The sequence below is a fragment of the Chroicocephalus ridibundus genome, unplaced genomic scaffold (genome assembly GCF_963924245.1).
Source record: "Chroicocephalus ridibundus unplaced genomic scaffold, bChrRid1.1 SCAFFOLD_253, whole genome shotgun sequence".
NCBI classification, from domain to species: domain Eukaryota; kingdom Metazoa; phylum Chordata; class Aves; order Charadriiformes; family Laridae; genus Chroicocephalus; species Chroicocephalus ridibundus.
In genome coordinates, this window is record NW_026961354.1 from 48,052 (window position 1) to 180,931 (window position 132,880).

The 132,880-nt window shown below is 61.8% G+C and overlaps 9 protein-coding genes across 20 annotated transcripts; 5 read left to right on the forward strand and 4 right to left on the reverse strand.

Moving 5' to 3' along the window:
- The first annotated feature begins 309 nt into the window (after positions 1–309).
- LOC134509362 (gastrula zinc finger protein XlCGF57.1-like) lies at positions 310–18,422 on the forward strand. Of its 3 annotated transcripts, XM_063321848.1 has the most exons (6): positions 7,214–7,281; positions 10,549–10,662; positions 11,056–11,190; positions 12,334–12,438; positions 13,722–13,844; positions 15,599–18,422. In XM_063321848.1, exons 2-6 carry the CDS (start codon positions 10,584–10,586, stop codon positions 16,990–16,992), a joined length of 1,836 nt encoding a protein of 611 aa, XP_063177918.1. In that variant the 5' UTR covers positions 7,214–7,281; positions 10,549–10,583; the 3' UTR covers positions 16,993–18,422. The 3 variants fall into 3 exon arrangements, with proteins under 3 accessions (XP_063177919.1, XP_063177918.1, XP_063177917.1); XM_063321849.1 differs by lacking the exons at positions 7,214–7,281; positions 10,549–10,662; positions 11,056–11,190; positions 12,334–12,438; positions 13,722–13,844 and adding exons at positions 310–333; positions 636–762; positions 1,907–1,993; positions 2,317–3,249 and having other exon boundaries at positions 15,938–18,422; XM_063321847.1 differs by lacking the exon at positions 7,214–7,281 and having other exon boundaries at positions 8,851–10,662.
- Positions 18,423–30,030: 11,608 nt separating this feature from the next.
- Positions 30,031–35,034, forward strand: LOC134509359 (zinc finger protein 260-like). 3 transcript variants are annotated; one of them, XM_063321843.1, is made up of 5 exons: positions 30,031–30,124; positions 30,734–30,895; positions 31,153–31,279; positions 31,700–31,807; positions 31,989–35,034. In XM_063321843.1, the coding sequence occupies exons 3-5, from the start codon at positions 31,153–31,155 to the stop codon at positions 34,073–34,075; spliced, it is 2,322 nt and encodes a 773-aa protein (XP_063177913.1). In that variant the 5' UTR covers positions 30,031–30,124; positions 30,734–30,895; the 3' UTR covers positions 34,076–35,034. The 3 variants fall into 3 exon arrangements, with proteins under 3 accessions (XP_063177913.1, XP_063177911.1, XP_063177910.1); XM_063321841.1 differs by lacking the exons at positions 30,031–30,124; positions 30,734–30,895 and having other exon boundaries at positions 31,017–31,279; positions 31,989–33,840; positions 34,037–35,034; XM_063321840.1 differs by lacking the exons at positions 30,031–30,124; positions 30,734–30,895 and having other exon boundaries at positions 31,017–31,279; positions 31,992–35,034.
- A 10,506-nt stretch (positions 35,035–45,540) lies between these two features.
- Positions 45,541–48,976, forward strand: LOC134509366 (zinc finger protein OZF-like). Its single transcript, XM_063321860.1, has 4 exons — positions 45,541–45,891; positions 46,149–46,275; positions 46,696–46,803; positions 46,985–48,976. Exons 2-4 carry the CDS (start codon positions 46,149–46,151, stop codon positions 48,187–48,189), a joined length of 1,440 nt encoding a protein of 479 aa, XP_063177930.1. The 5' UTR covers positions 45,541–45,891; the 3' UTR covers positions 48,190–48,976.
- A 2,439-nt stretch (positions 48,977–51,415) lies between these two features.
- On the reverse strand, positions 51,416–58,737 carry LOC134509361 (zinc finger protein 883-like). Its single transcript, XM_063321846.1, has 6 exons — positions 58,633–58,737; positions 56,446–56,592; positions 55,581–55,742; positions 55,197–55,323; positions 54,669–54,776; positions 51,416–54,487 (listed from the first exon to the last, which is right to left on the reverse strand). The coding sequence occupies exons 1-6, from the start codon at positions 58,720–58,722 to the stop codon at positions 53,076–53,078; spliced, it is 2,046 nt and encodes a 681-aa protein (XP_063177916.1). The 5' UTR covers positions 58,723–58,737; the 3' UTR covers positions 51,416–53,075.
- An 11,729-nt stretch (positions 58,738–70,466) lies between these two features.
- LOC134509360 (oocyte zinc finger protein XlCOF6-like) lies at positions 70,467–73,361 on the reverse strand. Of its 2 annotated transcripts, none has more exons than XM_063321844.1 (3): positions 73,085–73,361; positions 72,557–72,664; positions 70,467–72,375 (listed from the first exon to the last, which is right to left on the reverse strand). In XM_063321844.1, the coding sequence occupies exons 1-3, from the start codon at positions 73,209–73,211 to the stop codon at positions 70,475–70,477; spliced, it is 2,136 nt and encodes a 711-aa protein (XP_063177914.1). In that variant the 5' UTR covers positions 73,212–73,361; the 3' UTR covers positions 70,467–70,474. The 2 variants fall into 2 exon arrangements, with proteins under 2 accessions (XP_063177914.1, XP_063177915.1); XM_063321845.1 differs by having other exon boundaries at positions 70,467–72,372; positions 73,085–73,285.
- A 6,290-nt stretch (positions 73,362–79,651) lies between these two features.
- On the reverse strand, positions 79,652–84,576 carry LOC134509364 (gastrula zinc finger protein XlCGF26.1-like). 3 transcript variants are annotated; one of them, XM_063321856.1, is made up of 4 exons: positions 84,329–84,490; positions 83,945–84,071; positions 83,417–83,524; positions 80,509–83,235 (listed from the first exon to the last, which is right to left on the reverse strand). In XM_063321856.1, exons 2-4 carry the CDS (start codon positions 84,069–84,071, stop codon positions 81,713–81,715), a joined length of 1,758 nt encoding a protein of 585 aa, XP_063177926.1. In that variant the 5' UTR covers positions 84,329–84,490; the 3' UTR covers positions 80,509–81,712. The 3 variants fall into 3 exon arrangements, with proteins under 3 accessions (XP_063177928.1, XP_063177926.1, XP_063177927.1); XM_063321857.1 differs by having other exon boundaries at positions 80,989–83,232; positions 84,329–84,576; XM_063321858.1 differs by lacking the exon at positions 84,329–84,490 and having other exon boundaries at positions 79,652–83,235; positions 83,982–84,063.
- A 5,086-nt stretch (positions 84,577–89,662) lies between these two features.
- LOC134509365 (gastrula zinc finger protein XlCGF26.1-like) lies at positions 89,663–95,127 on the forward strand. Its single transcript, XM_063321859.1, has 5 exons — positions 89,663–90,129; positions 90,929–91,090; positions 91,348–91,474; positions 91,895–92,002; positions 92,343–95,127. The coding sequence occupies exons 3-5, from the start codon at positions 91,348–91,350 to the stop codon at positions 93,653–93,655; spliced, it is 1,548 nt and encodes a 515-aa protein (XP_063177929.1). The 5' UTR covers positions 89,663–90,129; positions 90,929–91,090; the 3' UTR covers positions 93,656–95,127.
- A 3,414-nt stretch (positions 95,128–98,541) lies between these two features.
- Positions 98,542–121,592, forward strand: LOC134509358 (uncharacterized). Its single transcript, XM_063321839.1, has 10 exons — positions 98,542–100,633; positions 101,091–101,198; positions 101,279–102,748; positions 105,336–105,480; positions 108,753–108,950; positions 114,512–115,005; positions 115,212–115,373; positions 115,631–115,757; positions 116,178–116,285; positions 116,467–121,592. The coding sequence occupies exons 1-10, from the start codon at positions 100,448–100,450 to the stop codon at positions 117,903–117,905; spliced, it is 4,437 nt and encodes a 1,478-aa protein (XP_063177909.1). The 5' UTR covers positions 98,542–100,447; the 3' UTR covers positions 117,906–121,592.
- Positions 121,593–124,750: 3,158 nt separating this feature from the next.
- LOC134509363 (gastrula zinc finger protein XlCGF26.1-like) lies at positions 124,751–132,025 on the reverse strand. 5 transcript variants are annotated; one of them, XM_063321853.1, is made up of 5 exons: positions 131,157–131,312; positions 130,224–130,385; positions 129,840–129,966; positions 129,312–129,419; positions 124,751–129,130 (listed from the first exon to the last, which is right to left on the reverse strand). In XM_063321853.1, the coding sequence occupies exons 3-5, from the start codon at positions 129,964–129,966 to the stop codon at positions 127,560–127,562; spliced, it is 1,806 nt and encodes a 601-aa protein (XP_063177923.1). In that variant the 5' UTR covers positions 130,224–130,385; positions 131,157–131,312; the 3' UTR covers positions 124,751–127,559. The 5 variants fall into 5 exon arrangements, with proteins under 5 accessions (XP_063177923.1, XP_063177924.1, XP_063177922.1 ...); XM_063321854.1 differs by lacking the exon at positions 131,157–131,312 and adding an exon at positions 130,905–130,942 and having other exon boundaries at positions 124,753–129,130; XM_063321852.1 differs by lacking the exon at positions 131,157–131,312 and adding an exon at positions 131,327–132,025 and having other exon boundaries at positions 124,756–129,130.
- Between the last annotated feature and the right edge of the window lie 855 nt (positions 132,026–132,880).

A 132,880-nucleotide genomic window follows, 5' to 3' on the forward strand; every position in this document is an offset into this window, starting at 1 on the left:
GTGCTCCCGGTGCCTGATGCTCCCGGTGCTCCCAGTGCTCCCGGTACCCGGTGCCGATGCTCCCGGTGCTGCCGGTGCCCGGTTCTGATGCTCCCAGTACCCGATGCTCCCGGTGCCGACGCTCCCGGTGCTCCCGGTGCTCCCGGTGCTCGGCCCCGGCCGGTCGCTGCGTTCCCACCCCCTCCCTCCCCTTCCGGGCCCGCCCCGACCGTGACTCCGCCGGCGCCATCTCGGCGCTCGGCACCGGGGAACCTCCGCATCCTCCCCCGTGGCCCTTCCCCACGCCCCCCCCCCCCTCCCCACCCCCCCCGGCCCCGGGCAGAGATGCAGCGGGTGAGACCGAGCGGGGACCACCCCCCCCCCCCACCGGGGCCGGGAAGCGGCGGGGGGGGGGGCGGCGGGGGGCCGGGCGGGGGGGGAACCCCCCCGCCCGGCCCCCCGCCGCCCCCCCCCCGCCGCTTCCCGGCCTCAGCATCCCGGTTTCGGCAGCATCCAGTGACCGTGACTGCAGCCCCCCCCCCCCCGCCTTTAAACCGTGGGGTCCAGCCAGGGGACGGTGCTGGGGGTCCCCCCAAGCGCCCCCCCTCCGACACCCCCCCCCCACACACACACACCTTGTCCCTCGTGTTTTCCAGGGCGCCGTGACTTTCGAGGACGTGGCCATCTACTTCTCCCCCGAGGAGTGGGTCTTGCTGGCCGCCTGGCAACGGGAACTCTACCGGGAGGTGATGATGGACAACTATGATCTGGTCGCCAGCTTGGGTAAGGGGGAGCCCCCGGGGCTGGGAGGGGGGACGGGGGTTCAGCTGCGGGGTCCGGAGGCTCAGGTTGGGCCTCCGGAGGCTCAGCTGGGGGTCCGGAGGTTCAGCCTGGGGGTCCGGAGGCTCATACCAGGCACCCAGAGGCTGAGCCTGGGGGTCCGGAGGCTGAGTTAGGGGTCCAGAGGTTCACCCTGGGGGTCCGAAGGGTCATACTGGGCACCCTGAGGCTCAGCCCAGGGGTCTGGAGGCTCAGCTGGGGGTCCGGAGGCTCATACCAGGCACCCAGAGGCTGAGCCTGGGGGTCTGGAGGCTCAGCCAGGGGTCCAGAGGTTCACCCTGGGGGTCCGAAGGGTCATACCGGGCACCCAGAGGCTCAACCCGGGGGTCGGAGGCTCAGCCTGGGGTCCAGAGGTTCAACCTGGGGGCCTGAAGGCTCATTACCGGGGGTCCAGAGGTTCGTACTGGGCACCAGAAGCTCAGCCTGGGGGTGCGGAAGCTCAGCCGGAGAGTCTGGAGGCTGAATTGGGGGTCCGGAGGCTCAGGCAGGGGTCTGGGGGCTCAGCCTGGGAGACCAGAGTCTCAGCCTGGGGGTCCGGAGGCTCTGTCTGGGGGTCCAGAGGTTCAGCCAGGGGTCCGCAGTGTCAGCCTGGGGGTCTGGAGGCTCAACCCGGGGTTCTGGAGGCTCAGCCCGGGGGTCCGAAGGCTCAGGCTGGGAGTCCGGAGTCTCAGCCTGGGGGTCCGGAGGCTCCGCCGGAGGGTCTGGAGGCTCAGCCAGGGGGTCCGGCGGCTCAGCCGGGGGTCCGCAGCCTGATCCCCTCTGCGCGGGGGAGGGCAGACGCGACCTGCCGTCTCTGCAGGCGGAGCGGGGCAGCAGCCTGCCCGCTGCCCACCCCGGTCCGGCCCCGGTGTGTGAGGACTGACGGCTCCAGGTACCCCCAGCCCCGCTGCTCCCCACCCCGCTGCGCCCCGGTTCGCTGCCGCCGCCGGGGCCGGCACCGGCAGCTCCCTCCCGCAGACCCCGGCAGCCCCCTGTCCCCGCTGCTCCCGCAGCCGGCGTCCCCCGGGCGCGTGCCCCCCCACCCCCGGTGCCGGTGACGCCCTGCGGGTGGCTCGGGTGGGTGCTGAGGTTTCTCTCTCCCCCACAGGCCCCGACTCCAGGCTCATCTACAAAATGGAGCCCGGGGAGGAGCTGCGCGGGGGGGACGGCGGAGCTCCTGACGCCTCTGCCACCCGTGAGTGACCGCAGGGACCCCCCCGCGTGGCCGGGGTCCCCGGGCTGGGAAACCAGTGCCGGTTTGATAAGTTAGAGACGGAAGCCGCGTGCGTGGCACGAGGCGGCTGCCCCCAGCCGGACCCCCACCGTGCCGGGGTCCCGTCTGACGTCCTCGCCGGGGGGGGGTTTGGGTGTCCCCACCGTGTCCCGTCGGCGCTGCCGGGGTGAGGGGAGGCTGCGGCGGGCGACGGGCCGGTCCCGCGGGCACGGGGACTGTCACAGGTCTGCGCCCCCGCGCCGGGACACCCCCCTGCCATTAATGTCCCCCCCCGTTCCCGACAGCTCCCTGGGGCGGGACGGCGGGCGAGGACCTGTCTGAGGACGAGGAGCGGGGACGCTGGGTCCCCTCGGCGTCTTCGGCCGAGGAGTCGGGGTACCCCGCGCTCTGCCCCGGCTGGTGCGAGGCGGAACCGGGGGCCTGGGCCGGGGACGACCCCCCGGAGCTGCCGCTGGAGGTGACGGGGGGCCGGGGGCCGCTCATCTGCGGCACCTGCGGGCAGAGCTTCGAGGATGAAGCCGGGCTGAGCGCGCACCAGGGCGAGCACCCGGCCCTGGCGCCCTCCCACCGGTGCGGTGCCTGCGGCAAAGCTTTCCGCCACCGCTGCAACCTCCTGACGCACAAGAAGCACCGGGGCCGACACCGGTACGACTGCGCCGATTGCGGCAGCACCTTCTGCTTGAAAGGCGACCTGCTGCGGCACCGGGCCAGCCACGGCGGCGAGGGCGGCTACTCCTGCCCGCTCTGCGGGGACAGCTTCCGCCACAAGCGCGACCTGCAGGCGCACCGCAAGGAGCACGCCGGCGACCCGCGCCGCCAGTGCCCCGAGTGCCAGAAACGCTTCGAGGACGAGGCCAGCCTCAGCCGGCACCGGGCGGCCCACCGGGAGGACAGACCCTTCCTCTGCGGGCGCTGCGACCGCAGCTTCAGCTGGAAGGAGAGCCTGCTCATCCACCAGCGCAGCCACGCGCAGGAGCGCTCCCACACCTGCCCCGACTGCGGCCGCGGCTTCAGCCGCAGCGGCAACCTGGTGCTGCACCAGCGCGTCCACTCGGGCGAGCGGCCCTTCGCCTGCCCCCAGTGCGACAAGTCCTTCCGCAACAAGGCCAACCTCATCACCCACAAGAAGCTCCACCGGCGCTACAGGACCTTCGCCTGCCCCCAGTGCCGCCTGGGCTTCAGCTCCAAGGGGAAGCTGCTGCTGCACCAGCGGGGCCACGGCGAGGGGGACGGGGGGACCCTCGGGGACGGCGACGACCCGGCCGGCTGCCAGCAGTAGCGGCGGACGCTCTGGAGCGCGGGAGGGGGCTTGTCCCCGCGCGGAGGGGCAGGAGGGTCCTCATCCTGCCCCCGAAGGACACGGCTTTGGCTGGCGCCCGCCTTCCTCCTCCTCCTCTTCCTCCTCTCCGGGGCTCGGCACCCCGCGCCCTCCGGGATCTGCGCGCCCTGCGCTCCCCTCCCCTTCGGACCTCGAGAAATCCCTCCCGGGCCCTTCTCTGTTTTTCAGCTTTGAAAATATCCCTCCTGGGCGCTTCCCAGTTCTCCCAGTCCCACCAGTGCCCTGCCCCCGCCTGCCGGGTGTCTCCTTGTCTGTATTTAAAGGCAGAAGAGAGCGATGGGAGCCCTGGAGTCTGGGAGCTCTGGAGTCTGGTCTCATCCTGTGCCGGGGAGGGGGCAGGAAGGAGCCGGGGGGGGCCGCAGGCCGCGGTGGGCGCTGGCGCGGGGCTGGGGGGGCACTGGGGGGGTTCCCGAGCGCTGGCGTGGGCAGCGCTGCCGCCTCCGGGGCGCCGAGGTGCGGACGGGGTTGTCCACAACATGGTGGGCGAGTGGGGGGACGTTATTCCCAACGGTGCGTCGGTGCCCGCGGTTACTCGAGGCGAGGGGGGGGACAACCCTGCCGACCCCCCCGGCCTGGCTGGTGACGCTTTATTGAGGCCACCGAAGTGGAAACTCAGCTGCCGGCGGGTGGTGGAGCTGAAGCCCCTGCTGGCGCTGCCCGCACAACCAGCTGGACACCATGGTGGCCAGTGCCACCGGCGTGATGGCAACCTGCTGTGCCCTCTGCAACATCTGGAGGCGGAGGGTGAACATCCGCGTGGGGAGGGGCAGGAGGTGGGGGTGCCATCTGCGCCGGCAACGAAGGACTTGAGCCATCCCGGGCGCCCGGCCTGTCCCCGCGCCGCCTACTTCAGTTTTGGGGAGTGTGGCCACCCGGTTCGGTTGGTGGCCGGTGGCTTTTCCCTTGAGCAGCACCCAGTAGCAGGCTGGGCGGGGGGGTTTCTCCCAGTTTCTCCCGGTTTCTCCCGGTTTCTCCCGGCAGGAGCGTGGGTTTGGTTGAGCGGGTGCCGGTGCCACCGCAGCGCCCTGCCGGCAGCGCCGCACCTGCTCCGGGAGCGGAGAGGAGCCCGGCAGGGAAAAGCCAAGGTACGGCAGAAGGGAAACCGCAGTTCCTGGGCATCCTCCTCCTCCTCCTCCTCCTCCTCCTGCCCAGTCTTACCCCGACCTTGCCCGGGGAGCCCCCAACGTGTTGGTCCCCGAGGGGCGGGTGGCTGAGGTGCCGTTGGACGGGACGGTGGCCGCAGGTCCCTTCCAGCTGAACTATCCCCGTTCCGCCCTGTGCTGTGCTTTATTATCCCATTCTATGTTGATTCCCTGGAATTCCGGCATCGCAGCCAGCGCTTGTACTGGGGCGACCCCAGGGGGGCAAGCGCTGGCCCTGAGAGCCCCTGCGCTTGCCCCCTCTGGCTCCGGGAGCCGCGTGCTGACCGTGCTGTCCTGCCCGTGCCCCGCGGTCCTGCGCTGCCGTCGGCGTCGCGTCGCCCAGCCCTGCTCCCGTCCTCCCCGTGCGCTCCCGTGGCAGAGGCTGCCCGCTCACGAAACCTGGATTTAAACGCTCGGCGCTCGTGGGAGGCGAAGGCTCCGCCGCCTTCGGCGTTGCAGCGTCGACGGGACGGGCATCCTCTGCCTCGGGTCCTGCTCCCGCTCCTCCCTCCGCAGCCGGGGTGGCCATTTCCCCCCTCTGCAATCCCTTTCCAGACGCCCCGGCTGCTCCGGAGCCCACCCTGGCTCCGGCGCCGAGCCGAGGGGTGCAGAGGGAGGGAGGGGGTTGAGGGACTCGGGGTGTCGGGCCCTTTGCCGTCTCCGGGCTGGTCCTGGCTTCTCCAAGCGCCACATCCCACGCTCCTGCCCACTGGCTCCTCTGCCCCCTGCCCCTGTCGAGGCTGCCCCCAGCCCCGCTGTCGGGTGGGTGACAAGCAGGTGGCACGTCCCCCGTGTCCCGTCCCACCGCGGGTCTCTCCCTCTGCCCTCGCTGGCGCCCAGACCCGGCACCCTGCGACCCCCGGCCCCGCACCCCTTCCTGGCAGCTCCGACACTGAGCAGCGCAGCTTCCCCGCCCGCCTCCCCCGGCTGCTCCATCGCACCCACGTCCCCGTGTCCCCCTGTCCCCGTGTCCCCGTGTCCCCGTGTCCTGCGGCGGTTCCTCACCTGCGGGCTCCTCCGCGAGCTGTGCGTTGTCAGAACGGGTTTTCCCACACGACTGTGTCATGGTCCCAGTAACGCGCCCTGCCCCCAGTGGGACCGGCCGCTCCAGGGTGTACCGGGCTGCACCCCACGGGCCACCCCACGGAGCATCCCGCTCTGGGAGACACCGGAACATCCCGGCCCAGGGAAAACCAGAGCATCCTGGCCGGGGGGGACGGCAGAGCATCCTGGCTCGGGGGCCACCAGAACATGCTGGCTCAGGGAAAATCGGAGCATCCCGGTCTGGAGGACAGTGGAACATCCTGGTCCAGGGACACTGGAGCATCCCAGTCTGGGGGACAGCAGAGCGTCCCCGTCCAGGGGACATTGGAGCATCCGCATCCAGGGACCAATGGAGCATCTTGCCCTGGCGGAGATCAGAGCATCCTGGTCCAGGGGCCACCAGAGCATCCTGGCCTGGGGGACACTGGAGCATCCCAGTCTTGGGGAGACCGGAGCATCCCAATCCGGGGACAAAGGAGCATCCTGGCCCAGGGGACATCGGAGCATCCTGGTCTGGGGGAGACAGGAGCGTCCTGGTCCAGAAGAGATCAGAGAATCCCGGTCTGAGGAACAACGGCGCATCCCAGTTCAGGGACACCGGAGCATCCTGGCCCAGGGGACATCGGTGCATGCCAGTTTTGGGGGGACCGGAGCGTTCCAATCCGGAGACAAAGGAGCATCCTGGTCCAGGGACATCGGAGCATCCTGGTCTGGGGAACAACGGTGCATCCTGGTTCAGGGACACTGGAGCATCCCAGTCTTGGGGAGACCGGAGCATCCCAATCCGGGGAGAAAGGAGCATCCCAGTCCATGTACATCAGGGCATCCCAGCCTGGGGGAGACAGGAGCGTCCCAGTCCGGAAGAAATCACAGAATCCCGGTCTGGGGAACAACGGCGCATCCCGGTTCAGGGACACTGGAGCATCCCAGTCTTGGGGAGACCGGAGCGTCCCAATCTGGAGACAAAGGAGCATCCTGTCCCAGGGGACATCGGTGTATCCCAGTTCAGGGACACCGGAGCATCCTGGCCCAGGGGACATCGGTGTATCCCAGTTCAGGGACACCGGAGCATCCTGGCCCAGGGGACATCGGTGCATGCCAGTTTTGGGGAGACCGGAGCATCCCAATCCGGGGAGAAAGGAGCATCCCGGTCCAGGTACATCAGAGCATCCCAGCCTGGGGAACAACGGCGCATCCTGGTTCAGGGACACTGGAGCATCCCAGTCTTAGGGAGACCAGAGCGTCCCAATCCAGAGACAAAGGAGCATCCTGTCCCAGGGGACATCGGAGCATCCTGGTCTGGGGAACGGTGCATCCTGGTTCAGGGACACTGGAGCATCCAGTCTTGGGGAGACCGGAGCATCCCAATCCGGGGACATCGGAGCATCCCGGTCTGGGGAACAGCGGCGCGTCCCAGTTCAGGGACACCGGAGCATCCTGGCCCAGGGGACATCGGCGCATCCCAGTTTTGGGGACACCGGAGGATCATCCCGGTCCAGGTACACCGGGGCATCCCGGCCCGGGGGGGGCCCGGCGCGTGGCGGGGTGTGTGCGGGGGGCGGCCGGCAGGTCCGGGGGCGGGGGGGGCCGGACTACAGCTCCCGGCAGGCAGCGGGCGGGAGCCCTTTGTCTGCCTCGCCCCGTGCGCCGCCCGCCCCGGTGCGCTCCTGCGGCCGGCGGCCATCGGCGGCGATGCCCGGTCCGCCGCCCCTCTGAGCGCCGCGGTGAGCGCGGGGCGGGGCCGGGCCGGGGGCAGCGGGACGGGGCACCGGGACGGGGGGGGGCAGCGGGAGGGGGGCACCGGGAAAAGCGGGGGGGGGGGGGTGGGGGGAGCACCGGGAAAAGCGGGGGGGGGGGTGGGGGGAGCACCGGGAAAAGCGGGGAGCAGCGGGAGGGGGCACCGGGACAGGCGGGGGGCAGCGGGAGGGGGCACCGGGAAAAGCGGGGGGCAGCGGGAGGGGGGCACCGGGAAAAGCGGGGGGGGGGGTTGGGGGGAACACCGGGAAAAGCGGGGGGTAGCGGGAGGGGGGCACCGGGAAAAGCGGGGGGGGGTGGGGTGGGGGGAGCACCGGGAAAAGCGAGGGTCAGCGGGAGGGGGGCACCGGGACAGGTGGGGGGGGCACCGGGAAAAACAGGGGGGGAGACGGGAGGGGGGACAGTGGGGCGGGGTGGGGGCACCGGGACAGGCGGGACACCGAGACAGGCGGGGGACAGCGGGAGGGAGGTCACCGGGACAGGCTTGGGGGGGGAGGGGGGGGGCAGCAGGAACACCGGCACAGGTGGGGTGCACCGGGGGGGGGACACACTGGGACAGGAGGGGGGGGGGCAGTGGGACAGTTGGGGGTCACCAGGAGGGTGGACACTGGTCTGGGGAGTACAGCGGGGACAGCCTGGGGGACAGCGTGGTGGGGGGGGGTGAGTCGGGGATGGGGACACCATGGGGGGGGCTGCCAGGCCCGGCCACCCCCCCCACCGTGTCCCCTTCCCCCGGTGGGTGGGGGACTGGGACGCTGCTGGGGACGGCGCTGCGGGTGTCTGGCTGCCCCCCGGGCCTGAGCACCCCCGTACCCCTCCGACCCCCCAAAAAAAGAGCCCAGGTTCCAGCCATCCCAGTAGCTGGGGTGGTCGTGGGGGCTGCCGCTGCTGGCCGGGCTGGGGAGGGGGATGCGCAGGTGGCGGCGCGGGGGGGTGTGGGGGGTGCCGGCCCCCCGCAGGAGGGGTACCTCCAGCACTGCCGTGGGGCAGGGGGAGGGATGGGGCTGCCGTTCCCAGCCCCGTGTCCCGCGGGAAAGTGTGTGTGGGGTGTCACCCCCAGCACCCCAACTGCCCAGGGGCCTGCGGAGCACCCGCTGCTCCGGCACCCGCTAGACCCCCCCACCCCACCCCGAGACCCCCCGGGCGATTTCTTTGCAGGGTGCTGGTGGGTGCCCGTGCAGGGCCCCCAGGACCAGGGACGCTCGTCTTGTTCTCGGAAGTGTCCGCCATCAGACCTGGAAAATAAACCCTCATAAAGCAGGACGGCACTTGCCGTCGCGTGGCTCGCGACCCCCGGGGCTGGCTCTGCCCAAGCGGTAGCCATTTAATGAGCCGTTTGGGTCAGGAGCGGGGGCCGGTACGAGCCAACAGCCCCATGGTACCGGCCCTTTCCTGAACCGAGCCCCGCGGCGGCTCTGCCGGCAGCCTCCGACCGCAGGAACTTCTGCCGCGGTTCCGTACAGGGTGCGGGGAGCCGTGGGGTGACGGGGCAGGGAGCGGCGCTCGCCCCCCACTCTGCTCTCTCCGGGAGCCCGGGGGTCCCAGGCCGGGGAGGGGGCCGTGCCGTGGGCGCGGGGATGGCACCGTTTGCTTTTCCCCTGGGCCTGGGAGGAGCGGCGCGATGGGACGGGGGGGAGTTACTGTGGTTTCAAGGATGCGGCTGAGGTGGAAGCGGTGCAGGCTCCGGCTGGCTCCTGCCCAAGCTCATCCCGAAATTCCCTGGCTGGGGGGCACCGGGGAGCGGGATGGGGCTGGTCCTGCTCCCGCGCACGGCGGGAGAGAGCCAACCTCTCCTGCTCGGGAACAACCGAACCCCAACAACCCCCCCCAGCCCCCTGTTCCTGCCGCCATCCGCACCCCGCTACGTGCCCTCCCGGCCCCGGGCGCTGGCGGGGGTCCCTGGGCAGGACCCCGTCCCCGTCCTTAGAGCAGGCAGGAGGAGGAGGAGGAGGAGGAGGAGCAGGGTGGGCAGCCCCCATTCCCCCAGCCCAGCCGGGGCTGCTCCGGTGACCCCCGTGTCGGAGGGGGCTGCGGTGGGCTGAGACCTGCCCGCGCTTGTGGCCCGAGTCCCCGAAGCGCCGGTGGGGACGGAGCCGCTGTCAGGGGGTCGGTGCGGGGGGGCAGCGGGCATTTGGGGACAGGCGAGACGGAGCTCATGATGGGGGGACGGTGGCACCCACCTGCCCCTGTCACCCCTCGGTCTCAGGCCTCGGCGTGGCCGGTGGCTTTGGCGCGATGCTTGCCTTCGTCCTGCGTGGCAGCCAGCGGCAGTGGGGGCTGCGGGTCCCGGGGGGCTGGCAACAAGCCCGGGGGGACAGGGAGGCCGCCTGTCCCTCGCGGCAGCGCTGCGGGGGCCAGCGCTTGCCACGCAGAGCGAGCAGGAGCGTTGCTGAGCCCATTCCCAATTTAATCCCCGGATTCATCCCGGTCTCTCGGGGCTGGGTTGCCGGTCCCCGGCCGAGGGACCCCGTCAGGAGCCAGGGAGCTCTGGGCTTGCGCCCTCTCCGGCAGCACTTGCCGCCCGTGTTCGGGGCAAGGAAACCGTGGGGTAGGAAACCTCGGGAACGGGCAGCTGCTCGTGGGGTGCTTTGTCGGCAGCGGGTGCCCACGGAGCGCCCCGTCCGTGTTGCTGCCGGTGCCCCCGCGCGCGGCACTGACCGTCCTGGTGAGGTGTCCGGGTCTGGCAACAATCGCGTGTGGATGGTGGACACGGCTCGGCGCCTGCGGCACCTCTCCCCTCCTTCCCGGCGAAGGCTGGGGGCTGCCGCGTCTCCCTGCGGGCGCCGGTGCTGCCGTGGGCTCTGCCGAGCCTCCCCTCCTGTGGCTGCCCCCCGCCCCGGGGACGAGCAGCCCTTTTCTGCGCCGTTTCCCCCCTAAATCCCTGTTCCTCGGAGATTCCCCTTCGCTCTGCCCCCGTTCCGCTGCCGGCCCCCCATCGCCGTCGCCGGGCTGGAAGGAGCGTCTGGGGGTTGGTGATTTGGGTGACGACGGGGTGACCTGGTGCCCAGCCCGTGCCGCCCTGCGCCGTGCGGCCCCCGCGCCGTCCTCAGCCCCACTGCTGGGCTGGGAGGTGGGGGGGGCGTGATGGGGGTCTGGGGATGGGATGGAGGAGGGGACATCGGCACAGCCCGGAGCCGGGAGCCCGGAGGTCGGCGTCCTCCGGAGCATCCGTGTGTCTGCGGGCGCTGCCGGGCACCGGGGGAGGCTGGAAAGAGACTCTCCCCTCCCTCGGGCAGGTTCTTCGGGAGGGAGCCCCGGGACCCCCCCGGCGATGGAGCGAGAGGAGAAGCCATTTGGGGGGGGTCCCCAGGACGCCGCGCTCCGGGGGACGCCCAGCACCTGCGGCACAGGTGAGGCTGCCGAAAGCTGCCGCCGGGACCCGGCTGCCCTGGCACCGCGGCGACTTCCCAGCCCCCCCCTCCCGAGGCCCTGAGACCCCCCCTGCTCCAAGCTGCCGCCTCCCGCGGAGCCAGGCAGGGTGTTGGTGTGGGGGACGCCGTGCCCGGCACCGGGATGGTTTCGGCTGGGTGAGGGTCCTCCTTGGGCAGCAGGGAGGGACGAGCCATCGCTGCCCACGGCTGGGTGGGGGTCTGTGGCTTGGTCCCCTGCTTCCCCCCCCCCCATAGTCCCCAGGGGGCGGTTTCGTGCCCCCGTGCCCGGCGCAGGGCTGCGGAGGGAGCGTGGCATCCATGGTGGCACCGCCGGGCCGCCCAGGAGCCCAAAATCGGCTTCGTCTTCCTCAGGAAAGGGCTGGGCGGGAGTGAAGTGTGAGATCGCGGTGAAAACGGAGCCGGAGGACGAGTCCTACATCAGCTGTCCCCAGGGCCTGGGTGCCACCCTCCCCGCTGTCCCCAGCGTCCCCAGCCACCCCAGCGCCGGTGAGCAGAGGGGGCGGCCGGGGGAGGGCTGGGAGCTTGGTGAGACCCCCGGGCTGGAGTCCCCTGTCCCGTACGGACCGCTCCGGGTGACGTCCCGTCTCCGGGTGACATCCGCGTGGGGACGTGGGAGAGGCCGTCGCAGCAGGGAGCGTTGCTGCGGCAGGGCGTGCCCAGCGCCGTTTGGGAACTGGGAATGTTCCCCTCTGGAGGAAAAGGAGCAGTTCCTTTTCTTGCCTTACAAACATTTAATAACTGGGGGTGTTTCGGGTCCCCCCGGCTCGGACGTCCCCAGGGGCTGGGTGCCAGCAGGGGCAGAGCGTGGGGACATCCCCAGGGGCTGGGTGCCAGCAGGGACAGAGCGTGGGGACGTCCCCAGGGGCTGGGTGCCAGCAGGGGCAGAGCGTGGGGACGTCCCCAGGGGCTGGGTGCCAGCAGGGACAGAGCGTGGGGACGTCCCCAAGGGCTGGGGGTCAGCAGGGGCAGAGCGTGGGGACGTCCCCAGGGGCTGGGTGCCAGCAGGGACAGAGCGTGGGGACGTCCCCAAGGGCTGGGGGTCAGCAGGGGCAGATGGTGGGGACGTCCCCAAGGGCTGGGTGCCAGCAGGGGCAGAGCGTGGGGACGTCCCCGAGGGCTGGGGGTCAGCAGGGGCAGAGCGTGGGGACGTCCCCGAGGGCTGGGTGCCAGCAGGGGCAGATGGTGGGGACGTCCCCAAGGGCTGGGTGCCAGCAGGGGCAGAGCGTGGGGACGTCCCCGAGGGCTGGGGGTCAGCAGGGGCAGAGCGTGGGGACGTCCCCGAGGGCTGGGTGCCAGCAGGGGCAGAGCGTGGGGACGTCCCCGAGGGCTGGGTGCCAGCAGGGGCAGAGCGTGGGGACGTCCCCGAGGGCTGGGTGCCAGCAGGGGCAGATGGTGGGGATGGCCCCAAGGGCTGGGTGCCAGCAGGGGCAGAGCGTGGGGATGTCCCCGAGGGCTGGGTGCCAGCAGGGGCAGAGCGTGGGGACGTCCCCAAGGGCTGGGTGCCGGCATGGGGCAGAGTGTGGGGACATCCCCGAGGGCTGGGTGCCAGCAGGGGCAGATGGTGGGGACGTCCCCGAGGGCTCGGTCCGTCCCCGAGCGGCCGCGCGGGCTGTGCCTTTGCTCCCACAGGCATCAAGGCAGAGACGGTCGTTAAAAGCGAGGCCGAGGACGAGGCGTACGGCGGGTTCTGCCCCGGTGACCCGCAGGGGGACGTCCCCCACCACCCCGCTGCCTGTGAGTGGGGCTGGGGGTCCTGGGGGGGGGACACGTCACAGCCGGCGGCGCGGGGGAGGTGGGTGCCGGGTGGGAGACGGGTTTGGCCGAGGGCACGCGGCTGGGCACCGGGGTGTGGAAGAGCCGCCCCCCCGCCTCGGTGTCCCCCCCGCTGCCACCCGCCCGCGGGGTCGTTTCATCCCTCCGTGCCCCCGCTGCCGTGGGGGGCTGCTGCCCGCGCTGCCTGCCCGCAAATGCTGCCTGCCGGGGCTGTCGGAGGCGGCTGTCCCATGTCACCCAGGGGACGGTGACACTCTCCCGTGCCACCCTGGGGCTGGTGACATTGTCCCATGACACCTGGGGGTGGTGAAACTGTCCTGTGCCACCTGGGGGATGGTGACAGTGTCCCACGCCACCCTGAGGATGGTGGCACTCTGTCCCGTGCCACCCTGGGGGTGGTGACACTTTGTTCCTCGCCGCCCAGGGCATGGTAACCCTGTCCTGTGCCACCCAGGGCGTGGTGACAGTGTCCCACACCACCCCGGGGATGGTGACACTCTGTTACATGCCACCGAGGTGATGGTGATGCTGTCCCATGCCACCCTGGAGATGGTCACACTGTCCCACGCCACCCGGGCATGGTGACGCTCTGTCCTATACCACCCTGGGGATGGTGACACTCTCTCTTGTGCCACCGTGGGGGTGGTGACACTGTCTCATGCCAGCCTGGGGATGGTAACACTCTATCTCATGCCACCCTGGGGGTGGTGACACTGTCCCATGCCACCTGGGGCATGGTGACACTGTCCCACACCAACCCGAGGATGGTGACACTCTGTCCTGTGCCACTCTGGGGCATGGTGACACTGTCCCACACCACTCTGGTGGTGGTAACAGTGTCCCACGCCACCCTGGGGATGGTGACACTGTTCCATGCCGCCCTGGGGATGGTGACAGTCAGTCCTATGCCACCCTGGGGGTGGTGACACTTTGTCCCTTGCTACCCAGGGGATGGTGACACTGTCCCATGCCACCCAGGCCTGGTGACACTCTGTCCCATACCAGCCTCGGGGTGGTGACACTCTCCCACGCCACCTGGGGGATGGTGACAGTGTCCCACGCCACCCTGAGGATGGTGGCACTCTGTCCCGCGCCACCCTGGGGATGGAGAGACTCCGTGGGAGTCCCACGAGAGCCCAGCGCTGCCCTTCCCGCCGGCGGCGCTGCCAGCCGGGTGGAGAGCCGTCCCGCGGCCCCTCTGGCACGGCCTGCGCCCGCCGCAGCCCCGCGCTCTCCGCCCGCAGGCGACGCCAAGCCCGAGATCATCGTGAAGGTGGAGCCGGAGGAGGAGCCGCTCATCGGGTGCCCCCGCGCTCTGGGTGACCCGGGAGCTGCCGGCCACCGCGGCGGCGCAGGAGAGCACCGGGGTGAGCACCGGGGCGGCTCCGGGGGCGGCGGGGGGACGAGGGGAGGGAGGCATGGGGACACGCGCCCCGGCACGCTGGGTGCGCGGCAAGGGAAGGCTCCTCGGCGGCCACGCGGCGTGCGGGGGCAGGTCAGCCTGCCGAGGGCTGGGGGGTCCTGCCCTGCGTACCCGAAATGGGCCGGTTCCTGCCGAAGGGGATGCAGAAGCGTCGTCCGGGCGGTTGGGCTCGGCTGAAATGTCCTCGCGGCTCCTGAGGGAGCTCTGGAGGGGGCGGCCGGGGGGGCAGCGGCTGCTGCCGGGCTCGAGCAAGGCTTTTGGAGGCCAATGGAAGCCGAAAGCTTCATCCAGAGGCCGGTGGATGGGGCAGGCACTGCCAGGCTGGGCTGGGAACGGCTCCCAAAGGGGACCCGAGCCTTCGGTGGTGCCCTCGGCAGAAAGCCGCGGGGAGGGACCCCCGGTGCCACTGCCAGCCGTCCAGGAGAGCTGCTCGTCGTGTGTCACTGGGAGAGCTGGGGGGGTTCAGCCTGGAGAAGAGAAGGCTCCGGGGAGACCTTCCAGCCCCTTCCAGTCCCTGCAGGGGCTCCAGGAAAGCTGGGGAGGGACTCTGGAGCAGGGAGGGGAGCCATGGGACGAGGGGGAAGGGTTTTCCACTGACAGAGGGGAGACTGAGATGAGATGTGAGGCAGAAATTGTTGGCTGTGAGGGGGGTGAGCCCCTGGCCCAGGTTGCCCAGAGAAGCTGTGGCTGCCCCATCCCTGGAGGGGTTCAAGGCCAGGTTGGACGGGGCTTGGAGCACCCTGGGCTGGTGGGAGGTGTCCCTGCCCAGGGCAGGGGGTGGCACTGGGGGGGCTTTAAGGTCCCTTCTCACCCAAACCAGTCTGTGACTCTATGACTCTGCTTGTCCAGGCAGCCTCGGCAGCCAGAAATCCTTGCACGATTTGCACGTCTTGCACGAGGGGTCCGAGCACCTCCCCGGGGTCCCTGGCAGCGATGCCGTCCCTGCTTGCTCCCCGCAGTGCGCGCTGGGGCGGTTGGCAGTGCTGGGGGGGCAGCCCGTGATCCCCTGCCCCGAGCTCCCCAAACAGACCCCAAACGGACCCCCACGGCTGCAAATCCCCCGGGTTTTTGCATCGTCCCCCACCCTCCTGCGTCAGGAAATCCCAGCCCCGTGCTGGCCTCGCCGCCCTCGCTGCTCCCGCTCGCCCTGCGCTGGCGCCACCCGTCTCGGGGTCTCCCGGGGGGCTCTGAGTTGCCCCCGCGGCACAAAAGGGACTCTCAGGCCCAAGCTGTGGGGGGACGTCTGCAGTTTTGGCTTTGGAGAAGAGATGGTACGTGGCGCCTTTGGGTGCTCTGGGACCCGGCAGTGGCTCCAAGGGAGATGTGGGACCTGACTGGGTGCCGAGGACGGGGAGGCTCCGTCCAGCTCCTCCGTCACCCGGATGCACTGGGACCCCCGGAGCCGGGACCCTGCAGCTCCCGGCCAGTCCCACAGCGGTGCCGGGGCAGGGAGAGGTGCTGGTGCCCCGGTGACGGGGGGAGCGGGTTGGAGGTCCCCGGCCACCTCGGTGCCGCAGCTGCCCCGTGCCCACCTCGATGGGTGCAGCTCTGCGCGAGCCCAGCACGTGGGAACACGCGTCAGAGATGTCCCAAAAAGAGAGTGGGGCTGCGGGGAGGGGGCGGGTGCGGCCGTGGGGGTCTCCAGGGAGGGCTCCGGAGCTGCGGCAGGTTACGGCACGGCTCCCCTTCTCTTGGCAGATGGGGACGGCGAGCGGTGTCCCAAGGAGGAGCCGGAGGAGGTGAAACCGGAGGCGGCTGAGCTGGGGAAGAGCCTGGGGGCTGCCTCGGGGGGCTCCCTCGGGCCCCGCGTCAGCCAGTGGACGGTGCTGCAGGCGTCGGGCGCTGTGGCCGAGCTCCGGTGCAGTCCGGCGGCGCCTGGGGGGCCATGGGCCGCCACCGAGCCCCGGGGGCTCTGCCTGGAGAAGGCCAGGGCTCCGGTGGGGCCGGTGAGCAGCGCTGGGCAGAACCCCCCCTCCGCCTGCGGGGTGGGCAGCGCCACGGCCCCCGGCACCCAGCCGGCGCGGCGTCCCCGCAGCAACGCGGCCGAGCGTCCCTTCGCCTGCAGCGAGTGCGGGAAGAGCTTCCAGCACCGGGGGAACCTCATCACCCACCTGCGGGTGCACACCGGGGAGAAGCCCTTCGCCTGCACCGTCTGCGGCAAGAGCTTCAGCCAGAAGGGCGACCTGATGCGGCACCAGCGCATCCACACGGGCGAGAAGCCCTTCGAGTGCACCGTCTGCGGCAAGAGCTTCTGCTCCAAGCAGACCTTCATCCTGCACCAGCGCATCCACACGGGCGAGAAGCCCTTCTCCTGCACCGAGTGCGGCAAGAGCTTCAACCGCAAGGCCAACTTCATCACCCACCAGAAGATCCACCGCGGCGAGCGCCCCTTCATCTGCGCCGAGTGCGGCAAGGGCTTCTGCGCCAAGAAGACGTTCATCCTCCACCAGAAGATCCACATCGGCGACCGGCCCTTTGGCTGCTCCGAGTGCGGCAAGAGCTTCAGCCGCAACGGTGACCTGACGCGGCACCAGCGCATCCACACCGGCGAGCGCCCCTTCGCCTGCGCCGACTGCGGCAAGTGCTTCAGCCACAACGGCGAGCTCATCAAGCACCAGCGCATCCACACCGGTGAGAAGCCCTTCACCTGCACCGAGTGCGGGAAGAGCTTCAACCGCAAGGGCACCCTCATCACCCACCAGCGCATCCACACGGGCGAGCGCCCCTTCGTCTGTCCTGAGTGCGGCAAGACCTTCAACCTGAAGACCACGCTGATGAAGCACAAGCGCATCCACACGGGCGAGCGTCCCTTCACCTGCCTGGAGTGCGGGAAGAGCTTCAAGTACAAGGGCAACCTGCGGACCCACCACCTCACCCACACGGTGGAGCGGGTCTACCCCTGCACCGAGTGCGGCAAGATCTTCAGCCACAAGAAGGAGCTGACAGTGCACCAGGGCGCGCACGCGGAGGAGAGGATCCTCTCCTGCTGCCGGGAGGGAGAGTCCTTCAACCCCTTCCTCCCCATGCACCCGCTCCTCATGTCCTGCGCCCAGCTCCCGGTGCCGCTGGAAGCCTTGGCCAAGTACAAGTAGGAAGGCTGGCGGCAGTGGGGGAGAGCCCGGTGTCCTGCCTGGCGCACGTCCCCATGGCTGGAGCAGTGACAGGAGGAACGAGACCATCACTAGAGACTCGGCCCCGCTGTGGGGCCGATGGCGGGTCGGGGCCGGTCGTTTTCTCGGCTGTCTGGTGCCGCGGTGGAGCCCCGGGTCCCCGGGGAGGAGGCGCTGGCCGGGGATGCTGCCGGCTTTCGGCAGAGCTGGGGCCAGCGGCCGCTGGCGGGGACACGCAGCTGGGCTGGGACTCGGGCTGAGCGGGGCCGTGCTCTGGTCGGGGGGCAGGGGGGGCCTTCGTCGTCCGCCACCCCAGAGCCGCTGTCTCTTTTGCTGTTTAGAAACCACCTAAAAGCGAATCTCGAGGGCAGGTGTGAAGACTGGGGTCGCCTTGTCCCTCCCCGCCGGCGCTGGGCCGTGCCCTCGCTGGGTTTTCTGCCCCCGGTGCTGCTCGGGCGCCTCCCTGCCATCCCCCCGCGCCGTGGGACCCCAGTTCAGCGGCCAGTTGGAAAGGGGCGATTCTGGAGCTGAGGGTCCTCGTTTCTCCTCGTCCCCATCCCACACGTAGAGGCTGGACTTGGAGAAGAGCCGACAGCTCAGCCCTTCCCCCCCGAGGCACAGCCCTCTGCCGTGGTGCGGGATGGCGGACCCCGGCCCCGGGGGCGGCTCGGCACCCCCCCCACTTTTATTTCCCACAAATCCCGTCACACTTTACCAAGCCTTGTTTTTGGAATCCTCCCTTCCCCGGCCAGCCCCTGCCGCGTCCCCGGGTTTATTCCCCCGTCGGGTGCCTCCCCCCGGGGCTGGCACTGCTCCCGGTGACTCCTCGCCGCGCTCCCACCAAAGCTGGGAAACGGACGGCAAAAGGCTTTTTTTTTTTTCCCTTTTGCAGCCCAGGCTCCTTTGGCGGTGCCGTGGCGTGGGAGCAGCGGGCTGGAGGGGCCGGGCAGGGGTGCACCCCCAGCCCCTCTTTAATTCTCCAGGGAATTGCTGTGCCCGTCGGTTCCTCTGTTGGCATCTCCGGCGCGGGCTGATGGGAAGGGACCGGCCCCGGCCCCGTCTGCGCGGTGATCCTGATGCCGCAAACCCGTCCTCGCCTGGCGCTCGCCTTGGAAAGGGGCTTTGGTGAAAAATGAGTCTTTTATAGCGCGGATGAAGGGGACGCTGCGGGGCCCGGGGTGGGATTCGGGTTGTTCCTGGGCAAACCCCTTCCCTTGGCCGTTGTTCCTGCGAGAGGGGCGTTTCTGCAGGGGCCGTGGAGGCGAGAGGCCCTGGGCGATCTCCGCGTGGCGCGAGGTGACGCTCATCGCTTCCTTGCCTCAGTTTCCCCATCTGTAAAATGGGGGCAATGCCTCTTGCTGCAGCTGCCCCCCGGGGTGGTGGGAGGGTTAACCCCTTCCTGACCGTGTGGGGTGGGGGGGGAGTGCTGGGCTGGCGGGGGGGGGTTACTGCTGCTGGGTAGCAGGGACTGCTCGTGGCTGAGGTGACGTGTGAGAATACCCCGAGTGAGCCCCTGAGATGCAGCGGGCAAGGACCACGTACGTGTATTTATAGCTCCAGTCTTTTCTTTTTCTAACCTAAAAACTAATAAAAAGTGAAAACCCGTACGGGACGTTTTTGGCTGGTGCAATTTTGCTTCTTATTTCTGCTGGCCCTGGCAGGCCGTCCCGCGCCGAGGGACCTGCCGCAGCCTGCGGGGGTCCGGCATGTCTCCAGTTTGGGTCCAGCGCCTCGGCCGTGGAAGCTTCCCCCGGGACACCGGGATCCTGGCGCCAACGGTCCCCGGCACAGGCAGCGACCCCACGCCTGCGTGCAGCCCCCCCTCCGCAGAGGAGTTACCCCCAGCGCTGCCGCCCAAACACACCAGGGCACCCGCATCCCTGTGGGAGGGGCGTGGGGGGCACCCAAATCCCCACAGGTGAGTGTATGGGGGGGGAGCACCCACATCCCCGCATGGAAGGGCACCTGCATTCCCGTGGGTGTGTGTGGGGGGGACACCCACATCCCCATGGTCCCCGGTGCAGGTAGGGGCGGGGGGCAGTGGGCCTGCGGCACGGGGATGGGTGCTGCCCCCCACGGGGCTGCCACAGGGGTCCCGGCACTCCCCGGCTGCGGGCAACCCCCAAATGGGACCCCAGGAGGGGACCCCGGCCCCGACGGCTTCTCCCTCCCCTCCTCTGGCTTCCCCCCGTCCTGCCGCACCCCCCAGGACCCTGGTGCCCGGTGTCCCCCTGCCACCCCGGTGCTCCCCCGGTGCCCGGTGCTCGCCGCCACCCGGCCTTTCCCTGTCTCCCCGCAGGGCCCCTGTGCCAACACGGACGCGCTGCTCCGTGTCCCACCGCCCGCACCCCCCGGATCCGGCCCTGCCGACACCGGCGCTGGGAAGGGCTCGGCTCAACTTGAGATGGATGCTCAGACCCCCCCCGGGACACCCCTGCACATCGCCCTCCTGCGCTTCCTGGGTACCAGTTTTTGTGCTGAGAGGAGCTGCCAAAAATCCTATTTTCGTTGCTATTTCTCCCCTTTGCACCGAGCCGGGTGCGACTGTGCTGGGGCAGAGGAGGCGGAGAACTGGGGAGTAAAGTTAAACCCGGGACTTGAGTTGCGCGTTACGGGAATTACTCGAGCAGGAGCCCCTTGTTGGAGCCGGGTGGGAGCAAGGGGAGGAGTTCCCTGCAACGTCAAACCCCGTAACCTGGCCCAAAGGGCCCCGGGCCGGGGATTGGAACGGAAAGACCTTTAAATCGGTGCAACCCGTGGTGTGAGTGGCGTGGTGTAGGGATCGCTGTCGCAGGAACCACCCGCACGGCTGGAGGAGAAGCCTCCCACGAAGCGGTGCCGGCGCAGCAGTGACCCCACCTGAGCTGGCTTCGGTGCCCAGCGACTCCTCGCAGCACCCCACCTCTCCTGCCCTGGGTGGCCGCCAGAACAGAGGGAGGCCAGAGCCACGCACCAGATGAACTCCGTGGGCGTTCGCGGACACTCTACAGGGGTGGGCCGTGGACTAGGGCGGTGATATCTTCATGAGGAGGTACTGGGTAGTGCGGGACCTGAGCCTGACGTGAACGGCATGGGAAGAAGCGGTGGAGAATGCGTTGGTTTGGGCTGGGGTAGAGTTTCTTTTCTTCGTAGTGGCGAGCATGGGGCCGTATTTGGGATTTCTGCTGGAAACAACGTTGGTAACACAGGGATGATTACCGCTGAGCAGCGATCAAAGGGAGTCAGGGCCTTTCCCGCTCCTCCCGCCGCCCCGCCAGCGAGCAGGCTGGGGGGACGCAAGCCGTTGGGAGGGGACACAGCCGGGACAGCTGACCCCAAATGACCAAAGGCGTATTCCGTGCCGTATGGCGTCGTAAAGTACATAAAGCTGGGGGAAGAAGAAGGAAGGGGGAGGGGGACGTTCGGCATGATGGCCTTTGTCTTCCCAAGTCACCGTTACACGTGACGGAGCCCGGCCGTCCAGGGGATGGCCGAACACCCGCCTGTGACGGGAAGCAGTGAGCGAATTCCTTGTTTTTTGCCTGCCTGGCTTTTGCTTTACCTGGGAAACTGTCTTTGTCTCAACCCGTGAGTTTTCTTACTTTAACCCTTCCCATTCCCTCTCCCATCACACCAGGGGAGTGCGGAGCGAGCGGCCGCGTGGGGCTTAGTTGCCGTCAGGGGCTAAAGCAGGAGAGCGACGCTCTGTGGGGGGGTCCTTTTCCTAGTGGTGTTTGGGGCTGTGGGTGGCAGGGCACGCAGCGGCTGGCAGGTAAGTAAAGTTCTGCCCCTGATTCATTTGTCAAAATCCTGTGCTTGGCAGGGACCATCCGTCCTTGCTGCGCCTCGGGCCCAGCCTGGTGTCGCGGCACCGTGCCCTGCCCTGACAGGGGCTCCGGCTTGAGACGTGCGTGGGGGACACGGCGCAGTCCCCGCTGCTCTGCCGTGCGTCCCCGGTCTGGCACGAGCTGGGGGTTCCCCCCCGGATACCTCTCTCCATTGTGGCCCACTTGCTTGGACGACGTACAACAGGCTGAGAGAGCTGGGGGGGTTCAGCCTGGAGAAGAGAAGGCTCCGCGGAGACCTTCCAGCCCCTTCCAGTCCCTCGAGGGGCTCCAGGAAAGCTGGGGAGGGACTCTGGAGCAGGGAGGGGAGCCATGGGACGAGGGGGAAGGGTTTTCCACTGACAGAGGGGAGACTGAGATGAGATGTGAGGCAGAAATTGTTGGCTGTGAGGGGGGTGAGCCCCTGGCCCAGGTTGCCCAGAGAAGCTGTGGCTGCCCCATCCCTGGAGGGGTCCAAGGCCAGGTTGGACGGGGCTTGGAGCAACCTGGGCTGGTGGGAGGTGTCCCTGCCCAGGGCAGGGGTGGCACTGGGGGGGCTTTGAGGTCCTTTCCTGTCGGGGGGGTTGCAGTAGCCGCAGTGTCTGTCGCGGGGGTTGCAGTAGCCACAGTGGCTGTCAGGGGGGTTGCAGTAGCCGCAGTGTCTATTGCAGGGGTTGCAGTAGCCGCAGTGTCTGTCGCGGGGGTTGCAGTAGCCGCAGTGGCTGTCGGGGGGGTTGCAGTAGCCGCAGGGTTTGTTGCAGGGGTTGCAGTAGCCACAGTGGCTGTCGCAGGGGTTGCAGTAGCCGCAGTGGCTGTCGCGGGCGTTGCAGTAGCCACAGTGGCTGTCGTGGGGGTTGCAGTAGCCGCAGTGGCTGTCGGGGGGGTTGCAGTAGCCGCAGCGGCTGTCGGGGGGGTTGCAGTAGCCGCAGTGGCTGTTGCGGGAGTTGCAGTAGCCGCAGTGGCTGTCGGGGGGGTTGCAGTAGCCGCAGTGGCTGTCGCGGGAGTTGCAGTAGCCGCAGTGTCTGTCACAGGGGTTGCAGTAGCCACAGTGGCTGTCAGGGGGGTTGCAGTAGCCGCAGTGGCTATCGGGGGGGTTGCAGTAGCCGCAGTGGCTGTAGGGGGGGTTGCAGTAGCCGCAGGGTTTGTTGCAGGGGTTGCAGTAACCACAGTGGCTGTCGGGGGGGTTGCAGTAGCCGCAGTGGCTGTTGGGGGGGTTGCAGTAGCCGCAGTGGCTGTCAGGGGGGTTGCAGTAGCCGCAGTGTCTGTCGTGGGGGTTGCAGTAGCCGCAGTGGCTGTCACAGGGGTTGCAGTAGCCGCAGTGTCTGTCGCAGGGGTTGCAGTAGCCGCAGTGGCTGTTGCGGGCGTTGCAGTAGCCGCAGTGTCTGTCGTGGGGGTTGCAGTAGCCGCAGTGTCTGTCGCGGGGGTTGCAGTAGCCACAGTGGCTGTCGGGGGGGTTGCAGTAGCCACAGTGGCTGTCAGGGGGGTTGCAGTAGCCGCAGTGTCTGTCGCGGGGGTTGCAGTAGCCACAGTGGCTGTCAGGGGGGTTGCAGTAGCCGCAGTGTCTGTCGGGGGGGTTGCAGTAGCCACAGTGGCTGTCAGGGGGGTTGCAGTAGCCACAGTGGCTGTCGGGGGGGTTGCAGTAGCCACAGTGGCTGTCAGGGGGGTTGCAGTAGCCGCAGTGTCTGTCGCGGGGGTTGCAGTAGCCACAGTGGCTGTCGGGGGGGTTGCAGTAGCCACAGTGGCTGTCGTGGGGGTTGCAGTAGCCACAGTGTCTGTCGGGGGGGTTGCAGTAGCCACAGTGGCTGTCAGGGGGGTTGCAGTAGCCACAGTGGCTGTCAGGGGGGTTGCAGTAGCCGCAGTGTCTGTCGCGGGGGTTGCAGTAGCCACAGTGGCTGTCAGGGGGGTTGCAGTAGCCGCAGTGTCTGTCGCGGGGGTTGCAGTAGCCACAGTGGCTGTCAGGGGGGTTGCAGTAGCCGCAGTGTCTGTCGCGGGGTTTGCAGTAGCCACAGTGGCTGTCAGGGGGGTTGCAGTAGCCACAGTGGCTGTCGGGGCGGTTGCAGTAGCCACAGTGTCTGTCGCAGGGGTTGCAGTAGCCGCAGTGTCTGTCGCGGGGGTTGCAGTAGCCACAGTGGCTGTCAGGGGGTTTGCAGTAGCCGCAGTGGCTGTCGTGGGGCTTGCAGTAGCCGCAGTGTCTGTCGCGGGGGTTGCAGTAGCCGCAGTGTCTGTCGGGGGGGTTGCAGTAGCCGCAGTGTCTGTCGCGGGGGTTGCAGTAGCCATAGTGGCTGTCGCAGGGGTTGCAGTAGCCGCAGTGTCTGTCGGGGTGGTTGCAGTAGGCGCAGTGTCTGTCGCAGGGGTTGCAGTAGCCGCAGTGTCTGTCGCAGGGGTTGCAGTAGCCGCAGTGTCTGTCGGGGGGGTTGCAGTAGCCGCAGTGGCTGTCACAGGGGTTGCAGTAGCCGCAGTGGCTGTCGTGGGGGTTGCAGTAGCCGCAGGCTGGTTTGGTCTGTTTTCCCTCTCTTTCCCCTGCGGGTGCTGCACAATGTCGAGCAGCGTTTGGTAAATATTGGCCAGGGCCCCCCCGGGGCGGTGAGCTGGGCCTCTCTGCAACAGCCACGGCCTTTCCCTTTCAAATATTCCACCATTTTATCAGAGTCGTGCCGTTGTTCGGGGGTGAAGTCCCAGAGCACCGGGAGTGAGGAGTTCCCTGGATCCCTGCCCATGCTGTCCCTCCTGCCGTGCCGCCCCTGACGATCCAGCCTCGGGGCACAGCTCTGGGTGGTGGTCTTAAATAGTTGTGTAACCCCAAACAAGACCCGAAGCCCATTCAGGAGACACAGCAGGGGGATCGTGCTGGTTTGAGCACCCCAAGGACAAACAAAGTTCTGAAAAGCCGTTGTACCTGGCCCGGAGGAGGAAAGGGAGGCGAAAGATCTGGGGAAAGCATCGCCCCCTGTTTCCCACCTAGATTGGGTGCGATCGTTAATAAATCCCGAGAGGTGGCTTCCCAGGTGCGCACAGGACGGCGATGCCGCAGACAAACACCCGCGTAACTGCCCAAACAGCGCTGTTATCGCGTCGTACATGGACGTTACACCGGACAGCAAAATGACAACCCCGATGCCTCTCCCTGATAAACAGCGTTCAGGGAACACACGGAGCACGAGCGCACTAACGGACCCCCGAGCGCACTAACGGACCCCCGAGCGCACTAATGGACACCCCCTCACCCACCGAGCCCGAAGGCCAGGCGGCTCCTGGGCTGCCATTCCCGCTCCCCTCCCAGCCAGTGTAAGCGCGGCCACCCACCCCACACCCCTGTGGCTAGTTCGGGTCAGCCAACCCAGCCGTGTCCCGGCCCAGCTCCTTGGGAAAATTAACCCCATCCCCGCTGGGACCGGGACAGCGGGGAGCGAAGGTGCCGTTGTGTCGCCTGATGGGGCTGGAGGGTGACCCGGACACCCACGAGTAGGTGTTTGCACGCGGGTGCCTGGGGAGCCACCGCAGTCACTGGGGAGCTGCCACCGTTCCGTTGCCCGCGCCTGGGTGTTTAATGCCACTTGGGGCGCGTGAGGGTGTCGGTGCTACTCAGGGGTGGCACGGGGGTACAAGCAGGTGCCCCACGTTCTCCTGGAAACGGACCCAGGGCCAGACGGGTCCTCGGCACGACCACCCTCTCCCCCTCCCAGCAGCGCAGGGCACCCACATCCCTGTGCGTGGGGGCACGGGGGGCACCCACGTCCCCGTGAGTGGAGCTTGTGGCGTTATGAGTAAGTTTTGATATTTGTCGGTTTTGGAGTCCCGCAAAGGGCTTTGTCTGAGACAGTTCAACGTTCGTTCTGTGCTGAAAGCGTTTATCTGCAGGTTCCGGCAGTGTTTTGGCTAAACAGGGCTGTCAGGACTCCCTCCTTCTGCTTCGACCTTGAGGATCTCCACCAACGACGAGGTTCACCCAAGAGATAAGGGAAGACGAGCATTTTTAACCTCTTATGTACCAGTTCCCACGGAGCCGCCACCGCAGTCGCTGGGGGGCTGTAATTGCAGTCACGGGGGAGCAGCTGCACCGCTCAGTTGCCCTCGCCTGGGTTTTCAATGCCACGTGGGCTGCCCTGGGGGTGACAGAGCTGCCCAGGGATGGCACGGGGGCACAGGCAGGTGCCCTGCATCCTCCAGGAGAGGAACCCAGGGCCCTGGGCACGGCCACCCTCTGCCGGCAGCGCCGGCGGGGAGCGGGGCTCTGCCAGCTGCCGGGACAGCAGGGACTTCAAATGAGGCGGGAGGCAGGGCCGGCCCCTGGCCCAGGAGATCATGGAATCACAGAATCATGGGGTTGGCAGGGCCCTCTGGAGCCCATCCCGTCCCACCCCCGGCCAGAGCAGGGTCACCCACAGCAGGTGGCACAGGAACGCGTCCAGGCGGGGTTGGGATGTCTCCAGAGACGGAGACTCCCCCACCTCTCTGGGCAGCCTGTGCCAGGGCTCTGCCACCCTCAGGGGAAAGAAGTTCCTCCTCGTGTTGAGATGGAACTTCCCATGGGCAAGTTTGTGCCCGTTACCTCTTGTCCTGGCCCCGCTCCTCAGCGCTGGAGCACGGCGAGGCCGAGCCGCAGCCGATACGGGCTGGCACACGGGAGAGCAGCCGTACAGCAGGAGCAGCCGCCGGCAGGGCTGCAGAGCCCGGGCAGGCACAGGGGAGCTGGCTGAGACCCTGCAACGGGGATGCAAAGAAAGGAGAGCGTAAAAGAAATGCTTCAGCTCCTGCCTAGCGCCTGGGAGAGGCACCAGCGCCTGCAAGAAGTTTCCCCAATGCACAGCGGCTCCGCTCCCCGGCAGACGCGGCTCCGCGGGGCAGCCCCCAGCCAGCCAGCTGCCGGGGAAGGATCCCACCACGCTGCGGGCCAAAGCCCACCATCGTCTCCGGTTTGGTCCCAGCACCTCCGCCGTGGAAGCTTCCTCCGGGACACGGGCGCTCCGCGCTCCCACACCACCCGAGGTGCCGGAGCTCGGCTGGAAACAGGCTGGGTTGGCACCGCTGGCCACGCTGCCGGCACCAGGCTGTCCCCGAGAGCTGTGCGGGTTGTCGTGCCGTGGGGTCTGGCGTACGGACCCTCCTTTGCTCATCTGCTGCCTCTTCATGCTTTAGTGTCTGTCGTGGTTTAACCCCGTCCGGCAACGAAGCAGCACCCGGCCCCCGACTCGCTGCCCTCCCAGAGGGACGGGGGGAATGGGAAGGGTAAAAGTGAGAAAGAAACTCGTGGGTTGAGATAAATACAGTTTAATAATTAAAAAGAAATAATAATTATGAAAATAAAATTGTAAGGAAAAGATAAAGAAAAAAAAAATAACAGCGAGAGGAAAATAAAATCCAAGAAAATAAATTGATGCACGTTGTCCTGGTTTGAGGTAAAACAGAACCAATTTTCCTTTCGGTAATTTTACTTTTCAGATAAGTCTCCTCTAACTCACGGCTGTTTCTGAAATTAATCGCATGTTTTTCAGGCAGTTTCTGCGCTAGCACTGATAAGGCCTGATGTTTACAGTGAATACCAAGGAATGGTATGCGGAGAGGCTCTTGCTTATACTTATTGCTATAACAACCAAGGTCAGCTCGCTGTTATGTGCCACGGCTGAGGGTCGGCAGCGGAGAAGCGCAGAGGGGTCGCACCTGCGGGGAGGAGCAGACGGGGCAGGTGACCCCAAACTGCCCCACGGGGTATTCCAGCCCACCCGCATCACGCTCACTACAAAAGCTGAGGGACGAAAGGATCGGCCTCTTTCTTTCACGGCTGGCGTCCCGGGAGGACTCTGTCTGTTCCGCTGCCTTTGATCCCGATCCGTGCATTCCTGACTCCAGATCTGGAATCCAGCTCCTGTCCATCACTGGGTCCATTCTGGGACTTCCCCAGTGCCTGCCGGTGACGCGATCGACATCCCGGGAGCTTGATACTGGTACGTATATATTGTATATATTTCATTATTTTCTTCTTTTTAATATTATTCCCTTTTCTTCTTATTATTAATGTTCCATTAAAGTAGCTTTAGTTTTCTTTTTCAACCCATCAGTCTCCCTCCCTTATTTTCTCTCCCTTCTCTTCTGGGAAGGGAGACAGAGATCGAAAGGGAGCGTCTGTCCTTCATTTAGTGGCCACTCTGGCCCCAGCCGCGACAGAGATGAAAACAGTTGCTCACCACCGACCGACCGATGCCCAGCCAGTCCCCAGCGGCTGCCCCCCCTCTTCTCCCCCCCAGTTTTGTGGCTGCGCACGACGCCCCGTGCTCTGGGATATCCCTTGGTCGAGGGGCTCAGCTGTCCCGGCTGCGTCCCCCCAGCTCCTTGTGCCCCCCAGGCTGCTCGCTGGCGGGAGGGCTGAGGAGCAGAAGAGCCCTTGGCGCTGTGCGAGCGCTGCTGGCCGATAACGAACACGTCCCGGGGTGATGGACTCCGTTTGCAGCACAAACCCGAAACGCGGCCCCGTCCCAGCTGCCGAGGAGGAACTGGACTCTGTCCCAGCCACAGCCGGGCCATTATCCCCCGGGGCCATCGCCAGCCTGCGGGGACGGGGAGCAGAGTGCGGCCCCCCCCAGGACCACGCTTGCGTGGCCGACCCCGAGGGGCCGTCGCCAGCCTCCGAGGATGCCGCTCCGCCGGCAAGGACTGGGGGAAGAGGGGACAGCTGAGTCGTGGTCCTGGCGCTGGTGGTCCCCAGCACAGACAGCGCCCCCCAGTCCTGCATGCAGGACCCCCCCCCTCACCCCCCAGAGGAGTTACCCCCAGCGCTGCCGCCCAAAGACACCAGGGCACCCGCATCCCTGTGGGCGGGGGTTGTGGCAGGTGCAACCCCCCCGGATAGCACCAAAACCACTCCAAAACCTAGAAGTTGCAGTTTGGGGTTTGGGCCACCCAACCTACACGGCACCAAGGAGAAGGAAGTAAAGGCCCCTCTGCCAATGAGGACAAACGTGACCAGAGACCAGATTCCACGAGGTCATAAATGGAGTCCCACCGGAGGGCAAGTGGAGTTGGTCCTCCTGGGAGCAGCAGGTCTGCAGCTGGGGACCTTCACCCTGGGTCTGGACCTGCCCCACGGAAATTCGCCAAGCGGTCACCGAGCCGCTTCCCGTCACTTCTCAGCAGCCCTGGCTCACCGGGGAGGTCCCAGTTGACTGGAGGTTAGCAAGTGTGACGCCCATCTACAAGAAGGGCCACAGGGAGGACCTGGGTTAGCAAGTGTGACGCCCATCTACAAGAAGGGCCACAGGGAGGACCTGGGGAATTCCAGGCCCCTCAGCCTGACCTCAGCGCAGGGGAAGGTTATGGAGCAGGTCACCTTGAGTGTCCTCACGCATCGCGTATGGGGCGACCAGGTGACCAGGCCCAGTCAGCATGGGTTCGTGAAAGGCAGGTCCTGCTTGACAAACCTGATCTCCTTCTACGGTTACCCCCTCCGTGGGTGAGGGAAAGGCTGTGGATGTTGTTTACCTGGACTTTAGTGAAGCCTTTGACACCGTTTCCCACAGCATTCTCCTGGAGAACCTGGCTGCTTGTGGCTTGGACAGGAGCGCTCTTCGCTGGGTAAAAAACTGGCGGGGGAGCCGTGCCCAGAGAGCGGTGGGGAACGGAGCTCGATCCAGTTGGTGGCCAGTTACAGCGGTGTTCCCCAGGGCTCGGCGTCGGGGCCAGTTCTCTTTAACATCTCTATCAACGACCCGGGCAGGGGATCGAGCGCAGCCTCAGTCAGTTTGTAGACAACACCAGGCTGGGCGGTAGGTGTTGTAGGTGTTGTAGGTGTTGTAGACGTTGTAGGTGTTGTAGACAACACCGCTGGAGGGTAGGAAGGTTCTAACGAGGGATCTGGACAGACTGGATCAATGGGCCGAGGCCAACGGTGTGAGGGTCAACAGGGACAAGTGCCGGGTCCTGCTCTTGGGTCACCCCAACCCCATGGACGCTCCAGGCTGGGGGCAGAGTGGCTGGAGAGCTGCCCGGCGGAAAAGGACCTGGGCGTGTTGGTCGACAGCGGCTGAATATGAGCCAGCAGCGTGCCCGGGTGGCCAAGAAGGCCACCAGCATCCTGGTTTGTACTGGGAATTGCGTGGCCAGCAGGAGCGGGGCAGTGATGGTCCCCCTGTCCTGGGCACTGGTGAGGCCCCACCTCGAGGGCTGTGTCCAGATTTGGGCCCCTCACGCCAAGAAAAGACACGGAGGGGCTGGAGCGTGTCCAGAGAAGGGCACCGGAGCTGGTGAGGGGTCTGGAGCAGGAGTCTGGTGAGGAGCGGCTGGGGGAGCTGGGGGGGTTCAGCCTGGAGAAAAGGGGGCTGAGGGGAGACCTTCTCGCTCTCCACAGCTCCCTGAAAGGAGGGGGCAGCCAGGGGGGGTCGGGCTCTTCTCCCAAGGAACAGGCCATGGGACAAGGGGAAACGGCCTCGAGTTGTGCCAGGGGAGGTTTAGGATGGATATCGGGAAAAATTTCTTCCTGGAAAGGGCTGTCAAGCGTTGGAAGAGGCTGCCCAGGGCGGTGGTGGAGTCGCCATCCCTGGGGGGATTCAAAAGCCGGGCAGACGCGGTGCCGAGGGACGTGGGGTGGTGGTGGGCTCGGCAGGGCTGGGCTAACGGTTGGACTCCGTGGTCTAAAACGTCTCTCCCAACCAAAACGATTCCATGGTTCTGTGAGTCTACGAACTCCTGCAGGCTGGGAGCCAGCGTCTTATTTAGTGAGTGAACTGCACGTTTTGGGTCGGCATTTGTAAAGCTTAGAGAAAACTTGAGTCGGGCGAGTAGCGCTGATTCCGTTTACCATCCTGACCCCGTTGAGCACCGGTGTCTGGCGGCACCCGCATCCCCGCGGGTGGGGTCATCGGGGGGGGGGGGGCACCCGCATCCCACAGCCGGGGGGGGCACGGGAGGAACCCCCCTCCCAGCCTTTGGGGCGCGGGGGGGGGGGCACCCGCCTCTGCGGGGTTTGGGGTGTGAGGGGAGCACCCGCAGCCCCGCCGATGGGGACGCGGGGGGGCACCCGCCGCCCGGTGCCGGGCCGGGCCGAGCCGAGCCGAGCCGAGCGGGGCCGGGCCGAGCCGAGCCGAGCCGAGCCGAGCCGAGCCGAGCCGGGCCGAGCCGAGCCGAGCCGAGCCGAGCCGAACCGGGCCGAGCCGAGCGGGGCCGAGCCGAGCCGGGCCGAGCGGGGCGGAGCGGCAGGACTACACCTCCCGTGCTGCCCCGGCGGCGGGCGGCCCTCCCGGGCTGAGGCGGCGGGCGGCTGCCGGGGCCGCCTCTCTCCGTGCCCGCGGCCCGGCCGGGCTGGCGGCGCGGCCCCGGCGCAGGTAGGGGCGGGGGGCGGCGGCTGCCGCGGGGTCCCCCGGCTGGGACCCCGGGAGGGGACCCCGGCCCCGACGGCCTCTGCCCTCCGCCGGCCGCCCCGCAGCCCCGACGGACCCCCCGTCCCCGCCCGGAGCCCGGCGCTTCCCGGGTGTGGCTCCCCCCCGTCTCCCCGGTGCTCCCCCGGTGCCCGGTGCTCGCCGCCGCCCGGCCTTTCCCTGTCTCCCCGCGGGGCCCCTGCGCCAACACGGACGCGCTGCTCCGTGTCCCACCGCCCGCACCCCCCGGATCCGGCCCTGCCGACACCGGCGCTGGGAAGGGCTCGGCTCAGCCCGGGCCAGGTACTGAGACCCCCCCGGGACAGCCCCGCGCATCGTCCCGCTGCTCTTCTTGGGGACTGCAGGCCGATTTCTGTGCTGTCAGGAACGTCCAGAAATCCTGTTTCCCTTGCTATTTCTCCCCTTTGCACCGAGCCGGGTGCCACTGTGGGGGACGCTCTTTGGGGGGTCCCTTTCCCGGGGGGGTGGGAGGCTGTGGGTGGAAGGGCAGGCAGCGGCTGGCAGGGAAGTGAAGTTCTGCCCCTCATTTCTTCCTGCAAACGCTGTGCTTGGCAGGGAGCGTCCGTCCTCGCTGCGCCGGTGCGGCTGGTGCCGGGCGGGCATCTGCTGCGGAACGCGGAGCATCCCACCTGCATCTCCCCGGAGAAGGCCTTGTGCGGGCCTCCGTCTCCCCGTGGAGAGCCAGCGGCGCGCCGGGCTCCAGGCTGCTGCGGCAAGGTGGGGGTGAGGGCGAGGGGGCGCCCGCCCCGGCGCTCCCCATCAACCCGTCTGCTCGCCCTGCTCTGCCCTTGCTGAGGGTGTGCAGAGCTGCAGCCGTGGCAGCCCGCGCGCTCCCCACGCGCCCCGGCTGCGGGGACGCCAGGGGCTGGCGTTGCCGCGGTTGGTGGCGTGGGGCAGCAGCGGCAGGATTTGGGCAGAGGCGCTGGGCGAGTGTGCGGGGGAAGGCGCTGAGGCGGGCGTGCTTCTTGCCGCAGATGTCGGTGACGTTCGAGGACGTGGCCATCTACTTCTGCCCCGAGGAGTGGGCCGAGCTGGCGGGCTGGCAGCGGCGGCTCTACCGGGAGGTGATGCTGGAGAACTACCAGGCGGTGGCCTGGCTGGGTGAGGACTGTGTGCGGTGCCGCCGGGCTGGGCTGGAGCTGGAATCGCCCTCTCGAGCTGAGCTGGAGCCCTTGAAAGCCAAAGGCCAGCTGTTGCTGTTGGTGTTGCTGCCCGAGCGCTGCCCGAGCGGTTGGGATTGCAGGTTTTCCCCTGCCCGGCAGCCTCCTGTGGAGAGCGGTGCTGGGAGAGAGAGTGGGCTGGAGTGGTGTTGAGGAGAGCGGAGAGGAATGGCAGAGAGCGGAGTAGAATAAAGCTGACGATGGCGTTGGAGGCGCAGGGCAGGGGGGTGCGAAGGCGTGTGCGGGCAGGGTGAGGAGAGAGGAGCGGAGCGGGGGCAGATGCTGGGCCTGTGGGCAGGGGGAGCCGGTGCCGCTGTGCCGGCAGTGCGGGAGAGGGTGCTTCTCTCTCTTGCCCGCACAGGCTGGTGCGCCGTCAAGCCGGAGATCATCTGCAAGATGGAGCGAGAAGAGACGCCGTGTGTGCCAGAGTGCCCTGGGGCGCGGCGGAGGCACCGCAGCCCTGAGCCAGGTGGGTACCAGGCGGCTGCGTGGGAGCTTGGGGGGTTCCGGCAGCACCATCCCCTTGGCCCCGGCTGCTCCGTGCCCCAGGGAGGGTGGGGGGCTGCTGGGCTGCGCGTGCCACTGCCCGTGGGGAGGGGTCCCGTGTGTCCATGCCATCCCCGGCAGTGACCCCGACCTCTCCTCCCCAGCAGACGGTGACGTCCCGATGCGGAGGAAGGATGGGGAGGTCCCCGAGGGGCCGCCAGACCCCACCACCCTGCTCCCGGGGATGCCTGAGCAGGGTGGAAGACAGTCCGGGGGCCTCCCAGCCAAGGTACTGCTGGCTCAGCCACTCCACAGCCCACCAGCCCCCAAGAGACCCCACGCCTGCACCAAGAGTGGGAAGAGCTTCGGCAAGATCCAGGACCTGAAGAATCACCAGCAGATGCACACGGTGGCACGGCCCTTCTCCTGCCGGCAGTGCGGCCGCCGCTTTCGGCTGAAGCAGTTCCTGGTGTCCCACCAGAAGGTGCACAGCGGGAAGAAGCCCTTCAGCTGTGTTGACTGTGGCAAGTGCTTCGCTCAGAGGGATCGCCTGCTGATCCATCGGCGTGTGCACACCGGCGAGAAGCCCTTCACCTGCAGCCACTGCGGCCACCGCTTCAGGCAGAAGTACCACCTGGTCAGCCACCAGTGGGTCCACACCAGGGAACTCCCCTTTGCCTGCACCCGCTGCCCCATGGCCTTTGGGGACAAGCAGATCCTCACCATCCACGAGCGTGGCCACATCGGGGAGCGCCCCTTCCGCTGCGACCGCTGCCCCAAGGCCTTTAGGCGCAAGCAGGCCCTCACCGTCCACCAGCGGGTCCACACCGGGGAGCGTCCATTTGCCTGCCCCCGCTGCCCCAAGGCCTTCAAGGATAAGACGGCCCTCACCACCCACCAGCTGGTCCACACCGAGGAGCGCCCCTTCGCCTGTGACCGCTGCCCCAAGGCCTTCAAGGACAAAAAGACCCTCACTGTCCACCAGCGGGTCCACACCGTCGAGTGCCCCTTCGCCTGCCCCCACTGCCCCAAGGCCTTCAAGGACAAGAAGTCCCTCACCATCCACCAGTGGGTCCATACTGGGGAGCACCCCTTTGCCTGCGCCAACTGCCCCAAGGCCTTCAAGGACAAGAGGACCCTCACCATCCACCAGCGGGTTCACAGCGGGGAGCGCCCCTTCACCTGCACCCACTGCCCCATGGCCTTCAAGAAGAAGAAGACCCTCAGAGTCCACCAGCTGGTCCACAGCGTAGAGCGCCCATATGCCTGCCCCTCCTGCCCCAAGGCCTTCAAGCAGAAGCAGGCCCTCACCGTCCACCAGCGGGTCCACACCGGGGAGCGCCCCTTTGCCTGCGCCCACTGCCCCAAGGCCTTCAAGCAGAAGCAGGCCCTCACTGTCCACCAGCGGGTGCACAACGGGGAGCGCCCCTTCCTCTGCGCCCACTGCCCCAAGACGTTCAAGCAGAAGCAGGCCCTCACCATCCACCAACGCATCCACCTTGGGGAGCGCCCCTTCGCCTGCCCCCACTGCCCCAAGGCCTTCAGGGACAAGCAGATCCTCACCATCCACCAGCGGGTCCACACCGGGGAGCGCCCCTTCGCCTGCCCCCACTGCCCCAAGGCCTTCAAGCACAGGAGCGCCTTCACCGTCCACCAGCGCATCCACACCGGTCACAAGCCCTACAAGTGCAGCGAGTGCGGCAAGACCTATGTCTGGAAGAACGGCCTGAGTCGCCACCAGCAGAAGCACCAGGGGCCGCCGGCAGCGCCAGAGTGTGGCCAGCAGGAGGAGGGGGTCCGGCCGCAGCCGGGGGGACAGGCGGAGGCCCAGCCCTTCCACTGTGACGCCTGTGAGAAGCAGTTTCGGGACGAAGGCAGCATGCTGGCTCACCAGTGCACCCCCAGCACCCCCAGCCTGCGACCGCCTCCGCCGCCCGGCACCCCTGAAACTCCTGTTCCGGGGCCCGCAGCTCGTCCTGGCTCGCCGCCCCTCTCCGTGGACGCTGTGAGTCTGAGGTGGGAGCTGCAGCACCCCTCGTCCCTCCTGCTCGGGCTGTTGTTGCCACCTCCACCTCGCCCTGGCACCCAGCCGCCTGCCGGCCAGGCCGCCCGTGACCACGGGCCTTCCCGGGAGTCGGGGCAGACGGAGGGTGAGCGCTGGGCGTCTGAAAGGCAACCCCCCCACCGAGGGTTCAGCATCTGCCGTTTGCAGGAGGGTGCGCGGGAAGGAACGGCTTCGGGTTTGTCCTGAGGAGGAAAGCGGTGCCCGGGAGCTTGCCTGCTGCGGGGAGCAGAGACCGGCGCGGAGCATCACGCGCGTTTGAGGATGCGCAGCAGCCACGGCTGGGAGCCAGCTCCATCAAACGCCTGCACTGGCGTTAGTTAAATAATAAGCATTTTGTCTTACACTTCTTAAAGCAGTGTTCACACCTGTAGAACAGCTTTTGGGAAGAACCGCGCAAGCGGCGTGGGCCGGCGCGTTACTGCGAGTATCGCGGTTTAGCCCCAGCCAGCAATAAATAACCACGTGCTCTTTCTTTCACCTCCCCACCTGCCATCGGCGGGATCGGGGGAGAGTTGGAAGAAAAAGGCGAAACTCGTGGCCTGAGTTCAGCAGAACAGCAAAGGGAAAAGCAGAGGAACATCAATAATACTGATAGAGGAATACACAAAACCTGATTAGTGAACAGCTGCTCCCCGGCGGAGATTCCTGCCCGCCCGCCCCGGTATCGAATATCCCAAATTCTCCAAAGCTGTTGTGCCCGGCCAGAAGGAGAAAAGGGAGGCAAAAAAAAAAAAACGGGGGGCAAGTATCCCCCCCACCCTGTTTCCCGCCTGGATTGGGTGCCATTATTAATAAATTCCGAGAGGTGGCGGCGGGGACCTGCCGTCGCAGTGACAAGGGACCTGCCATCGCAGGCACCAGAGAAGTGCCGCATCTTTCAGTTGCCCCCCCTGAGGGTTTAAGGCCACCTGGGGTGCCCGGGGGTGCCAGAAGTGCTCAGGGATGGCCCGGGGGCGCAGCCAGGTGTCCCGCATCCCCGCGGAGAGGGACCCAGGGCCAGGCGGGTCCTAGGCACGGCCACCCTCTCCCTCTCCCAGCAGGGCACCCACGTACCTGTGGGTGGGGGGGTTGAGCCACCCCATCCCCCTGAGTGGGTCGTCTGGGTGGCACCCGCATCCCTGCACTGGGGGGGGGAGCACCCACGACCCACAGCTGGAGGGGGCAGCCACATCCCCACAGCTGGGTGTGGCGGGTCCCTAAATCGCTGGTGTTGGGGGGGTGGGTGTGGGGGGGTGGGTGCACACACATGCCCGCAGTTGAGGGTATGGGGGGGAGCACCCCCATCTCCACAGCTGGGGTTATGGGGGGAACACCTGCGTCACTGCAGGAAGGCACCTGCATCCCACAGCTTGGGGGGGGGGGGGCACGCACCACCACTGAGGAAGGCACGGAAAGGCACCAACATGCCCACAGCTGTTTGGGGGGGGCACCCACACGGCCACTGGGGTTGGGGGGAGCACCCACACCCTACAGGTAGTGGCGTAGTGCTGTGTTTGGGATTTGGGATGGGAACAGCGTGATAGTGCACTGGTGGTTTGGGTTGTCCCCAAGCAATCGGGGCCTTTTCTGCTCCTCACACCACCCCGCCAGCGAGCGGGCTGGGGGTGCGCGGGAACGTGGGAGGAGACACAGCCAGGACAGCTGACCGCAAATGACCGGAGGAATATTCCATGCCGTATGACGTCACGCTCAGCGTACAAAATGGGAAGAAGAAGAAGGAAAGCGGGGACATTCGGAGTCGTGGAGTTTGCCTTCCCAAGTAACCGTTACGCGCGGTGGAGCCCTGCTTTCCTGGACGTGGCTGAACACCCGCCTGACGAGGGGAAGCAGGGAGTTAATTCCCTGTTTTGCTTTGCTTCTATCCGTGGCTTTTGCTCTACCTGCTCCGGCAGGGGGTGGGACTAGATGATCTCCAGAGGTCCCTTCCAACCCTATGATTCTATGATTCTATGATTAAACTGTCTTTATCTCTACCCACGAGTTTTTCCCCACTTTTAGTCTTCCAGTTCTCCTCCCCATCCCACTGGGGGAGAACTGCGTGAGTGGCTGCGTGGTTCTAGCTGCCGGCTGGGGTCAAACCGCGACAGTCTGAAACGCTGCATGTCTCCTGCTGCAGGAGTATTGCTGCTGCCAGACCTCGTCATCAATCGAGCAAATGCTGTAACATCAAAACCCCATTCCTTTTGAGGACCCTAGCCAAGGCTCTTAAGAACTGCACATGAATTCTTTACACCGAGGGTGGTGAGACGCTGGCCCAGGTTGCCCAGAGAGGGGGTGGAGGCCCCATCCCTGGAGACATTCAAGGCCAGGCTGGACGAGGCTCTGAGCGACCTGATCTAGTTGAAGATGTCCCTGCTTTAAAGGACTGGATGGCCTTTAGAGGTCCCTTCTGACCCAACACATTCTGTGATTCTATGATTAATTCTCTGCATTCCCAGAGAGTCGAGTGCCTCAACTGCTTTGTGTCTGACGCTGTTGCAGATACTGCGTCCCACCAGCACACAGCAGAGGCGGGAATGCAGGAGACCAAGACCAGGAGAATACGAACTATTCAATAAGCTTCACTCAGGACTAAAATTTTGCTTCTTGAGAGCACGTCAGTCACTAATTTGTCCACCGCTACCTGCAGTTAATGGGTGGGAGGCCAGCTTAGGTCAACATAAAACGGATTTCCTTGTGTGCCTTTGAGAATGGGTTTGTTTAACAAACTGGGAGAGAAAGCTGTGTTAACTGGTCAAGACAAAAACAGATGTTCATGTGACCATAAAATACTGTCAGCAGGGGAGAGACCTGCCTGGCTGGAGTGAGGGAGAGGGAGCGATGGGGAGCGTCCTGGTTCGGGGTGGAACAGAGTCAACTTCTGCTCCGCGAGAGGCTCCTGCTTATACTCGTTACTGTGGCAATTAGGGGCAGCTGATTGCCACAGGCCAGGGAACTGCTGGAGAGGGGACAGCAAAGGGCTACCGAGATGCTGAGGGGCTGGAACACCTCTGATGGAGAAAGGCTGAGGGATTTGGGGCTCTTCAGGCTGGAAAAAAGACGGCTGAGGGGGATCTTATCAACGCTGATAAATACTGAAAGGGGGGGCGTCAGGAGGATGGGGCCAGGCTCTTCTCAGTGGTGCCCGGGGACAGGACAAGGGGTAACGGGCACAAACTTGACCATGGGAAGTTCCATCTCAACACGAGGAGGAACTTCTTTCCCCTGAGGGTGGCAGAGCCCTGGCACAGGCTGCCCAGAGAGGTGGGGGAGTCTCCGTCTCTGGAGACATCCCAACCCCGCCTGGACGCGTCCCTGTGCCACCTGCTGCGGGTGACCCTGCTCTGGCCGGGGGTGGGACGGGATGGGCTCCAGAGGGCCCTTCCGACCCTACGATCCGGTGATTCTGTGCCTGGGTTGTTTACCCCATGGAGGGGTCACACCTGTGGGGAGGAGGGGACGGGTGGGTGAACAAAACTGACCAATGCAGTGTCCCAGCCCAGCTGCCATGCTCCGTATAAAAGCTGAGGGAGCAAAGGGTCTGGGCTTCTTCTTCGCTGTCTGCTTTTTCAGTGGCTTTCTCTCTTCAGTGCCTGACAGCTGAGGGGGACCCTGTCAGTTCATCTACCTTTGATCCCGATCCGTGTGTTCTTGAAGGTAGAACTAGATTCCATTTCCTACTCGTCACTGAGTCCCCTCTAGAACTTCCCCAGTGCCAGCCGGTGACATCTCCCTGGGAGCTTGATATGGTTTTGTATATGTTTATATCTATTGCATCTATTTCATTTTTTCCTCTTTGGTTTTATTATCAGTTTTTCATTAAAGTAGCTTAGTTTTTTATAAACTTATAAATCTCTTTCTCTGTCTTCTTCCTCTGTCCTTGGAGCGAGAGGTGGGGGAGAGCGTCTGTGGGCTCGTCATTGGCCAACCTGACCCAAACCGCAACAGGTTTATTTGCGCCCGATGTGGGGCGTGAGCTTCCAGCTTGCCCAGGGAATGTTGTTCCTCCGCGGAATGTTGGATCGTGCCCTTAGAGAGCTTCCTTTGACGTTAATAGGCGCGACGTTGCCGAACTTACTGAATACGTTGCGTGGTTTTCTGGCTCTTTGTGTTCGTATGCGGTGGTTGCAAGGGGCTATTTTTGTACGGGTTGGCATCCAGGTGTATGATACGGTGACTTGGATAACGGCCGTACCTGCATATTTTGGGCATCACGTGATGGATTCTGTTGCCGATTACGCTTTTGGTTTCACCCGGGGAAGGCTTATCTTGCCCTTCCATGCTTATGCCAAAGAGCCAGGGGATGGAAACCTTCTGGGCTCTTTAGAAAACGAACGCTGCTTTCCGAAGATCGTGATTGTGTTGCTGCTTCTCCTGAATACGTTGCAGGGGTGGGTTTGTGTTAAACATGGGAGCCGGAGGGGGTATGGCGTGACGTGCGTTGCTGCTGCTCAGATCCCATGGGCCAATTCCCAGCCGGCACAGACACAAATCGCTGCCCAGGCTCCCCCCAACCTGCTCTTCAAACTCCAGCAGAGGCGGTACCAGGTGCCCCGGTGACCAGGAAGCAGAAAAGGAGATCGGCTCCTTCCCCTGCTTCTTATGACAAAGACCAGCTCATGCCAGACAGCAGAGGGTTCCTCTGATGAAGACGGAGAGGGTCCTTCTTGGGCAGTGTCAACGCAGGAGGGGGACTCAGATGCAGAGATAACAAGGCTCGTGCATTGGGTCCAAAAAGATCTTTCCTAGCACGTGGCAGGCTGCTAAGTACCACTGCTTTAACCAGCTTGTTTACGGCAAAATACTTTGACGCATCTTCTTCCTTTTCCAGTTATTTTAGGACTTACCTGGATGGCGATGTTAGGGTAGGAATGTACAGCCCAGAAGATCCCCTCCGGGACATCCCTGTACGCGCGCCCCTTCCCACATCCCTCCTGTGCCTTCACACGGGGATCCTGCCCCTCTGGGAGCAGAGACACGTTCTCTGTCACCTTCCTGCCCACGGGCTTTCCTTTAAAGTCACTCGCTCAGCCTGTCCCTGGATCAGCGCAGTGTCCCCGAAGGCTGCGGCCACCCTTGCCAAGGAAACTGTCCCCTGCTGATGGGGGTTACTACTTTGGTGCCTCTGTCTTTCTGGACACCTTGGCCCCCAGACCACCCCTCTCCCCACTGCTTTGGAACCCAGCTCCGTATAGGACCTGCTGGCACATCGGTGCTATTCCAGTACCTTGAAATGCAGGATGTGCAGGACCCGCAGCAGGAGGGAGGTGACTGTCCCCCTGTACTCAGCACTGGTGAGGCCACACCTGGAGTGTTGTGTCCGGTTTTGGGCACCTCAATACGAGAGAGATCTCGAGGTGCTGGAGCGAGCGCAGAGGAGGGCAACGAAGCTGGTGAAGGGCCTGGAGAATAAATCTGACGAGGAGCGACTGAAGGAGCTGGGACTGTTTAGTGTGAGGAAGAGGAGGCTGAGGGGAGACCTCATCACTCTCTACAACTGCTTGAAAGGCCGTTGTAGAGAGGTTGGCGCCGGTCTCTTCTCACAGGTAATTAGCAATAGAACAAGAGGGAATGGCTTCAAGCTGCAGCAGGGGAGGGTTAGGCTGGACATTAGGAAAAAATTCTTTACGGAAAGAGCGGTCGGACACGGGAACAGGCTGCCCAGGGAGGTGGTGGAGTCGCCATCCCTGGATGTGTTTAGGAGTGGTTTAGATGCGGTGTTGGGGGATGTGGTGCAGGGGAGAACTCTGTAGAGCGGAGTTGATGGTTGGACTCGATGATCCCAAGGGTCTTTTCCAACCTAAATGATTCTATGATAATCGTTAAATCCTTCTCTGTGAAGGATTTGCGAAATATGAGGAAGTACTTAAGTCATCAAGAAGAGGAGACACTTATCCCCTGGTTGCTTTGGGATAATGGAGCTCATTCCATAGATTTAGGTGGTGGAAAAGCCGGGCAGTTGGGGAAACCTGGTCAAAGATGGAGTTTGGGAGAAAAACAAACACTCTGGGTCTCTGGAGGCGACTGCTGGCAGCTGCAAAGGGCAGGTATCCCTTTAAGGACGACATCGAATGCTGCCCAAGCAAACGGACGGGCATGGAAGAAGGTCTCAAGTACCTGAGGGAACCGGGGGTTCGAGAGACGATTTATGGTGACCGGCAAGTGACCTTAAAGTACCGTTAGCAAGTAGGAGACCTGCCTCGCTTGAGCCAAGGAAAGGGGGTGGACACAGAGAGGAGGCTCCTCCTCAGAAACAGATTGCTGGGAACAGCAATAATAAAGAAAAGGAAGAGCCAGGAAAACTAGTTCTCTACGGCTACGACAGCCAGAGGAGAACCATCATCTTGCCTGACCCGCTCTGGGGCAGGTTATCCTCTGCGGATGCTGGAAGGGTGCGTTCCTCTAAGAGAACCTGCACAAATGCCGAAGGAGTGGTGCAGAGAGGACTCACCAGCCCACTCGCCACCTCCTAATGTCCGATTCCTTCCACAGATTCCCTGCCCTATCCAAGCCGGCACTGAAGGACAAGTGAGGAAAGACAGAAGTTACTCGAGAGAAATTGCAAACGGGGGCTGGGAGGGGGGAAGGTACTGACTGAACGCTGAAGCGAAAAAGCAAACAAAAAATCCTACACCAGGTTCCCCACAAGAGCTAGTTACAGTAAACATTGAAGCAATAAACCCTCTTTTTTTTTTTTTTTTTTCAACCTTGACTATGTAAAAATCCAAGAGAAATGACAGAGGATTAAGGAGAACATCAAAGACGCTGCCTTTACCTTATTTCTAGGAAGCACCGGCGTTTTGATCTGGAGTCCAGTCCAGAGACCTCAGAAAGCAGACTCAAAAATGCTTCGGATTATCTTTGAAAAAAACAGAAATTTTGAATTAATGCACTGTAAGAATAAAATAAAAAAAAAAGAAAATCTAAGTGGTATTCAGGTAGCTCTTGGAACAGGGAAGGAATTTGACTCAGCCGACATGTCCAAGGCTTAGATGAAAAGACTGTGACGTGAAAAAGGTGCAAACAACCCATCACTCTTCCATTGCTAAGGTATTCCCAGGTCAAAACTCTTCTATGAAGCAGGTTAACAGAGAAGCCCTTGACATGAAAAAAAATTGAATAACAACAACAACAAAAACCCAAAAGAACACCTACAGAACGCCCAAACAAAACCAAAGAACGGGCAGCTAGAGCGGGATGTCTCAGCTGCTTCGACAAGGGGGAAGGAAGGAAGAAAGAAAGAAGCGTAGAGGTCTACGGAATTGTGGAAAATCTCATTGAGCGCGGTGGAGGCAGGGACAGAGGACAGCACGGGAACAGCTACATCAAGAGCAGAAAACCCATCTAAGGCTGCTGCCGTTTTCTGCACCGTCTGGTTCATCAGCCCCTTCCCTGCTCTCGAAGGCCAGGCGTCCTGCGTGGCTTCCAAGCTCTACAAGCGCAAAGTCGGGCAGAGAAGCGAGTCAGCTGAGGGAAGCGCTTCCCCTGCGGAGAAGTTTCTCCGAAGAAGACAGAGTGGGACAGTAAAAAGTCTGATTTACAGAATGTTTGTTGTGGGGTGATGGGAGTAATCTAAATCTCCGCTCTGTCCCGTGAAAACACGTAAAACCACTTTTCTACATCCCAAAGGGGTGGCAGGAAACAAAGGCATTTTCAGTGTGTTATTTCCCCAGGAGGAGGGTGGAGAGAATAGTTAAAAGTACTCTCCCAGATTCCAAATCTGCTTTAAATAGGTGGCAGTAAAAACCAAACAAACGAAAAAGGCAAAAAAACCCCACAAAAAAACCCCAAACAAACAAAAAGGCCCCCAAAACCCTCTGCAGGTCATTAAAAAACCCCCTCTGGTACCCACTAGGAAGTTAGAAGTTCTCTTTCCATCCATTTCCAGGAGTAACTATTCAAGATGACTCACCCCATAGCACAAACAAATAAGGGCATTCCCGATGTAAACGGATTTACAACTATTTCAACAGCTTTGTCTAGGATCCTTTCTGCGGTGGGGGAAGCCCAGGGACTACTTGTCAGCTCTCTTCTCTCTGGTAAGGAGGGGTATTCTCAGCTCGTTAAGTGTAACCACCACCTCAAGGTTTTACCTTGGCTGGTTGTTCAGTTTCTGTCTTTGGTCCCAGCAAACGTTATTTTTACGGTTTGTTTACAACCCTCTTCTCAGAATCACTTTGAATGAGCGTTGGCTTGCCTAAACGGCTTCCCTAGAGGGCAACGAAGATGACGGAGGGGTTGGAGCATCTCCCTGATGAGGGAAGGCTGAGAGAGCTGGGACTCTTCAGCCTGGAGAAGAGAAGGCCGAGGGGAGACCTTATTAACGTTGACAAGTACCTAAAGGGTGGGTTGAAGGAGGATGGAGCCAGACTCTTTTCAGTGGTTCCCAGTAACAGGACGAGGGGTAACGGGCACAAGCTGGAACACAGGAAGTTCCCATCAAATATGAGGAAAAAACTTCTTTACGGTGAGGGTGACAGAGCCCTGGGACAGGCTGCCCAGGGAGGGTGTGGAGTCCCCTTCTCTGGAGACTTTCAAGCCCCGCCTGGACGCAGCCCTGAGTGACGTGCTCTGGGCAATCCTGCTCTAGCAGGGGAGTGGGACGAGGTGATCTCTAGAGGTCCCTTCCAGCTCTGAAAAATCCCGTGATTCCATAAACGTCCTTCTCCCAGGTGATTTTATAAAGGCTTCCAAAATTCAAAACCAAGTTAAGCAGCTGTATAATTGCCATTACAGCTATATATAATTGCCGACTGTCGAATATTCCGAGCATCCCAAAGGCTGGCATCTAAACCAGCACACAGCACGACGCAGCAGAGCCTGGAGCTGCCCCCCCTCCGTCCTCAGCGCAGGTAAAAAGGTGGCCTTGAAAGAACAAAAACGTTCATCGCGCAGTTCAGGTTGAGACATCGCAGACGGTACCCAACCTTGAATAGGACGTGAAACGAAGCGTGTGTCTCACCTGTTCTTTTGGGCACTGAAGGGCACTGGAAAAATGGGTGTCCCTACAGGGAAGAGAAAGAATCGATCAGGGGACACGAGTCTTAGAGGATTCAGATAAGGAACGAAGGCCACAGCGTGGTGCGTGGGGGGACATTAATGCATCCCCAGTGGATCCCCTGGTTCCAATAAAGCCGGGGAGTGAAAGAACAGATTTCCTGATGGATAGTGGAGCAACTCATTGGGTAGCGACTGGTTGTAAAGGACCCTTAAGTAAAACTGCAATCCCAACTCTTGGGGCAACAGCAAAGAGCTCTGTGGCCATTCTTGCAACCTAGGGAGTACAACTGGAGGCACTAAGTTGACTCGTGAGTGTCCCTACGTGCCGGAACGCCCCCTTCTGTTACTAGGACGAGATTTGTTCCGTCAAACGAATGCCCGAGTAACCTTTTCTGAGAACTCTGTGCAGCTGCACATCCCTCGTGAGACGGCCTGGGAGGCTCCAATCCGCTTGCTGACGGATGAGACTTTGGAGGAGCCTGAGAACAACATCCCAGCTACGGTACTGAACGTGGTAATCCCTTTGGCGTGGGCTGCAAAGAAACCAGGTAAAGCAAAAACTGTAACCCCAATTAAAATCGAACTTAGACCAGGGGTAAAGCCGGTGGGGGTAAATCGACACCCTGTTAGACGGGAAGCCCGCAAAGGTCTGGAGCCCTTGATAAATACTTTTATAGAGTACGGACTACTTGGAGAACACCAACCTGAATTGAATATTGCTGTTTTACCAGTGAAGAAACTCGCTCTCAAGAGTATAGACTAGGACAGGGTTTCAGAGCCACCCCCCAAGTACCTGTGGCTATACACCCTGCTGTGCCGAATGCTTACACCCTGCTGGCCTCCGGATCTGAAACAAATGCTAATTTACTGTTCTGGACTTGAAAGAGCCTTTCTTTTGTGTTCCAGAACAATCTGCCTTTGAATGGGAAAGTTCCATGATGGGAAGAAAGGCGGAGCTGGGCTGGACTGGGCTCCCTGAGGGATTCACAGCCAGCCCTACCCTGGTGGGTACCTGTTGGCAAAGGAATCAGAGCAATGGGGAAGTGCTAATTACAAGGTGTGGTGGTCACAGGCACAGCGTGAGGAAGGAATCGGTGTAACGCTGTTGCAGCAGGTAGGGGATCTACTAATAGGGGCTGCTGCAGAAAAGACCTGCATTGAAGCCACCACCAGTTTAGTAAATTGTTCAGGTTTAGCGGGTTACAGAGTCTCTCAGAAGGCGGCCCAGGTAGCAAACGGGGAAGTTGGGTATCTGGGTTTCAAGGTATCAAAGCACTTGCAGAAGAGAGAAAAGCGGCTGCATGCAGGGTGGCAGTGCCAAAAACTGAGACGCAACTGAAGGCATGTTTGAGGATGGCTGGATTTGGTCGGGTTTGGATCCCAAAGTTTGTGCTAATAACTAAATCGCTATACAACGCCATCAAAGGACCCGGAGAATTCTTAGAACGGACCCTGGAGTGTTGGAGGCGCTTTGACGAAAGAAAGAAGCAGCTGATGGAAGCCCCATCCCAAGGCCTCCCAGACATGGCAAAGCCCTTCCAACTGTGTGACCACAAAAGACAGCAGGTGGGCTCCGGAGTGGTGACCCAAACGCTTGGAAGTTGGGAGAGGCCAGTGGCTTCCTTTTCAAAGCACCTTGATGAGGTAAGTAAAGGCTGGCCTGCGTGCCTCTGCACCGTGGCGGCTGCGGCTTTGCTGATTCAAGAAGCACGAAAACTCCCCTTGGGGCAGCCTAGAGCGGCGTTGGTCCCACATGCAGCGGCGTCCGTTCTAAATAAGAAGGGACATCTCTGGATTTCTCCCAGCCGATTGGGAAAATACCAGGCCATTTCCGTGAATGCGGCAGACGTAACTGAAGGTGGTGTCCAGATGACATCCAGCCGCTCGGTGACCCACAGCTGAACGAGAGCCTTTGCCGCAGATTGCCTGGCCGCCGTGGGCAGGTCTACGCCAGCTCACCCGGTTTAAAAGCTGAACCGTTGAAAACTGGATTTGGAACTCTACGTGGACGGTAGCAGATTTATGCCCGACGGAGAAAGATAATCGGAGTTCTACGCCCAGAGACGGGGCAAAGCGGTGGCGAGTAAGTGGCGAGGGCAGGCCCTGGGCACGAAGGAGCCGGCCTGGGATCGGGGCGGGGGCGGGGGGGGGAAACGTCCTGGGTCCGGCGGGGACGGGGTTAATCTCCAGCAGAGGCTGGGAGGGGACCCAGCCGGGGGAGGGCTGACCCGAGCTGGCCAAGGGGCTACTCCGTGCCGTGTGACGTCGGGGCCAGCGCGGAGCTGGGGGCGGTGGCCGGGCTGGGGGAGGGACTCGCCGCTCGGGAGCGGGCTGGGCAGCGGGTGGGGAGCGAATGGCGGGGGGTGGCCCTGGCTTTGCTGCTTCTTTCCGCGGAGTCTCTGCTGTTTTCCTCTGCCCTTGGCTGCTCTCTGCAAGAGGCTCGATGCCAGCCCGGGGCTTTGGCCTTTTTCTGCCGCTGCTGCTGCCCTTTCCCCCGGGAGAGGGCAGGTGACTGAGCCGGCGGCCGCCTGGTCCTTTGTTGCCGGCTGGGGCTGAGCCCCGACAGCGACCCTCTTTGGGCAGCTTTTGCTTTCCCCGGGAAACTCTCTTCCTCTCCCCCAAGGGCTTCTTGCCCTTTTGGCCCTCGGTACAAGGGTGAGGAGCGAGCGGGTCCTCGGGGGGAGGGAGCGAGCAGCCGCCCGGTCCCTTGTGTCTGGCTGGGGCTAAAGCAGGAGAGCGACGCTCTTTGGGGGGTCCTTTTCCCGGGGGGGTGGGAGGCTGTGGCTGGAAGGGCAGGCAGCGGCTGGCAGGGAAGTGAAGTTCTGCCCCTCATTTCTTCCTGCAAACGCTGTGCTTGGCAGGGAGCGTCCGTCCTCGCTGCGCCGGTGCGGCTGGTGCCGGGCGGGCATCTGCTGCGGAACGCGGAGCATCCCACCTGCATCTCCCCGGAGAAGGCCTTGTGCGGGCCTCCGTCTCCCCGTGGAGAGCCAGCGGCGCGCCGGGCTCCAGGCTGCTGCGGCAAGGTGGGGGTGAGGGCGAGGGGGCGCCCGCCCCGGCGCTCCCCATCAACCCGTCTGCTCGCCCTGCTCTGCCCTTGCTGAGGGTGTGCAGAGCTGCAGCCGTGGCAGCCCGCGCGCTCCCCACGCGCCCCGGCTGCGGGGACGCCAGGGGCTGGCGTTGCCGCGGTTGGTGGCGTGGGGCAGCAGCGGCAGGATTTGGGCAGAGGCGCTGGGCGAGTGTGCGGGGGAAGGCGCTGAGGCGGGCGTGCTTCTTGCCGCAGATGTCGGTGACGTTCGAGGACGTGGCCATCTACTTCTGCCCCGAGGAGTGGGCCGAGCTGGCGGGCTGGCAGCGGCGGCTCTACCGGGAGGTGATGCTGGAGAACTACCAGGCGGTGGCCTGGCTGGGTGAGGACTGTGTGCGGTGCCGCCGGGCTGGGCTGGAGCTGGAATCGCCCTCTCGAGCTGAGCTGGAGCCCTTGAAAGCCAAAGGCCAGCTGTTGCTGTTGGTGTTGCTGCCCGAGCGCTGCCCGAGCGGTTGGGATTGCAGGTTTTCCCCTGCCCGGCAGCCTCCTGTGGAGAGCGGTGCTGGGAGAGAGAGTGGGCTGGAGTGGTGTTGAGGAGAGCGGAGAGGAATGGCAGAGAGCGGAGTAGAATAAAGCTGACGATGGCGTTGGAGGCGCAGGGCAGGGGGGTGCGAAGGCGTGTGCGGGCAGGGTGAGGAGAGAGGAGCGGAGCGGGGGCAGATGCTGGGCCTGTGGGCAGGGGGAGCCGGTGCCGCTGTGCCGGCAGTGCGGGAGAGGGTGCTTCTCTCTCTTGCCCGCACAGGCTGGTGCGCCGTCAAGCCGGAGATCATCTGCAAGATGGAGCGAGAAGAGACGCCGTGTGTGCCAGAGTGCCCTGGGGCGCGGCGGAGGCACCGCAGCCCTGAGCCAGGTGGGTACCAGGCGGCTGCGGGGGAGCTTGGGGGGTTCCGGCAGCACCATCCCCTTGGCCCCGGCTGCTCCGTGCCCCAGGGAGGGTGGGGGGCTGCTGGGCTGCGCGTGCCACTGCCCGTGGGGAGGGGTCCCGTGTGTCCATGCCATCCCCGGCAGTGACCCCGACCTCTCCTCCCCAGCAGACGGTGATGTCCCGGTGCAGAGGGAGGTCAGTGGTGTCCCAGATGTCCTGATCACACCCACAGCCCTGCTCCCGGGGATGCCTGAGCAGGACAGAAAGCGGTCGCGGGTCCTTAAGGCTAATCTGCTGCTTGCCCAACTCCCATGCAAACCCACGGCCCCCAAGAGCCCCCACACTTGCGCCGAGTGTGGAAAGAGCTTCAGTAAGGTCCAGGACCTGAAGAAGCACCAGCAGATGCACACGGTGGCACGACGCTTCTCCTGCCGGCAGTGCGGCCGCCGCTTTCGGCTGAAGAAGTTCCTGGTGTCGCACCAGAAGGTGCACGGTGGGGAGAAGCGCTTCGGCTGTGTCAACTGTGGCAAGCGCTTTGCTCAGAAGCATCACCTGCTGAGCCACCAGCGAGTGCACACCGGTGAGAAGCCCTTCACCTGCAGCCACTGCGGCCACTGTTTTGGCCACAAGAACAACCTGTTGCGCCACCAGCAGGTCCACATTGATGAGCGCCCATTCCCCTGCACCCGCTGCCCCAAGGCCTTCTGGCACAAAAAGTCCCTCACTCTCCACCAGCGGATCCATGATGGGGAGCACCCCTTCACCTGCCCCTGCTGCCACAAGGCCTTCAGGGACAAGCATGCCGTCACTGTCCACCAGCGGGTCCACACCGGGGAGCGCCCCTTCACCTGCAGCCGTTGCCCCAAGACCTTCAGGGACAAGCATTCCCTCACTATCCACCAGCGGGTCCACACCGGCGAGCGTCCATTTGCCTGTGCCCGCTGTCCCAAGGCCTTCAGGGACAAGAAGACCCTCACCGACCACCAGCGGGTCCACACCGGGGAGCGCCCCTTTGCCTGCACCAGCTGCCCCAAGGTCTTCAGGGAGAAGAAGGCCCTCACCATCCACCAACGGGTCCACACTGGGGAGCGCCCCTTTGCTTGCAGCCGCTGCCCCAAGGCCTTCAGAGATAAGAAGTCCCTCACCATCCACCAGTGGGTCCACAACGGGGAGCGCCCCTTCACCTGCAGCCAGTGCCCCAAGGCCTTCAGGGACAAGCACGCCCTCAACGACCACCAGTGGGTCCACACCGGGGAGAAGCCGTACAAGTGCAGCAATTGTGGCAAGTCCTACAGCCAGAAGCAGCACCTGAAGAGACACCAGCGGGCGCACTGTGGCCCGCCAGTGGTTCCGGAGGGCAGCGAGCGTTAGCGAGGGTGTCCATCCCTGCCAGGGGAGTGGGTGGAGGCCAAACCCTTACAGTGCAGCAGCTGAGAGAAGTGGTTTTGGGACCCCTTGTCCCTTCTTACCAGGGGCTTTCTGCCACCTCTGCCTTCGTCTGGCACCCAGCCGCCTGCCGGCCAGGCCGCCCATGACCACGGGCCTTCCCGGGAGCGGGTGCAGACGGAGGGTGAGCGCTGGGTGGCCAAAAGGCATCGCCCCCACCCCGGGTTCAGCGGCTGCCGTTTGCAGGAGGGTGTGCGGGAAGGAAGGGCTTCGGGCTGCGTTTGTCCTGAGGAGGAAAGCGGTGCCCGGGAGCTTGCCTGCTGCGGGGAGCAGAGACCGGCACGGAGCATCACGCGTGTTTGAGGACCCGTGTAGCCACGGCTGGGAGCCAGCTCCGTCAGACACCTGCGGTGGCCTCGATGAAGTAAAAAGCATCGTGTCTGTGTAAGCGGTGGCTTCAAGCGGTTCCTTGAAGCAGTGTCCGCACCTTTATAAAAGCTTTTGGGAAGGACCACGCAAGTGGTGTGGGCTGATGTGTCCCTGCGGGGAGCAAAGGTGCCGTTCCGTTGCCTGATGGGGCTTGTGGGTGTCACAGCCAGCCACGAGCAGGTGTCTGCACGCGGGTGCGGGGTGTGCCACCACTGCCATGGGGAAGCTGCCACCGCAGTCACTGCGGAGCTGGCACACCATTCAGTGGCCCTCACCTGGGTGTTCCAGAGAATCACAGAATCGTGGGGTTGGCAGGGCCCTCTGGAGCCCATCCCGTCCCACCCCCGGCCAGAGCAGGGTCACCCACAGCAGGTGGCACAGGGACGCCTCCAGGCGGGGTTGGGATGTCTCCAGAGACGGAGACTCCCCCACCTCTCTGGGCAGCCTGTGCCAGGGCTCTGCCACCCTCACGGGAAAGAAGTTCCTCTTCATGTTTAGTGCCACTTGGGTGCCCGGGGGTGTCCGAGCTGCCCAGGGATGGCACGGGGGCACAGGCAGGTGCTCTGCATCCTCCAGGAGATGGACCCAAGGCCAGGCGTGTCCTGGGCACGGCCACCCTCTGCCGGCAGCGCCGGCGGGGAGCGGGGCTCTGCCAGCTGCCGGGACAGCAGGGACTTCAAATGAGGCGGGAGGCAGGGCCGGCCCCTGGCCCGGGAGATGCGCCTGGCCCCGCTCCTCAGCGCTGGAGTCCGGGACACGGGGGCTCCGCGCTCCCACACCACCCGAGGTGCCAGAGCTCGGCTGGAAACAGGCCGGGTTGGCACCGCTGGCCACGCTGCTGGCACCACGCTGTCCCCGAGAGCTGTGCGGGTTGTCGTGCCGTGGGGTCTGGCGTACGGACCCTCCTTTGCTCATCTGCTGCCTCTTCATGCTTTAGTGTCTGTCGTGGTTTAACCCCGTCCGGCAACGAAGCAGCACCCGGCCCCCGACTCGCTGCCCTCCCAGAGGGACGGGGGGAATCGGAAGGGCAGAAGTGAGAAACTCACTCGTGAGATGAATATATTTTAATAATTAAAAAGAAATAATAATAGAAAACGAAAGTGGAAGGAAAAGAGAAAGAAAAAAATAACAGTCAGAGGGAAATAGATTCCGTGGAAGAGAAATGTTGGAAATGCAAACAATTGCTCATCACCAACCGACCGATGCCCAGCCTGTTCCGAGCAGCCGCCCCGCTCCCAGTTTTGCTGCTGAGCACGACGCCCCGTGGTCTGGGATTTCCCTTGGCCAGGGGTATCAGCTGCCCCTGCTGTGTGTCCCCCCCGCCAGCTCCTTGTGCCCCTCAGCCATGAAAGGGACCCCCAGGAGGGGATACCCTGACAACCGGTCCCCTGCCCTCCCCAGTCGTCCCCCATCCCGCTGGACGCCCCCACCACCCCGGTTATTCCCCAGTGCCCGATGCTTGGCCCTGCCCGGCCTCTCCCTGTGTCCCCGCGGGGTCCCTGTGCCAACAGACACGCTTCTGTGTCCCACCTGCCCACGGTCCCCTGCATCGGGCCCTGCCAACACCAGAAGGGCTGGACTCAACCCGAGGTGGGTGCTCAGACCCCCCTCCCCGCCAGGGACACCCCTGCACATCGTCCTCCTGCTCTTCCTGGGTACCAGAGGCCAATTTTTGTGCTGAGAGGAGCTGCCAAAAATCCTATTTTCGTTGCTATTTCTCCCCTTTGCACCGAGCCGGGTGCGACTGTGCTGGGGCAGAGGAGGCGGAGAACTGGGGAGTAAAGTTAAACCCGGGACTTGAGTTGCGCGTTACGGGAATTACTCGAGCAGGAGCCCCTTGTTGGAGCCGGGTGGGAGCAAGGGGAGGAGTTCCCTGCAACGTCAAACCCCGTAACCTGGCCCAAAGGGCCCCGGGCCGGGGATTGGAACGGAAAGACCTTTAAATCGGTGCAACCCGTGGTGTGAGTGGCGTGGTGTAGGGATCGCTGTCGCAGGAACCACCCGCACGGCTGGAGGAGAAGCCTCCCACGAAGCGGTGCCGGCGCAGCAGTGACCCCACCTGAGCTGGCTTCGGTGCCCAGCGACTCCTCGCAGCACCCCACCTCTCCTGCCCTGGGTGGCCCAGAACAGAGGGAGGCCAAAGCCACGCACCAGATGACCTCCGTGGGCGTTCGCGGACACTCTACAGGGGTGGGCCGTGGACTAGGGCAGCGATTCTGTGTACGATATCAAAGGATAGGAAGGGGGACTGTGGTGAACGAGGATGTATATATGATAGTGGGGTTGCGGGAGGCTGTTGGGGACTCTCAGACTGGGTGGTCGTCTGCAGGGCTGGGTGTTGTCCTGGTTTTGGCTGCAGTAGGGTTAATTTCTACGAGAAGCTGGGAAGGGACACAGCTGGGAGAGGGCTGACTCAAGCTGAGCAAGGGATATTCCACACCGGGTGACATTATGCTCATTACAGAGCTGGGGGAGCCGGCCGGTCAAGGTCGGTGAGTGGTTGTGCCTTACTCATTTTTGGACACTTTTATCAGTATTATTTTTGTTGTTTTCCTCTTTCCTTCGCTGTTGTCTTAAACTGTCTTTACTCCAACCCACGAGTTTTGCCTTTTTCTTCTGATTCTCCTCCCCATCCAGCTGGGGCGCGGAGGGGAGAGTGAGTGCACAGCCGCCTGCTTCTCTCCTGCCAGGGGGGATAAAGCACGACAGTCCTTTTTGGCACCCAACGCGTGGCGCTCTGCGACAGGTTGAGACAGCGACACATCTGACCAGAGTGTGTTAGAACAAATTCGTTATACGCATTTATTATATTAGTTAAATAGCCACTGGTCACAACGTTGCTTTGTTTGTCCCCATGGTTGCGTTCCGTGAATTCTTACGTGCTCTGTGTATTCCTGGCAGTGCTGTTGAGCACCTCTGGGAGAGGGATCGGGATCCTCATTTTGCTGTCCTGTGTAACGTCGACTTATGATAACAGCACTGTTTGTGAGGTTCGGTTGGTACGTGCATGTGGCATTGCTGTCCTGCCCGTTCCTCGGGTGCCACCTCTCGGAATTTATTAATAATCGCACCCAGTCCAGGTGGGAAACAACGGAGGATACTTTCCCCAGATCTTCTGCCTGCCTTTTTTCCTTCTGGCCAGGCACGGCAGCTTTTAAGAATTTTATTTATGCTCAGGTGCCTGCATGATCCTGCTGCTGTGTCTCTTGAACGGGCTTCAGTTCTCTTCGTAAGAGATGACACAAACCAGGGCCGTTGTAAGAACAGGAGGAAGAGGTAGAACCAGAGATAATCACCCGATCCCTCTCCCTGAGCGAGCTGCGAGATACGCAAAAAGATTTCAGCCACTATCCAGGCAAGCACGTTGTCCCCTGGCTGCTCCGATGCCGGGATAATGGGGCCAGTAGCCTGGAATTAGAGGGTCACAGCCAGGTCGGCTGACCCACTCCAGCCAAACAGGTATTCAATAGCAGGGCAGGCGGGCAGGAATCGCCGCTGGGGGACAGGCTGGGTTCCGTTGGTGAGCAGCTGTGTGTCAATCACGGGTTTTATATTCCTCTATCGGTATTATTGTTGGTGCTTTCCTTTTTCCTTTGCTGTTCTGTTAGACTCTCTTTATCTCAAGCCACAAGTTTTGCCTTTTTCTTCTGATTCTTGCACGGCCCACACCACTTGCGTGGTCCTTCCCAAAAGCTTTTATAAAGGTGCGGACACTGCTTCAAGGAACCGCTTGAAGCCACCGCTTACACAGACACGATGCTTTTTACTTCATCGAGGCCACCGCCGGTGTCTGACGGAGCTGGCTCCCAGCCGTGGCTACACGGGTCCTCAAACACGCGTGATGCTCCGCGCCGGTCTCTGCTCCCCGCAGCAGGCAAGCTCCCGGGCACCGCTTTCCTCCTCAGGACAAACGCAGCCCGAAGCCCTTCCTTCCCGCACACCCTCCTGCAAACGGCAGCCGCTGAACCCGGGGTGGGGGCGATGCCTTTTGGCCACCCAGCGCTCACCCTCCGTCTGCACCCGCTCCCGGGAAGGCCCGTGGTCACGGGCGGCCTGGCCGGCAGGCGGCTGGGTGCCAGGACAAGGCGGAGGTGGCAGAAACTCCCCGGCAAGGAGGGATGAGGGGACCCACAGCTCCCACGGCGAGGGACGGCGATCCAGGGCGAGCCGCAGGCCCCTCAGCAGCAGACGCGGCGGGCGCTGGGTTGTGGGCTGGGGCTCCCGTGGGTGTGCTGGTCAGCCAGCACGACCCCCTGCTTCCAACACTGCTTCTCCCACCTGCATCACTGGGAGGGCTTGGCCTCCGCCTGCCCCCTCCATGGGGACGGACCTCCCCCGTTCTGCAGGCTGCCGTCAGGCACCGCCGGGGAGCCCCGGTGCACGCGCTGGTGGCGACAAAGGCTTTGCTTCTCTCTGTAAGCCTTACCGCACCCGCTGCGCTTTCAGGGCTTCTCGCCGGCGTGGACCCGCTGGTGTTTGGTGAGGGCTGACATGTCCCTGAAGGCCTTGGGGCAGCGGGTGCAGGCGAAGGGGCGCTCCCCGGTGTGGACTCGCTGGTGTTTGGTGAGGACCCTCTTCTGCCTGAAGGCCTTGGGGCAACGGTCGCAGGCAAAGGGGAGCTCCCCAGTGTGGACCCGCTCGTGGACGGTGAGGGACTGCTTGTACTTGAAGGTCTTCGAGCAGCTGCTGCACGCGAACGGGCGCGCTGTGGTGTGGACCTGCTGGTGCCTGGTGAGGGAATTCTTCAGAGTGAAGGCCTTGGGACACTGGGCACAGGCGAAAGGGCGCTCGCCGGTGTGGATCTGCTTGTGGGCGCTGAGGGTCGACTGCTCCCTGAAGGCCTTGGGGCAGCTGTTGCAGGGAAAGGGGAGCTCCCCGGTGTGAACTCGCTGGTGTCTGGTGAGCGCCTGTTTGCCCGTGTAGGCCTTGGGGCAGTGGGGGCAGGTGAACGGGAGCTCCCCAGTGTGGACACGCTGGTGGACGGTGAGCTTCTGTTTCTCCTTGAATGTCTTGGGGCAGCTGTCGCAGGCAAAGGGGCGCTCCTCAGTGTGGACGCGTTGGTGGACGGTGAGGCCCGACCGGTCCCTGAAGGCCTTGGGGCAGCGGATGCAGGCGAAGGGGCGCTCCCCGGTGTGGAGCCGCTGGTGGACGGTGAGGGCTGACCGGTCCCTGAAGGCCTTGGGGCAGTGGGCGCAGGTGAAGCGACGCTCCCCGGTGTGGACATGCTGGTGGTTGGTGAGGGTCTTCTTGTCCTTGAAGGCCTTGGGGCAGTGGGCGCAGGCGAACGGGCGCTCCCCGCTGTGGACCCACAGCTGTTTGGTGTGGCTCTGTTCATACCCGAAGGCCTTGGGGCAGCTGTTGCAGGGCAATGGGTCATCCCCCATGTGGACCCGCTGGTGGCGGACCAGGCTGTTCTTGTGGATAAAACAGCGGCCACAGCAGCCACAGGCAAAGGGCTTCTCGCCAGAGTGCACTCGCTGGTGGCTCAGCAGGTCACGCTTCTGAGCATAGCGCTTGCCGCATTCCGTGCAGCCAAAGGGCTTCTTCCCGCTGTGCACCTTCTGGTGGGACACCAGGAACTGCTTCAGCCGAAAGCGGCGGCCGCACTGCCAGCAGGAGAAGGGCCGTGCACCCGTGTGCGTCTGCTGGTGCTTCTTCAGGTCCTGGATCTTGCCGAAGCTCTTCCCACACTTGGTGCAGGCGTGGGGGCTCTTGCTGGCCAGAGGGGTGCGGGGGGCCCGAGTTGGCAGTACCTTGGCTGGGAGGCCCCCGGACTGTCTTCCACCCCGCTCATGGTCTGGCAGCCCCCCGGGGACCTCCCCATCCTCCCTCCGCATCGGGACGTCACCGTCTGCTGGGGAGGAGAGGTCGGGGTCACTGCCGGGGATGGCATGGACACACGGGACCCCTCCCCACGGGCAGTGGCACGCGCAGCCCAGCAGCCCCCCACCCTCCCTGGGGCACGGAGCAGCCGGGGCCAAGGGGATGGTGCTGCCGGAACCCCCCAAGCTCCCACGCAGCCGCCTGGTACCCACCTGGCTCAGGGCTGCGGTGCCTCCGCCGCGCCCCAGGGCACTCTGGCACACACGGCGTCTCTTCTCGCTCCATCTTGCAGATGATCTCCGGCTTGACGGCGCACCAGCCTGTGCGGGCAAGAGAGAGAAGCACCCTCTCCCGCACTGCCGGCACAGCGGCACCGGCTCCCCCTGCCCACAGGCCCAGCATCTGCCCCCGCTCCGCTCCTCTCTCCTCACCCTGCCCGCACACGCCTTCGCACCCCCCTGCCCTGCGCCTCCAACGCCATCGTCAGCTTTATTCTACTCCGCTCTCTGCCATTCCTCTCCGCTCTCCTCAACACCACTCCAGCCCACTCTCTCTCCCAGCACCGCTCTCCACAGGAGGCTGCCGGGCAGGGGAAAACCTGCAATCCCAACCGCTCGGGCAGCGCTCGGGCAGCAACACCAACAGCAACAGCTGGCCTTTGGCTTTCAAGGGCTCCAGCTCAGCTCGAGAGGGCGATTCCAGCTCCAGCCCAGCCCGGCGGCACCGCACACAGTCCTCACCCAGCCAGGCCACCGCCTGGTAGTTCTCCAGCATCACCTCCCGGTAGAGCCGCCGCTGCCAGCCCGCCAGCTCGGCCCACTCCTCGGGGCAGAAGTAGATGGCCACGTCCTCGAACGTCACCGACATCTGCGGCAAGAAGCACGCCCGCCTCAGCGCCTTCCCCCGCACACTCGCCCAGCGCCTCTGCCCAAATCCTGCCGCTGCTGCCCCACGCCACCAACCGCGGCAACGCCAGCCCCTGGCGTCCCCGCAGCCGGGGCGCGTGGGGAGCGCGCGGGCTGCCACGGCTGCAGCTCTGCACACCCTCAGCAAGGGCAGAGCAGGGCGAGCAGACGGGTTGATGGGGAGCGCCGGGGCGGGCGCCCCCTCGCCCTCACCCCCACCTTGCCGCAGCAGCCTGGAGCCCGGCGCGCCGCTGGCTCTCCACGGGGAGACGGAGGCCCGCACAAGGCCTTCTCCGGGGAGATGCAGGTGGGATGCTCCGCGTTCCGCAGCAGATGCCCGCCCGGCACCAGCCGCACCGGCGCAGCGAGGACGGACGCTCCCTGCCAAGCACAGCGTTTGCAGGAAGAAATGAGGGGCAGAACTTCACTTCCCTGCCAGCCGCTGCCTGCCCTTCCAGCCACAGCCTCCCACCCCCCCGGGAAAAGGACCCCCCAAAGAGCGTCGCTCTCCTGCTTTAGCCCCAGCCAGACACAAGGGACCGGGCGGCTGCTCGCTCCCTCCCCCCGAGGACCCGCTCGCTCCTCACCCTTGTACCGAGGGCCAAAAGGGCAAGAAGCCCTTGGGGGAGAGGAAGAGAGTTTCCCGGGGAAAGCAAAAGCTGCCCAAAGAGGGTCGCTGTCGGGGCTCAGCCCCAGCCGGCAACAAAGGACCAGGCGGCCGCCGGCTCAGTCACCTGCCCTCCCCCGGGGGAAAGGGCAGCAGCAGCGGCAGAAAAAGGCCAAAGCCCCGGGCTGGCATCGAGCCTCTTGCAGAGAGCAGCCAAGGGCAGAGGAAAACAGCAGAGACTCCGCGGAAAGAAGCAGCAAAGCCAGGGCCACCCCCCGCCATTCGCTCCCCACCCGCTGCCCAGCCCGCTCCCAAGCAGGACTTGGGGGTACTCGTGGATGACAAGCTGGACATGAACCAGCAATGTGCGCTCGCAGCCCCGAAGGCCAATCGCATCCTGGGCTGCGTCAGAAGAACCGTGGCCAGCAGATCCAGAGAGGGGATTCTCCCCCTCTACTCTGCTCTCGTGAGACCCACCTGGAGTGCTGTGTCCAGCTCCGGAGCCCTCAGCACACGAAGGACATGGACCTGTTGGAGCGGGTCCAGCGGAGGGCCATGAAGATGATCCGAGGGCTGGAGCCCCTCTGCTGTGGGGACAGGCTGAGAGCGTTGGGGGTGTTTAGCCTGGAGAAGAGAAGGCTCTGGGGAGACCTTCCAGCCCCGTCCAGTCCCTCAAGGGGCTCCAGGAAAGCTGGGAAGGGGCTGTTTGACAGGGCATGGAGCGACAGGCCGAGGGGCGATGGTTTCAACTAGAGCAGGGCAGGGTTAGATCAGCCATGAGGAAGAAGTTCTTTACACCGAGGGTGGTGAGACACTGGCCCACGTTGCCCAGAGAGGGGGTGGAGGCCCCATCCCTGGAGACAGTCAAGGCCAGGCTGGATGGGGCTCTGAGCGACCTGATCCAGTTGAAGATGTCCCTGCCGACTGCAGGGGGCTGGACTAGGTGGCCTTTAGAGGTCCCTTCCAACCCAACACGTTCTATGATTCTAAGTCCCTCCCCCACCCCAGCTCTATACTGGGAATGATGTCACATGGTATGGAGCAGCTCCTTGGCCAGCTCATCACATGGCACGGAGTAGCCCCTTGGCCAGCTCGGGTCAGCCCTCCCCCGGCTGGGGTCTGCTGAAAATTAACCCCGTCCCCGCCAAACCCAGGACATTTCCCACCCCTGATCCCACGCCGGCTCCTTCATGCCCAGGGCCTGCCCTTGCCACTTACTCGCCACCGCTTTGCCCCGTCTTTGATACTCTCCTGCTTTCGGCTGGATGCACGTTCCAAATCACACTCCGAGTGTAACCCTCTCTACCAAGTGACCCCGAAGAATGACTTTACAGCTTTGATGAAACCGAGGAAACTTGCCGTGGTGATGGGACCAGAACTGGCTTCGGCAGTTGGTGCCCAGCAACCTCCTGGAGATGGACATCTTCAACCCACGGACCGTGGGCACCAGCAGATACACCAGCCACGAGCTCCGGATACCGTGTGTAACATCCCAACGCCACACGCCATCCCTCCTGCCCTGAGAGACTGTTCTGACAGAGGGAGCCCAAAGCCACGGGCTGAATGAACTCAACAGACACTGTGGAGGGATGGCCCACGGACGGAGGGGGTGACAGCTGTGTCTGCATGTGTGCGTATATAGAACCACAGAATCGCCCGGGTTGGAAGGGACCTTTGAGATCATCGAGTCCTACCATCAACCTGACTCTGACAAAAACCATCACTAAACCAGATCTTTAAGCGCCAGGTCTGCCCGGCTTTAAATCCCCCCAGGGATGGCGACTCCCCCACTGCCCTGGGCAGCCTCTTCCAACGCTTGACAGCCCTTTCAGTGAAGAAATTTTCGTAATATCCATCTTGAACCTCCCCTGGCACAACTTGAGGCTGTTTCCTCTTGTCCCATGGCCTGTTCCTTGGGAGAAGAGCCCGACCCCCCCTGGCTGCCCCCTCCTTTCAGGGAGCTGCGGAGAGCGAGAAGGTCTCCCCTCAGCCCCCTTTTCTCCAGGCTGAACCCCCCCAGCTCCCTCAGCCGCTCCCCGGAGACAGGGCAAAGTGGTGGCGAGTAAGTGGCGTGGGCAGGCCCTGGGCACGAAGGAGCCGGCCTGGGATCGGGGGGGGGGGGGGGAAACGTCCTGGGTCCGGCGGGGACGGGGTTAATCTCCAGCAGAGGCTGGGAGGGGACCCAGCCGGGGGAGGGCTGACCCGAGCTGGCCAAGGGGCTACTCCGTGCCGTGTGACGTCGGGGCCAGCGCGGAGCTGGGGGCGGTGGCCGGGGGGGTGTGATATTGCCGGGCACAAACTGGAGCAGAGGAAATTCCCTACGGACAGGAGGAAAAAACCCCTTTGCGCCGAGAGCGGCGGAGCTCGGGCAGAGGACACCCAGAGGGGCCGCGGCGTCTCCCGCCCGGACTCGGCCCCGCGCCCGCTGCCGGGGGCGACCCCGCATCGGCGGGGGGTGGGCGCGGGGGAGGGCAGGCGGCCCCGCCGGAGCGCTGGGCCAGGCCCCGGGCGGGCGGAGGGAAGGCGGCCCCGCGCAGCGCCCGCCGGCAGGAGACGCCCCCGGGCCGGGCTCCGCCGAGCGCCGCATCGCCGGGACGCGGCCGGGGAACCCCTATCCCCGGGGCGACCCAGGGGGACCCCGCCCGCCCGCCGGCCGCGCCGTACCTGCCCGCCGCCGCCACGGCCGCTCCGCCCGCCGCCGGCCCGCCCCCCTCGGCCCCTATTGGCCGGCCCGCCCCGCCGCTCCGCTCCCATTGGGCGAGGCGGACGCTCGTCTCGACCTTCCCGGGAGTCACCTGACCCCGCCCCCCCCCGAGTCTGGCATCACCCGCTGCGGCGCACCCGGTCACGTGTCCCCGGGGGGGGGGTCACATGACGATCCGTCCGTCAGGTTCCCCCGGGCTCTGGCGTGGCTTCGGCTCGTAAATGCCCTCGCCGGTAATTAGTGGCCCAAATGGGGTTTTTTCCACGGGCAGGACGTGGGGCGCCACCCGCCGGCAACGGCAAGGGCGCGGCGTGGCCGGCGTCGGGGTATCGCAGCGGTTTCGGGTGATGTTCTCCCCCGTCGGTAAAACAAGGCCTTACCCGCGCGCTCGTGTCAGTCCCGGGGCACGAGCTGCGAGCCGTTGGAACGACCTGTAGTAGACAGTAGATTGTAGTAGAGAGCAAATTATCCGTGAGCCAGCAGTGTGCCCTTGTCGCCAAGAAGGCCAATGGCATCCTGGGCTGCATAGGGAAGAGTGTGGCCAGTAGGTCGAGGGAGGTCACTCTCCCCCTCTGCTCTGCACTGGTGAGGCCACAACTGGAGTACGGTGTCCAGTTCTGGGCTCCCCAGTTCAAGAGGGACAGGGAACTACTGGAGCGAGTCCAGCGAAGGGCAACAAAGATGATTATGGGACTGGAGCACCTCCCTGATGAGGAAAGGCTGAGAGAGCTGGGACTCTTTAGCCTGGAGAAGAGAAGGTTGAGGGGGGACCTGATTAATGTTGACAAGTATCTAAAGGGTGGGTTGAAGGAGGATGGTGCCAGACTCTTTTCAATGGTTCCCAGCGACAGGACAAGGGGCAATGGGCACAAGCTGGAACATAGGAAGTTCCGTTCAAATACACGGAAAAACTTCTTTATGGTGGGGGCGACAGAGCCCTGGGACAGGCTGCCCAGGGAGGGTGTGGAGTCCCCTTCTCTGGAGACTTTCAAGCCCCGCCTGGACGCAGCCCTGAGTGACGTGCTCTGGGCAGTCCTGCTTTAGCAGGGGGGTGGGACGTGGTGATCTCTAGAGGTCCCTTCCAACTCTGAAGATTCCGTGATTCCGTGACCTCTCCGGTTCGTACAATCACAGCACGGTTTGGGTTGGAAGGGACCTTAAAGATCATCCAGTTCCACCCCCCTGCCCAGGGCAGGGACACGTCCCACCGGACTGATGTACTTCAAGAATCACACACACACACACAGAAACTTCACAGTCTGGCTCCATCCTCCTTCAGCCCACCCTTTAGATACTCGTACGCCATAATAAGGTCTCCCCTCGGCCTTCTCTTCTCCAGGCTGAAGAGTCCCAGCTCTCTCAGCCTTTCCTCATCAGGGAGGTGCTCCAGTGCCATAATCATCTTGGTTGCCCTTCGCTGGACTCGCTCCAGCAGTTCCCTGTCCCTCTTGAACTGGGGAGCCCAAAACTGGACACCGTACTCCAGTTGTGGCCTCACCAGTGCAGAGTAGAGGGGGAGAATGAGCTCCCTCGACCTACTGGCCACACTCTTCCCTATGCAGCCCAGGATGCCATTGGCCTTCTTGGCGACAAGGGCACATTGTTGGCTCATGGAGAATTTGCTGTCTACCAGGACCCCCAGGTCCTTCTCCTCAGAACTACTTCCCAGCAGGTCCACCCCTAACCTATACTGGTGTTTGGCATTCTTCCTTCCCAGGTGCAGGACCCTACACTTGCTTTTGTTGAACCTCCTGAGGTTCTTCTCTGCCCAGCTCTCCAGCCTGTCCAGGTCACGCTGGATGGCAGCACGGCCTTCTGGAGTGTCGGCCACCCCTCCCAGCTTGGTATCATCAGCAAACTTGCTGAGGATACACTCTGTCCCCTCATCTAGGTCATTAATGAATATATTGAACAAAATTGGACCAAGTATTGACCCCTGGGGGACACCAATGGTTACAGGCCTCCAACTGGACTCTACGCCGCTGATCACAACCCTCTGAGTCCTGTCACTCAGCCAGCTCTCGATCCACCCCACCGTCACCTCATCTAGCCCAAGGTAGAATGTACTTTTAAAAAGGTAAAATGTAGAAGGTGCCATCCCTCATTAAGTGACAATAAAGAGCGGTAAAAAGGTCCCAAGGCCCCGTGAAGCTGGACACTTGGTATAAACAAGACGGAAATAAGCTGGAAACTGATTGCCTTGCGAATGAATGTACCCTTGAAGAAGAACAGGAGGCTGATAATAAGGAACATCCTGCCACAGATGGTGCCACAACCACCTGAAAACCGGCTGACAGCTGCTGAATAAGGCATAAAGTCAACAAAAATCTGCAGTAACTGGGGGGAAGGGTAAAGGTGGCAGTGGGAGATGGCCACCACCAACTCAATTGGAGACCGAATTGGACTCGCCTCCCCCACGGTGCTGGAGCACACGCACATCAATTAAAGGACCTTGTACCTTTAAAGGGAAGCGAGAGACTATACTAACCGCTGGAAATTGTTAAGGTAAGGTACTAACCAATAAGTCTAATTCAGGGTGTGTATTTCTGCGTTTTGAACCGTAGAAATATTCCCAGGAGTTTTTAGGCCGGTGTGCCAGCTTTGTGGATTACCACCTAGCGCCCATCTCTGCAGAAGTGAAATAAACAGATAATACCTCTGCTCTCTGGGTACACTGGGGGCTGCACGCTGGGTAAACCACCCCGCTTTGGGACAGCAAGCCCAGGTGGCTCCAAGCCCCGTCCAACATGCCCTAGAACCCCTCCAGGGATGGGGCAGCCACAGCTTCTCTGGGCAACCTGGGCCAGGGGCTCACCCCCCTCACAGCCAACAATTTCTGCCTCACATCTCATCTCAGTCTCCCCTCTGTCAGTGGAAAACCCTTCCCCCTCGTCCCATGGCTCCCCTCCCTGCTCCAGAGTCCCTCCCCAGCTTTCCTGGAGCCCCTGCAGGGACTGGAAGGGGCTGGAAGGTCTCCGCGGAGCCTTCTCTTCTCCAGGCTGAACCCCCCCAGCTCTCTCAGCCTGTCCCCACAGCAGAGGGGCTCCAGCCCTCCCAGCAGCTCCGGGGCCTCCTCTGGCCCCGCTCCAACAGCTCCGTGTCTCTCCTGTGCTGAGGCCCCAGCGCTGGAGGCAGCACTGCAGGGGGGTCTCCCAGAGCAGAGCAGAGGGGCAGAATCCCCCCCTCGCCCCCCTGCCCGCTCGCGGTACAATAGGTTACAGCTTGTGCCCCGAGGCTTCGCAAATCCAGCTACTCGTGCTGACGGAAGCACATGATTGCACTAATTAAGACTCGTTCCGTTCCCAACAACCTGCCCATCCCATCCCATCTTGTCCCCACCGCCCAGCCTTACGGTTCAGCCCAGCTGCGCATCCCGGCCCAGCCCCACGGCCCAGCCCCACGGCCCAGCCCCACGGCCCATCTGTCGTGGTTGAGCCCCAGCCAGCAAGAAAGAACCAGGCGGTCTTTTCGCTCACTCCCCGCACCCAGCGACGGGATGTGGGGGAGAGTCGGAAGGAAGAGGCAAAACTCCCGGGTTGAGATAAAGGCGGTTTAACAGAACAGTGAAGGAAAGAGGAAAACAGCACAAATAACACGGACAGAGGCACAGACAAAACACCATTAAAGTACCGCCGCTCACCCACCCAGCCCGAAGGCCAGGCGGCTCCTGGGCTTAAGCGCGGCTACCCACCCCACACCCCTGTGGCTAGTTCGGGTCAGCCAACCCAGCCGTGTCCCGGCCCAGCTCCTTGGGAAAATTAACCCCATCCCCGCTGGGACCGGGACAGCGGGGAGCGAAGGTGCCGTTGTGTCGCCTGATGGGGCTGGAGGGTGACCCGGACACCCACGAGTAGGTGTTTGCACGCGGGTGCCTGGGGAGCCACCGCAGTCACTGGGGAGCTGCCACCGTTCAGTTGCCCGCGCCTGGGTGTTTAATGCCACTTGGGGCGCGTGAGGGTGTCGGTGCTACTCAGGGGTGGCACGGGGGTACAAGCAGGTGCCCCACGTTCTCCTGGAAACGGACCCAGGGCCAGATGGGTCCTCGGCACGACCACCCTCTCCCCCTCCCAGCAGCGCAGGGCACCCACATCCCTGTGCGTGGGGGCATGGGGGGCACCCACGTCCCCATGAGTAGGTCATCGGGGGGTACCCGCATCCCTGCAGCGGGTGCAGGGGGGCACCCACATCCCACAGCTGGAGGGGACAGGAGGGGCAGCCCCATCCCCGCAGCTGGGGGTGTGGTGGGCACCTACATCACTGCGGGTGGGGGCATGGGGAGGTGCACACACATGTCCGCGGTTGGGGTTATGGGGGGAACACCTGCGTCACTGCAGGAAGGCACCTGCATCCCACAGCTGGGGGGGGGGGGGGGCCACGCACCACCACTGAGGAAGGCACGGAAAGGCACCAACATGCCCACAGCTGTTTGGGGGGGGCACCCACACGGCCACTGGGGTTGGGGGGAGCACCCACACCCTACAGGTAGTGGCGTAGTGCTGTGTTTGGGATTTGGGATGGGAACAGCGTGATAGCGCACTGGTGGTTTGGGCTGTCCCCAAGCAATCGGGGCCTTTTCTGCTCCTCACACCACCCCGCCAGCGAGCGGGCTGGGGGTGCGCACGATGCAGCCCATGTGTGCCGTGCAGATGGTGGGCACGGGCCGCACCATGGAATCACGGAATTTTTCAGAGCTGGAAGTGACCCCTAGAGATCACCTCGTCCCACTCCCCTGCTAAAGCAGGATTGCCCAGAGCACGTCACTCAGGGCTGCGTCCAGGCGGGGCTTGAAAGTCTCCAGAGAAGGGGACTCCACACCCTCCCTGGGCAGCCTGTCCCAGGGCTCTGTCGCCCTCACTGTAAAGAATTTTTTTCCTCATATTTGATGGGAACTTCCTGTGTTCCATCTTGTGCCCGTTACCCCTCGTCCTGTCACTGGGAACCACCGAAAAGAGCCTGGCTCCATCCTCCTTCAACCCACCCTTTAGATACTTGTCAACGTTAATAAGGTCTCCCCTCGGCCTTCTCTTCTCCAGGCTGAAGAGTCCCAGCTCTCTCAGCCTTCCCTCATCAGGGAGATGCTCCAACCCCTCCATCATCTTTGTTGCCCTCCGCTGGACTCTCTCCAGCAGTTCCCCGTCCCTCTTGAACTGGGGAGCCCAGAACTGGACACAATACTCCAGTTGTGGCCTCACCAGGGCAGAGCAGAGGGGGAGGATGACCTCCCTCGACCTGCTGGCCACACTCTTCCCTACGCAGCCCAGAATTCCGTTGGCCTTCTTGGCGACAAGGGCACGTTGCTGCCTCACGGATAATTGACTGTCTACCAAGACCCCCAGATCCTTTTCTTCAGAGCCGCTTTCCAGCAGGTCCGTCCCTAACCTATACTGGTGCCTGACATTCTTCCTCCCCAGGTGCAGGACCCTATGCTTGTCCTTGTTGAACTTCCTGAGGTTCTTCTCTGCCCAGCTTTCCAGCCTGTCCAGGTCACGCTGGATGGCAGCATGGCCCTCTGGGGTGTCAGCCACCCCACCCAGTTTGGTATCATCAGCGAACTTGCTGAGCGTACACTCTGTCCCCTCGTCCAGGTCGTTGATGAATACGTTAAACAATACTGGTCCAAGTATTGACCCCTGGGGGACACCACTGGTTACAGGCCTCCAACGCGACCCTGCTCCATTAATCACGACCCTCTGAGTCCTGTCACACAGCCAGCTCTCAACCCACCTCACTGTCCCCTCATCTAGTCCACACTTCCTCAGTTTCCGAAGGAGGATGTTATGAGAGACAGTGTTGAAAGCCTTGCTGAGGTCAAGGTAGATGACATCTGCTACTCTGCCCTCATCCAGCCAACCTGTTATAACATCATAGAAGGCCATGGGATTGGTCAAGCATGATTTACCCTTGGTAAATCCATGTTGACCACTTCCAATAACTTCCTGCTCTTGAACGTGCTTGGATATGACATCCAGAACGAGTCGCTCCACTACCTTCCCAGGGACGGAGGTGAGACTAACCGGTCTGTAGTTCCCTCCGCCCTCCTTCCTGCCCTGTTTGAAGGCTGGAGTGATATTGGCCTTCCTCCGGTCCTCAGGCACCTCTCCTGTTCTCCATGACCTTTCAAAGATGATGGAGAGTGGCCAAGCAATAACATTTGCCAGCTCTCCCAGCACTCGTGGGTGCATCTCATCAGGGCCCATGGACTTTTGGATGTCCAGTTTGGCCAAGTGGTCTCTAACCTGATCTTCCTCTACTGGGGAAAACTCTTCCTCTCTCCAGACCTTCCCCCTTGCCTCCAGGGCCTGGGATTCATGAGGGACAGCTTTAGCAGTGAAGACTGAAGCAAAGAAGGCATTCAGTAGCTCTGCCTTCTCTGTGTCTTCCACCACTAGGGCGCCCATCTCATTCGTTAGTGGGCCTACGTTTTCCCTAGTCTTCCTTCTTCTATTGATATACTGAGAGAACCTCTTCCTGTTATCTTTAACCGTGGTGGCCAAGATGAGTTCTGCTTGAGCTTTGGCCCTTCTAATTTTTGCCCTGCAGAGCTTCACTACAGCTTGGTATTTGTCATAAGTAGCCAACCCCCTTTTCCAAAGATCATAAACTTTCCTTTTTGTCCTGAGGTCCAGCCAAAGCTCTCTGTTTAGCCAGGCTGGTCTTCTTCCCTGTCTGCTCGTTTTTTGGGACTTGGGAATGGCCTTCTCCTGTGCTTTTAAGAGTTCCTCCTTGAAGTAAGACCAGCCTTCCTGGGCACCTTTGCCCTTCAGGACTGTCCCCCAAGGGACACCCTCAACCATGCTCCTAACAGGCCAAAGTTTGCCCTTCGGAAATCCAAGGTGGCAGTTCACGGAATCACGGAATCTTCAGAGTTGGGAGGGACCTCTAGAGATCATCTAGTCCCACTCCCCTGCTAGAGCAGGATCGCCCAAAGCACATCCCTCAGGGCTGCATCCAGGCGGGTCTTGAAAATCTCCAGAGAAGGGGACTCCACACCCTCCCTGGGCAGCCTGTTCCAGTGCTCTGTCACCCTCACCGTAAAGAAGTTTTTCCGTGTATTTGAACGGAACTTCCTGTGTTCCAGCTTGTGCCCATTGCCCCTCGTCCTGTCACTGGGAACCATTGAAAAGAGCCTGGCTCCGTCCTCCTTAAGCCCACCCTTTAGGTACTTGTCAACATTAATCAGGTCCCCCCTCAACCTTCTCTTCTCCAGGCTAAAGAGTCCCAGCTCTCTCAGCCTTTCCTCATCAGGGAGATGCTCCAGTCCCATAATCATCTTGGTTGCCCTTCGCTGGACTCGCTCCAGTAGTTCCCTGTCCCTCTTGAACTGGGGAGCCCAAAACTGGACACAATACTCCAGTTGTGGCCTCACCAGTGCAGAGCAGAGGGGGAGAATGAGCTCCCTCGACCTACTGGCCACACTCTTCCCTATGCAGCCCAGGATGCCATTGGCCTTCTTGGCGACAAGGGCACACTGCTGGCTCACGGATAATTTGCTGTCTACTAGGACCCCCAGGTCCTTCTCCTCAGAGCTGCTTCCCAGCATGTCCGCCCCTAACCTATACTGGTGCTTGGCATTCTTCCTCCCCAGGTGCAGGACCCTACACTTGCTTTTGTTGAACCTCCTGAGGTTCTTCTCTGCCCAGCTCTCCAGCCTGTACTGGTCACGCTGGATGGCAGCACGGCCCTCTGGAGTGTCGGCCACCCCTCCCAGTTTGGTATCATCAGCAAACTTGCTGAGGATACACTCTGTCCCCTCATCTAGGTCATTAGGGAATATATTGAACAAAATTGGACCAAGTATTGACCCCTGGTCAACCAGAGGGACACCACTGGTTACAGGCCTCCAACTGGACTCTGTGCCGCTGATCACAACCCTCTGAGCTCTGTCGCACAGCCAGCTCTCGATCCACCTCACTGTCACCTCATCTAGCCCATACTTCCTCAGCTTCCTAATGAGGATGTTATGGGAGACAGTGTCAAAAGCCTTGCTAAGGTCAAGGTAGATGACATCTACGGCTCTCCCCTCATCCAGCCAACCCGTTATAACATCATAGAAAGCTATCAGATTGGTCAGGCATGATTTGCCCTTGGTAAATCCATGTTGACCACTTCCAATAACTTCCTGTTCCTCAACGTGTTTGGAGACGACATCCAGAATGAGTCGCTCCATTACCTTCCCAGGGACAGAGGTGAGACTAACCGGTCTGTAGTTCCCTGGCTCCTCCTTCTTGCCTTTTCTGAAGATTGGAGTGATGTCAGCCTTCCTCCAGTCCTCAGGCACCTCTCCTGCTCCCCATGACCTTGCAAAGACAATGGAGAGCGGTCTAGCGACAACATCTGCCAGCTCTCTCAGCACTCGCAGGTGCATCCCGTCAGGGCCCATGGATTTATGAATGTCCAGCTTGGCCAAGTGGTCTCTGACCCGGTCCTCCTCAACTAAGGGAAAGTCTTCCTCTCTCCCGACCTTCCTCCTTGCCTCCGGGGTATGGGATTCGTGAGGGACGGCTTTATCAGTGAAGACCGAAGAAAAGAAGGCATTCAGTAACTCTGCCTTCTCTGTGTCTTCCACCACTAGGGCACCCGTCTCATTCATCAGTGGACCTATATTTTCCCTAGTTTTCCTTTTTCTATTGATATACTGGAAAAATCTCTTCTTGTTGTCTTTAACTGCAGTGGCCAAGCTGAGTTCTGATTGAGCTTTGGCCCTTCTAATCTTCCCCCTGCATAGCTTTGTTATATCTTGATAATCCTCATAAGTTGCTAAGCCCCTTTTCCAGAGAATGTAAGCCTTCCTTTTTGTCCTGAGGTCCAGCCAAAGCTCTTTGTTTAGCCAGGCTGGCCTTCTTCCCCGTCGGCTCGTCTTTCGGGACACGGGGATGGCCTTCTCCTGTGCTTCTAAGAGCACCTGCTTGAAGTATGACCAGCCTTCCTGGGCACCTTTGCTCTTCAAAACTGCCTCCCAAGGGACACTCTCAACCATGCTCCTAAACAGGTTAAGGTCTGCCCTTCGGAAATCCAAGGTGGCAGTTCTGCTGGCTCCCCGCCTCGCTTCACCAAGAATTGAAAACTCTATCATTTCATGGTCACTCTGTCCAAGACGACCTCCGACCTTTACATCCCCCACAAGACCTTCTCTGTTAACAAACAGTAGGTCCAGTAGGGCACTTCCCCTAGTTGGTTCCTTCACCAGCTGTGTTAGGAAGTCGTCTTCCACACGCTCCAGGAACCTCCGGGACTGTTCCCTCTCTGCTGTGTTATATTTCCAGCAGACATCTGGGAAGTTGAAGTCCCCCACAAGAACGAGGGCGAGCGATCGCGAGACCTCTGCCAGCTGCTTATAGAATATTTCATCGGCCCCTACATCCTGGTGGGGGGGTCTATAACGAACTCCCACCACGGTGTCCGGCTTATTGGCCTCCCCCTTGATTCTTATCCATAAACGCTCAACAATGTCGTCATGCACATTGTTAAGTTCTTGGCATTCAAAACTGCCCCTGACATAGAGGGCCACCCCACCACCTCTCCTTCCTTGCCTAGCCCTTCTGAAGAGTTGGTAGCCGTCAATCACCGCACTCCAGTTGTGCGTTGTCTTCCCACCGCGTTTCTGTGATGGCAACTATGTCATAGTTTCCCTGCTGTACAACGGCCTCCAGCTCTTCCTGTTTGTTGCCCACGCTGCGTGCATTCCTGTAGATGCACTTCAGCCGGGCTAATTGCCTTGTCACTTGACTGGGGGGACAAGCCCTTATTCCCACCTGTCCATGCTCAGACACTTCTGCAGTTGCCAACCCGTCACGGCTCCTCATGTCTTTGCTAGCACGTGGGTCATCATCTCCCACCTCCACTGCAACAACAGGCTGCAAGACCCTGCCAGCGCTTTTACCCACCAGCGCTGGCGTGCTGCTCCCAGGCACCACTTTAGTCTCTGGTTACATCCCCGTCCCCCTTCAAACCTCCTTTAAAGCCCTTTCGATGAGTCCTGCTAACTCCTGTCCCAGAATCCTTCTTCCCCGTTGGGTTAGGCTTTCCCCACCTGTTGCCAGCATGCCTGCTGTCCTGTATATCGATCCATGGTCCAAGTAACCAAAGTTCTGCCGGTTGCACCAGTCTCGGAGCCAGGAGTTAATCTCCTGACTCTTCCTGTTTATCCCCTCATCAATCCCTGGGATAGAGGAGAACACTGCTTGTGCTCCTGATCCCTCAACCAGCCGTCCCAGGGCTCTGAAGTCTCTCTTCATTGCCCTTAGACTTCTGGTAGCTATCTCATCGTCACCTGCTTGAAATATCGGCAGTGGATAATAATCCGAGGGCCGAACCAGGGTAGGGAGTTTCCTCCATATGTCCTTGATCCTGGCCCCAGGGAGGCAGCTGACTTCCCTGTGGGATGGGTCCGGTCGACAGACAGGGCCCTCTGTTCCCCTCAGAAGGGAGCCACCCACTGCAATTACTTTCCTTTTTTTCTTGGCTGAGGAGGTCCTGAGTCGTGGGGGTGAGCGATTTGCCCTGTGTGACTCACACGATGGACAATCCTCCCCATCCTCATTTGCCGGGCCCTCCGATTCCAGAGCCCCAGTGACTACAACCCCTCTTTTCTCCCTTGGGGCTGCGGTGATAGTACCGGCAGTACGCCTTTCTGACTGTGGAGAGGTCTCTAGTGCAGACTGCCCGTCATCCACACCCTCACTCCACTGGCCTTCCTCGGTCAGTACCTCATAGCTGTTGTTCAGAGGTACCGGGGGCGACAGGGGCGGCAAGGAGAGGGCTCGCCCACTGCCCCGACCGTGAACTCGCCTCCTTTCGCTCCCTTCATTTAGGCTTCTGCCTCCTGCGTGGCAGGAGCAGGGTACAGGGGCCTCTAGATCCCGGCTGCTCCCTGCTGGGTGCTCCTGTTGCTGTTTGAAGGAGGGCAGAGCCTGGCTCCACCAGTCTGTTTCTTCCTCAGCCTCCCCAACGCTTCTTAACCTTTCAGCTTCCTCTCGCAGCTCCGCCGCCAGGCCGAGCAGCTCATTTACCTGTGCGCAACGTACGCAGCGGTTCTCATAGCTGCCTCCCGTTGTGGGGATACACCAGATACACCAGTCACGAGCTCCAAATACATCATGCGAGAGTCCAGCGCGGCACGCCGTCCCTCCTGCCCTGAGAGACTGTTCGAGCAGGTGGAGCCCAAAGCCATGGACTGAACGGACTCAGTGGACATTTTGGAGGGACGGCCCATAGGCTGAGGGAATGAAACCTGTGTGTGTCTGTGTCTATATGTGTGAGAGAGGGAAAAGTGGTGGTGATTAACTGGGAAGTGTAAGATCTGGGCGTGACGTAGATGGTATAGAAAAAGGGGTGGATAACGTCCTGGTTGCAGTGCTTTGCTCCCACAAACACAGCCCGAAGCCGTTCCTTCCCGCACACCCTCCTGCAAACGGCCGCCGCTGAAACCCAGGTGGGGGCGATGCCTTTTGGCCACCCAGCGCTCACCCTCCGTCTGCCCCGACTCCCGAGGAGGCCCGTGGTTACGGGCATCCTGGCCGGCAGGCGGCTGGATGCCAGGACAAGGCAGAGGTGGCAGAAGCCCCCAGCAAGGAGGGATGAGGGGTGCTGCAGCTCCCAGCTTGGACCTGCAGCTTCCATGGCGAGGGGTGGTGAGCCAGGACGAGCTGCGAGTCGCAGAGTGGAAGTTTCAGGGGCGCTGGGCTGCAGAGGTGGTCGCAGGGGTGGGGTGCTGGGGCTGCGCTGGTGAGCCAGCATGATCCTCTCATCCAAACACTGCTTCTAACAGCTGCTGAACTGGAAGGGCTTGGCCTCCGCTCGCCCTCACACGAGGGACAGATGCACCTCCTCCGGCGGGTCACACTCTGGCACCACCGGCAGATCCCGGTGCATCCTCTGGTGGCAATTCAGGTGATGCTTCTGGCTGTAGGTCTTGCTGCACGCACTGCACTTGTAGGGCTTCTCCCCGGTGTGGACCTGCTGGTGGATGGTGAGGGCCTGCTTGTCGCTGAAGGGCTTGGGGCAGTGGGCACAGGAGAATGGGTGCTCTTCACTGTGCATCCTCTGGTGGGTGGCGAGGATCTTCTTGTCCATGAAGGCCTTGGGGCAGCAGTCACGGGAGAAAGGGTGGTCCCCAGTATGGACCCACTGGTGTTTGGTGAGGGTCAACTTGTCCTTGAAGGCCTTGGGGCAGTGGTTGCAGGCGAAGGGGCACTCCCCAATGTGGACCCGCTGGTGTCTGGTGAGGGCATGCTTCTGCTTGAAGGCCTTGGGGCAGTAGGCACAGGCGAACGGGCGCTCCCCAGTGTGAACCCGCTGGTGGACGGTGAGGGCCGTCTTGTTCCTGAAGGCCTTGGGGCAGTGGGGGCAGGCAAAGGGGCGCTCCCCAGAGTGGATGCGTTGGTGGCCGGTGAGGGTCCTCTTGTCCTTGAAGGCCTTGGGACAGTGGGTGCAGGCGAAGGGGCGCTCCCCAGTGTGGATGCTCTCGTGGATGATGAGGGCCGACTGGTTGCTGAAGGCCTCAGGACAGTAAGTGCAGGCAAAAGGGCGCTCCCTGGTGTGGACCCGCTGGTGGTCAGTGAGGGTCTTCTTGTCCTTGAAGGCCTTGGGGCAGCGGGCGCAGGTGAAGGGGCGCTCCCCAGTGTGCACCCGCTGGTGGATGGTGAGGGCCTTCTTGTCTTTGAAGGCCTTGGGACAGCTGTCGCAGGAGAAGGGGCGTTCCTCGCTGTGGACCCGCTGGTGGACGGCGAGGGACTGTTTGTGCCTGAAGGCCTTGGGGCAGTGGGTGCAGGTGAAGGGTCGCTCTTCGGTGTGGACCTGCTGGTGCTCGGTGAGGCCCCTCTTGTCCTTGAACGACTTGGGGCAGCGAGCGCAAGCAAAGGGGCGCTCCCCAGTGTGGACCCGCTGGTGAACGGTGAGGGTGTTCTTCTCCCTGAATGCCTTGGGGCAGCGGTCACAGGCGAAGGGACGCTCCCCGGTGTGGATGCTCTGGTGGACAGTGAGAGCCGTCTGGCTCTTGAAGACCTTGGGGCAGTGGGTGCAGGCAAAGGGGCGCTCCCCAGTGTGGACCCGCTGGTGGACAGTCAGGGTCTTCTTGGCCCTGAAGGCCATGGGGCAATGGGAGCAGGCAAAGGGGCGCTCCCCGGTGTGCACCCGTTGGTGGATGGTGAGAGCCGTCTTTTGCCTGAAGGTCATGGGGCAGTGGGAACAGATGAAGGGGCGCTCCCCGGTGTGGATGCTCTGGTGGCGGACCAGGTGGTACTTCTGCCTGAAGTGGTGGCCGCAGTGGCTGCAGGTGAAGGGCTTCTCGCCGGTGTGTATGCGCCGATGGATCAGCAGGTGATGCTTCTGAGCAAAGCACTTGCCACAGTCGGCACAGCTGAAGGGCTTCTCCCCACCGTGCAACTTCTGGTGGGACACCAGGAACTGCTTCAGCCGAAAGCGGCGGCTGCACTGCCGGCAGCAGAAGGGCCGTGCTGCCACGTGCATCTGCTGGAGCTTCTTCTGGTCCTGGCTCTTGCGGAAGCTCTTCGCACTCTCGGTGCAGGTGTGGCGTCTGTTGGGGGCTGCAGGGCCATGGAGAGGCTGGGCCAGCAGTAGCTTTGCTGGGAGGACCTGCCACTGCCTCCCATCCTGCTCAGGCATCCCCGGGAGCAGGGTGGTGGGGTCTGGCAGCCCCCCGGGGACCTCCCCATCCTCCCTCCGCATCGGGACGTCACCGTCTGCTGGGGAGGAGAGGTCGGGGTCACTGCCGGGGATGGCATGGACACACGGGACCCCTCCCCACGGGCAGTGGCACGCGCAGCCCAGCAGCCCCCCACCCTCCCTGGGGCACGGAGCAGCCGGGGCCAAGGGGATGGTGCTGCCGGAACCCCCCAAGCTCCCACGCAGCCGCCTGGTACCCACCTGGCTCAGGGCTGCGGTGCCTCCGCCGCGCCCCAGGGCACTCTGGCACACACGGCGTCTCTTCTCGCTCCATCTTGCAGATGATCTCCGGCTTGACGGCGCACCAGCCTGTGCGGGCAAGAGAGAGAAGCACCCTCTCCCGCACTGCCGGCACAGCGGCACCGGCTCCCCCTGCCCACAGGCCCAGCATCTGCCCCCGCTCCGCTCCTCTCTCCTCACCCTGCCCGCACACGCCTTCGCACCCCCCTGCCCTGCGCCTCCAACGCCATCGTCAGCTTTATTCTACTCCGCTCTCTGCCATTCCTCTCCGCTCTCCTCAACACCACTCCAGCCCACTCTCTCTCCCAGCACCGCTCTCCACAGGAGGCTGCCGGGCAGGGGAAAACCTGCAATCCCAACCGCTCGGGCAGCGCTCGGGCAGCAACACCAACAGCAACAGCTGGCCTTTGGCTTTCAAGGGCTCCAGCTCAGCTCGAGAGGGCCATTCCAGCTCCAGCCCAGCCCGGCGGCACCGCACACAGTCCTCACCCAGCCAGGCCACCGCCTGGTAGTTCTCCAGCATCACCTCCCGGTAGAGCCGCCGCTGCCAGCCCGCCAGCTCGGCCCACTCCTCGGGGCAGAAGTAGATGGCCACGTCCTCGAACGTCACCGACATCTGCGGCAAGAAGCTGCAAGGCACGGCACCGTGACACCAGGCTTGGCCGGAGGCGCAGCGAGGACGGATGCTCCCTGCCAAGCACAGCGTTTGCAGGAAGAAATGAGGGGCAGAACTTCACTTCCCTGCCAGCCGCTGCCTGCCCTTCCAGCCACAGCCTCCCACCCCCCCGGGAAAAGGACCCCCCAAAGAGCGTCCCCCACAGTGGCACCCGGCTCGGTGCAAAGGGGAGAAATAGCAAGGGAAATAGGATTTCTGGACGTTCCTGACAGCACAGAAATCGGCCTGCAGTCCCCAAGAAGAGCAGCGGGACGATGCGCGGGGCTGTCCCGGGGGGTCTCAGTACCTGGCCCGGGCTGAGCCGAGCCCTTCCCAGCGCCGGTGTCGGCAGGGCCGGATCCGGGGGGTGCGGGCGGTGGGACACGGAGCAGCGCGTCCGTGTTGGCGCAGGGGCCCCGCGGGGAGACAGGGAAAGGCCGGGCGGCGGCGAGCACCGGGCACCGGGGGAGCACCGGGGAGACGGGGGGGAGCCGCACCCGGGAAGCGCCGGGCTCCGGGCGGGGACGGGGGGTCCGTCGGGGCTGCGGGGCGGCCGGCGGAGGGCAGAGGCCGTCGGGGCCGGGGTCCCCTCCCGGGGTCCCAGCCGGGGGACCCCGCGGCAGCCGCCGCCCCCCGCCCCTACCTGCGCCGGGGCCGCGCCGCCAGCCCGGCCGGGCCGCGGGCACGGAGAGAGGCGGCCCCGGCAGCCGCCCGCCGCCTCAGCCCGGGAGGGCCGCCCGCCGCCGGGGCAGCACGGGAGGTGTAGTCCTGCCGCTCCGCCCCGCTCGGCCCGGCTCGGCTCGGCTCGGCTCGGCTCGGCCCGGTTCGGCTCGTCTCGGCTCGGCTCGGCCCGGCTCGGCTCGGCTCGGCTCGGCTCGGCTCGGCCCCGCTCGGCTCGGCTCGGCTCGGCTCGGCTCGGCTCGGCCCGGTTCGGCTCGGCTCGGCACGGGGGGGCGGGCGCCCCCCGCCGCCCTCCCGCGGGGCTGCGGGTGCTCCCCTCACACCCCAAACCCCGCAGAGGCGGGTGCCCCCCCCCCGCGCCCCAAAGGCTGGGAGGGGGGTTCCTCCCGTGCCCCCCCCGGCTGTGGGATGCGGGTGCCCCCCTCGCCCCCCCGCTGCAAGGCTGCGGGGGCCCCCCCCCCCCCCCCCGATGACCCCACCCGCGGGGATGCGGGTGCCCCCCCAAAGGCCAGCGGGGATGTGGGCGCCCCCCTGTCGGGGTCTGGGCCGCACTGACCGCTGAAGCCATCAACAGATGCTCTCCCTTCCCCCTGTCTCCAAGGGCAGTCGGGATAGAGAGAAAGAGATTTTTGGGTTAGGAAAAAACCTCAACTGATCTAATGAAAATATTGATAAGTTAATAAAATAATAATAATAATAATAATAATAATAATAATAATAACAACAACAACAACAACAACAACAACAATAATAATAATAATAACAACAACGACAACAACAAGAATAATAACAAGAAGAAGAAGAAGAAGAAGAAAATAATTAAATACATAAAAGACATACAAAACCGTGCCAAGCTCCCGGGATGTCGATCGCGTCACCGGCAGGCACTGGGGAAGTCCCAGAATGGACCCAGTGATGGACAGGAGCTGGATTCCAGATCTGGAGTCAGGAATGCACGGATCGGGATCAAAGGCAGCGGAACAGACAGAGTCCTCCCGGGACGCCAGCCGTGAAAGAAAGAGGCCGACCCTTTCGTCCCTCAGCTTTTGTAGTGAGCGTGATGCGGGTGGGCTGGAATACCCCGTGGGGCAGTTTGGGGTCACCTGCCCCGTCTGCTCCTCCCCGCAGGTGCGACCCCTCTGCACTTCTCCGCTGCCGACCCTCAGCCGTGGCACATAACAGCGAGCTGACCTTGGTTGTTATAGCAATAAGTATAAGCCAGAGCCTCGCCGCATACCATTACCTGGCATAAATTAGAACAATCATGTGTTATCTCTCCGGGGGCAAACGGTTTCTGCACAACGTGCTGTTAATTTCTGAGGTCGGTCACTTAGAAGAGGCTTAGCTAAAAAGTACAATCACCAAACAGAAAGTTGGTTCTGTTTTACCTCAAACCAGGACACCCCCCCGACTCCCGCAGGGATGAGTGTGTCCCCCCGTCGCGGAGGCCTTAAGGTTGTATCAGGACATCAACTACACAGACAGATTTTAAGGGAGAATATTCCACAATCGATACAGATCCCGCCATTGCGTGCCAGATGCAGCTCACTGTAATGCAAATCATAATAATCACAACTATGATGATTACCAAAGATTGGAGGAGGCTAGTTGGTCACCCTGACGAAGAAAACCGGAACGTGTTAAAACCAGTTTCCCCAGCCCGTGAGCTCCTAATGCCGCAACAGTCGCCTCTGAGTCCCGTGCCACCTCCGTCATCGTGTTGATCTGGTCCTTGAGTGGCACCGATAGGTTCGGGGGGTGGATACAGCCCCCGCCTACCGACAGGTCCAGGACTCCGCACACGCCTCTCTCCTTTAGGAGCATCAAATCCGATACGGCTCGGTTTGGAGGGTCACTTTACTGGTCTGTTGCAGTTGGTCGCTTAAGAGCCGCAGGCTACCAGACGTAGCGTTGGCTAAGGCTGACAGTTGCAGGTCTAGTTCCAGAACGCCCCGTCAGTTTTCATAGAATCGTAGAATGGTGCAGGTTAGAAGGGACCTTAAAGCCCCCCCAGCGCCACCCCCTGCCCTGGGCAGGGACACCTCCCACCAGCCCAGGCTGCTCCAAGCCCCGTCCAACCTGCCCTTGAACCCCTCCAGGGATGGGGCAGCCACAGCTTCTCTGGGCAACCTGGGCCAGGGGCTCACCCCCCTCACAGCCAACAATTTCTGCCTCACATCTCATCTCAGTCTCCCCTCTGTCAGTGGAAAACCCTTCCCCCTCATCCCATGGCTCCCCTCCCTGCTCCAGAGTCCCTCCCCAGCTTTCCTGGAGCCCCTGCAGGGACTGGAAGGGGCTGGAAGGTCTCCCCGGAGCCTTCTCTTCTCCAGGCTGAACCCCCCCAGCTCTCTCAGCCTGTCCCCACAGCAGAGGGGCTCCAGCCCTTGGATCATCTTTGCATCCCTCCTCTGGCCCTGCTCCAACAGGTCCGTGTCCTTCTTGTGCTGAGGACTCCAGAGCTGGACGCAGGACTCCAGGTGGGGTCTCCCCAGAGCGGAGCAGAGGGGCAGAATCCCCTCCCTCGACCCTCTGGCCATGCTGCTTCTGATGCTTCTTTTGTTTTGGAGTGGTTCCTAGCCCGACTACTGATTCCATCCACTGTCCAACTCGTGTTGGGGCTTCCTGACGCCCCTTCCGTAAATCCCTTGGATTACAATCCCACCACCTGTGTGGCATGGGTCCTTCCCGATAGATGGACAGAGCGAGAGTACGGCTAGTGCCCAAGTTAGTCCTTACAACCAGTTTCCACCTGGCAGTCCCAGAGCGGAGGATTTTTGCCAGAGAAGGTGACATACCTTCTTGCCAGCGCCAGCGAGGCTTGGGGGTATCAGGGTGTCCGGGCCCACAGGCAACTGAAGGGACATATTGGGCTTTGGTCCTGGTCGCGGCGTTCGTTGCACGCACTGGGGCATTCATTGCTATCCCTTTTGGGGTGTCTAATACACCGCGAGGAATTTAATGGTTTCGTGTATTGCAAGGAGCGACCGTCAGACCGACGGATTGTCAGACTCCGACCGACTGTGTCTGGGGGAGCTGAGACCCGTGGGAGGGAGCCGGTGTCCGGGAAAGCCTCGCAGCCACGGGGATGAGGCAGGAGGGGGTCTGCGTCAGGCGGGGGACAGGCACCCGGCCATACCCCCGCCTGCCTGCCCCAGCCCTGCCCGGTGCCCCTGCAGGAGAGGGCAGCGAGCGCGGGGGTGCCTGTGCCCAGCGCCGCAGGGGGCTGGGATGCTGCAAGGGGGGCTGGGGATTCCTGGGGGGAGACGCAGCATTTGCCTCATCCCGTGTCCCTCAGCGCCTCGCTGGAGCATCCCTCTGCACCTCAGCACCTGGGGGACACCCGCTGGTCCCTACTGCGCCAACCCCTGCAGCAGTCTCCGGCCGGGGCAGCGGGAGGGGGCAGCCCTCGACACCCACCGGGGCCTCACAGCCCCCCCACCAGCTCAGCAGCCCCCCCCCTCCCATGCCCTGGGCACCCCCGAAACATCAAGGTGCCTTGGCACGCCTGAAGCCAAACCTGAGAGCCGGGCTTTGGCTGACACGGCCACCAACCCCGACTCCAGCCCTTTAGGGGAAGAGAGGGAAACTTCGGGCACGGGTGGATTTGTGCTCCTGTCTGATTGAAAAACGAAGTTTGGAAAAAGCTGATGGGAAAACTTCTCTGCCTCCTCTCCCCCAGCGCAGTCGCCCACAGAGGTGGCCAGCTCGGTGCAAAGGTGAGGAACAGCAATGAAAATAGGGTTTTTGGAAGCTCCTGACAGCACCCAAATTGGCCACGGGTCCCCAAGAATCACGGAATCACGGAATCACGGAATCTTCAGAGCTGGAAGGGACCTCTAGAGATCACCTCGTCCCACTCCTCTGCTAGAGCAGGATTGCCCAGAGCACGTCACTCAGGGCTGCATCCAGGCGGGGCTTGAAAGTCTCCAGAGAAGGGGACTCCACACCCTCCCTGGGCAGCCTGTCCCAGGGCTCTGTCACCCTCACCGTAAAGAAGTTTTTCCGTGTATTTGAACGGAACTTCCTATGTTCCAGCTTGTGCCCATTGCCCCTTGTCCTGTCACTGGGAACCATTGAAAAGAGCCTGGCTCCATCCTCCTTAAACCCACCCTTTAGATACTTGTAAACATTAATCAGGTCCCCCCTCAACCTTCTCTTCTCCAGGCTGAAGAGTCCCAGCTCTCTCAGCCTTTCTTCATAAGGGAGGTGCTCCAGTCCCATAATCATCTTGGTTGCCCTTCGCTGGACTCGCTCCAGCAGTTCCCCGTCCCTCTTGAACTGGGGAGCCCAGAACTGGACACAGTACTCCAGTTGTGGCCTCACCAGTGCAGAGCAGAGGGGGAGAGTGACCTCCCTCGACCTACTGGCCACACTCTTCCCTATGCAGCCCAGGATGCCATTGGCCTTCTTGGCGACAAGGGCACACTGCTGGCTCATGGATAATTTGCTGTCTACCAGGACCCCCAGGTCCTTCTCCTCAGAGCTGCTTCCCAGCATGTCCGCCCCTAACCTATACTGGTGCTTGGCATTCTTCCTTCCCAGAAGGAAGAGCAGGAGGATGCCGTGCAGGGGTGTCCCGGGGGGTCTGAGCGCTCATCCTGGGGTGAGCTGATCCCTTCCCAGTGCCGGTGGTGGCAGGGCCGGATCCAGGGGGGCCTGGGCAGGTGGGACACGGAGCAGCGTGTATGTTGGCATGGGGACCCCGAGGGGAGACAGGGAAAGGCCGGGCAGGGGCGAGCACTGGGCATCTGGGGAGCACTGGGGTGGGGGGGGGGCACCGGGCACTGGTGGAGTACCAGGGTGGTGGGGGGCACCGGGCACTGGGGGAGCACCGGGACCCCTCGGCAGCTCTGTGGGGAGCAGCGCCCATCCCCGTGCCGCGGGCCTGCTGCCCCCCCGCCCCCACCTGCACTGGGGGGCCAGGGAAGCGGGTGCCCCCCACCACATTCACAGGAATACAGGTGCCCTCCTGTGCCCCCACCTGGCTGTGCACCCCCCAACCAGGCTGCAGGGAGATGGATGCCCCCCCACGCCCTCACCCACAGGGATGCGGGTGCCCTGGTGTCTTTGGGCGGCAGCGCTGGGGGTAACTCCTCTGGGGGGTGAGGGAGGGGGGCTGCATGCAGGACTGGGGGGCGCTGTCTGTGCTGGGGACCACCAGCGCCAGGACCACGACTCAGCTGTCCCCGCTTCCCCCAGTCCTTGCCGGCGGAGCGGCATCCTCGGAGGCTGGCGACGGCCCCTCGGGGTCGGCCACGCAAGCGTGGTCCTGGGGGGGCTGCACTCTGCTCCCCGTCCCCGCAGGCTGGCGATGGCCCCGGGGGATAATGGCCCGGCTGTGGCTGGGACAGAGTCCAGTTCCTCCTCGGCAGCTGGGACGGGGCCGCGTTTCGGGTTTGTGCTGCAAACGGCGTCCATCACCCCGGGACGTGTTCGTTATCGCCCAGCAGCGCTCGCACAGCGCCAAGGGCTCTTCTGCTCCTCAGCCCTCCCGCCAGCGAGCAGCCTGGGGGGCACAAGGAGCTGGGGGGGACGCAGCCGGGACAGCTGAGCCCCTCGACCAAGGGATATCCCAGAGCACGGGGCGTCGTGCGCAGCCACAGAACTGGGGGGACAGTGTGGGAGGGCGGCTGCTGGGCAACGGTTGGTTAGTGGTGAGCAGTTGTTTTCATTTCCATCACTTCTCTTTCTTGGGTTCTATTTCCCACTCTGTGTGTTTTTTTTTTTTTCTTTTCCTATTAAATATTAAACTGTATTTATCTCAACCCACGAGATCTCACTCTCACTTTTACCCTTCCGATTCCCCCCGTCCCTCTGGGAGGGCAGCGAGTCGGGGGCCGGGTGCTGCTTCGTTGCCGGACGGGGTTAAACCACGACAGACACTAAAGCATGAAGAGGCAGCAGATGAGCAAAGGAGGGTCCGTACGCCAGACCCCACGGCACGACAACCCGCACAGCTCTCGGGGACAGCGTGGTGCCGGCAGCGTGGCCAGCGGTGCCAACCCGGCCTGTTTCCAGCCGAGCTCCGGCACCTCGGGTGGTGTGGGAGCGCGGAGCCCCCGTGTCCCGGACTCCAGCGCTGAGGAGCGGGGCCAGGCGCATCTCCCGGGCCAGGGGCCGGCCCTGCCTCCCGCCTCATTTGAAGTCCCTGCTGTCCCGGCAGCTGGCAGAGCCCCGCTCCCCGCCGGCGCTGCCGGCAGAGGGTGGCCATGCCCAGGACACGCCTGGCCTTGGGTCCATCTCCTGGAGGATGCAGAGCACCTGCCTGTGCCCCCGTGCCATCCCTGGGCAGCTCGGACACCCCCGGGCGCCCAAGTGGCACTAAACACCCAGGTGGGGGCAACTGAACGGTGCGGCAGTTCTCCTCCAGTGGCTGCGATGGCAACTGTCCGGTGACCGTGGTGGCAGGTCCCTGGTGACCATATGGTGGCAGCTGAGGCACCCACATGCAGACACCTCCTGGTGGGTGTGTGGGTCACCCACAAGCCCCCTCAGGTGACACAACGGCACCTTTGCTGCCTGCAGGAACACATCAGCCCACACCTCTTGCATGCTGCTCTCCAAAAGCTTTTATAAAGGTGTGAACACTGCTTAAAGTACGAAGTTACCCTGGGTGGAGCGACACAGGACTAATTTCTCTTCTAATGCTGGGGAAAACTCCACTTTTGGAAGACTCTAGTGTCTGAAATTGTGAAAATATTTACTTTATAGCCAGCTAGGCTCTCTGGGATTCAAGGTCTCAGTGTTTTCGAGCCTTGCCAGGTGCAGGGATGAGGAGGAGCAAGGCCTGGGCATTTGATCCAGGCTGGCCAACAGGGTTATTTCATACCATGAACGTCACATTCTACACAAATTAGAAAGTTTGCTGTGTAGTTTCTCTTTCCCTTGATGGCGGCGGTCCAGAGAAATTCCTTGCCCCGGTGCCGGAGCCCTGAGCCCTTCCCTTCCTCCTGAAGCCGCAGCGCTCGCAGGGTCCGACGTTTACTGTCCCCTGCTGGGAGCGCACGGCTCCTGCTGATAGAATTGGCTGAATATAATTCTTGTATATCTTATATTAGTATCGGGATTAATACTGGTTCTTTAGTATTATTGTTAATTATTTAGTCTTATCCTATTAAATCTATTTATATTTCAACCCTTGTGTTTCCTTGCTTTCCCCGATTCCCCTTTCCGTGTGGGGAGGGGTCATCGGGTGATAGAATAATTGTCTAAATGACAACAAATTGTTATGGGTTTTCTCAAACCATAACAGAAGTGTAAAACACGATGCTTTTTACTTCATCGAGGCCACCGCAGGTGTCTGACGGAGCTGGCTCCCAGCCGTGGCTACACGGGTCCTCAAACACGCGTGATGCTCCGCGCCGGTCTCTGCTCCCCGCAGCAGGCAAGCTCCCGGGCACCGCTTTCCTCCTCAGGACAAACGCAGCCCGAAGCCCTTCCTTCCCGCACACCCTCCTGCAAACGGCAGCCGCTGAACCCGGGGTGGGGGCGATGCCTTTTGGCCACCCAGCGCTCACCCTCCGTCTGCACCCGCTCCCGGGAAGGCCCGTGGTCACGGGCGGCCTGGCCGGCAGGCGGCTGGGTGCCAGGACAAGGCGGAGGCGGAAGAAACCCCCAGTCAGGGAGGGACGAGGGGTCCTGCAGCTTTTACCCCGGACCCACAGCTTCCACGCAGACGGGTGGCAGTTTCAGGGGTGTCGGGCTGCAGAGGTGGCCGCAGGCTGGGGGTGCTGGGGGGGCACAGGCGAGCCAGCATGATCCCCTCATCCCGAAACTGCTTCTCACAGCTGCTGAACGCGAAGGTCTTGGTCTCCACTCGCCCCTTCTGCCAGGGACGAACTGCCCTCCTCGCAACGTCCACCCTCCGGCACGGCCGGCGGGCCCTGGTGCACCCGACGGTGGCATTTCAGGCCTTCCTTACGGCTGTAGGTCTTGCCGCACTCGCCACACTTGTAGGGCTTCTCGCCGGTGTGGACCCGCTGGTGGATGGTGAGGGTCTGCTTGTCTCTGAAGGCCATGGGGCAGTAGGCGCAGGCAAAGGGGCGCTCCCCACTATGGACCCGCTGGTGGACAGTGAGGGCCTTCCTGTGCTTGAACGTCTTGGAGCAGTGGGCACAGGCAAAGGGGCGCTCCCCGGTGTGGACCCGCTGGTGGTCAATAAGTGACATCTTGCACCTGAAGGCCATGGGGCAGCGGGTGCAGGTGAAGGGGCGCTCCCCGGTGTGGACCCGCTGGTGGTCACTGAGGGCCTTCTTGTTTCCAAAGGCCTTGGGGCAGCGGGTGCAGGCGAAGGGGCGCTCCCCGGTGTGGGCCAGCTGGTGCTCGGTGAGGGCCTTCTTGTTCTTGAAGGTCTTGGGGCAGCAGACGCAGGCAAAGGGGCGCTCCCCAGTGTGGACCCGCTGGTGATCTCTGAGGGTCTTCCTGTCCTTGAAGGCCTTGGGGCAATGGGAACAAGCAAAGGGGCGCTCCCCGGTGTGGATCCGCAGGTGGTCAGTGAGGGTCCTCCTGTCCTTGAAGGCCTTGGGGCACTGGGTGCAGGCAAAGGGGCGCTCCTCTGTGTGGATGCTCTGGTGGACGGTGAGGGCCATCTTGTCCTTGAAGCTCTTGGGGCAGTGGGTGCAGGCAAAGGGGCGCTCCCCAGTGTGGACCCGCTGGTGGTTGGTGAGGGTCTGCTTGTCCCTGAAGGCCTTGGAGCAGTGGGTGCACACGAAGGGGCGCTCCCCGGTGTGCACCCGTTGGTGGATGGTGAGGGCCGTCTTCTCCCTGAAGGTCATGGAGCATCGGGAACAGGCGAAGGGGCGCTCGCCAGTGTGGATGCGCTGGTGGCGGATCAGGTGGTACTTCTGCCTGAAGCGGCGGCCGCAGTGGCTGCAGGCGAAGGGCTTCTCGCCGGTGTGAATGCCTTGGTGGCTCAGCAGGTGATGCTTCTGAATGAAGCGCTTCCCGCATTCGGCGCAGCTGAAGGGCTTCTCCCCACCGTGCCCCTTCTGGTGGGACACCAGGTTCTGCTTCAGCTGAAACTGGCGGGTGCACTGCCGGCAGCAGAAGGGCTGCGCTGCCACGTGCGTCTGCTGGAGCTTCTTCTGGTCCTGGCTCTTGCGGAAGCTCTTCCCACACGTGGCGCAGGTGTGGGGTCCCTTCGGGCCCGGGGGGCCAGAGAGGGGTCGGGCTGACAGCAGCTTTGCTGAGATGCCTCCCCTCCGCCTCCCGCCTCGCTGAGGAATCCCCGGGAGCAGGGTGGTGGGGTCTGGCAGCCCCCCGGGGACCTCCCCATCCTCCCTCCGCATCGGGACGTCACCGTCTGCTGGGGAGGAGAGGTCGGGGTCACTGCCGGGGATGGCATGGACACACGGGACCCCTCCCCACGGGCAGTGGCACGCGCAGCCCAGCAGCCCCCCACCCTCCCTGGGGCACGGAGCAGCCGGGGCCAAGGGGATGGTGCTGCCGGAACCCCCCAAGCTCCCACGCAGCCGCCTGGTACCCACCTGGCTCAGGGCTGCGGTGCCTCCGCCGCGCCCCAGGGCACTCTGGCACACACGGCGTCTCTTCTCGCTCCATCTTGCAGATGATCTCCGGCTTGACGGCGCACCAGCCTGTGCGGGCAAGAGAGAGAAGCACCCTCTCCCGCACTGCCGGCACAGCGGCACCGGCTCCCCCTGCCCACAGGCCCAGCATCTGCCCCCGCTCCGCTCCTCTCTCCTCACCCTGCCCGCACACGCCTTCGCACCCCCCTGCCCTGCGCCTCCAACGCCATCGTCAGCTTTATTCTACTCCGCTCTCTGCCATTCCTCTCCGCTCTCCTCAACACCACTCCAGCCCACTCTCTCTCCCAGCACCGCTCTCCACAGGAGGCTGCCGGGCAGGGGAAAACCTGCAATCCCAACCGCTCGGGCAGCGCTCGGGCAGCAACACCAACAGCAACAGCTGGCCTTTGGCTTTCAAGGGCTCCAGCTCAGCTCGAGAGGGCGATTCCAGCTCCAGCCCAGCCCGGCGGCACCGCACACAGTCCTCACCCAGCCAGGCCACCGCCTGGTAGTTCTCCAGCATCACCTCCCGGTAGAGCCGCCGCTGCCAGCCCGCCAGCTCGGCCCACTCCTCGGGGCAGAAGTAGATGGCCACGTCCTCGAACGTCACCGACATCTGCGGCAAGAAGCACGCCCGCCTCAGCGCCTTCCCCCGCACACTCGCCCAGCGCCTCTGCCCAAATCCTGCCGCTGCTGCCCCACGCCACCAACCGCGGCAACGCCAGCCCCTGGCGTCCCCGCAGCCGGGGCGCGTGGGGAGCGCGCGGGCTGCCACGGCTGCAGCTCTGCACACCCTCAGCAAGGGCAGAGCAGGGCGAGCAGACGGGTTGATGGGGAGCGCCGGGGCGGGCGCCCCCTCGCCCTCACCCCCACCTTGCCGCAGCAGCCTGGAGCCCGGCGCGCCGCTGGCTCTCCACGGGGAGACGGAGGCCCGCACAAGGCCTTCTCCGGGGAGATGCAGGTGGGATGCTCCGCGTTCCGCAGCAGATGCCCGCCCGGCACCAGCCGCACCGGCGCAGCGAGGACGGACGCTCCCTGCCAAGCACAGCGTTTGCAGGAAGAAATGAGGGGCAGAACTTCACTTCCCTGCCAGCCGCTGCCTGCCCTTCCAGCCACAGCCTCCCACCCCCCCGGGAAAAGGACCGACCGAAACGGTGTCGCTGTCGCTGTCGCTGTCGCTGTCGCTGTCGCGGTTTAATCTTAGCCAGCAACAAAGAAGCAGGCGGCGGCTCGCTCACTCCCCCCGCCGGTCGAACGCGGAGGAGAATCGGAAGAAAAAGGTCAAAACCCGTGGGCTGAGATCAAGGCACTTTAAGAGAATAGCAAATGAAAGAGGAAAACAACAACAATGCTGATTAAAGGATATGCAAAACGAGTGATGCGCCGTGCAATTCGCTCCCCACCCGATTCCCCGCCTCCTCCCGAGCAGCCATTCCCTCCCCCACCCCCGCCACCTCCCCCGGCTCTGTACCGAGCCTGACATCACACGGCACGAAATATCCCCTTGGCCAGCTCGGGTCAGCCCTCCCCCGGCTGGGTCCCCTCCCAGCCTCTGCTGGAGATTAACCCCGTCCCCGCCGAAACCAGGACGTTTCCCCCCCCTGATCCCACGCCGGCTCCTTCGTGCCCAGGGCCTGCCCTCGCCACTTACTCGCCACCGCTTTGCTCCATCTTTGATACTCTCCTGCTTTCGGCTGGATGCACGTTCCAAATCACACTCTGATTGTGAGCGCTCTCTCTACCAAGTGACTTGGAAGGAGAACAATTTCACGTGGGGCCCTGAGAAACGACGAGCCTTAGATCAAATTAAACAGGAAATAGTTCATGCAGCAGCACTGGTGGGGCCCCTCAGGGCAGGACAAGATGTTAGAAACGTGCTCTACAGCGCAGCTGGGGAGAACAGCCCTACCTGGAGCCTCTGGCCAAAAGGACCAGGGGAGACTCGAGGTCAGCCCCTGGGGTTTTGGAGTCGGGGATACAGAGGATCCACAGCCGCTATGCTCCAACTGAGAAAGAGAGATGGGCAGGATACAAAGGGGTTCAAGCTTTTTTGGAAGCGGCTGGCACCGAAGCAGAGCTCCTCTTGGCACCCCGACTGCCGGTGCTGGGCTGGATGTTCAAAGGGAGGGTCCCCTCTACACGTCACGCAACTGATGCTACCTGGAGTGAGTGGGTCGCGCTGATCACACAGCGGGCTCGAATGGGAAACCCCGGTCACCCAGGAATTCTGGAAGCGATCACGGACTACTGGCCAGAAGGCAAATATTTCAAAATATAACCAGAAGAGGAGGTGACGTGTGCTGAAGAGGCCCCATTCTATAGTAAATTACCGGAAAATGAGAAGAAATTCAGAAGGGCCTGTTCACTGGTGGCTCCTGTCACATGGTGTCCACATCCAGAGCCTGCAACATGTCTCTCCCCCGGAGACACAGATCTTGCCCGTGCACTCTTATTTCCAAAAGTCACTAAGAATGGTTTAGTCAGACTTCTCTTTGCTTCTCCTACTACGCCCTGTACTAAAACTCTGGGTACTGGAAGAGGCTATAAGGTCTCCCCTGAGCCTGCTCTTCTCGAGGCTGAACAATCCCAACTCTCTCAGCCTGTCTTCATAGCAGAGGTGCTCCAGCCCTCTCATCATCTTCATGGCCTCCTTTGAATGTGCTCCAACAGGTCCATGTGCTCAAGTGTGCTCAACGGCGCGAGGTGTGAGAATGAAGAATCACCCACTGCAGGTAAAGATCAGGTGCAAGACCATCTAAGGAACCAGAAGGTGCACAAGTCCGTGGGTCCTGAGGGAACTGGTGGATGAGATTGCTAAGCCACTACCCATCATATTTGAGAAGTCACGGCAATCCAGTGAAGTTCCCACTGACTGGAAAAGGGGAAACTTAACCCTTATTTTTAAAAAGGGAAAAAAGGAAGACGCAGGGAACTACAGGCTGGTCAGTTGTCAGTCTCAACCCTGTGCCCCAGCAAGATCATGGAGTAGATTCTCCTGGAAACTCTGCTAAGGCACATGGAAAATAAGGAGGTGACTGGTGACAGCCAACATGGCTTCACTAAGGGCAAATTGTGCCTGACCAATTTGGTAGCCTTCTATGACAGCATTACAGCGTTGGTGGATAAGGGAAGAGCACCTGACATCACCTACCTGGGCTTGTGCTGTCCTGCATGACACCCTTGTCTCTAAAGTGGATAGACATGGATTTGATGGATGGACCTCTTGGCGGATAAGAAATTGGTTGGATGGCTGTACTCAAAGATCTGCAGTCAATGACTCAATGTCCCAAGTGGCGACCAGTGACGAGTGGTGTTCCTCAGGGGTCAGTGCCAGGACCTGTACTGCTTAACATCTTTGTTAGCAACATGGACGGTGGTGGGTATGAGGTAGGTGCCCTGGTGATGGAGGATGCAGAGAACGCAGAGTTACTAAATATCTTCTTTGCTACAGTCTTTACTGCTAAGGCTGGACCTCAGGAATCCCAGACCCTGGAGGTAAGAGAAAGAGTCTGGAGAAAGGCAGATTTTCCCTTGGTTGAGGATGATCGGGTTAGAGCACCACAAATTCATGGGCCCTGATAGGATGCACCCATGAGTGCTGAGGGAGCTGGCAGATGTTATTGCTTGGCCACTCTCCATCACCTTTGAAAGGTCCTGGAGAACAGGTGAGGTGCCTGAGGACTGGAGGAAAGCCAACGTCATGCCAGTCTTCAAAAAGGGCAGGAAGGAGGACCTGGGAAGCTACAGGCCAATCAGCCTCACCCCCATCCCTGGAAAGGTGATGGAACAGCTGATCCCGGATGTCATCTCTAAGCATGTAGAAGAAAAAAAAGGCCATCGGGAGTTGTCATCATGGATTCACCCAGGGGAAATCACGCTTGGACAATCTGACAGCCTTCTCTGATGGCATGACTGGCTGGGTAGATGAGGGGAGAGCAGTGGACATTGTCTGCCTTGACTTCAGCAAGGCTTTTGACGCTGTCTCCCATAACATCCTAATAGTTAGGGTTAGGAAGTGTGGGTTAGGTGAGTAGACAGCGGGGTGGATGGAGAACTGGCTGAATGGCAGAGCTGAGAGAGCTGTGATCAGCAGCGCAGAGTCTAGTTGGAGGCCTGTAACCAGCGGCGTTCCCTAGGGGTCAGTACCGGGTCCGGTCTTGTTCAACTTGTTCATCAGTGACCTGGATGAGGGGACAGAGTGTACCCTCGGTGAGTTTGCTGATGACGCAAAACTGGGAGGAGTGGCTGACACACCAGAAGGCTGTGCCACCATTCAGCAAGACCTGGACAGGTTAAAGAGTTGGGCGGAGAGGAACATAATGAAGTTCAACAAGGGCAAGTGTAGGGTCCTACACCTAGGGAGGAGTAACCCCACACACCAGTACAGGTCAGGGGTTGATCTCCTGGAAAGCAGCTCTGTAGAGAGGGACTTGGAAGTCCTGGTGGACAGCAAGTTGACGATGAGCCAGCAATGTGTCCACGGATCATGGAATTATAGAATCGTCTAGGTTGGAAGAGACCTTTAAGATCATTGACTCCAACCATCAGTCTAACATTGCCAAGCCCACCACCAACCCATGTCCCTCAGCACCACGTCTGCCTGGCTTTTAAATACCCCCAGGGATGGCGACTCTACCACTGCCCTGGGCGGCCTCTTCCAACGCTTGACAACACTTTCGGTGAAGAAATTTTTCCTCATATCCATCCTAAACCTCCCCTGGCACAACTTGAGGCTGTTTCCTCTTGTCCCATCGCCCGTTCCTCGGGAGAAGAGACCGACCCCCCCTGGCTGCCCCCTCCTTTCAGGGAGCTGCAGAGAGCGATAAGATCTCCCCTCAGCCTCCTTTTCTCCAGGCTGAACAACCCCAATTCCTCCAGCCAATGGTATCCTTGGATGCATTAAAAAGACCGTGGCCAGCAGGTTGAGGGAGGTCATCCTCCCCCTCGACTCAGCCCTAGTGAGTACCATGTCCAGTTCTGGGCTCCCCAGTTCCAGAAAGACAAGGAACTACTGGAGAGAGTCCAGTGGAGGGCTACGAAGATGATCAAGGGAAGGGAACGTCTCTCTGATGAGGAAAAGCTGAGAGCCCTGGGGCTGTTTAGTCTGGAGAAGAGAAGACTGAGAGGGGATCTCACAAATGATTATCAATATCTACAGGGGGGTGTTAAGAGGATGGGGCCAGGCTCTTTTCAGTGGTGCCCAGCAAGAGGACAGAGGGCAATGGTCACAAACTGGAACACAGGATATTCCGTCTGAATATAAGGAAAAAATTCTTCGCTTTGAGGGTGGCAGAGCCCTGGCACAGGCTGCCAAGAGAGGCTGTGGAGTCTCCTGCTTGAGATACGCAAAACCTGCCTGGACGCGTTCCTGCGCAACCTGCTCTAGTTGAACCTGCTCTGGCAGGGAGGTTGGACTGAGTGATCTCCAAAGGTCCCTTCCAACCCCTACCGTTTCGTGATTCCGTGATTCCGTGAGGTTGAACAGTAACACCCCACCGTTAACTGCTGCTGTCCAAAACATAACCTAAAAAGTAACAGCAGTACAGGCAGCCGCCCGCCCACGTATGGCCGCCCTAGAGGTTAAGGACATGTGTTTTATGATTCCTCTAAGGAAAGAAGATAAGCCCTAGGTTGCCATCACCTGGGCAGGAATACAAGACACCTTTAACCAACTCCTCCAAGGATATAAACTCTCCCCCAGTATTGCCCATAAGGCCTTGGCCAAACTTCTCAACGTGGTGGAGGTGCCATCGGGCAGCCGTATATATCACTACATAGATGACATCCGCGTTGGCTCAAATAGCCAAGAACAGGTAGGGCAAGTGGCTGAAGCCACTCTGGACTCTGAATTCTGCCTTCCAAATATCAGGGTCCCGGACAAGAAATTAAATTTCTAGGAGCTTGGTGGGAAGCTGCAGCAGTTGCGGTACCCGATGATACCCTGTCAGCTACGGAGAAGGGGCGGACACCGGGTAAGAAGAGAGAGTTACAGCAGCTCCTAAGTCCTTTGGGTCACTGGGTATCATACCGGCATACGACAGAGCTCCCAGTGACTGCCCGCTGTTCGTATGACTTGCTTGAGAAGAACAGGGAATGGGACTGGACTCCGCAGCATACGGAGGTCCACAAGATCCCGAAGGATGAACTCGGGACTTATCAGAGGCTAAGCGCGTTGCACCTGTGAGATCCGTTAAGGGCGGAGTGGGGGTTTGTCACCCGTGCTTCGTACTGCGGCGTGTTCAAAAGGGACTGAGGGAACCGCGACGACTTCATTCTTCTCTTCCGCTGCATTTAAGGAGACTGAGCGACGGTATTCGGATTGGGAAAAGGGGGTCCTTTCCCTCACAGGAGCGGTTCAAGAGGCTGAGAAGACGCGCACGCCTGATGATGACACAGTGCAGGGCCCTTTCCTCGTCTTAAACTCAATCCTAAATGGATCCTGCCCTCCCGAGGGAGTAGCCCAGAAGGGCGCAGCTGGGCGACGGTACGCATGCTTGGAAGGGGGAAGCCAATTGCTCGAGCTGAAAGAAAGCTGCGTGAAGGCCCTGGGCGTGCAACAGTCTGTAGTTCCAGAGCCAACCCTGTCAGGCCGACACAACCAGGGTGGGGCCACCGGGGGAGAAAACCCGAAGCCTTGCAGCGGGGGACGTAAGGGGGGCACCCGCATCCCACAGGTGAGGTTATGGGGGGACACCCGCAGCCTTGCAGCGAGGGATATAAGGGGGGCACCCGCATCCCACAGCCGGGGGGGGCACGGGAGGAACCCCCCTCCCAGCCTTTGGGGCGCGGGGGGGGGCACCCGCCTCTGCGGGGTTTGGGGTGTGAGGGGAGCACCCGCAGCCCCGCCGATGGGGACGCGGGGGGGCACCCGCCGCCCGGTGCCGGGCCGGGCCGAGCCGAGCCGAGCCGAGCCGAGCCGAGCCGAGCCGAGCGGGGCCGAGCGGCAGGACTACACCTCCCGTGCTGCCCCGGCGGCGGGCGGCCCTCCCGGGCTGAGGCGGCGGGCGGCTGCCGGGGCCGCCTCTCTCCGTGCCCGCGGCCCGGCCGGGCTGGCGGCGCGGCCCCGGCGCAGGTAGGGGCGGGGGGCGGCGGCTGCCGCGGGGTCCCCCGGCTGGGACCCCGGGAGGGGACCCCGGCCCCGACGGCCTCTGCCCTCCGCCGGCCGCCCCGCAGCCCCGACGGACCCCCCGTCCCCGCCCGGAGCCCGGCGCCCCGGAAGTGGAGAAACCCACTTCCTCCCGCCCAGGCCTGTCACTTTCGGGCCGATGCTGCTGCGCAAATCCCGTGCATTGTGTCTGATCTGGGTGTTCTCAGGACCTCCCCAAAACTGTATATTCATTGTCACCTCTGCGCCGCGCCGCCGGGCTCCCTGGGAGACGCTCTTTGGGTCAAGTAGTATTTCAGGCTCTGGGTCGTTGCCAGGTAAGTGAAGTTCTGCCCCTCATTTCTTGCTGCAAACGCTGTGCTTGGCAGGGAGCGTCCGTCCTCGCTGCGCCGGTGCGGCTGGTGCCGGGCGGGCATCTGCTGCGGAACGCGGAGCATCCCACCTGCATCTCCCCGGAGAAGGCCTTGTGCGGGCCTCCGTCTCCCCGTGGAGAGCCAGCGGCGCGCCGGGCTCCAGGCTGCTGCGGCAAGGTGGGGGTGAGGGCGAGGGGGCGCCCGCCCCGGCGCTCCCCATCAACCCGTCTGCTCGCCCTGCTCTGCCCTTGCTGAGGGTGTGCAGAGCTGCAGCCGTGGCAGCCCGCGCGCTCCCCACGCGCCCCGGCTGCGGGGACGCCAGGGGCTGGCGTTGCCGCGGTTGGTGGCGTGGGGCAGCAGCGGCAGGATTTGGGCAGAGGCGCTGGGCGAGTGTGCGGGGGAAGGCGCTGAGGCGGGCGTGCTTCTTGCCGCAGATGTCGGTGACGTTCGAGGACGTGGCCATCTACTTCTGCCCCGAGGAGTGGGCCGAGCTGGCGGGCTGGCAGCGGCGGCTCTACCGGGAGGTGATGCTGGAGAACTACCAGGCGGTGGCCTGGCTGGGTGAGGACTGTGTGCGGTGCCGCCGGGCTGGGCTGGAGCTGGAATCGCCCTCTCGAGCTGAGCTGGAGCCCTTGAAAGCCAAAGGCCAGCTGTTGCTGTTGGTGTTGCTGCCCGAGCGCTGCCCGAGCGGTTGGGATTGCAGGTTTTCCCCTGCCCGGCAGCCTCCTGTGGAGAGCGGTGCTGGGAGAGAGAGTGGGCTGGAGTGGTGTTGAGGAGAGCGGAGAGGAATGGCAGAGAGCGGAGTAGAATAAAGCTGACGATGGCGTTGGAGGCGCAGGGCAGGGGGGTGCGAAGGCGTGTGCGGGCAGGGTGAGGAGAGAGGAGCGGAGCGGGGGCAGATGCTGGGCCTGTGGGCAGGGGGAGCCGGTGCCGCTGTGCCGGCAGTGCGGGAGAGGGTGCTTCTCTCTCTTGCCCGCACAGGCTGGTGCGCCGTCAAGCCGGAGATCATCTGCAAGATGGAGCGAGAAGAGACGCCGTGTGTGCCAGAGTGCCCTGGGGCGCGGCGGAGGCACCGCAGCCCTGAGCCAGGTGGGTACCAGGCGGCTGCGTGGGAGCTTGGGGGGTTCCGGCAGCACCATCCCCTTGGCCCCGGCTGCTCCGTGCCCCAGGGAGGGTGGGGGGCTGCTGGGCTGCGCGTGCCACTGCCCGTGGGGAGGGGTCCCGTGTGTCCATGCCATCCCCGGCAGTGACCCCGACCTCTCCTCCCCAGCAGACGGTGACGTCCCGATGCGGAGGGAGGATGGGGAGGTCCCCGGGGGGCTGCCAGACCCCACCACCCTGGTCCCGAGGATTCCTCAGCGAGGCGGGAGGCGGAGGGGAGGCATCTCAGCAAAGCTGCTGTCAGCCCGACCCCCCTCTGGCCCCCCAGCCCCCAAGAGACCCCACACCTGCACTGAGTGTGGGAAGAGCTTCAAAAAGAGCTGGGACCTGAAGAATCACCAGCAGATACACACGGGTGCACGGCCCTTCTCCTGCCAGCAGTGTGGCCGCAGCTTTCGGCTGAAGCACATCCTGGCGTCCCACCAGAAGGTGCACAGCGGGGAGAAGCCCTTTGGCTGCACTGACTGTGGGAAGCACTTCGCTCAGAAGCATCAGCTGCTGAGCCACCAGCGAGTGCACACCGACGTGAAGCCCTTCGCCTGCAGCCACTGCGGCCACTGCTTCAGGCGAAAGTACCACTTGGTCCGCCACCAGAGCGTCCACACCGGGGAGCGCCCCTTCGCCTGCACCCGCTGCCCCATGGCCTTCAGAGACAAGAATGGCCTCACCATCCATGAGCAGGTCCACACCGGGGAGTGCCGCTTCACCTGTGCCCACTGCCACAAGAGCTTCAGGAACCAGACAGAGCTCACCATCCACCAGCGGATCCACACTGGGGAGCGCCCCTTCGCCTGCACCCGCTGTCCCAAGAGCTTTATGTACAAGCAGACTCTCATCATGCACCAGCGGGTGCACACTGGGGAGCGCCCCTTTGCCTGCGCCCACTGCCCCAAAGTCTTCAGGGACAAGCATGCCCTCACTGAACACCAGCGGGTCCACACTGGGGAGCGCCCCTTTGCCTGTGCCCACTGCCCTAAAGCCTTCAGGGACAAGAAGACCCTCACTGAACACCAGTGGATCCACACCGGGGAGCGCCCCTTTGCCTGCACCAGCTGCCCCAAGACCTTCAGGGACAAGAGGAACCTCACCATCCACCAGCGGGTCCACACTGGGGAGCGCCCCTTCGCCTGCACCCAGTGCCCCAAGGCTTTCAGAGACAAGCAGACCCTCACCAACCACCAGCGGGTCCACACCGGGGAGCGCCCCTTTGCCTGCACCCAGTGCCCCAAGGCCTTCAAGGACAAGCAGACCCTCATAGTCCATGAGCAGGTGCACACCGAGGAGCGCCCCTTCACCTGCGCCCACTGCACCAAGGCTTTCAAGCGAAAGAAGACCCTGATAGTCCACCAACGCATCCATACTGGGGAGTGCCCCTTCGCCTGCACCCTCTGCCCCGAGGCCTTCAAGCACAAGAAGTCCCTCATCACCCACCAGCTGGTCCATGCTGATGAGATGCCCTACAAGTGCCCCAAGACCTTCAACCAGATGCACGATCTGCATTTACACGAGCAGGTGAATCGTAGCCTTCCGACAGTGGTGGAGGGTGGGCAGCAACAGGGGGAAGGTCTGTCCCCAGTGTGAGGGCGGGCGGAGGCCAAGCCCTTCGCAGTCACTGCAGAGCTGCCATCACAGTCACCATAGACCTGCCATCGCAGCCACTGGAGGAGAACTGCCGCACCGTTCAGTTGCCCCCACCTGGGTGTTTAGTGCCACTTGGGTGCCCGGGGGTGTCTGAGCTGCCCAGGGATGGCACGGGGGCACAGGCAGGTGCTCTGCATCCTCCAGGAGATGGACCCAAGGCCAGGCGTGTCCTGGGCACGGCCACCCTCTGCCGGCAGCGCCGGCGGGGAGCGGGGCTCTGCCAGCTGCCGGGACAGCAGGGACTTCAAATGAGGCGGGAGGCAGGGCCGGCCCCTGGCCCGGGAGATGCGCCTGGCCCCGCTCCTCAGCGCTGGAGGACGGCGAGGCCGAGCCGCAGCCGATACGGGCTGGCACACGGGAGAGCGGCCGTACAGCAGGAGCAGCCGCCGGCAGGGCTGCAGAGCCCGGGGCGGGTAAAAGTGAGGGTGAAACTGGTGGGTTGGGATGAATATACCTTAATAATGAAAAAGAAATAATAATAGAAAACTAAAGTGTAAGGAAATGTAAGTGCTCTTCTTGGGTACTGAAGGCTCCTGCTGTCAGGAGCTTCCAAAAATCCTATTTTCGTTGCTATTTCTCCCCTTTGCACCGAGCCGGGTGCGACTGTGCTGGGGCAGAGGAGGCGGAGAACTGGGGAGTAAAGTTAAACCCGGGACTTGAGTTGCGCGTTACGGGAATTACTCGAGCGGGAGCCCCTTGTTGGAGCCGGGTGGGAGCAAGGGGAGGAGTTCCCTGCAACGTCAAACCCCGTAACCTGGCCCAAAGGGCCCCGGGCCGGGGATTGGAACGGAAAGACCTTTAAATCGGTGCAACCCACGATTTGTGTTGCTCTCCTGGTTCCCTTGGGGATAGGGTTAATTTTCCCAAGGAACTGGCATGGGACATGGGTATTCCGTACAGCTGCTTGGAGCGGGCTGGGGCGTCCTGGGTCTGGTGGGTGAGCGGTGGTACCGTAATCGTGTTTGTACATTCCTCTATCAATATTATTGTTTTCCCTTTGCTGTTCTGTTAAACTACTTTTATCTCAACTGATGAGTTTTGCCTTTTTGTTTCAATTCTCCGCCACTGGTGTGTGGGGGTGAGAGCGGCCGCGTGGCTCTTTGTTGCCGGCTGAGGCAAAACCATGACAGTCCGTTTTGATGCCCAACGAGGCGCTCGAAGGCTTGAGATAACAACAGATCTGACCAGAGCATGTTAAAATGAAATTTCTTGTATGTATTTATTGTATTAGTTAAATAGTCACTGGTCACAGCGTTGCTTTGTTTGTTCTCATGTTTACGTACATTCTTGTATGCCCTGTAAACCCCCCACGATGCTGTTTGTCGCCTCTGGGAGAGGGATCGGGATTATAATCTTGCTGTCCTGTGTAATATCAATTTATGATACAATAACATAACTTTATGATACAATAACAGCACCGTTCAGATGGTTATGTTGGGCTGTTTATGCGGCATTGCTGTCCTGCCCGTACCTCGGGCACCAACTCTCGGGATTTATTAACGATTGCACCCAATCTAGGTGGGAAACAGGGGGCGATGCTTTCCCCAGATCTTTCGCCTCCCTTTCCTCCTCCGGGCCAGGTACAACGGCTTTTCAGAACTTTGTTTGTCCTTGGGGTGCTCAAACCAGCACGATCCCCCTGCTGTGTCTCCTGAATGGGCTTCGGGTCTTGTTTGGGGTTACACAACTATTTAAGACCACCACCCAGAGCTGTGCCCCGAGGCTGGATCGTCAGGGGCGGCACGGCAGGAGGGACAGCATGGGCAGGGATCCAGGGAACTCCTCACTCCCGGTGCTCTGGGACTTCACCCCCGAACAACGGCACGACTCTGATAAAATGGTGGAATATTTGAAAGGGAAAGGCTGTGGCTGTTGCAGAGAGGCCCAGCTCGCTGCACTGCGCTGCGTCCTGACGGCAGTTATCTGGCAGTTGTCCTGCTGGGTGTTTGCATCCCGCAACTGGGTGGGTGGGCGGGCGCATCCCCACTGATGAAGGCATGGAAAGGTGCCTGCATTCCCACGGCTGTTTCTGGCGGGCACCCACATCCTATATGTAGAGGTATAGTGGCTCTCTTTGGGATTTGGGATGGGAACAGCGTGATAGCGCACTGGTGGTTTGGGCTGTCCCCAAGCAATCGGGGCCTTTTCTGCTCCTCACACCACCCCGCCAGCGAGCGGGCTGGGGGTTCACGGGAATGTGGGAGGAGACACAGCCAGGACAGCTGACCGCAAATGACCGGAGGAATATTCCATGCCGTATGACGTCACGCTCAGCGTACAAAATGGGAAGAAGAAGAAGGAAAGCGGGGACATTCGGAGTCGTGGAGTTTGCCTTCCCAAGTAACCGTTACGCGCGGTGGAGCCCTGCTTTCCTGGACGTGGCTGAACACCCGCCTGACGAGGGGAAGCAGGGAGTTAATTCCTCACCGAGGAGACCAGCTCCAGTGCAGGTAAGTCCGCACTGGGGAAGGAAATCGCGGCAAAAAGGGCTGGCAAAGGGCTCTTCTGGGGGCTTGTTGAAGCCAGGGAAAGCAGCCAGCCTGTGCCAGAAACCGGCAGCTTGTGGGTGGGCTGCTGAGGAGGCGTGGGGGGAGCCAGCACCCCCGGCGGCAGGTCTAAAGGAGGCGTACTCACTGGGACCGCTCCCCCCTCATGAAAGAAGCCTTTTGGGAGTCAGCTGAATAAGCAAGCAGCGGGTGGACGTCACCTGGGAGCACCACGACAAGGGCAGGCTCCATGGGTGGGCGAACAGACCGGGCGAACAGGGCACGGCACGACAGTCAGGGCGCGCAGCAGTTTGCACGGCAGTTTGCACAGGAGAGCACGGAAAGGCTGCCGACTCGTCCAGGAAACCTGCCTGGCCAGAACCGGAGCTGCAGATCTCCGTGTACAGGGGGGTTTCCGGAACCGGCAGCTCCAGAGAGAGACATTGATGAGGATGCACCTGGCCAGGGCAATGGCGGCCATGCCCTTAAAAGAAGCCTCAGGGAGCTCATGGGGCACCGGGCGGGCGAACAGCGTGTGGGTGTCAGACAGCGTGGGGTGTAGCCGGGCGTGGGGAAGGGCGTGCAGGAAGGAACTGAAGCTCTGCCAACTCAACAGGTGAGTTCTGTTGATGGTCGTCACCCTCTCCGAAGGAGCTTAGCTATGGTCTCCACGCCGCAGAAGGTCGTGCTCTCAACCTCAGCCAGAATGGATTTGGGAACCCAGACAGAGCCCCCACAGGAATCACAGAACGGTTCGGGTTGGAAGGGACCTTAAAGATCATCTAGTTCCAACCCCCCCTGCCCTGGGCAGGGACACCTCCCACCAGCCCAGGCTGCTCAAAGCCTCATCCAGCCTGGCCTTGAACCCCTCCAGGGATGGGGCATCGACAACCTCCCTGGGCAACCTGTTCCAGTGCCTCACCACCCTCACAGTAAAGACTTTCTTCCCGATTTCCAGTCTAAATCTACCTTCTTTCAGTTTGAAGCCGTTCCCCCATGTCCTATCATTATACTCCCTGATCCAGAGTCCCTCCCCATCCTTCCTCTAGGCCCCCTTGAGGGACTGGAAGGGGCTGGAAGGTCTCCGCGGAGCCTTCTCTTCTCCAGGCTGAACCCCCCCAGCTCCCTCAGCCTGTCCCCACAGCAGAGGGGCTCCAGCCCTCGGATCATCTTCGTGTCCCTCTGCTGGACCGGTTCCAACAGGTCCATGTCCTTCTTGTGCTGAGGACTCCAGAGCTGGACGCAGGATTCCAGGTGGGGTCTCCCCAGAGCGGAGCAGAGGGGCAGAATCCCCTCCCTCGCCCTGCTGGCCACGCTTCTCCTGATGCAGCCCAGGATGTGGTTGGCTTTCTGGGCTGCGAGTGCGCATTGCCTGCTCGCGTTGAGCTTCTCGCCCACCAGCACCCCCAAGTCCTTCTCCTCAGGGCTGCTCTCAAGCCATTCTCCGCCCAACCTGGATTTGTGCCTGGGATTGCCGCGACCCAGGTGCCAGACCCAGGTGCCTTTGGCCTTGTTGAACTTCACGAGGTTGGCATGGGCCCATCTCTCCAGCCCGTCCAGGTCCCCCTGGATGGCATCCCTTCCCTCCAGCGTATTGACCGCTCCGCACAGCTTGGTGTCATCGGCAAACTCGCTGAGGGTGCACAAAATCGCTCCTGGCTCCACCAAGAGGCGTCTAAATGCCAGGGGCGCCACGCGCTCTGGATGCAGGGTCCGGAGAGCTTCCAAGCGCCGTTTCTCGGGAGGTGGGACACAGCGCGGACCCCCCCGTGCGCTGTCACCCCGCGGCGGGCACGGGGCACCTCAGCGCCTGCCGCGGCACGGGGGGGCCGGTGGAGAGTTTGCTTCACACACATCAAGGCGAGGAAGGTTCCAGAAACACCCTGCGGCGGGCTTTTTCCGCGCCGAAAAAAAGACAAAGCCGGGGCACGCTCGGTTCTGCAGGGGCGGCCGAGCCCGAGCGGCGCTTTGCGGGGCGAGGGTGGGAGCGAGGCTGAACGGGAGCGCTGGGAACCGCCGCCCCGGGGGAGACCCGCGGCGGCGGGGCCAGGCCGGGCAGCCTTTGCGGAGCGGGGCCGGTTCCCGAGGCGCTCCGGGCCGTTCGGCTTCTCCCGGCCCCGAAGGCAACGGACGGCCGGGACCCACCGGCCCCACACGGAGCCCCCGCCCCTCTCCCGTCACGTGACTCCCGGGGAGGGGAGGGCGGCCGAGACGAGCGGGCGCCTCGCCCAATGGGAGCGGAGCGGCGGGGCGGGCGGGCCAATAGGTGCCGAGGGGGCGGGCCGGCGGCGGGCTCTGGGGCTGGGCGGAGCGGCCGTGGCGGCGGCGGGCAGGTACGGCGGGGCGGGGATGGGGCGGGCGGGGCCCGGCGGGGTCACCTCCCTGGGTCGCCCCGGGGGCGGGGGGGGGGGTCCCCGGCCTCGCCTCTCGCCGGTCGTGCCCCGGCGGGGCTCAGCTGGGGAGCGCGGCCCGGCGCCGGGGTGTCTCCTGCCGGCGGGCGCTGCCCGGGGCCGCCTTCCCTCCGCCCGCCCGGGGCCTGGCCGAGCGCTCCGGCGGGGCCGCCTGCCCTCCCCCGCGCCCGTGAGCTCGGTGACGGGGAAAAGGAGTTTTCTCCCGGGGCTGGGAAAGCCAGCGCCCTCCCCGCGCCGCCATCCTCTGCCAGCGCTCGTCTTTCCCATGCCCGGGGCCTAAAACCAGCCGCCCGACGCGTCCGAAGTCCTGTCCCCGGTTTGGGGGAACCCGCACCCCCTTCCCGCCCGCGGGCTGCGCGTTGGTGGTTGGTGTTTGCGCAGAGCCGTGCGGGGTGGGAGCCCTGAGCTTCGCCGAGCGCTGGCGCCGGCTTAGCCGTAGCACGGCACGGCTCGCTTCGTAAAACGGAGCGGCCGGAGGAAGAGAACTTCCTAAAGCCTCGTGAGGTTCAAATTGTGTCCCACCTGCGACGTGTCACCGTTGCCCAGAAGAGAACGTTGATGTCCGTCCCGAGTCTTTCCTTCCTCAGAAGGTGCCACCTCACACTAAACTGTCTTTCTGGCCTCCAAGGCAGAACGGTCCCACCCGGACATCGCAGGCCTGGCGCTTCCACCTTGTTCTTTCCTGGTAGTTATCCCTAGTCCTGCTGTTCCCCCATCTCCTGTTTTGCAGGAAAGATTCCATCCAAGTTATCTGGAGTTTTGTCTCGCTGTACTGGTCAAGCTTATTCATCACCGTCTGCTTCCACGGTATCACAGAATCCCAGACTGGCCGGGGTCGGAAGGGCCCTCTGGAGCCCATCCCGGCCCACCCCCGGCCAGAGCAGGGTCACCCACAGCAGGTGGCACAGGAACGCGTCCAGGCGGGGTTGGGATGTCTCCAGAGACGGAGACTCCCCCACCTCTCTGGGCAGCCTGTGCCAGGGCTCTGCCACCCTCAGGGGAAAGAATTTTTTCCTTAGGTTCAGACAGAATTTCCCGTGTTCCAGTTTGTGACCGTTGCCCCTTTTCCTGTCGTCCTGTACGGGTCCTTCATCTTGCTTCTTCCCCAGCATCCATGTTTGGTACATGGTAATTCTGGGACCAAGAAATGGCCCCAAATCAGGGAGAGGGGCCTCAGCTGAGGTGCGTGTGAAGTCGGGAGCCGAGCGAATGGGCTCTGCAGCCGGAAGGAAGCTGGGTACACAGATGCTGTCAGGGCTCTCAGTGAGGCTTGGATGCAGGAAAGAGCAGGAACCTTTTGTCTTCTTTGGCTTACGGAAACTTCCTCGGGGTGTGCAAGTTCTTCCTAATGTAGAAAAGATGACCTTTTAGTCTGCCATGAACTTGGTTTGATGTTTCCCACTTTTGTCTTTGTTTTGACAATTCTCTTTTCTGCTCTGACACTTCTCTATGTTGCCATACCTCCCCCATGCAGCTCGCTAGTCTTACTTTTACCAAAGTGCTTTTTAATATAGAACCTTAAATACCGTTAGCATGCAGCTGAATCATCTGTTTAAACGAGTTTTGCCTTTTTTTTCTGATTCTCCTCCACATGCAACAGGGGACAGGGGGTGAATAAGTGAGCGGCGGCCTGGCCCCTTTTAGCCTTTGGTAAAAGGGTGAGGAGCGAGCGGGTCCTCGGGGGTGTGGAGCGAGTGTGGTTCTTTGTTTCTGGCTGGGGCTAAAGCAGGAGAGCGACGCTCTTTGGGGGGTCCTTTTCCCGGGGGTTTTGAGGCTGTGGGTGGAAGGGCAGGCAGCGGCTGGCAGGGAAGTGAAGTTCTGCCCCTCATTTCTTCATGCAAATGTTGTGCTTGGCAGGGAGCGTCCGTCCTCGCTGCGCCTCCGGCCAAGCCTGGTGTCACGGTGCCGTGCCTTGCAGCTTCTTGCCGCAGATGTCGGTGACGTTCGAGGACGTGGCCATCTACTTCTGCCCCGAGGAGTGGGCCGAGCTGGCGGGCTGGCAGCGGCGGCTCTACCGGGAGGTGATGCTGGAGAACTACCAGGCGGTGGCCTGGCTGGGTGAGGACTGTGTGCGGTGCCGCCGGGCTGGGCTGGAGCTGGAATGGCCCTCTCGAGCTGAGCTGGAGCCCTTGAAAGCCAAAGGCCAGCTGTTGCTGTTGGTGTTGCTGCCCGAGCGCTGCCCGAGCGGTTGGGATTGCAGGTTTTCCCCTGCCCGGCAGCCTCCTGTGGAGAGCGGTGCTGGGAGAGAGAGTGGGCTGGAGTGGTGTTGAGGAGAGCGGAGAGGAATGGCAGAGAGCGGAGTAGAATAAAGCTGACGATGGCGTTGGAGGCGCAGGGCAGGGGGGTGCGAAGGCGTGTGCGGGCAGGGTGAGGAGAGAGGAGCGGAGCGGGGGCAGATGCTGGGCCTGTGGGCAGGGGGAGCCGGTGCCGCTGTGCCGGCAGTGCGGGAGAGGGTGCTTCTCTCTCTTGCCCGCACAGGCTGGTGCGCCGTCAAGCCGGAGATCATCTGCAAGATGGAGCGAGAAGAGACGCCGTGTGTGCCAGAGTGCCCTGGGGCGCGGCGGAGGCACCACAGCCCTGAGCCAGGTGGGTACCAGGCGGCTGCAGGGCCGGTTGGACGGGTTCAGCAGCACCATCCCCTTGGCCTGAGATGCCCCTTGCCGCAGGAAAAGTGGGGGCTGAAGAAGCACCAACAAATGCACACAGTGGCGTGGCCCTTCTCCTGCCCACAGTGTGGCCAACGGTTTCAGCTGAAGCAGATCCTGGTGACACACCAGAAGGTGCATGGCAGAGAGAAGCACTTCGGATGTGCCGACTGTGGAAAGCGCTTCAGTCATAAGCATAAACTGCTGATCCACCGGCGCGTACACACCGGTGAGAAGCCTTTCGCCTGCAGCCACTGCAGCCACCGCTTCAGGCAGAAGTACCACCTGGTCCGCCACCAGCGCATCCACACCGGGGAGCGCCCCTTCACCTGCACCCGCTGCCCCATGACCTTCAGTCACAAGCATGCCCTCACTGACCACCAGCGGGTCCACACCGGGGAGCGCCCCTTTGCCTGCGCCCGCTGCCCCAAGGCCTTCAGGAAAAAGACGGCCCTCACCATCCACCAGCGAGTCCACACCGGGGAGCGCCCCTTTGCCTGTGCCAGCTGCCCCATGGCCTTCAGGCACAAGAATGCCCTCACCGTTCACCAGCGGGTCCACACTGGGGAGCGCCCCTTTGCCTGCACCCACTGCCCCAAGGCCTTCAGGAACAAGCAGACACTCATGGTCCACCAGCGGGTCCACACTGGGGAACGCCCCTTTGCCTGCGCTGGCTGCTCCAAGACCTTCAGGAACAAGATGGATCTCACCATCCACCAGCGGGTCCACACTGGGGAGCGCCCCTTCACCTGCACCCACTGCCCAAAGGCCTTCAAGGACAAGAAGACCCTCACCGACCACCAGCGGGTCCACACTGGGGAGCGCCCCTTCGCATGTACCCACTGTCCCAAGACCTTCAGGGACAAGAAGACCCTCACCATCCACCAGCGGGTCCACAGCGGGGAGCGCCCCTTTGCCTGCACCCACTGCCCTAAGGCCTTCAAGGACAAGACGACCCTCACCAACCACCAGCGAGTCCACACTGGGGAGCGCCCCTTCACCTGTTCCCAGTGCTCCAAGGCCTTCAGAAACAAGACAGCCCTCACCGTCCATGAGTTGGTCCACACTGGGGAGCGCCCCTTTGCCTGTGCCCTCTGTCCCAAGGCCTTCAGGCACAAGAAGACCCTCAGTGACCACCAGCGGGTCCACACTGGGGAGCGCCCCTTCGCCTGCCCCCACTGCCCCAAGACCTTCAAGCACAAGAATGCTCTCACCTTCCACCAACGTGTCCACACCAGAGAGCGCCCATTTACCTGCACCCACTGCCCTCAGACCTTCAAACACAGGAATGCCCTCACCTTCCAGCAGGGGGACAACACTATCGAGAAGCCTTACAAGTGCAGCGAGTGCAGCAGGATCTGCAGTCAGAAGCAGGACCTGGATTGCCACCAGAAGGTGCACCAGGGCCTGACTGCATGTCCAGGGGGCAGCGAGCGGGTGGAAGGGGGTCCGTCCCCAGTGCAGGAGCGAGCAGAGTCAAAGCCCTTCTTGTGAGTCAGCTCCGAGTCTTTTCTGGATGAGGGGAACATGGTAGCTCACCCTCAGCAGCCCCAGCATCTGGCCACCTCCACGGCCTGGTGCCCCACGCAACTGCTGTTGAGGTGCCTGCGGCTCCCCCTGGCTCACCATCCCTCGTCTTTGGGAGCTGCGGGTCTGAGGGTGGAGCTGCGGGACCCCTCGTCCATCCTTGATGGAGTGGTTCTGCTGCCTCCACCTCACCCAGGCACCTGCTGGCCTGGCTGCCCGTGACCATGGGCCTTCTCAGGAGTCAGTGCAGATGAATGGTGAGCGCTGGGTGGCCGAAAGGCATTGCCCCCATGCTGGGTTCAGCAGCTGCCATTTGCAGGAGGGTGTGCAGGAAGGAACGGCTTCGGGCTGCGTTTGTCCTGAAGAGGAAGGTGCTGCCTGGCCGCTTGTCTGCCGTGGGGAGCAGAGACCGTTGCAGAGGATCACGTGCGCTTGAGCGTGTGCGCAGCCACAGCTGGGAGCCAACTACACAGCAGCACACTCTTCACTCCTGTCGAGCTTGTTGTCCACCAGGACCCCCAGGTCCCTTTCCACAGCTGTGTAGATCCCAGCCTGGTCTGCACTCCTGGATTATGTTTTCCCAGGTGCAAGACCTTACACTTGTCCTTGTTGAACTTCATAAGGTTCTTGATAGCCCACTTCTCCAGCCTATCCAGGTCTTCTTGCAAGGTGGCTCTCCCTTCCAAAGCATCTGCTTCCCCACCCAGTTTGGTGTCATCAAAGCATCCCTCTGCTCAAGAGAGAGGACACAGAGAGTACACACCACAAGGCACCCTGTGGTTTTACCTACGCGACCACGGAGTGGACATGAGGAAGCGGAGTGGAAAACCTACCTCGACCCCACAGGCACAAGTACATGAGTTGTAAGGAACACAGTCACAAAAGGGGATTCTTCCAGGAGAAATGCCGCTCCAGTTTCCAGTGGGCAGTTCCCCAGACAGAGCAGAAGGCCTGATCTCGCTTCTGATCCTCTTGAAGGGACTTGCAAGTCACTTTTGCAAGAAGTGAGTAGAAAATACTATGATCAGAACTAGAGGGGCCCCGTCTCTGGCCAGCTGGAGGAAAGGGGCAACCGGGTTTACTGGACTGTGTGGGTTCCATGGCCTGGCACGTCACCGCTGCGCGCTGCCATGCTGGATGTGCTACAACTCCAATATGAACTGGAGTCCAAGGCAGCCAAGTGGTATGCCACAATCGGTATCGCTAATGTGTTTTCCTCAATCCCTTTGGCAGCGGAGTGCAGGCCACAGTTGGCTTTCACCTGGAGAGGCGTCCAGTACACCTGGAATCGACTGTCTCAGGGCTGGAAACACAGCCCCGCCATTTGCCGTGGACTGATCCAGACAGCACTGGAGAAGGGTGAAGCTCCGGAACCTTGGCAGTTCATTGATGACATCATCATATGGGGCAACAAAGCAGAAGAAGCTTTTGAGAAAGGGAATAAAATAGTTGGAATCCTCCTAAAATTCGGTTTTGCCATAAGATGAAGTAAGGTCAAGGGACCTGCACGGGACATCTAGGTTTTAGGAGTAAAATGGCAAGATGGAAGCCATCAGATCCCAATGGGAGTGATCAACAAAATCTGTCTCCACTGATGAGTATAAAGGAAACACAAGCTTTCTTAGGCATTGTGGGTTTTTGGAGGATGCATATTCCTGATTACGGTCTGATGGTGAGCCCTCTCCTTCAAGTGACCTGGAAGAAAAACAATTTTACGTTGGACCCTGAGCAATGACAAGCCTTTGACCACATTAAACGGGAAATAGTTCATGCAGCAGCACTGGGGCCCGTCCGGGCAGAGCAAGGGGAGAACGGCCCTACCTGGAGCCTCTGGCCAAAAGCACCAGGGGAGACTCGAGGTCAGCCCCTGAGGTTTTGGAGTCGGGGATACAGAGGATCCGCGGCCGCTATGCTCCAACTGAGAAAGAGAGATGGGCAGGATGCAAAGGGGTTCAAGCTTTTTTGGAAGCGGCTGGCACCGAAGCAGAGCTCCTCTTGGCACCCCGACTGCCGGTGCTGGGCTGGATGTTCAAAGGGAGGGTCCCCTCTACACGTCACGCAACTGATGCTACCTGGAGTGAGTGGGTCGCGCTGATCACACAGCGGGCTCGAATGGGAAATCCCGGTCACCCAGGAATTCTGGAAGTGATCACGGACTACTGGCCAGAAGGCAAATATTTCAAAATATAACCAGAAGAGGAGGTGACGCGTGCTGAAGAGGCCCCATTCTATAATAAATTACCGGAAAATGAGAAGAGCCTGTTCACTGATGGGTCCTGTCACATTGTGGGGAAGCGTCGGAGGTGGAAGGCTGCTGTGTGGAGTCCTACACAATGAGTCGCAGAAGCCGCTGAAGGACAAGGTGAATTGAGCCGGTTTGCAGAGGTGAATTTAGACATTGCTGAATGAGAGAAATGGCCAGCGCTTTTTACCAATTCACGGATGGTGGCAAATGCCCTGGGGGCGGTTACAGCAGTGGAAGCAGAGCAACTGGCAGCGCAGAGGCAAACCCACCTGGGCTGCCCCACTGTGGCGAGATGTTGCTGCCCAGATAGAGAAGCTGGTTGTAAAAGTACGTCACGTAGATGCCCGTATACCCAACAGTCGAGCCACTGAGGAACATCAAAACAGCCAGCACGTGTATCGGGCTGCTAAGATTGAAGTGGCCCAGGTGGATCTGAACTGGCAAAATAATGGTGAATTATTCATAGCTTGGTGGGCCCTTGACACCTCAGGCCATCAAGAGATGCGACTTAGAGATGGGCTCGTGACACTGCGCAGCACACGGCTTGGAAGATGATCCGGCCGCGCGAGGAAATGCCTGAGTTGATGCCGCAACGAAGCAGCACTAGACAGCAGGGGCCAGTTCTCGCGCTCATGACTCGAGACCTGGAGGGACTGAGCAGACCCGATAGGGCTCAACTAGACAGAGAGGTAAGCTCGGAAGAAAAAAGCAACTGGGAAGAATGGGAAGCAATCCAAGACAAAGAGGGCATTTGTGAAGCTGAAAGAGCAAAGGTAAAAATTTGTCAAGCAGTTTGGGTTGGGGGACGTGGTTGAGACGTCCCAGAAGGTGCCTGACCTTGAGCAGGATGTGAAAGGAAACCACGTGTCTTACGTGTTCTTTTGCAGTTGCCGACTTAGCCATAAGACAGCAAAAAATGCAACTTCTGGACCGAAGTTGAGCCAAGAGTGTATCCCAAGGCAATCCTGGGCTATTGTAACGCTAAAACACACACCCTCTGTGAATAATGAGCGTGCTCACCAGGTAACCTAAACCCTAAGTGTTTTAAACCTGAGCTTAGATGCATATGTGTAGTTCGGAGTGATGAATGAATCATTATTAATCAATCAGCTGTATTTTATCACTATAAATATTGGGCGGTTTGAAACCTGTGCGTGCTGGCTGTTGTTAAATGCCCGGCACACGATTCTGCAGAACTGAAATAAAACCAAATCTCTCGACTCAGTGGGTGGTTTGGCCCTCGCACAGCGGGTGAAGAACCCTCACTTCGGGACAACAGCCTGACCCCTGAGCAGCTTTAGGAAGTCAGCCAACACAGACCCTGCGCTTCCCGCTGCGGACGCAAGGGATCGACTGACACAGGGAGCACGGAGCTGGGAACGTGCTCTCGGAGGACGCAGCTCTGCAGTTGCAATCTTAGTTTGGGGAGAATGAGCAGGGAGGGTGTGTGAGCAGTTCCCCATGCAGGATCACTGCCACTGCTGCCCGCCTGCAGAGACCGCTGGGTGACGGCTGCTGCCGAGGAGGGACCGAGGCAGGAATCACACAGTTGGAAGGGCTTTGCCATGTCTGGGAGGCCTTGGGATGGGGCTTCCATCAGCTGCTGCTTGCTTTCGTCAAAGCGTCTCCAACACTCCAGGGTCCGTTCTAAGAATTCTCCGGGTCCTTTGATGGCGTTGTATAGCGATTTAGTTATTAGCACAAACTTTGGGATCCAAACCCGACCAAATCCAGCCATCCTCAAACATGCCTTCAGTTGCGTCTCAGTTTTTGGCACTGCCACCCTGCATGCAGCCGCTTTTCTCTCTTCTGCAAGTGCTTTGATACCTTGAAACCCAGATACCCAACTTCCCCGTTTGCTACCTGGGCCGCCTTCTTAGAGACTCTGTAACCCGCTAAACCTGAACAATTTACTAAACTGGTGGTAGCTTCATAGGATCATAGAATCTCCATGGTTGGAAAGGACCGTTGAGATCATCGAGTCCAACCAAACCCCTACAATCTCTGCCACTAGAGCACGCCCTGAAGTACCAAATCCAGATGTTTCTTAAACACCTCTAGGGATGGTGACCCAACCCCCTCCCCGGGCAGGCTGTCCCAGTGCCTGACCACTCTTGCAGTAAAGTCATTCTTCCTAATAGCTGATCTGAACCTCCCCTGCCGCAGCTTCAGCCCATTTCCTCTGGTCCTGTCATTATTCCCCTGGGAGAAGAGGCCACCAACCCCCACCTCTCTGCACCCTCCTTTCAGGGAGTTGTAGAGGGCAATGAGGTCTCCCCTCAGCCTCCTCTTCTCCAAGCTAAACATGCCCAGCTCCCTCAGCCTCTCCTCACATGCCCTGGTCTCCAGAGCCCTCCCCAGCCTGGTCACTCTCCTCTGGACACGCTCCAGCACCTCAACGTCCCTCTTGTACAGAGGGGCCCAGAACTGAACACAGCGCTCGAGGTGAGGCCTCACCAGTGCCCAGTACAGGGGCACCATCCCTTCCCTGCTCCTGCTGGCCACGCTGTTCCTGATACAAGCCAGAATGCTGTTGGCCTTCTTGGCCACCTGGGCACACTGCTGGCTCATGTCAAGCTGGCCGTCCACCAGCACCCCCAGGTCCTTTTCTGCCGGGCAGCTTTCCAGCCACTCTGCCCCAAGCCCGTAGCGTTGCTTGGGGTTGTTGTGACCAAATGCAGGACCCGGCACTTGGCCTTATTAAACCTCCTACACTTGGCCCATGGATCCAGCCTGTCCAGGGCCCTCTGGAGAGCCTTCCTACCCTCGAGCAGATCAACACTCCCACCTAGTTTGGTGTCATCTGCAAACTTACTGAGGGTGCACTCAATCCCCTCATCCAGATCACTGATAAAGATATTAAACAAAACTGGCCCCAAAACTGAGCCCTGAGGGACACCACTGGTGACGGGCCGCCAAGAGGATTTCACCCCATTGATCCCAACTCTCTGGGCACGGCCATCCAGCCAGTTTTTAACCCAGCGAAGAGTACACTTGTCTATGCCATGATTCGCCAGCTTCTCCAGGAGAATGCTGTGGGGGACGGTGTCAAAGGCCTTACCTGAGTCCAGACAAACAACGTCCACAGCCTTCCCCACGTCCAGAAGGCGGGTGACGTGGTCATAGAAAGAGATCAGGTTGGTTAAGCAGGACCTCCCTTTCCTAAACCCATGCTGGCTGGCCCTGATCCCTTGGCTGCCCTGCGCTTGCCGTGAGAGCTCACTCAAGATGATCCTCTCCATGATCTTTCCTGGTACCGAGGTCAGGCTGACAGGCCTGTAGTTCCCCGGATCCTCCTTCCGACCCTTCTGGTAGATGGGCGTCACATTAACCACCCTCCAGTCATCTGGCACCTGCCCTGTTGACCAGGATTGGAGCTTTGGGCTCCATCTGCTCGAACAGTCTCTCAGGGCAGGAGGGACGGCGTGCCGCGCTGGACTCTCGCATGATGTATTTGGAGCTCGTGACTGGTGTATCTGGTGTATCCCGACAAAACGGGAGGCAGCTATGAGAACCGCTGCGTACGTTGCGCACAGGTAAATGAGCTGCTCGGCCTGGCGGCGGAGCTGTGAGAGGAAGCTGAAAGGTTAAGAAGCGTTGGGGAGGCTGAGGAAGAAACAGACTGGTGGAGCCAGGCTCTGCCCTCCTTCAAACAGCAACAGGAGCACCCAGCAGAGAGCAGCCGGGATCTAGAGGCCCCTGTACCCTGCTCCTGCCACGCAGGAGGCAGAAGCCTAAATGAAGGGAGCGAAAGGAGGCGAGTTCACGGTCGGGGCAGTGGGCGAACCCTCTCCTTGCCGCCCCTGTCGCCCCCGGTACCTCTGAACAACAGCTATGAGGTACTGACCGAGGAAGGCCAGTGGAGTGAGGGTGTGGATGACGGGCAGTCTGCACTAGAGACCTCTCCACAGTCAGAAGGGCGTACTGCCGGTACTATCACCACAGCCCCAAGGGAGAAAAGAGGGGTTGTAGTCACTGGGGCTCTGGAATCGGAGGGCCCGGCAAATGAGGATGGGGAGGATTGTCCGTCGTGTGAGTCACACAGGGCGAATCGCTCACCCCCACGACTCAGGACCTCCTCAACCAAGAAAAAAAGGAAAGTAATTGCAGTGGGTGGCTCCCTTCTGAGGGGAACAGAGGGCCCTGTCTGTCGACCGGACCCATCCCACAGGGAAGTCAGCTGCCTCCCTGGGGCCAGGATCAAGGACATATGGAGGAAACTCCCTACCCTGGTTCGGCCCTCGGATTATTATCCACTGCCGATATTTCAAGCAGGTGACGATGAGATAGCTACCAGAAGTCTAAGGGCAATGAAGAGAGACTTCAGAGCCCTGGGACGGCTGGTTGAGGGATCAGGAGCACAAGCAGTGTTCTCCTCTATCCCAGGGATTGATGAGGGGATAAACAGGAAGAGTCAGGAGATTAACTCCTGGCTCCGAGACTGGTGCAACCGGCAGAACTTTGGTTACTTGGACCATGGATCGATATACAGGACAGCAGGCATGCTGGCAACAGGTGGGGAAAGCCTAACCCAACGGGGAAGAAGGACCTCCAGGGCAAAGGAGCCCAGGAAGCCTGGATGATTTTCAAGAAGGAAGTCTTAAAGGCGCAGGAGCAGGCTGTCCCCATGTGCCAGAAGACAAGCCGTCGGGGAAAAAGGCCGGCCTGGCTAAACAGGGAGCTAGTGTTGCAACTTCGGGAAAAAAAGAGGATCTATGGCCTCTGGAAGGAAGGGCAGGCCACTCAAGATGACTACAAAGAGGTAGTGAAGCTATGTAGGGAAAAAATCAGGAGGGCCAAAGCCCAGCTGGAGCTAAACCTGGCTTCTGTTGTCAAGGACAACAAAAAAAGCTTCTATAAATATATTAGCAATAGGAAGAGGACTAAGGATTATCTCTGTCCTCTAGTAGATGGGGCCGGCAACATAGTGACCAAGGATGAGGAAAAGGCTGAGGTACTTAATGAAGTCTTTGCCTCAGTCTTCAGCAGTAGGACCAGTTGTTCCCTGAGCACCCAGACCCCTGAGCTAGAAGACAGGGATGGGGAGCAGAATGAAGCCCCTCTAATCCAAAGGGAAATGGTGAGGGACCTGCTTCAGCACCTGGAGGTGCACAAATCTATGGGGCCGGATGGGATCCACCCAAGGGTACTGAAAGAGCTGGCGGAGGTGCTCGCCAGGCCACTTGGTATCATGTATGAGCAGTCCTGGACAACCGGGGAGGTCCCAGCTGACTGGAGGTTGGCAAATGTGACACCCATCCACAAGAAGGGCCGGAAGGAGGATCCGGGGAACTACAGGCCAGTCAGTCTGACCTCGGTGCCTGGGAAGGTCATGGAACAGATCCTCCCCAGTGCCATTGCACGGCACATGCAGGAGAACAGGGTGATCAGGCCCAGTCAGCATGGGTTTGTGAAGGGCAGGTCATGCCTATCAAACCTAATATCCTTCTATGATAAGGTGACCCACTTAGTGGATGAGGGAAAAGCTGTGGATGTTATCTACTGGGATTTTTGCAAAGCTTTTGACACTGTTTCCCACAGCATTCTCCTGGAGAAACTGGCTGCTCATGGCCTGGACAGGTGTACTCTTTGCTGGGTAAAAAACTGGCTGGATGGCTGTGCCCAGAGGGTGGTGGTAAATGGAGTTAAATCCAGTTGGTGTCCGGTCACCAGTGGTGTCCCCCAGGGCTCGGTGCTGGGGCCGGTTCTCTTTAATATCTTTATCAATGATCTGGATGAAGGGATCGAATGCACCCTCAGTAAGTTCGCAGATGACACTAAACTGGGCGGGCGTGTTGATCTGCTTGAGGGTAGGTTGGCTCTGCAGAGGGATCTGGACAGGCTGGACCGATGGGCTGAGATCGATGGTATGAGGTTCAACAAGGCCAAGTGCCGGGTCCTGCACTTGGGTCACAACAACCCCATGCAGTGCTACAGGATTGGGGCGGAGTGGCTCGAAAGCAGCCCGTCAGAAAAGGACCTGGGGGTGTTGGTTGACAGCCGGCTGAATATGGGCCAGCAGTGTGCCCAGGTGGCCAAGAAGGCCAACAGCATCCTAGCCTGTATCAGCAATAGTGTGGTGAGCCGGACTAGGGAAGTGATCATCCCCCTGTACTCGGCACTGGTGAGGCCCCACCTCGAGTACTGCGTTCAGTTTTGGGCCCCTCGCTACAAGAGGGACATTGAGGTGTTGGAGCGTGTCCAGAGAAGGGCTACAAAGCTGGTGAGGGGTCTGGAGGACAAACCTTATGAGGAACGACTGAGGGAGCTGGGGTTGTTTAGCCTGGAGAAGAGGAGGCTGAGGGGAGACCTTCTCACCCTCTACAACTACCTGAAAGGAGGTCGTAGAGAGATGGGGGCTGACCTCTTCTCCCTGGTGACAAGTGATAGGACGAGGGGAAACGGGTTCAAGTTACGTCAGGGGAGGTTTAGATTGGATATTAGGAAACATTTTTTCACTGAAAGGGTTATTAAACATTGGAATAGGCTGCCCAGGGAGGTGGTGGATTCACCATCCCTGGAGGTGTTTAAAAAAAGGGTAGATGGGGCTCTGAGGGACATGGTTTAGAAGTGGCTCTTGTCAGGGTAGGCTAAAGGTTGGACTCGATGATCTTAAAGGTCCCTTCCAACCTCAGCGATTCTATGATTCTATGATTTGGGCCACTAATTACCGGCGAGGGCATTTACGAGCCGAAGCCACGCCAGAGCCCGGGGGACCCTGACGGACGGATCGTCATGTGACCCCCCCCCGGGACACGTGACCGGGTGCGCCGCAGCGGGTGATGCCAGACTCGGGGGGGGCGGGGTCAGGTGACTCCCGGGAAGGTCGAGACGAGCGTCCGCCTCGCCCAATGGGAGCGGAGCGGCGGGGCGGGCCGGCCAATAGGGGCCGAGGGGGGCGGGCCGGCGGCGGGCGGAGCGGCCGTGGCGGCGGCGGCGGGCAGGTACGGCGCGGCCGGCGGGCGGGCGGGGTCCCCCTGGGTCGCCCCGGGGATAGGGGTTCCCCGGCCGCGTCCCGGCGATGCGGCGCTCGGCGGAGCCCGGCCCGGGGGCGTCTCCTGCCGGCGGGCGCTGCGCGGGGCCGCCTTCCCTCCGCCCGCCCGGGGCCTGGCCCAGCGCTCCGGCGGGGCCGCCTGCCCTCCCCCGCGCCCACCCCCCGCCGATGCGGGGTCGCCCCCGGCAGCGGGCGCGGGGCCGAGTCCGGGCGGGAGACGCCGCGGCCCCTCTGGGTGTCCTCTGCCCGAGCTCCGCCGCTCTCGGCGCAAAGGGGTTTTTTCCTCCTGTCCGTAGGGAATTTCCTCTGCTCCAGTTTGTGCCCGGCAATATCACACCCCCCCGGCCACCGCCCCCAGCTCCGCGCTGGCCCCGACGTCACACGGCACGGAGTAGCCCCTTGGCCAGCTCGGGTCAGCCCTCCCCCGGCTGGGTCCCCTCCCAGCCTCTGCTGGAGATTAACCCCGTCCCCGCCGGACCCAGGACGTTTCCCCCCGCCCCGATCCCAGGCCGGCTCCTTCGTGCCCAGGGCCTGCCCTCGCCACTTACTCGCCACCGCTTTGCCCTGTCTCCGGGGAGCGGCTGAGGGAGCTGGGGGGGTTCAGCCTGGAGAAAAGGGGGCTGAGGGGAGACCTTCTCGCTCTCCACAGCTCCCTGAAAGGAGGGGGCAGCCGGGGGGGTCGGTCTCTTCTCCCAAGGAACAGGCCATGGGACAAGAGGAAACGGCCTCGAGTTGCGCCAGGGGAGGTTTAGGATGGATATTACGAAAATTTCTTCACTGAAAGGGCTGTCAAGCGTTGGAAGAGGCTGCCCAGGGCAGTGGGGGAGTCGCCGTCCCTGGGGGGATTTAAAGCCGGGCAGACGTGGCGCTTAAAGATCTGGTTTAGTGATGGTTTTTGTCAGAGTCAGGTTGATGGTAGGACTCGATGATCTCAAAGGTCCCTTCCAACCCGGGCGATTCTGTGGTTCTATATACGCACACATGCAGACACAGCTGTCACCCCCTCCGTCCGTGGGCCATCCCTCCACAGTGTCTGTTGAGTTCATTCAGTCCGTGGCTTTGGGCTCCCTCTGTCAGAACAGTCTCTCAGGGCAGGAGGGATGGCGTGTGGCGTTGGGATGTTACACACGGTATCCGGAGCTCGTGGCTGGTGTATCTGCTGGTGCCCACGGTCCGTGGGTTGAAGATGTCCATCTCCAGGAGGTTGCTGGGCGCCAACTGCCGAAGCCAGTTCTGGTCCCGTCACCACGGCAAGTTTCCTCGGTTTCATCAAAGCTGTAAAGTCATTCTTCGGGGTCACTTGGTAGAGAGGGTTACACTCGGAGTGTGATTTGGAACGTGCATCCAGCCGAAAGCAGGAGAGTATCAAAGACGGGGCAAAGTGGTGGCGAGTAAGTGGCAAGGGCAGGCCCTGGGTATGAAGGAGCCGGTGTGGGATCAGGGGTGGGAAATGTCCTGGGTTTGGCGGGGACGGGGTTAATTTTCAGCAGACCCCAGCCGGGGGAGGGCTGACCCGAGCTGGCCAAGGGGCTACTCCGTGCCATGTGATGAGCTGGCCAAGGAGCTGCTCCATACCATGTGACATCATTCCCAGTATAGAGCTGGGGTGGGGGAGGGACTTAGAATCCTAGAACGTGTTGGGTTGGAAGGGACCTCTAAAGGCCACCTAGTCCAGCCCCCTGCAGTCAGCAGGGACATCTTCAACTCGATCAGGTCGCTCAGAGCCCCGTCCAGCCTGGCCTTGAATGTCTCCAGGGATGGGGCCTCCACCCCCTCTCTGGGCAACCTGGGCCAGTGTCTCACCACCCTCGGTGTAAAGAACTTCTTCCTCATGGCTGATCTAACCCTGCCCTGCTCTAGTTGAAACCATCGCCCCTCGGCCTGTCGCTCCATGCCCTGTCAAACAGCCCCTTCCCAGCTTTCCTGGAGCCCCTTGAGGGACTGGACGGGGCTGGAAGGTCTCCCCAGAGCCTTCTCTTCTCCAGGCTGAACACCCCCAACGCTCTCAGCCTGTCCCCACAGCAGAGGGGCTCCAGCCCTCGGATCATCTTCATGGCCCTCCTCTGGCCCTGCTCCAACAGGTCCATGTCCTTCGTGTGCTGAGGGCTCCGGAGCTGGACACAGCACTCCAGGTGGGTCTCACGAGAGCAGAGTAGAGGGGGAGAATCCCCTCTCTGGATCTGCTGGCCACGGTTCTTCTGACGCAGCCCAGGATGCGATTGGCCTTCGGGGCTGCGAGCGCACATTGCTGGTTCATGTCCAGCTTGTCATCCACGAGTACCCCCAAGTCCTGCTCGGGAGCGGGCTGGGCAGCGGGTGGGGAGCGAATGGCGGGGGGTGGCCCTGGCTTTGCTGCTTCTTTCCGCGGAGTCTCTGCTGTTTTCCTCTGCCCTTGGCTGCTCTCTGCAAGAGGCTCGATGCCAGCCCGGGGCTTTGGCCTTTTTCTGCCGCTGCTGCTGCCCTTTCCCCCGGGGGAGGGCAGGTGACTGAGCCGGTGGCCGCCTGGTCCTTTGTTGCCGGCTGGGGCTGAGCCCCGACAGCGACCCTCTTTGGGCAGCTTTTGCTTTCCCCGGGAAACTCTCTTCCTCTCCCCCAAGGGCTTCTTGCCCTTTTGGCCCTCGGTACAAGGGTGTCCTGGTTCCGGTGGGGATAGGGTTAACTTTTCCTGGTATTCCATGCCATGTGAGCCACGCCCACCCTGAGCTGCCGGGGGAGGGGCAGGAAGTTGCTGCTTGGAGCGGAGGCGGCGTCCCGGGTCGGCCGGCGAGCGGCAGGGAGCGGCGGTTCCGTAATCGCGTTTGTATATTCCCCTGTCCGTGTTGTTGTTGTTGTTGTTTGCCTGTTCCCTTTGCTGTCCTGTTAAACTGCCTTTGTCCCAACCCAAGAGTCTGCCCTTTTCTTACGATCCTTCCTGTATTAGGAAGGCGCCAGCGAGCGGCACGTGGTTCTTTGTTGCCATCTGAGGCTAAACCACGACAAAGGGTGAGGAGCGAGCGGGTCCTCGGGGGGAGGGAGCGAGCAGCCGCCCGGTCCCTTGTGTCTCGCTGGGGCTAAAGCAGGAGAGCGACGCTCTTTGGGGGGTCCTTTTCCCGGGGGGGTGGGAGGCTGTGGGTGGAAGGGCAGGCAGCGGCTGGCAGGGAAGTGAAGTTCTGCCCCTCATTTCTTCCTGCAAACGCTGTGCTTGGCAGGGAGCGTCCGTCCTCGCTGCGCCGGTGCGGCTGGTGCCGGGCGGGCATCTGCTGCGGAACGCGGAGCATCCCACCTGCATCTCCCCGGAGAAGGCCTTGTGCGGGCCTCCGTCTCCCCGTGGAGAGCCAGCGGCGCGCCGGGCTCCAGGCTGCTGCGGCAAGGTGGGGGTGAGGGCGAGGGGGCGCCCGCCCCGGCGCTCCCCATCAACCCGTCTGCTCGCCCTGCTCTGCCCTTGCTGAGGGTGTGCAGAGCTGCAGCCGTGGCAGCCCGCGCGCTCCCCACGCGCCCCGGCTGCGGGGACGCCAGGGGCTGGCGTTGCCGCGGTTGGTGGCGTGGGGCAGCAGCGGCAGGATTTGGGCAGAGGCGCTGGGCGAGTGTGCGGGGGAAGGCGCTGAGGCGGGCGTGCTTCTTGCCGCAGATGTCGGTGACGTTCGAGGACGTGGCCATCTACTTCTGCCCCGAGGAGTGGGCCGAGCTGGCGGGCTGGCAGCGGCGGCTCTACCGGGAGGTGATGCTGGAGAACTACCAGGCGGTGGCCTGGCTGGGTGAGGACTGTGTGCGGTGCCGCCGGGCTGGGCTGGAGCTGGAATCGCCCTCTCGAGCTGAGCTGGAGCCCTTGAAAGCCAAAGGCCAGCTGTTGCTGTTGGTGTTGCTGCCCGAGCGCTGCCCGAGCGGTTGGGATTGCAGGTTTTCCCCTGCCCGGCAGCCTCCTGTGGAGAGCGGTGCTGGGAGAGAGAGTGGGCTGGAGTGGTGTTGAGGAGAGCGGAGAGGAATGGCAGAGAGCGGAGTAGAATAAAGCTGACGATGGCGTTGGAGGCGCAGGGCAGGGGGGTGCGAAGGCGTGTGCGGGCAGGGTGAGGAGAGAGGAGCGGAGCGGGGGCAGATGCTGGGCCTGTGGGCAGGGGGAGCCGGTGCCGCTGTGCCGGCAGTGCGGGAGAGGGTGCTTCTCTCTCTTGCCCGCACAGGCTGGTGCGCCGTCAAGCCGGAGATCATCTGCAAGATGGAGCGAGAAGAGACGCCGTGTGTGCCAGAGTGCCCTGGGGCGCGGCGGAGGCACCGCAGCCCTGAGCCAGGTGGGTACCAGGCGGCTGCGTGGGAGCTTGGGGGGTTCCGGCAGCACCATCCCCTTGGCCCCGGCTGCTCCGTGCCCCAGGGAGGGTGGGGGGCTGCTGGGCTGCGCGTGCCACTGCCCGTGGGGAGGGGTCCCGTGTGTCCATGCCATCCCCGGCAGTGACCCCGACCTCTCCTCCCCAGCAGACGGTGACGTCCCGATGCGGAGGGAGGATGGGGAGGTCCCCGGGGGGCTGCCAGACCCCACCACCCTGCTCCCGGGGATTCCTCAGCGAGGCGGGAGGCGGAGGGGAGGCATCTCAGCAAAGCTGCTGTCAGCCCGACCCCCCTCTGGCCCCCCGGGCCCGAAGGGACCCCACACCTGCGCCAAGTGTGGGAAGAGCTTCCGCAAGAGCCAGGACCAGAAGAAGCTCCAGCAGACGCACGTGGCAGCGCAGCCCTTCTGCTGCCGGCAGTGCACCCGCCAGTTTCAGCTGAAGCAGAACCTGGTGTCCCACCAGAAGGGGCACGGTGGGGAGAAGCCCTTCAGCTGCGCCGAATGCGGGAAGCGCTTCATTCAGAAGCGTCACCTGCTGAGCCACCAAGGCATTCACACCGGCGAGAAGCCCTTCGCCTGCAGCCACTGCGGCCGCCGCTTCAGGCAGAAGCACCACCTGATCCGCCACCAGAGCATCCACACTGGCGAGCGCCCCTTCGCCTGCACCCACTGCCCCAAGGCCTTCAGGGAAAAGTCATCACTCATCAGTCACCAGCGGATCCACACCGGGGAGCGCCCCTACAAATGCGCCCACTGTCCCATGGCCTTCAAGGACAAGACAAACCTCACTGTCCACCAGCTGGTCCACACCGGGGAGCGCCCCTTCACCTGCGAACACTGCCCCAAGGCCTTCAAGGACAAGCAGTCCCTAAAAGATCACCAGCACGTCCACACCGGGGAGCGCCCCTTTGCCTGCAACCACTGTCCCAAGACCTTTGGGTACAAGAAGGCCCTCACCATCCACCAGCAGGTCCATAACGCGGAGCGCCGCTTTGCTTGCACCCAGTGCCCCAAGGTCTTCAGAAAAAAGAAGACCCTCAGTGACCACCAGTGGGTCCACAGTGGGGAGCGCCCCTTCGCCTGCCCCCACTGCCCCAAGGCCTTCAGGTGCAAGATGTCACTCACCGACCACCAGCGCATCCACACCGGGGAGCGCCCCTTCGCCTGCACCCGCTGCACCCAGACCTTCAGGTGCAGGTTGTCGCTTAACATCCACCAGCGGGTCCACACCGGGGAGCGCCCCTTTGCCTGCGCCCACTGCTCCAAGACCTTCAAGCACAGGAAGGCCTTCACCATCCACCAGCGGGTCCATACTGGGGAGCGCCCCTTCACCTGCACCTACTGCCCCATGACCTTCAGAGACAAGCAGACCCTCACCATCCACCAGCGGCTCCACACCGGCGAGAAGCCCTACAAGTGCGGCGAGTGCGGCAAGACCTACATCCGTAAGGAAGGCCTGAAATGCCACCGTCGGGTGCACCAGGGCCCGCCGGCCGTGCCGGAGGGTGGACGTTGCGAGGAGGGCAGTTCGTCCCTGGCAGAAGGGGTGAGTGGAGACCAAGACCTTCCCGTTCAGCAGCTGTGAGAAGCAGTTTTGGGATGAGGGGATCATGCTGGCTCGCCTGTGCCCCCCCAGCACCCCCAGCCTGCGGCCACCTCTGCAGCCCGACACCCCTGAAACTGCCACCGGTCTGCGTGGAAGCTGTGGGTCCGGGGTAAAAGCTGCAGGACCCCTCGTCCCTCCCTGACTGGTGCCCTGCATCCCCCAGGAGATGGAACCAGGGCCAGGCGTGTCCTGGGCACGGCCACCCTCTCCCGGCAGCGCAGGCAGGGAGCGGGGCTCTGCTGGCTGCCAGGGCAGCGGGGACTTCAAGTGAGGCAGGGTGTCATGACCCACAGACCGCTCAGAAGAGGGGCGAGGGAGAAGTGACTCGGGTTTGCAAATTCCCAGCAGCGAGGACTGAGGTGAGATGACTCTCAAGGTCCATATACAAACATTTATTAGATTCCTACAGTGATTAATATACATCTTAATTAAGTCCATGATAATTCATAGAATGATAGGATCATAGAATCTCCATGGTTGGAAAGGACCGTTGAGATCATCGAGTCCAACCAAACCCCTACAATCTCTGCCACTAGAGCACGCCCTGAAGTACCAAATCCAGACGTTTCTTCAACGCCTCTAGGGATGGTGACCCAACCCCCTCCCCGGGCAGGCTGTCCCAGTGCCTGACCACTCTTGCAGTAAAGTCATTCTTCCTAATAGCTGATCTGAACCTCCCCTGCCGCAGCTTCAGCCCATTTCCTCTGGTCCTGTCATTATTCCCCTGGGAGAAGAGGCCACCAACCCCCACCTCTCTGCACCCTCCTTTCAGGGAGTTGTAGAGGGCAATGAGGTCTCCCCTCAGCCTCCTCTTCTCCAAGCTAAACATGCCCAGCTCCCTCAGCCTCTCCTCACATGCCCTGGTCTCCAGAGCCCTCCCCAGCCTGGTCACTCTCCTCTGGACACGCTCCAGCACCTCAACGTCCCTCTTGTACAGAGGGGCCCAGAACTGAACACAGCGCTCGAGGTGAGGCCTCACCAGTGCCCAGTACAGGGGCACCATCCCTTCCCTGCTCCTGCTGGCCACGCTGTTCCTGATACAAGCCAGAATGCTGTTGGCCTTCTTGGCCACCTGGGCACACTGCTGGCTCATGTCAAGCTGGCCGTCCACCAGCACCCCCAGGTCCTTTTCTGCCGGGCAGCTTTCCAGCCACTCTGCCCCAAGCCCGTAGCGTTGCTTGGGGTTGTTGTGACCGAAATGCAGATCACCGGTCCTGGTTCCAGCGCTGCTCCAGCCAAACGCAGGGGTGAGGAGGGGTGTCTTGTAGGAGCGCCCTTCTGTGTATTCCCTCTTTGTGAATCCCCCGTTGCACCAGCCTTCCTCCCCTTTATGTCCCACTGCCAAAGGGCAGTTCTCCTCTCAGGTGCCTCCCTTCCCTGGGGCGACGTGCGGCATGACTTGGGCGGAGAGACGAGTGCCGCAGTCACACGCGTTTAGCATGACCTCTGTAACCTTCATTAGCGGATGCAGGGTGTGCGCGTCCACAGGCGCGTCGCGGATAACGAGGCAGAGGTGCCGCGTGGGACACGATGGCCTCGAGAGCAGAGACCTGACAAGCTTACCACACGAGTGGCAGAGCTGCCTTGTCTGCACAAGGCAATCCTCCCGCGGCTCCCCAGGCGCCGGAGTGAGCAAAGCCTGAGCCTTATCGGTTCTTTGAACACCAGGCCGGCGTTCCTGATTTACCGGGAGTGTTTGAGACGTTCCGTTCCTGGAGGAGGCTGGAGAGGGGGGAGACGTCTCCCGCTTCTTTGTTTCAGGGCTCTTACAGAGGGCCGGCCCCTGGCCCGGGAGATGCGCCTGGCCCCGCTCCTCAGCGCTGGAGCACGGCGAGGCCGAGCCGCAGCCGATACGGGCTGGCACACGGGAGAGCGGCCGTACAGCAGGAGCAGCCGCCGGCAGGGCTGCAGAGCCCGGGGAGGGTAACAGTGAGGGCGAAACTGGTGGGTTGGGATGAATATACCTTAATAATGAAAAAGAAATAATAATAGAAAACTAAAGTGTAAGGAAACAAGAAAGAAAGTGTCCCTTCCAGCTCCTTGTGCCCCCCAGGCTGCTCGCTGGGTGGGCAGTACCTGAGGGAAGAGCAGAACCATAGAATCCTTTTGGTTGGAAGAGACCTTCAGATCATGGAGTCCAACCGTTAGCCCAGCCCTGCCGAGCCCACCACTACCCCACGTCCCTCAGCACCGTGTCTACACCTCTTTTAAATCCCCCCAGGGATGGCGACTCCACCACCGCCCTGGGCGGCCTCTTCCAACGCTTGCCAGCCCTTTCCGGGAAGAACTTTGTCCTTATATCCATCCTAAACCTCCCCTGGCACAACTTGAGGCCGTGCCCCCTCCTCCTATTGATATACTTTAAGAAGGTAGAATGTGCTTTTAGAAAGGGAAGATACGTTTTAGAAGGTAGAATCTCTCACTAAGTAAGAACAAAGTGCTGTAAAAAGGTCCCAAGGCCCCGTGCAACCGGACACTTGGTATAAACATTGCGTGCCGTGTTAATGAATATACCCTTGAAGAAGAACAGGAGGCCGATACGGGAACATTCCTCCACGGGAGGCACCGAAACCGGTCGAAAACTAGACAGCTGTTGGATAAAGCATAAAGTCAACAAAAATTCGCAGTAATTGGGGGAAATGTAAAGTCGTCGGTGGGAGATCGTGACCGTCGACTCAGTGGGAGACTGACCTGGACTACTCCCCCTCCCCCAGCACGTGTGGAGCTTGCACGCATCGATTGAAGGACCTTGTAACTTTAAATGAAAGCGAGAGACTGTACTAACCATTAGAAACCGTTAAGCTGAGGTACTAACCAATAATTAAGGGTGGGTATTGCTGTGTTTTGAACCATATAAATATTCCTAAGAGTTCGTAGGCTGATGTGCTGGCTTTGTGGGGTACCACCTAGCGCCCGCCTCTGCGGAAATGATTTAAATAAATAACGCCTCTGCCCTCTGTGCGTGTTGGCGTCTGCGCACCCGGTGAACGACCCCGCTTTGGGGCAAAACTGTTGCCTGTAACTTGGGAGAAGAGACTGGCGCCCACCTCGCTACAACCTCACAGAGCCGTAGAATGCCAGGTTGGAAGGGGCCTCAAGGATCATCCGGTCCAAACTTTCTTGGAAAAGCCCAGTCCAAACAAGACGGCCCAGCAGCGTGTCCGGCTGCATCTTAAAAGCGTCCAACGCTGATGGGGAATCCACCGCTTTCCTGGGGAGCTTATTCCTAAGGCTGATTGGTGTCACGGTGACAAGTTTTCCTCTTGTGTCCAATTGGAATCTGCCCTGGACTAACTCGTACCCATCACCCCTCGTCTTTTCCATGCCACTCCTTGTAAAAAGGGAGCCACCGTCTTCTTTTAGCTTCCCTTTAAACACTGGGAGGTGGTGATGAGGTCTCCCCTAAGCCGTCTTTTCTCAAGGCTGAGCAAACCCAGTTCTCTCAGCCTGTCCTCACCTGGCCGCCTTCCCAGTCCCTTCAGCGTCTTGATGGCCGTCGTCTCTGGACCCTCTCCAGCTTGTCCGCGTCTTTTTTGTACAGCGGGGACCAAAACTGAACACAGTGTTCCAGGTGTGGCCTGACCACTGTGGCCAGTGACATCTCCCTGGCAGCGTGATACGGTTTTGTATGTATTGTCTCTTTTTCATTATTTTCTTATTAATATGTCATTAAAGTAGTTTAGTTTTTTCTAAACTAGTGTGAGAGGTGGGGGAGAGCGTCTGTGGGCTCATCATTGGCCAACCTGACCCAAACCGCGACAGGTTTATTTGCGCCCGATGTGGGGCGTGAGCTTCCAGCTTGCCCAGGGAATGTTGTTCCTCCGCGGAATGTTGGATCGTGCCCTTAGAGAGCTTCCTTTGACATTAATAGGCGCGACGTTGCCGAACTTACTGAATACGTTGCGTGGTTTTCTGGCTCTTTGTGTTCGTATGCGGTGGTTGCAAGGGGCTATTTTTGTACGGGTTGGCATCCAGGTGTATGATACGGTGACTTGGATAACGGCTGTACCTGCATATTTTGGGCATCGCCTGATGGATTCTGTTGCCGATTACGCTTTTGGTTTCACCCGGGGAAGGCTTATCTTGCCCTTCCATGCTTATGCCAAAGAGCCAGGGGATGGAAACCTTCTGGGCTCTTTAGAAAACGAACGCTGCTTTCCGAAGATCGTGATTGTGTTGCTGCTTCTCCTGAATACGTTGCAGGGGTGGGTTTGTGTTAAACATGGGAGCCGGAGGGGGTATGGCGTGACGTGCGTTGCTGCTGCTCAAATCCCATGGGCCAATTCCCAGCCGGCACAGACACAAACCGCTGCCCAGGCTCCCCCCACCTGCTCTTCAAACTCCAGCAGAGGCGGTACCAGGTGCCCCGGTGACCAGAAGAGGAGATCGGCTCCTTCCCCTGCCCTTTGCAACAAGGAGCAGCTCATGGCAGACAGCGCGGGAGAGGGTCCTTATAGAGCAGATCCAGGGGAGGGTCCTTCTCGGGCAGCGTCGACGCAGGAGGGGGACTCAGATGCAGAAATAATCATTAAATCCTTCTCTGTGAAGGATTTGCGAAATACGAGGAAGTACTTAAGTCACCAAGAAGGGGAGACACTTATCTCCTGGTTGCTCCAATGCCGGGACAATCGGGCTGATTCCATAGATTTAGAAGGTAGAGAAGCCGGGCAGTCGGGAAACCTGGCCAAAGATGGAGCTATCAATAAAGTGATCGGGACAAAGACAAACACTCTGGGTCTCTGGAGGCGACTGCCGGCAGCTGCAAAGGGCAGGTATCCCTTTAAGGACGACATCGAATGCTGCCCAAGCAAACGCACCAGCGTGGAAGAAGGTCTCAAGTACCTGAGAGAACTGGGGGTTCGAGAGACGATTTATGGTGACCGGCAAGAGGATGCAGACCCTGGTGAAATGCCGTGCAAATGATCTTTGCCGAGTGCGTGAGCCGATGCAGGCGGGACGCAGGAACAACCGCACCCCACGGATGAAAGGCGAAGAACAAATTTAGTCTCGATACCTCCCAGACCGGGGAATCTCCGAAGTAACACCCGGGCAGAGGCACGCAAGCAGGGACCGCGGGCACCGCGGCGCGCGAGAGAGTCCTTGTTAGCGAGAGTCCTTGGCAGCGAGAGAGTCCTTGTTAGCAAGGGCGCGCGCGGACTCCCTGCTCCCGCTGGTATCTAAAGGGTTCAAACAGGCATCGTTTTCCCACCGTGCTTTGATCTTCTTCAGCAACAGGCCAGGGTTTATAAGATAAGGTTTATAAGGCCAGGATTTATAAGATACGGCTAGATAAGGTGTCCCCGAGTCCATCGCAGGCTTATGTTATCTAAGATAGAAAAACACTAGGAAGCGTTTTTCTCGCAAGCACCCGAGACTGAATAACAATTGGTGTGACAGACGTGCGTGTTTCCCAGCACCCCAGGTGCGAGTCACTGGAGCGTATTCACAATCCTCCTCCCCGATCTTCCGTCGCTTTCCCACACCGAGGAAGCTTGCGCAGAGCGCGCCATCGGTGTATTCCCACACGTTGTCAGCAACGGTCTGGGGACGGTCTGACGCCGATGCGCCGACTGTAAGTGAAGGGGTGAAGAGGGTGCGACAGCCTCGTCCCCTCGCTGTGGCAGCTGTGGAAACGGTGGCTGAGAAAACGGAGGAAATCACCAAGACGACAGCTGAGCAAAATGAGGGAATAGCTAAGAAAAATGATGAACTGTGCGAAAAACTGTTTGAAAAACTTTTCCAGGACCCATGTGTCGGTCATTAAGAAAAAAAAGCCCTCCTACAAAACCGATCCAAGAGAAACAGGGCCCGCTCTGAGATTTCCTGCGGCTTTGCCTCTGCGACTACGGAGAGAACGTGAGTAAACGGGATAAAAATCCTACCCCGGCCCTACAGGCGTGAGTGCTTGGGTTGCCAGGTGAAGTAGATGGAGGAAGGAATTTTTGCAGGAGAGCGGCTGCTCCAGCGCACGGTAATCATTCCTCCGCTCCGGATAGGAACTCATCTGCTACTTGTAGATGTTGTCCTCAGCATCAGGGGCGCCCCTGCCTCCAGCCAGGAGGAGGAGAGGGACAACAGAGTTTATGGGACGGTGGGGATTCCACGGCCTGGCACGTCAGAGCCGCAAAAATACACAGCCCTGGTGAACACGGGTGCACCCTACGGCCATCGAATCATAAAGGGACAGAATCCCTTTCTGGAGTGACAGGTGGGGCTGGCAACCCCTGGGGACATGCCCACCACCCCTCTGCGTCCGGACATCGCCAGCTGCTGGGGAGGGGACGTGTCAGGGTCGCTGCCAGGGACGGGACAGGCACACGGGACCCCTCCCCATTGGGACTGGCCCAGGCACCCCGCCGGCACCCCACTCTTCCTGGGGCACAGAGCATCTGGGGCCGAGGGGACGCTGCTGCTGGACCCCCCTCCCACCCCCCGCAGGTACAGGAGCCACCATTTGTCATCATTACTGTAATTGCCATATGCCACGTCCATGACTACAGTAAGATTCCCCCAAACTAACAACAAATGGACTTTGATGAAACCGAGTAAAGTGTGGCGTTGGTGCGACCAGAACTGACCTCAGCCGCTGACGCCCAGCAGCTTCCTTGAGATCATAGAACCATAGGGTTGGAGGGACCCCTGGAGCCCATCCCGTCCCACCCCCGGCCAGAGCAGGGTCACCCACAGCAGGTGGCACAGGGACGCGTCCAGGCGGGGTTGGGATGTCTCCAGAGACGGAGACTCCCCCACCTCTCTGGGCAGCCTGTGCCAGGGCTCTGCCACCCTCAGGGGAAAGAAGTTCCTCCTCGTGTTGAGGTGGAACTTCCCATGGTCGAGTTTGTGCCCGTTACCCCTTGTCCTGTCGCTGGGCACCACTGAGAAGAAACTAAAAATGTTATTGGGATTTGCTTAGGTCCTACAAAACAAGTAATCATAAGTTCGCTTCGCTGATTCACGGTGAGCTGTCTAACGTGCCCATCCTCCACCCGCCCTGCCCACTGTCGGGGAGTGAAGGGCTGAGTTTCCCATTAACTTTTGGGAGATGGTAGAGCTAGTCAGGTCAATTAGGGGCGGAGTTGTGCTAGGAGCTAGAATTTCGGGCACCTCCGCTGGCTTTTCAGGCCATCCTAAGATTAATTTCTCACGTTTGTCAGTTGGTAGCCCATCCATAAGATCTTGAAGGACACCTTTCCGCCATCCCATGGTCCATTATATGCTCCGCTTATTTGGTATGTCCCTCCCTCCTGGAGATTTAACGAGGGATTTCCTTTTCTCCTGGTTGGGGTCTGGGGGAGTTTTCAGTTCTGTCGGCCTCAACCCCTTCGGGTCCTGTCTGGTGGACAGGGTGCTAACTGGGCCATATTTTTGCCCGTAGTTGATTAATTGCTGGGCAACCTCTCCCCAGGTCCACACTTTCAAATTTTGGGGCTTGCGCTTAGGGGTTACTAACCCTTCCGGTGCGGCCGTGACCCTTAGCTTTGGGGTACTGCTTGAGTTGTACCCTGTAGTTGTGTGCCAATAGGTTTTAAAGATTCAGGGAGACCCCTTATTATGGGAGTCACCCGTTCAGGGTCAACCGGCATCATCGGGGGGGATTCTTGTCGGGGTCTAAGCTCACGGTCGTGCATCATTTGCAAACATTGCTGCCTTTTGCATGTTCTCCACCAAGGGATCAACCGATCCTGGAATAGCGAGAGAGTCTCCTCGCTCTAAGGGATTGAGACCTCCAGCCCAACAGGCCGCCCTCTGAGTTAGGGACCAAGGGCCACGGTGATCGCCAGTAGTTAAAAACACTCCGGGGCCCCCAGTACCCTTCAGCTTCCTTTTCACTTGGTAGTATCTGGTCCCCACCCGACAACGACACCCTCCACACAAATTCCGTTTCCGATTCTTTAGGGGTGTGACCCAACTCCTGTTTTAATTTAGCTAATCCCATAGCGGCGTATGGCAACTTCCTTAGCAGTAATGTGGGGGGAGTCGTCTTCATCAGCGTCATCTGCGAATTCAGTTTTGACCAAAGGTCGGAGCGAGCGAGAAGGCATTTCTCATTCGTCTAATCTCAACCTCGCTTCGTCTAGCCCCTCGCAGGGGTGTATTGTTTCTGTCTCGGAGGGGGGCGAATGGCTGTCGCAGCTCTCGCTCGCGAGGAGCTCTTCCTTAAGGGCAGGTTGTAGATGGTCTGCCTGAGCTCTCTCCTGATCCAACTGTCCCTTTAGGTCCTCATAGAATCTTCGCGGTTGGAAAGGACCATTGAGATCATCGAGTCCAACCAAACAACCTACAACCTCTGCCACTAGAATCCTCCGCTTGTCCTTGCAGGGACTGGACAAGGGCTTGCAAAGACGGTAGAATTTGGGGATCAGCACTACGTTGCTGGTCTCGGGCTTCTAGGCGCCTAAGATGGCGCGTATTATAGATTTCCCTTTTCCGGATCGGAGTTTGGCGTCCTTTTGCAAGGCACTAATTTGTTTGGTCACGCTCTGCAGGTTACGCCAATTATCTCGTGCCCAGTCACTACCTGGTACTGAGGGGCGCGCACTGTGTTCCTCTAAAAGCTCATTCGGCACGTCCCTGCCTGCGGGGACAGTAGGATCATTGCTCCTTTTCAACAACAGGGGAGTGGTGGTTGCCTCAGGGAGGTAGAACTTAAGCAGTAGCAATTCTACACAAAGTCCCACCCCCCGACGTCCCTGAGGGGTGCGCCCATAAAACACACCAAAAGTAAAACGGGCAAAAAGTGCAACGCTTTCACAAAAATGGGGGCAGTCACCGCAGGGAGCCCGCACACTAGTGATCCGTTCACACAGGCTCCCCCCCCGTTACGTCCCCACGAGGCACACTCGTAGGCACGCCGGCATCTCTCCAATACGCGCAAAAGCGAATAGTAAAAGCGACGCTCTCACGTCAAGGAATCCTGTCCGTGACGCCGGTAAAAATGTTTTACGTCCCGCTCCAACTACGTCGGGCCCGGGAGGGGTTCATAATGATTCCAAGCGTGAGATTAAGACGCAAACGAGGTCAGGTGCCGCGCAGTGCAGGTTTATTGTTATTCCCCAGCAACAGTCACCGAGGTGAGCGATAGAGTAACGGCAGGAGTGGAGAAAAGGCAGAAAGGAGAAGCTGTATTACAGACCACAGCAAGAGTATCGTCACCACCACAGGCCCGACGGCGGCCCGACGGTCCTCTGGAGCTCAACGGCGGCCCGTTGATCCGTAGTTCTCCAGTCGTGATGGTGGTGAGGGTCCCAATTGTGGTGGGGCACCGCTCTAGTTATAGTCTATCATGGCTCGTAGTTCGACCATGATGGTGATGGTGGCCTTCACGCAGCCAGTCATCGTTTGCCGCAGTCGCTGTATGAGTTCTTCCTGCCCTTGTTGTTTGGGTAGCGCTTGGTTCAGCGCAGTCATCGTGCCACAGCAAGACTGAGGTAGACCCTTGGTGGTCACGTACGCCGTGGAGGCAGCGATGGGCGAACTTCGAGACGCCTTCGTGCTGCTTCGCAGGAAGTCAGCACGAGCTTCCCGTTGGCCCGCAGAAAGTTAAGCAGCAAACCGACAAGCAACTCGGCAAACCCCCCGCCGGTTTGCAGAAAATGAAGTTATTTTTAGGTTCCAGTCTCTCACACACCTGCATCACTGGGAGGGCTTGGCCTCCGCCTGCCCCCTCCGTGGGGACGGACCTCCCCCGTCCTGCAGGTTGCCGTCAGGCACCGCCGGGGAGCCCCGGTGCACGCGCTGGTGGTAATTCAGGCCTTGCTTCTGTCTGTAAGCCTTACCGCACTCGCTGCACTTGTAGGGCTTCTCGCCGCTGTGGACCCGCTGGTGGTCGGTGAGGGTCTGCTTGTCCCGGAATGTCTTGGGGCAGCGGGGGCAGGCGAAGGGGCGCTCCCCGGTGTGGACCCGCTGGTGTTTGCTGAGGCCATGCTTGTTCTTGAAGGCCTTGGGGCAGCGGTCGCAGGTGAAGGGGAGCTCCCCGGTGTGGACCCGCTGGTGGACGGTGAGGGCCACCTCGTTCCTGAAAGCTTCGGGACAGCGGGGGCAGGCGAAGGGGCGCTCCCCGTTGTGGAGCCGCAGGTGGGAGGTGAGGGACCACTTGTCCCTGAAGTCCTTGGAGCAGTGGGCGCAGGCGAAGGGGCGCTCCCCGGTGTGGACCCGCCGGTGCTTTTTGAGGGACGACTTGTGCCAGAAGACCTTGGGGCAGCTGTCGCACACGAACGAGGGCTCTCTGGTGTGGACCCGCTGGTGCTTGACGAGGGCCTGCTTGTCCTTGAAGGCCTTGGGGCAACTGTCGCAAGGGAACGGGTGCTCACTGCTGTGGACCCGCTGGTGTTTGCTGAGGGTCGACTTGTCCTTGAAGGCCTTGGGGCAGCGGGGGCAGGCGAAGGGGCGCTCCCCGCTGTGGACCCGCTGGTGTTTGCTGAGGCCATGCTTGTTCTTGAAGGCCTTGGGGCAGTGGGGGCAGGCGAAGGGGCGCTCCCCGGTGTGGACCTGCTGGTGGAAGTAAAGGTTCTGCTTATGCCTGAAGGCCTTGGGACAGCGGGTGCAGGTGAAGGGACGCTCCCCGGTGTGGACCCGCTGGTGTTTGGTGAGGGCCATCTTGCTCCTGAAGGCCTTGGGGCAGCTGGTGCAGGTGAATGGACGCTCCCCGCTGTGGACCCGCTGGTGCCTCCTGAGGCTGTGCTTGTCCCCAAAGGCCTTGGGGCAGCTGTTGCAGGGGAACGGGCGCTCCCCGGTGTGGACCCGCTGGTGGCGGACCAGGCTGCTCTTGCGGATAAAACGGCGGCCGCAGTGGCCACTGGCAAAGGGCTTCTCGCCAGAGTGCACTCGCTGGTGGCTCAGCAGCTGATAATGCTGAGCAAAGCGCTTCCCGCATTCCGTGCAGCCAAAGGGCTTCTCCCCGCTGTGCACCTTCTGGTGGGACACCAGGAACTGCTTCAGCCGAAAGCGGCGGCCGCACTGCCGGCAGGAGAAGGGCCGTGCACCCGTGTGCGTCTGCTGGTGCTTCTTCAGGTCCTGGATCTTGCCGAAGCTCTTCCCACACTTGGTGCAGGCGTGGGGGCTCTTGCTGGCCAGAGGGGTGCGGGGGGCCCGAGTTGGCAGTACCTTGGCTGGGAGGCCCCCGGACTGTCTTCCACCCCGCTCATGGTCTGGCAGCCCCCCGGGGACCTCCCCATCCTCCCTCCGCATCGGGACGTCACCATCTGCTGGGGAGGAGAGGTCGGGGTCACTGCCGGGGATGGCATGGACACACGGGACCCCTCCCCACGGGCAGTGGCACGCGCAGCCCAGCAGCCCCCCACCCTCCCTGGGGCACGGAGCAGCCGGGGCCAAGGGGATGGTGCTGCCGGAACCCCCCAAGCTCCCACGCAGCCGCCTGGTACCCACCTGGCTCAGGGCTGCGGTGCCTCCGCCGCGCCCCAGGGCACTCTGGCACACACGGCGTCTCTTCTCGCTCCATCTTGCAGATGATCTCCGGCTTGACGGCGCACCAGCCTGTGCGGGCAAGAGAGAGAAGCACCCTCTCCCGCACTGCCGGCACAGCGGCACCGGCTCCCCCTGCCCACAGGCCCAGCATCTGCCCCCGCTCCGCTCCTCTCTCCTCACCCTGCCCGCACACGCCTTCGCACCCCCCTGCCCTGCACCTCCAACGCCATCGTCAGCTTTATTCTACTCCGCTCTCTGCCATTCCTCTCCGCTCTCCTCAACACCACTCCAGCCCACTCTCTCTCCCAGCACCGCTCTCCACAGGAGGCTGCCGGGCAGGGGAAAACCTGCAATCCCAACCGCTCGGGCAGCGCTCGGGCAGCAACACCAACAGCAACAGCTGGCCTTTGGCTTTCAAGGGCTCCAGCTCAGCTCGAGAGGGCGATTCCAGCTCCAGCCCAGCCCGGCGGCACCGCACACAGTCCTCACCCAGCCAGGCCACCGCCTGGTAGTTCTCCAGCATCACCTCCCGGTAGAGCCGCCGCTGCCAGCCCACCAGCTCGGCCCACTCCTCGGGGCAGAAGTAGATGGCCACGTCCTCGAACGTCACCGACATCTGCGGCAAGAAGCACGCCCGCCTCAGCGCCTTCCCCCGCACACTCGCCCAGCGCCTCTGCCCAAATCCTGCCGCTGCTGCCCCACGCCACCAACCGCGGCAACGCCAGCCCCTGGCGTCCCCGCAGCCGGGGCGCGTGGGGAGCGCGCGGGCTGCCACGGCTGCAGCTCTGCACACCCTCAGCAAGGGCAGAGCAGGGCGAGCAGACGGGTTGATGGGGAGCGCCGGGGCGGGCGCCCCCTCGCCCTCACCCCCACCTTGCCGCAGCAGCCTGGAGCCCGGCGCGCCGCTGGCTCTCCACGGGGAGACGGAGGCCCGCACAAGGCCTTCTCCGGGGAGATGCAGGTGGGATGCTCCGCGTTCCGCAGCAGATGCCCGCCCGGCACCAGCCGCACCGGCGCAGCGAGGACGGACGCTCCCTGCCAAGCACAGCGTTTGCAGGAAGAAATGAGGGGCAGAACTTCACTTCCCTGCCAGCCGCTGCCTGCCCTTCCAGCCACAGCCTCCCACCCCCCCGGGAAAAGGACCCCCCAAAGAGCGTCGCTCTCCTGCTTTAGCCCCAGCCAGACACAAGGGACCGGGCGGCTGCTCGCTCCCTCCCCCCGAGGACCCGCTCGCTCCTCACCCTTGTACCGAGGGCCAAAAGGGCAAGAAGCCCTTGGGGGAGAGGAAGAGAGTTTCCCGGGGAAAGCAAAAGCTGCCCAAAGAGGGTCGCTGTCGGGGCTCAGCCCCAGCCGGCAACAAAGGACCAGGCGGCCGCCGGCTCAGTCACCTGCCCTCCCCCGGGGGAAAGGGCAGCAGCAGCGGCAGAAAAAGGCCAAAGCCCCGGGCTGGCATCGAGCCTCTTGCAGAGAGCAGCCAAGGGCAGAGGAAAACAGCAGAGACTCCGCGGAAAGAAGCAGCAAAGCCAGGGCCACCCCCCGCCATTCGCTCCCCACCCGCTGCCCAGCCCGCTCCCGAGCGGCGAGTCCCTCCCCCAGCCCGGCCACCGCCCCCAGCTCCGCGCTGGCCCCGACGTCACACGGCACGGAGTAGCCCCTTGGCCAGCTCGGGTCAGCCCTCCCCCGGCTGGGTCCCCTCCCAGCCTCTGCTGGAGATTAACCCCGTCCCCGCCGGACCCAGGACGTTTCCCCCTCCCCCCGGATCCCAGGCCGGCTCCTTCGTGCCCAGGGCCTGCCCTCGCCACTTACTCGCCACCGCTTTGCCCCGTCTCTGGTGGCGAGATTCGCACTGAGTGGCTCGAAGGTGTCCCACAGCGACGCGGAGCCCCGTGAGGAACGGCACGAACCACCGAGTAATAAATGTAGAGATGTGTGTGTAGAAGCACCCCCCGTAAGTACGCGCACCCCCGCACACCTACCGGTCTCTGGCCGGGAATCTCTCACTGGCGGCAACGCCAGCGAGCCCAAAGGTGCCGCTTGTGGGTCCTACTGGTGCGTGAAGGGGGAAAGGAGTTTTAGCAGAAAATCCCCCCCCTTGCGCTCCGACACTCCTCACCCAGGCGGGAGGCCAGCTGCGGCTCGGTTTAAATCCTGAGGGATGCCACTCAGTGATGCTGAGCAACCTGATCTAGCGGGAGGTGGCCCTGCCCACGGCGGGGGGTTGGCTCTAGATGATCTTTAAGGTCCCTTCCAACCCTGACGATTCTACGATTCTATGCCCAATTCACCACGGTCCGTCCGGTCCCGTTGAATATATTGAACTGTTAACGATTCCGGATACGCTGAGAGTGGACTGCGCCTTCAGTCTCGTCGTGCTCACGAACCGGCACGGCCACTCTCCCGTCTTTGGTCGCCTTCCACGAGAAACCGAAACCGCACAGCCTGGCTCTAAACGTGGGAAAGAGACTCTCCAGAGAGATTTCCAAGTTTCCCGAGGAAGCACTCGGTGTAGTCTCAGCCTTACCCAAAGGCGTCCCCATGGGGGGGAAGAAAGGCTCAGCCCCTCGGCTGCCCCCAGAAGTCAAAGGCAGTCAGTGATGGAGTCCTCCTTGGCGTGTTCACGACGGTGTCTTCCCTCATATCCCCCCTTTCTTGGGTTATTTTGATACTGTTTTTTCCCTTCGAGGTGGAGTTGGAGTGCCTCTGGTCATTAACACCTGTATTACGATTGTTGTACAATTCTCTCGCCTCGCATTTCAAGTTCGATTTTTGTGAAAAATTCGGGGCGCGGACTCCAGGGGGAGCGGTGGCGCCTTGGAGGGGGGTCGCCTTTGGGGTGGCGGTGTGTTTTGGTATGATCGTGACATTATAACGGGCAAAGTTCGCACGAAGGACAGCGTTTCGTCAAAACGGGACAGACTGTTGGCTCAGGGCAGCAAACACGCCGCTTATCAGTTCCACGGGAGCGTCTCGTTCCCGTATCTGCTCTCTTCTCACAGGGCTCGGCGACGGAAGGTCACATTCCGTTCCATCCCCCGTGTTGCTTCGCCAGCGATAGTGTACAGGGAACCGCAGGTGGTGAGTTCCTCGCATGCCAGCTGCGGCTGCGTTCTACCTTAGAAGCCTTTTGATTTTATACCTTTCCTGAATGTGTGGACAATGCCGTATTTTGGGCCATTTTAGTAACTGTCCCACACCCTCAGCACCACGTCTACGCCTCTTTTAAATCCCCCCAGGGACGGCGACTCCACCGCTGCCCTGGGCGGCCTCTTCCAGTGCTCGACAGCCCTCTTTGTCCCAACAGTGAACCCTGGGGAACGTCACTTAGACTCACAGAACCGCAGAATGTGTTGGGTTGGAAGGGACCTCTAAAGGCCACCTAGTCCAGCCCCCTGCAGTCGGCAGGGACATCTTCAACTGGATCAGGTCGCTCAGAGCCCCATCCAGCCTGGCCTTGAATGTCTCCAGGGATGGGGCCTCCACCCCCTCTCTGGGCAACCTGGGCCAGTGTCTCACCACCCTCGGTGTAAAGA

Coding starts and splice junctions, on each gene's coding strand:
- LOC134509359 (XM_063321843.1), top strand. CDS start 31,153: ATGTCGGTGACGTTCGAGGACGTGGCCATCTACTTCTGCCCCGAGGAG. Junction 31,280..31,699: donor CCAGGCGGTGGCCTGGCTGG/GTGAGGACTGTG, acceptor TTGCCCGCACAG/GCTGGTGCGCCGTCAAGCCG. Junction 31,808..31,988: donor GCACCGCAGCCCTGAGCCAG/GTGGGTACCAGG, acceptor TCTCCTCCCCAG/CAGACGGTGACGTCCCGATG.
- LOC134509362 (XM_063321849.1), top strand. Junction 763..1,906: donor TGATCTGGTCGCCAGCTTGG/GTAAGGGGGAGC, acceptor TCTCCCCCACAG/GCCCCGACTCCAGGCTCATC. Junction 1,994..2,316: donor TCCTGACGCCTCTGCCACCC/GTGAGTGACCGC, acceptor CGTTCCCGACAG/CTCCCTGGGGCGGGACGGCG.
- LOC134509365 (XM_063321859.1), top strand. CDS start 91,348: ATGTCGGTGACGTTCGAGGACGTGGCCATCTACTTCTGCCCCGAGGAG. Junction 91,475..91,894: donor CCAGGCGGTGGCCTGGCTGG/GTGAGGACTGTG, acceptor TTGCCCGCACAG/GCTGGTGCGCCGTCAAGCCG. Junction 92,003..92,342: donor GCACCGCAGCCCTGAGCCAG/GTGGGTACCAGG, acceptor CTGGCCCCCCAG/CCCCCAAGAGACCCCACACC.
- LOC134509363 (XM_063321853.1), bottom strand. CDS start 129,966: ATGTCGGTGACGTTCGAGGACGTGGCCATCTACTTCTGCCCCGAGGAG. Junction 129,420..129,839: donor CCAGGCGGTGGCCTGGCTGG/GTGAGGACTGTG, acceptor TTGCCCGCACAG/GCTGGTGCGCCGTCAAGCCG. Junction 129,131..129,311: donor GCACCGCAGCCCTGAGCCAG/GTGGGTACCAGG, acceptor TCTCCTCCCCAG/CAGATGGTGACGTCCCGATG.
- LOC134509360 (XM_063321844.1), bottom strand. CDS start 73,211: ATGTCGGTGACGTTCGAGGACGTGGCCATCTACTTCTGCCCCGAGGAG. Junction 72,665..73,084: donor CCAGGCGGTGGCCTGGCTGG/GTGAGGACTGTG, acceptor TTGCCCGCACAG/GCTGGTGCGCCGTCAAGCCG. Junction 72,376..72,556: donor GCACCGCAGCCCTGAGCCAG/GTGGGTACCAGG, acceptor TCTCCTCCCCAG/CAGACGGTGACGTCCCGATG.
- LOC134509361 (XM_063321846.1), bottom strand. CDS start 58,722: ATGGGAGCGGAGCGGCGGGGCGGGCCGGCCAATAGGGGCCGAGGGGGG. Junction 54,777..55,196: donor CCAGGCGGTGGCCTGGCTGG/GTGAGGACTGTG, acceptor TTGCCCGCACAG/GCTGGTGCGCCGTCAAGCCG. Junction 54,488..54,668: donor GCACCGCAGCCCTGAGCCAG/GTGGGTACCAGG, acceptor TCTCCTCCCCAG/CAGACGGTGACGTCCCGATG.
- LOC134509358 (XM_063321839.1), top strand. CDS start 100,448: ATGCAAATGTTGTGCTTGGCAGGGAGCGTCCGTCCTCGCTGCGCCTCC. Junction 108,951..114,511: donor CTCTCCACAGTCAGAAGGGC/GTACTGCCGGTA, acceptor GGGCAGGTGACT/GAGCCGGTGGCCGCCTGGTC. Junction 115,374..115,630: donor CTCCAGGCTGCTGCGGCAAG/GTGGGGGTGAGG, acceptor TTCTTGCCGCAG/ATGTCGGTGACGTTCGAGGA.
- LOC134509364 (XM_063321856.1), bottom strand. CDS start 84,071: ATGTCGGTGACGTTCGAGGACGTGGCCATCTACTTCTGCCCCGAGGAG. Junction 83,525..83,944: donor CCAGGCGGTGGCCTGGCTGG/GTGAGGACTGTG, acceptor TTGCCCGCACAG/GCTGGTGCGCCGTCAAGCCG. Junction 83,236..83,416: donor GCACCGCAGCCCTGAGCCAG/GTGGGTACCAGG, acceptor TCTCCTCCCCAG/CAGACGGTGACGTCCCGATG.
- LOC134509366 (XM_063321860.1), top strand. CDS start 46,149: ATGTCGGTGACGTTCGAGGACGTGGCCATCTACTTCTGCCCCGAGGAG. Junction 46,276..46,695: donor CCAGGCGGTGGCCTGGCTGG/GTGAGGACTGTG, acceptor TTGCCCGCACAG/GCTGGTGCGCCGTCAAGCCG. Junction 46,804..46,984: donor GCACCGCAGCCCTGAGCCAG/GTGGGTACCAGG, acceptor TCTCCTCCCCAG/CAGACGGTGATGTCCCGGTG.